This window comes from Phyllostomus hastatus, unplaced genomic scaffold (assembly GCF_019186645.2).
Source record: "Phyllostomus hastatus isolate PE091 unplaced genomic scaffold, TTU_PhHast_1.1 phas_contig_1, whole genome shotgun sequence".
NCBI lineage: Eukaryota > Metazoa > Chordata > Mammalia > Chiroptera > Phyllostomidae > Phyllostomus > Phyllostomus hastatus.
In genome coordinates, this window is record NW_025333498.1 from 23909187 (window position 1) to 24025507 (window position 116321).

General features: G+C 37.3%; 1 protein-coding gene and 1 long non-coding RNA gene across 3 annotated transcripts; one reads left to right on the forward strand and one right to left on the reverse strand.

Moving 5' to 3' along the window:
* Positions 1–26413: 26413 nt before the first annotated feature.
* LOC123812060 lies at positions 26414–81348 on the reverse strand. Its single transcript, XR_006784481.1, has 4 exons — positions 81252–81348; positions 81023–81121; positions 27595–27652; positions 26414–26870 (listed from the first exon to the last, which is right to left on the reverse strand). It is a non-coding gene; the product is annotated as an uncharacterized LOC123812060 (long non-coding RNA).
* Positions 38653–106046, forward strand: GALNT3 (polypeptide N-acetylgalactosaminyltransferase 3). 2 transcript variants are annotated; one of them, XM_045828624.1, is made up of 12 exons: positions 38653–39525; positions 61916–62076; positions 70725–71345; positions 76028–76200; positions 80674–80823; positions 82483–82717; positions 83198–83315; positions 84817–85017; positions 98413–98544; positions 98742–98843; positions 103854–104006; positions 104945–106046. In XM_045828624.1, exons 3-12 carry the CDS (start codon positions 70831–70833, stop codon positions 105065–105067), a joined length of 1902 nt encoding a protein of 633 aa, XP_045684580.1. In that variant the 5' UTR covers positions 38653–39525; positions 61916–62076; positions 70725–70830; the 3' UTR covers positions 105068–106046. The 2 variants fall into 2 exon arrangements, with proteins under 2 accessions (XP_045684580.1, XP_045684497.1); XM_045828541.1 differs by lacking the exon at positions 61916–62076.
* The last annotated feature ends 10275 nt before the right edge of the window (positions 106047–116321 follow it).

A 116321-nucleotide genomic window follows, 5' to 3' on the forward strand; every position in this document is an offset into this window, starting at 1 on the left:
GATAGTGAGGTAAAAGAGTCTGTCATAGTATGTTATCATTGTCATTCTACAAGTGAGGAAACTGAGGTACAGAGAAGTTAACAAAGATGTCCAATGTTATACAGCTAGTAAGCAATAGTCAAATTGGATTCTGATGCCCCTGCTTTTTCCAGCATGGTGCACTGTCTCTTATACTCAGTTAATCTATTTTTCAAGATGGAATGCAACTAATCAGATAAAAACACATTTTTCCCATGTATTTTATTGTATACTTTCCATTACCATTGATCCCCCTTATGTCTTCTTCACCTCCACCCACTACCCAACCCCACTCCCCAATCACCACACTGTTGTCCATGTCCATGAGTCTTTTTTCTTTTAAAAGACCAACTAGCACCCTGGCCACCATGGCTCAGTGGATTGAGTGCTGGCCTGCAAACCAAAGGGTCACTAGTTCAATTCCCAGTCCCTGGGTTTCCGGTCAGGCCTCCAGTAGGGGGCATATGAGAGGCAACCATGTGTTGATGTTTCTCTCCCTCTCTTTCTCCCTTCCCCTCTCTCTCAAAATAAATAAACAAATAAATAAAATCATTAAAAAAAGACCAACTAGCAAAGTTTTGCTTTTCCCTGAGTATCTGTTTGCTTCATTAGTTAGTCAGTTTACAAGGATCAAATAAATACTTCACAAATGTTTACTTTTGGTAAATACATAGTTTCAAAGTAAGAGTTCCTAGGATGGATTACAACATTCCCCTCTAATAGCTGTAAAAGTGGCATTCAGTAAATAAGGAAATCCTTGGATAAAGAGAAATGGCCTCCCTATACCGATCAAGAAGATGGGCTTGCACCTCCATATTATACACAGGGCATCTAAAAGATCACATTATGTCAGTCAAAGGGATGGAGTGACAGGAGTTTAGTGAATGTAACAACAAGGTAATGCAGTCACCTAATCAAATGTCGTGTGTCTACATGGGGGTGGGCAAAATAGGTTTACAGTTGTGAATACTCAAAACACAGTTAATAAAACTATTGCAATTGCTAACCTGCACGTCTTTTTCTGTATGAGCAACTGTAAACCCACTTTTTCCCAGGCCTGTATGCCCTAGGCTGTAACGGAAGTAAAGGAGATTTGTTTGCAGCTACAACTACAGTGTCTATTGGGCATTTGCAATGTGGCTAGTCCAAATTAAGAAGTGCTGGAAGTGTAAAATACACACAGAATTTTGAAGGCTTTGTACAAGTATAAGAATATAAAATAACTCATTAATAATTGTATGTGATATGTTAGGTATGTGGATTAAATAAAATACATTGTCAATTTAATTTTACTTGGTTTTGTTTTGTTTTGTTTTTTACTTTTAAAAACATGGGTACTATAAAATTTCACTGCTTTCATGTGAGACTTATGTTATAATTCTTTAAGGCCATGAGGGTTTCTACAAACAGAAACAATGAAACAGGGGCAGACGATCTCTTCCACTGTGCAAGAGGGACAAAAAATCTTTCTCCACAGTGTACTGGATTTCCTAGTGACAAGAGAGGAGTACTGTTTCTGGGTAGCAACAGTTCAACAGGATTTCTAAAGACAGTTAAAATCTTCCCAACAACTACCCCCTAACTATCAGATTCCCTTTTAAAGAACTCCACCCCTGGGGAGAAGAAAGAGAAAGAAACAGAGAGAAGGAGATTAGCATCTGTCACCTAATTTGGCTTTCTAGATCTTCTAACACAGGAAGGAGTGTCTGTGTAGTAGAAGATATATACACTTCTGGTTATTGGAAAAATACACTTCAGTGAAAGTAAATGCATTGATGTTGAATCAATATGATGCTTTTAACTGCAAATAATAGAAAAACTGGCTTGAGCAATAAGGAAATATTGTTTTAACACTAAGGCCAGAGATAAGGCAGGCTCTGGGTGATCAGCCTTCTGCTCCATTTCGCTGAAGTTTTCTGACTCCACCTTCCTAGATGTGTTGGCTTTATCTTCAAATAATTGAATAATATTAAATTAGTGGCTGTGTTTCTTTTCATTATTCTGTTTAATTCTTACATATTCTTCATTATTAAAAAATTTCCCAAATATAATCACATAACTCTTCACAGGTTTTTGCTGACATTCATTTATTTATTCATTTATTCTTACTCTCATGGAGCTTGCTGTCTCTCTACTGTTAGATTAAACAGACAAACGTACACAAATCATATCCTGAGTTTTGCCAAAATGATAGGTCTTTCCATTATACTTGAGCTAAACATTACCTAAAAACACCTCTAAAAGTTGACACCTTTGATGAACAAGTGGCCACTCTGGGTGGCAGCGCCAGCCTGGTCAGTCCAAGTCATCCTGATGAGAGACTTGTTTCAGCAGGTTTGCCTGTTCTTCAATGATTTAGGTTCCTCAGTGACTAATGCTTGTGAAACTATATAGTGATTCTTGCCAAATATCTTTTTCAAACAAGGAGAGTAAGACTTTAATTCTCCATGAACTTCTGTTTTTGATTTCTGCCCAGCAAACACACACAAAGGGTCTCTCCAGGTCACGACCCGAGGAAGAAGGCCCAGCTGGGCCCGAAGCCATCAGATTTTCCTTCCATGACACCGCTTCTCAAATCATGTCCCATAACTCCTGAGTTGTGGGAGACTCCAGGGAGAAACAAATCATCCCCTCCTTTGATCTGGTGAAGCATTTTTTTCTGACACTTTCATACGGCACTTTAGATCCCTTACATATTGAATTGGACAGTCCTTGGTTCAGGTTTCTGACGGTGATTTTGAAGGTGTAATCTCACATGTGATGATCAGGTTCTTCATGGAAGTTATCTCTAACTCTTTGTCAAGTAGGCTTTGTTTTGTTTTAACGCTCAACTGCAACCTGAGAAAAGCTCAGAGAGTGAATGTCTCCCTAACCTTTCAGTTCAAGCTCTTTACCACAAGGATTTGGCAACCAGCATGACCAGCATGACCCTTCTAAATGATGTCCCAGGACTCAGGAATTCGCTGGTCATTGTGCAATAAACTTTTTGTACCTTCATTAGGGACAGGGGCTTCTAAAAACATTAGGAGAAAACAAAACCAAGCTCCATCTTCTTTTCAACTTTCAAATTTCTCAGTGTCAGGTATTGGATCAGTAGAGTTAGGCTCCCGTTTTCTGCTTTAACATCCAACGGGAAGACATATGAAAGTTCTAGGTCAATCAGTAAATATTTGTTAAAGAATGAATGAATGAATGAATGAGCACAGAGTTACTCATCCTGGAAATTGCATTTAAGTTTTGTCTTCAAGAGCTTATTTAATTCCTGGTCAGTCTCAGAAAGAATGACCAGCTGGTGTGATACAGGGGTGCTCCAATGGCTTGACATGTGGGGTTTCACTCCAAAGCCCTTCCTAAAGTTCATTACCATTCCTCCAGAGCAGGTAATTTTATCCTGAGCCTAGGAGAAACAGTGTCTTCAGTGCTTCTGGATTTTCCCACTACTTTGGACCAGGAAATAAGAGAGAAAACAAAATGGAGTAAGGATGACTGGCTCACTGTTAGCTGACTCTTTTTCAGTTGGGAAACAAAGGTGTCTTTTGATTTAGAACAGCTGTTGGGCTTTGTGCAAGTGCAGGAACTATAGAAGCTTTCTTCTCGGCATTCTAAGTGGAACTGACCCTTAAAGCTGCTCAGTTTTGGATGGCATACTTGAAGGCTTTGACCTTTAAGTTGAGTGTGATTGTGTAGTGGGAAGTGACTCAGCTTAAGGTCCTTCGTCAATCATGAGAGTCCCCACATTCTGGTATGCCATGAAACCACCCCACTCCAGCCTAGTGCTCCAGCCCCTTCTCCTTGACAATCCATCTTCCCGAGTGATACAGGTGACTGCCTCCATCCATGCTTAATGTTTTAGTGATGAGTTTATCTATCACACACACAATGCTTCCAGTGGTGAACTTATGACACACACACATATATGTGGTAGGTGCATAAAGACTAAGGTTAATAACTTTATATTTCATCACTAACAAAAATCCATACTCATTAATAATTTTTTCACAATATTCTTGATCCAGAAGTAGAGTCATTACAAATAAAGTGAGAGGCTTATGGCAAGAGAGGATTTTCATTCCTCCACACTACTCTGTCCCACACATCTGCCATCCTATCCATAGTTCCTTTCTCTGCTACAAAAAAGGAGAGAAACACAAAAATTGTTGTAAAGATGCTTGTCAATAATCCAAATTCCACCATCAGAAGCATATATTCCTTTGATATGATGTATTATCTCTTAATGACAAATAGATTTCTCTGGAGAGAAGTTGAAGGTTTGAACTTATCTTCTTAGCCTTTATGTTGATAGAGAAGAATGCAAAGTTCATGAAGATGCTAAATAAATCTTTATGTGGTGTTGGCGGTAGTAAGGCTGTAACAGGCACCTTAGAGTATGAAAGAAAACCTTTGCCTACTAAACATTGTGAGAAGGATTGGCACTAAGACTTTATTTTTTGCCTTTTGCATATGACTGGTAAGGAATATAAGGTGTTATAGAATCATGAAAGTCACTTGGATAGCACCTGGTGCTATCATATTTTGCTGACTTTTTTGTTAATTTGAATTATGTGTATTAAAGTCTGTTTAAACATCCATTATCAGAAAGTATTTCACAGCAGGGTTTCAGAATCAGAAACATTAAGGTTCATATACCAACTCTGCCACATTTTTGTTAGCTGTATAAACCTCAACTCTCAGAACCTTATTTTCAGTTAAAATGGATTTAAGTGTACCTATTGTATAGCATTGCATATTAAGTATGATAATGTATGCTAATTACTTGGCACAATGCATATCATTTAAATAATATAGAGATGATAATGACTGTGATGACAATGATTATGATAATATTTTCTATTTGAGAAATACCAGTCAAGACTTTACCCTTTTCAGTCACTCTATTTGGTATTAAAAGAAAACCCTTTGATCCCTCAGTAAACATCTATGATATCCAAAATTTAATTTCTTTTGATTTGATTTGATAAGTCCAAATCTCTTCATATTTGTAAGGCCTAGCCTGGATGCAATATTACTGATTTACTGATGGCATACATACATGTTTTGAGCTCTTTTCAATACAAGCAAGTAGTAGAGTACATATCGTCTTATTTATTACCTTAGCAAGTTTGTGAGACCCTTGAGGTTCACCCTGGGAAGTGGTCAAGTTTGTGCTTTCTTCTTGATATTGACCATTTTCATAAGATCAACTAAGAGTGATTCCTTGTCCTGGGTCTATAAACCTACTGGCTATCTGAATGTCTCTCTCCACCTCCCCCTTACCTCCTCTGAACCTTTAGAATTCAGTTTAGGTATCACTCCTTCTAGAAACTCTCTCTTTAACATCTGGTTTAAGAGCTCCTCTTGTGAGTGCTTACATTATACTATACACTTTGTGTGACATGACTATTTGGTATCTCATATGACTCATGGAAATTTAGTTTATGATAAATAGTTAGGGTCACCTGGTTTTTCCATCCCTTTCTATCTATATCCATGCACATAGGAGGTCTGTCCAGAAAGTGCCCAGCCATGTACTATGGTAAATACAGACATTTATTGAAGAAGATACAAGATAGAAGAAACATCATACTTAGGACAAGGATGTCTCAGTTCCTTTCAACATAGCCACCTTGGGACTTCACACAGTTCTCCCATTTGCCATCAACTGCTCTGTTGTATTTTCCTGAATCTCATCGATGGTCTGAAATCTCTTCCATTTCAAAGGTACTTTTAGTTTTAGGAAAAGCCAGAACACACAGGGTGCCAAATCTGGGCTGTAGTGGGGCTAAGAAACTTGGGTGTTGATGTTTTGCCAAAAAACTCCAAATGAGACTTGATGCATGAATGGCCATGTTGTTGTGATGAAGCTGCCAATCACCAGTTGCCCATATCTGCAGCCTTCTGAATCACCCAAATAGTTTCCACAGAGGAATGTTCAAGTTTAATGTAAAATCTGATGCAGATTCATTACTCTACTTGCTCAGTCACTTTGAATGTGACAGCTACACAGTACACATATTCACTCTATGGCATCTACCATCCCCACTGATTCATACAGTGAAGTCAGCATTGTTCACGCATGCACATTCCAGTTCACTCTCCTTGGCTGCCAGGGTACATTGGTATCATGCAAACCATTCTCGTTATAATAACAATGGCTGGACTTTTTCTGGATAGACCTCATAGATGTTCTACTTATCTAAATTGAACATGTCTCACAGGTTACTATTTACTTAATCTATGCTTAATAAATCTTCTGAGTTTTACCTATCCCCTTGTGTTCTTGTCTCCTATAGCCTAATTAACTGTTATGAAACAAGATAGCAAACATACATTACAGACTATGTATGTTTTTCATTTAATACCATCAATAATAAATATTATTTCTTTCTTCTCTAAAGAGAACTGTGATCTTATATTCTTGACAGTTTACTCTTTGAACCTAGTTCTGTTATTAAGCATTTCTAGAAGATAAACAATCTATTCCTTTTCCTTTCAAGGTGATTTATAGAAGTCTAGTTAAATGGCACTTTGGTCAAGCACCCTTCCTGGCTTACCAGGGAGCCTCATGGCATTAGCTGTGAATGTCACACAAGCTGGGACATTCTGAGACAAACCAGGAGAGGTGGCCATCCTATTTCCTAATTAATCTCCTTAAGCATCAGTTTTCTTATATGTAAAAGAAGGGAGGCACACACATTCATTGTAATGCTATTATAAGGTCTAAAGCTGGGAATGTGAGTAGAATGCTTAACAAAAGTGACTTCACTATGAAGGTGATTATTATCAAGACCACCAATCTAGTTTTTGCATTATCTCTAGGTGAGCTTGAGCTTTTATTTTATTTTGTTTTTCACACGAACATGTAAACTACCAGGGAATATAAGTGGTTCCTCCTAAAACTGCTGGTTTTGCTGTGTATGTGGGTTTATATTTGTATGTGTGCTGTGTATGTGATAATACACATCATTTAGGGCTCCTCATCACAGCAAAACCAGTGATTCTGATCGTTCTATTTCAGTGGTTCTCCCACTGTGGTCCATGGATTAGCAGTATTGGCATCACCTGGGAACTTGTTTGAACTGTAAATTCTCAGGCTCTACTCCAGACTTACTAAATCAAAAGCTGTGGGAATGGGGCTTGGAAATCTGTGGCTCATCCAGCCCTGAAAGTGATTCTAATGCATGTTCAAGTTTGAAGCCACTGCTCTGTGCCATTGTTGACAACTGCCTAGACCACGTGGCCCACTTCACAAAGAGGTGCTCTACTAAAACAATGACTGAATTATTTCTGAGGCTGGTAAAATTTTGAAAGCTACCCATCTTTTCTTTTCTGAACATAAATCACTTATAGGATAGATTTTCACCCTCAGTATGTTCTTATACACACCACTTAACTGCTGAGGGTTAAGGTTCAATCCGTGACTGGCAATGACAGTAGTTTCAGTAAATATCCTCCTGGCAACTTACACTAGCTTGCCTTAGTTCACCGTAATTGAGTAAAATTAGAATAGGTAAAAATTTCCAGTGCTAACTTAATATTATATTCATCTTGAAGTTTCAAAATATTTCAAATAAACTCAGAGTAGACTTTTCAATAAGTGTGGCTGAGTCTGAGTTACATTTTAAATGGCTAATTTCATGGTTTACAGCTGTTTCAATTTAAGCATTTCAATTTGGATGCTTAGTTACCTTCTCCCCTGTGATATCTCCTTGACTACTTTCTGCTTTAAAGAAGCAATGACTTCTTGAGGGGAAGCCAAATCTCATTTTCAGTGGTGGAAATAAAATGAGCAGTGAAATGTAAGCAATGTCTATTGACATGAAATAGATGTTTTCAACCAAACGTCTCTGTCAAGATGTTCAAAGTCCAAAGTCCCTCTTCCCAGTGTAATAGCTGCTCCATGGTTTAAACAAATACACTCCTTGCAATTATGTTGCAAATCACTTAATACTGAATTATTTGCTTCAAGAGTCAAGTCTCAATGTTTGTGGGTACTTTTTTTTCAGATTGTTTCAACTTCTGAGAAGGTTCCTCTGGCACTCCCATTTGCCTTTCTTTTCCCTTAATTTGAAGAACTCTTCTGAGTTTGTAGAGGAATCTCTTTCTTGAAATTCTGTTTCTGACATAGGAATGAATTTAGATGAACTTAGATGAGTAAGAGAACTGATGAGAGTCGAAGAAAAACAGCGTTATTAGTCCAGGTAATAATGAATACTTAGAAAACAAGGGAATACCGTACCTTCGAGGGGCACCTCCTCTTTATACCCCCCAGCTGTGATTCTATGACATATTTTGAATCGAAAAGAAACATTTTTAATGTCCATAGAGAATCACACAGGGAGTTGTCTAGTAGACTCTAAAGAAGTAGTGATTGGGAGATTGTTTCTGGACAACTAATTGATGCTTACCAGTCACCAGACCTGATAGTAGGTGGGACCTTTGCTTATTTTGGAGCCTGTTCTCCTATGTGTTATTTATATATTGTTGCATAACTTAGTGGCATAACTCAATAGCAGTCATTTATTATTATCATGGCTTCGATGGTTTGGGAGGTTGACTGGAGGTAATTGGGAGGTGGTTGTTGGGGTGCCTCATGGGGTTGCAAGGGAAGCTAACAGCAGACGTTCCTCAAGCCCTGCTCTCTATCCTTGCATGGTCTCTCCAGCACAACTGCTCAGGGAGTTAGATTTCCAAACTGTCTAGCAGTTCAGGGGTCCAAAGGCACACCGAACACTTCCAATCAGCTATTCAGTTCCTCATTCTTAAATATGAGCATACAGCCAAGGATAGCCAGGCACTGGGAAATATCTAATGCAAAAGATTAAGGCTAAAGCAAAATGAAACAACAACAACAAAAAGGAATCCAGAGGACACTTACATTGTAAGTGCTTGGTACATAGTAATGTCACTTGTATCTCCCAACAACTGTATGCATGGATACTCTTACTATTTCTGTTTTACTGAGAAAACTGATAAACACAGGTCAGCTAATTTGCCTAAGGTTATTTGTCTTATTCAATGGCAGCACTGGCATTCAAACTGACGGCAGAGTCTGAACTATTATACCTTATATTAGGAACCATTCGTGAGCTAGGGGAATATTTTCAAAGATAAAAGTATATTCTGCGCCCATAAAATGAAAGAAGAATGCTATTTTAAAGGAATTCAAAGAATAGAGTTCTTCAAAATTAAAAAGAATACATAACAAGTAAAAAACAGAGACATTGAAACAAAATTTGTTTTAATTGTTCAGAAACCAAAGAACAGACAGAAAGAAAATAGGAGAGAAAAGACAAGAAAAGCAGAGGGTTCATATCCATTTAATAAGTTCCAGAAACAAGGAAGAGAAAAAAAGTAGAGGTGACAACATTATCAAAGAAATAACAGAATAAAAATATTTGGAGCTGAAGGACACATTTCCAGGTCAAAGCGACTCATCAAGGGTCCAGCACAATGAGGAGAGAAAGACCGACATCAAGGGTCATCGTCAGAAAGTAGGAATCGAGAAAAGACCTTCGAAGTTTTCCTGAGAGAAAAATCATTTCTTGCGACAAGGATTTAGAACCAAGTGCAGATTTCATTGAACTTCAAAAAGCCAAGATGGGCCTTGTTCCAGCTGGAGCACTGCCTTCACCATTCTGAGGGAAAATGATTTCCAACCTTGAATTCTGTGCGGTGCCAAACCACAGTCACACTCGAGGATGCAGTAAAGATACTTCTGACTCGTGGTACCTCGATACGTTTACCTATCAAGTCCCCATTTTATTTTTATGTTTTGTGGAAGATGCTTTATTATTTTTAAAAAATCTATTTTCCAGTTATTGTTGGCATGTAATATTATATTAATTTCAGCTGTTCAGCATAGTGACTAGACATTTATATGCCTCACAAAATGATCCTGCCAATAAATCTAGTACCCAGCTGACACCATACATAGTTACTACAATATTATTGATTATTTTCTTTATGCTATATGTTATAAACATTCCATGACTATTTTTATAACTGACAATTTGTACTTCTCATCTCTTTCACCTACCCATCCCTCCCAATTCCCCTCCGAAGTCCTCTTTCTTAATAGGCCATTGAATCATTTGCTTCTTCAAAATCAGACAGTAAATAAAAACAAAAAAGAAGAAAGCAGAAAATACTAACCACAATGGGGTAAATTTCAAATGGGAAAGAATGGGAATGTTCAGGATAAGGACAGAGGAAGTTTCCAGGACCACAGCAGTGCAGCAGGCCTGGAGTGCAGAAGGACAAAGAGCCTAAGGAGACTGCACTAAAAAAGTAGTACGGATAGCTCGCCTAATGCATCTTAGTTACTAGGAGTTTAACAGCCATGTCAGGAAATTTGAGGGTGTATGAATGATAGGTACATAGGAGACAAAAGAAGCAAAATAGCACGGGGCTATTTTAAAGTCCAGAAAACACAAAATTAATACAAGAGAAAATGTGGAAGCTATAAAACACAATATAGTTCAGTTACGAGTATAACTATTAAACACTGACAACCCCATAGTACACTGTACATACAGTGGGAATATAAGTAGAAAGGCTTATATTTTTGTGGTAGGAAGTAAGCATCAGACCTCATAATTTGTACTTTTCATACAGAGAAATCAATCAATAATGATATCTCATATCAAAAATTTAGTATCAGTGAGCAGGTACTTGAGAAATTTGGGGATACAAATTATAAATAATTCTAGAGTTGAAAGTCTTGCTTTTGAGGTAACAAGCTACTTTTATTAAAAGCTTTAAAGTGCTACTTTATTTCTTTATAGTATGCATAGATGTATTACTCTGATGAAATTAAAAATTAAACAAAAGTAAAGCTCCACTGAAATACTGTTTGTCAGTATCTCTTTACCGTATCTATAACTGACTGCAAACCGCGAGCTGTTGCCTTACTTGCTGTGATTGTGGGCTTACCTAAAACAACCTGTTATAAGAAGCCTAAGTTCCCTTTATATATTAAAAAACAAATTTCTTTCAACTGAGGCACTAAAAGCCACTTTTGAATGCTTTATTACCTGGAGTAGTAACACACTGAACTACCATTAGTCATTAATTTTTGAAGGAGTTCATCAGATAAGTAAGTGAGCACCATTTAGGAGTGCCCTGAGGAAATGAATGAAGCCAAAGGCTGAGTGTTCCTGAGTGTAGTGATGGGTAAGTGATGCTCCTTGGAGCCCTATCTGAATGTCCTGCTTGAAGGGACAGAGCTGGACTAGAGAAGGAAAGACTTGCAGGTGTGAAGTGGTGTCAGTTAGTGAGGCCGGGCACCTGAGAAAATGCAGCAAATTTAACAATAATATCCAGGAGGACACATTTTCCTATTTAAAAGGTTTGCCAAAGCTTGCTTTGCAATGCTAATAACTTCTGTAGTTTTACCCTTTTAAAAAACACAGGATATAGTAAATATTTGTAGAAGTGTAAGAAGTATCTTCATTCACTTGGGAACATTCCCAAAATAATAACTTCTATTTCTAAATGTATTTTGTCCTGGAGGATGTTTGCCAACTAGATCTAACCCAGTAGGTTCTGGTCCAAACTGAAGATGTATGAGGGAAAAGAAGACCATACATTTTTTTCAATAGTGGGAAAAGGAGGGCTTGTTTTTAACAGCCCATTGAAAATTAGGAATCTTATGTTTGAAACTAGATTTAGGAAAAGGCTCTCTCGCTGTGTTTGTCTCCTGAGCAAAAGAATAACATTCCAGCTCATTCAAGCTAAAACTTTTGGGTTACTCATTGGCTCATAAGAGTGTCTCTCAGCAACATTGTTGAATTGGTTCCTGACTTCATGTAACACATACCTTTTTCATTATTATTTTTTAAGTCTCTAAGCTGTACTCATTGCTCTACCTGCTCACAGATGATTTATCTTACTTTAAGAACTACCTCTAGTATCATCTTCATCTCTTAGTCCTTCATCCCTCCTCACCACTTCCTCTTACCCAAAGGCTCTTTCCAAATAACTTTCCTGTGATGTAGAAACTACCCTTTACAGATATTAAAACAATACTGTGGAGAGTATGTTAAGAATACCTTTCAAACATTATATATAAATATCTGTAGTTGGTACATTTTAGGAATAAAACCAGAAGAGATAATCAAAGAATCCCACATGGATATTTGCATTCTTTAAAATTGAATTGGAATTGCTTAAATGTTCACTAAGAGTAGACTGATGAAATGCATACAATAGACATCCCACAGCATTATAACCAGTGAGGTGGAGATTGGTCTATTTGTCTGCATACCTATCTAATTATCTATCTTTATATATTTTAAAGGGTTCAGGGGTATATTGTTAATTGAAAGAGTATGGTATAACCCCAGTTTTGTCCAAAAAATATGTGTGTACCTCATGTCTATCCATATAAGTGTTTGGAAGGATATACATGAAAATGTTAACATCATGGTTTTCGTTTTGGTGCTTAGGAATGTGGATGGATTTCCCTTTCCCTCCTCCCTTCCTCCCTCCCTCCCTCCCTCCCTCCTTCCCTCCCTCCCTCCCTTCCTTCCTTCCATCCTTCCTTTCTTCCTTTTAATGTTTGTCTGATTTTGCTTTTCCACAAATGGGAATTACTTTTAATCACAGGCAATAAGTGATTTTCATTTAAAACTACATACTATGAAAAAGTATTCTTTAAGGGCTTGTCAAATCTTTCCTCTTTTCAATAAAGAGTTTATTTCATTCTCAATAAATATCTAAATTAACTTTTGGAAAAATAGCTAAGTTACTTTTGAACCCTAAAACAATAGTCACTGAAGCAACTCCAAGACATTGTCCCTATCTTTGAACAAGATGATAATTAAGTTAAATGCTTTTATCTCTTTCCATGGGAATGTATTAAGAGTCAATGTTGGGTGTATAATTAAAAGGCTAACTGTGAATCTTAAATGGGGACTACAATACCCTTCGAACAGAGGCAGGGACTGCTTTCATAAACTGAGTGAAGATTACTGATAAAAACATCTATTACATGTGTATAATGAAAGTCAAAATTTCATTGGCTCATTAATGAATTGTGAAATAAAAAAATGCTAACTTGTCAGGAACTCTTGAAATACAATTGTGAGTTGTAAAAGTTTCCAAAGTAAAACAAATTTGTGCAAAAGTTTTGATGATACCACATAAATATTGAGTTCATAAGCATAAAGCAGAAAAACTGGATTAGGATAAATGACGAGAGAGAAACTGGAGCCTCTAAAACGTAGAGAAAGGTTCCATCGACCTACAAACCCCAGACCAACTGACATGGAAACGAAGCAGGTCTCAGAGCTTTAAGAGCCCTCCACATCAGTTCCTAGTTTTTTCCAGATTTCCTTTCCCAAAAGTAAATAAGTATTATTTTTGTAAAAAATTTTTACTTTTATACGTGAGTTCATTATTATTGCTCTTATTACTAACGAGGACAAGGAGCTTGGTGTAGGTCCAATTTAAGGTCTGTGAAAGTTAGTTTGGTTTCCTTCCAGACCAAACCAATGAAAATAACTGGTTCCATTCATTTATTAGTGCAGATAAACAAAGCCAGTTTTATTCTGGGCATAATGCTTATCTGTGTGTCTGACCTTCAGTGATGCCCTGGGGAAGACAAAAACCATGAAAAGCAAAAACTGAAAAGCTGGACTTTTCCCCTAGGAGCTAACTCTGTTCCAGAGCAAAGAGAAACATTACTCAAATGAGCTAAAGTTAAGAGCAATCCGCTCTCTGGTGCTTTTGACCATCGAATACAGGAAAATTAAAGCAGTGTTTCTGTGTAGTCTATTAGAACAACTTTTCTTAGTTTGTACTCAGTTTAAATACACACAGGAATGCAATGGATTGTTCATCGGGGCACTGCTTCCTTTGTGAAAACAACTCCTCTCTCTTTCCTACAATGTATAAAATACATTTCTTTTTCAACTTAAAGTGAATTACCATTTTTTTTAGATCTTTAAAACAATCCTATACACACTTGAACTGTTTGAAAATACCCTTGTAATAAAATCAAGACTGGGAACTATTAGTTTATTAATATAAGGATTTATGTCCAGACTGTAAATTGCTTAGTCTGTAATAAGCCACTATAGAATTGACCAAAAATGGCTTGCTTCTCTCCATTAGGTTTCTTTCTTTAATTAAAAAATTTGTAGTGAAAATGCCTTAGCATAATAAAAACACAGATTACAAAAAATATGCAATGTAAAGTATGCCTAACCCATTCAAAAGTAATCACTATATACTTTGTTGCTTATCTTTTCAGAAGATTTTTTGTGTACAACAAAATGTAGGGAAGGAAAACTTTTACTTCTACCCCTGTAGGTTCTTTGGTTGGCGTAATAATCAACATAACAGAAGACAGATAAACAAGAGAAAACCACATTTAATTGCATACATAAGAGGCCCCACAGAGACAAGAAAACCCAAGGACAAGTTGGCAGTTGAGGCTCATAAGGCATCTTGAGCTAAGGCATGGGATGGGAGCCTGAGGCTTCAAAGAAGAGAAGGGTAATTTGCAGGACAATAAGAAGAGCAGATGTTTAGCAATTAGATGTTTGTCCTGCCATCAGTCAGGTCATTCAGATAAAAATTTATGTGGGTCAGGCCTGCTGACTAAATTCTTTTAGGTAATTAAGGGAGAGGTAAAGTTTTTCTTGAGTCCAAAGAGTCTTGGTTGCTTTCACCTCAAAATAATCCACATGCCAAAGCAGCACATTTTAGGGAGACCTATTCTGAACCCCTTCAACAGTATTCACATGTAATGAATAAATACATTAAATGCACACACAGGTAATCTCATCAATGGGAATTTCTTTCTTATACCTATTCTGTGATTTTCTTTTTTCTTTCCTTTCCTTTTCTTTTCTTTTCTTTTCTTTTCTTTCTTTTTAAAAGTATGTCTTGGAAATGATTTCAAGTAAACCCATATATATCTACATTATTGTTTTGAATGACTATATAATATTTAATTATATGTATATACCTTAATTTATTTAATCAATTCTCTATTGAAGGAGAACTGGGTTGTCACTTGCCTCTTTTTTTCTACAAACAATGTCATGTGTATATATGTATATATACATGTCTCTTTGGAGACGTGCAAGTATGTGTAAGTGGGATAAAGTTCTAGAAATGGAATTGCTAGGTCAAAGTTTCTACCTCATTTTAAAATATCCCTGTTTAATAGATTTGACAAAATTTCATCTTTTCACTTGAATAATTCCACAGTGAAAATATGAAAAACCAGGGGATTCACTTTACAAAACATAAACAGTAATGGACATTGATTTAAGGTAAAAAAAAAAAACCCCACACACTCGTTTTTGAATGTTCAGTGGCTAAAATAATTACCATGAAGATGCTGTTAAACCAGAGAAAAAAGATCTTCACAAGCTTATTTATGTACTCTTAAAAACAAAAACAAAAACACCCAACATTCAGTTCCTGAAACAATTTGCCACCCAATTGTGAAGAGAATCCCTTCTAGAGCATTTAAGGTCTCAAAGCAATTCAGTTCAATTCTGTAATTATTTATAGACTACCTGCTCTTCACCAAGCCCACACGGGCTCTAAAAAGAATTCCATCTTGTCCATGCCCTTCAGGGACATGGGAGTGAGAGAAGACAGCTGCACAAACAAGGTATTTAATGAAAGAGTCTTATTTGGGGCCTCATTGTAACTTGGAAAAATCTTTATATCAAGTTATGTCATGTGGGAAGTAACTTGATGGGAGGAAGGCGAGGGAATAAAAATGAACAAAAACAACCTCCAGCATCATCATCCAAAAAGAGTTTTTACATATCTTATTTATCTTTGTATCTCCATTGGTCATATGATAGCCCCAAGTTCACACTTTGTGACCCATGTACCTTGAATAATTTGCTTGCTTCTGCAACACATGTAGCCTTCTCAAGTTTCTATGCCTTTGAACACATCACATTGTTGGTTTTGCCAGGAATGTCTTATATTGGTCCACCCAGCAACAGCCTACTTGTCTTTGCATTGCTGACTCAAGGATCATTATTCTTCCTTCCACTCAGAAGGATACACCCACTCCTTCCCCTAGACTCCCATGCCTGAAAAGTATGCATTCATTACAGTTCTAACTTTTTCTTCCTGACCTCTTATTCTCCTGAACTATCAATAGGACATATGTGTTCTTTCTTGCTCTCTTTTTATGGTTACTTCTAAATATTACTTATGACTAGGCTATAATTTCTTTCATTTTTCTCCTTAAAAATACAGGTTTAGATTTCTCACTGTGTTTAGCACAGTGCACTGTATTTAATTTTAAAAAAACTTACTGGGCGTCTGCTATCCAGTCAGTACGCTAATTTGATGGCTTATATTGTTGCATCATGAGACACTTGGTAATAATAACAAATAATTATAGGGCTTACCAGGTGTAGGCACTCTTTTAACTACCTTTCGCAATTAACATTGCATTCTTACAACCATGTGAGGTAGATTTGCTCTTATTATCATTTCCATTTTCAGATGTAGAACCTGAGGCACCAATAAGTTCAGTAACTTGCCAGAGTTAAATAGCTAAATGTCGACATTGGACCCTGGTGAGACTCATTATGTCAGACTGACAAGAGGCGTAAGCAGATGTTTACATTACTATTAGATATAGGCACCACACTTTCTATTTATAGACAGGGCTCAGAGGGACAAAATAACTCATTCAAGGTCACACAGCTCATTGGTAAAGACAGGTTCAAAATTATGTTTAACCCAAAGCCCATATATTTTCCACTGCCTATGCTTCAGTGCAAATAAAAGTCCTACCTCTCCCTAGGGCATGACTCAAGTCTCTGTTTGTATTTTTCAGCAGTAATTTTTGTTCGCTCAGAATCCACTTCCCCTTTTACTAACAGTATGCTGTCATTTCACCAAGGATCTGCTCCCTCAGTCTCGCAGTCAATAGAGGCAACCTATGAATTTTATTGTCATTATGTTTACATGTCTTCTCCCCAAGAAAATTTAGAGTTCCTTGGGAGCAAGGATAATTTCTTCTTCTTCCCCCCTTCCTCCTCCTCTCCTTCTTTTTCTTGTAATGAATGTCTCATGCATGATGCACAGTAGAAGCTGAAAATATTGGTTCAGTGAATATCTCATACATGGTGCTTGCTCACTCAATATATGTGAGATCGAACTGTTGTTGCATAAGAGCAAATAAAATGGGCCTCACCAAAGTGTGAGAATCTCAGTTGGCAGAATAAGGTCAAGTATAGGACCCATGTATGTTCTACTTCCTTGTATTATTCAAAGACAGGGGATTTGAGCTACTGAAGTTTTCTGAGGCAGTTTTCATAGGAAGGCCTGTGTAGAAAACTTGGGCATAATCCACCTTGTTAGGTATGAGGGATCACTGATGTTAACAGATTCCACATCGTCAAGGAAGAAAAGCCAACCTTCTCCAGACAGATATGACACCTATCTCAGTGGCAAAAAGCAAGTAATCCCCAGGCAGTATTACTCTAAATTTGATTAAGACATTTAGAGTTTCTAAAAAAGAAAGTAAAAAGGTTATAATATCCACCCATCTTCTAGCTTCCCAAAACTATAATTAAAAAACCACAAATACCCCCCACAAACTAACCACAAAATAAAGACATAACAAAGTTGTAAAATCTCTCTTTTTTACACACTGATGATCACATTTAGACTTTTGAAAAGGATCAAATATAAAATTTTTTTAGAATATTTTGGAGGCACTTGCTGTACTATGCCCCAAGCAAGCCCTTGTTTTTTGTTGTTGTTGTTGTTTTGAAGGGCTGTGTGCTGCCTCCAAGGAGAAAGGCAAGACTTGTGCAAGTGCTGACCCAGTCGTGACAAGAGAGCTTCTCGGGAACTTCTCTGCTTACATCTTCTCCGGCACCATACAATGTCCCTAACTTGGTCTAGACAACTTTCCTTTTTCTTTTTCAATAGCTTAATATTCATTTTCCTTGTGAAAACTCCACTAGTCATTTCTCATTACCCACAGTATTGTTGCCCTGAGTATTTTCTGGAGAAAATAGACCTAGTAGAAGCAATGCAAACAAGTACTTGGAGGTCCCCCATGTATTCACTGGGGATATCAAGATATTACACTGCCTAGTATCACCTAAAGAGCCTAATGGGAAAAGGACATAAACATAGATAATATTGTGGCTCTAAACAGTTTTCTTTTGGATACCATAATTACTATGGAGTCTAATATAAAAGGGGAATTTAGAGAAAATTCAAAAAATTAAAATTAATCTTCTTGGTACTTCACTTTCTATTTTAGACTACAGACCCTATCAGGGGTGTCCAAATTTTGGCATCTCTGGGCCACACTGGAAGAAGACTTGTCTTGGGGCACACATTAAATACACAAACACACTAAATACATTTAAAAAACCTCATGATATTTTAAATAAATGTACAATTTTGTGTTCAGACATATTCATAGCCATCCTGGGCCGCATGTGGCCTGGGGGCCATGGGGTGGACACCCCTGCCTAGTATTTCAATCAGTTACTCTCCAGACTACTGAGTCCAGTTCAGAGGGCTAATGTTTTCACTGTGCACAGTTGTAAAATTGTGGGAACTCAGGAAGGGGGAAAGTGTGAAAGAGGAAGTGTATTGTAGATCATCATCACCTCCTTGCTCAGCCATCGGCACTTCTTGTTTTGCTAGTTTTGGATCTAAATTTCTCATTTTCTGTCTGTATTTACTGAAAGACAATACTGAGAAAGGCTGAGGCTGGAGAGGATATAGCCCAAAGGATAGTTTTAATAATGGCTAATATTTCCTAAATGCTTACAACGTATAGTCACTGTGCTTAAACTTGGGTCATCTTATTAATTCCAGTGCTTCAAAATGTAGGTACTACTGTTAACTTATGTTTACAAATGAGGAAATGAAGGCTTATAGAGGTTAAAAAACTACTTGCCCAAGGTCACACAATTGGGCTTTAACGACTACCCTAAAATGGCAACTGAACAATGTTTAAGTGTAATAACCTGAGATGAAGCAATAAATGAGTCAAAAGGGTCTTTGTCTAGGAATAAAACACTGCAGACCTGTGCCTCAGTTCCCTTAAATCTTCTGAGCCTCAGTACTTCTTCTGCCTAGGCAATAGGCTTATTGGGAAAATCAACTAAGTAAATGATTACTCTGACTCTGTAAATGTATACAAACCATGCATACACTATGTATTACCATATTACACATAAAAAAGAATAGGCCCTGACTGGTGTGGCCCAGTGGGATTCTGAAAACTGAAAGGTCGCAGGTTTGATTCTCGGTCAGGGCACGTGCCTGGATTGCAGGCCAGGTCCCTAGTTGGGAGTGTGTGATAGGCAACCCATCAATGCTTCTCTCACACATTAATGTTTTTCTGCCTCTCTTTCTTCCTCCCTTCCTCTTTCTCTGAAAATAAATAAATAAAATCTTTTAAAAGAGAGAGAGAAACTAGGTTATAAGTTAGTGAGTTTCCATCAAAAGACTGAAAATGAAGGAGACCAACCTGAATATCAGAAGAAAAATGGCTATGTGGTAAAGTATTCTGATACTTAGGAAGGTGGTCAGACAGAGGAAGATGCACCCAAGATGCCTGTGGGAGAGCAAAACAGATAGTGACAAATGGAACATGAGTGGATGATGGCCAGCAACATGAGGGTATTAGAGGAGAGAGAGGGAGAAGGAGAGAGTTGAGGGGGAGAGAGAGAATACTAAAGCCCAACTCCAAACTACATGCAGAATAGTATGAGAAATAGGATAGGATGTGCATTCCTTTCTGGCTGCTGGATTGTCTACTTTTGCTATTTAGCTGCTAACAAAAGCTCATTTATTCTGAAAAAGAGAAAATTGTACACTTGCTCATCTTCCATATTTGTTTTGGGGACTTGTTGGATACCTAGTTTATTTTTGTTGGCTTAGTTTTTTCCCCCTTTTTTTCCCTTTGGGAAAATGCACGATATTGAATTTGAATGTTTGCCATATCTCTTAAATCAGTGATCAAATTTATTAAGCATCAGAATCCTTGGAAAAGATGTACCAAATTTAGCTATTAAAAATACAGGACGTAGAGTTAGTTTTAAATTTCAGATAAATAATAATTTTAGTATAAGTATGCCTAAATATTGCATAGAACATACATATACTAAATTTTTTATTTGTTATTTACCTGAAATTCAAATTTATTTGGACATCCTGTATTTCATTTAGTATCCCTACCTGGAGCTCGTTAAAATGCAGATTCGCCAGCTCCATGTTCTAATTGCCAGTAAGTCTGACATAGTGCATCTTGTTTTTATACAAACTTTGAGAGATACTGGTTAATTGTGGATAATGCCAACCTGGGAATGAAGGATTTGGGGAGGCAAGGAGAACATCCAGGAGAGAGGAGAGTGTGCGTAGCTAGAGTAAGCCTTGAAGATGCTAAAAGCGCCCTGGTCCTTGAGTGAGAGCAGAAATTATTAGTCTGAGTGCTGGGAGCCCAAGATGGTAACCAAAGACATTCATGGAGCCTCATTATTGTGCCATTCAATCCTCTCAACAACCACAAGAAGGTAATTATTATTATCTCCATCTCATTAGATGAGGAAGCAAAAGCTCAGGGTTAAATAACTTGCCCAAGGTCACATAGTATTTAGTGGAGTCAGGTTTGATCCAAGACCAGTTTTTTCCAATGTCCACATTCTGAACCAGTCCTGTGCAACAATCCGAGGTTTGGGCAACATAACATTTTCCCCTATTCACAGCCTTCTTCAAATAGCTGAGTTAATTGAAGTACAGTCAGGGATGTGACATCTGTTGTCTGGAAATGCTCAAAGATCGTCCTGTTCTGAGGGAAAGTTTGGCTGAAGTTTTTACCAGTGAAAGTTTGTGTAAAGCTTAAGGGTCTGAGCTGATGAAAAATATGAAGAACTATTAGAGACAGTATTGCTTAAGAAGAGCTTGCTTCTTTTTATTTATTTATTTATTTATTTTTTTGTCTAGAATGCCAGCCAAAACCCATCATCCCAAAGGGGAGTGTGTCAGGGGATGCTGCCCTTTGGAGGATAAATAGACAATTCTCTTACCAGATGACCAAAGACAGCTGAATAGGCTCTGAAGAGCTGTTAGGTGAGAGCATTAAATAAATATCGAGAACAGGTGAATGAAGAAATTGGAGCCAATTGCACTAGAAAAGAGACAACTCAAAGAAATTGTGGCTGCAGTATTCTAACATTTGTGGAAGTGGTAGGCAATGAGTAAAGACCACAGGTTGGATGTTACTCAGAAAAGGATCTAAACTCAATAAATATGTGACAGATTGTGCTATTATTCAAGATATTTGCTGCCTACCTCTGGGATGTCTCTCTGCTTGCGAGAGGATTCCATGTGACTGGTGTTGCTAATGAAAAGTGGAAATTGTACGGGACAGCATGTCATCCACCACCCTCTCTTTTCCTCTTCCATGAGACCTGCTGTGACCCAGAGAGGGGCTTCTACGTCAGCCAGGGTCCCAGAGGGGAATCTGTGTGAGGCAGAGCCAAGATGACTTGTGATAGGCACATTATGCAGGGAAGAATTAAGGCTTTTTGTTACTGTGGAGTATACTGACTGGCAAAATCAGAAACCTCTCTTTAAAGGTGCAGAGGTATCCAAAGATGAAAAGGACCACCTGGAGAAGTGGTGAGTTTCCTGGTTTGGAAGTATTCGAATGTAGCTGAAACACCACTTTGGAGATGGTTAAAAAAATTGGGGGTGGTGGTGATGGGTAGGGAGAGTGGGCAGGGACTGAGGTATCAGCTGAGTGGTTAGGACCTTAAACTTCTTTCCATAGCTAAGATTCTGTGCCACATTACTAACGAAGTAGAAGTAGGTGTGAATGGGCAAGACCTTCTGTACATCCATGCTTTAAACTCAGTTGAAGAGAAGGAACATAGTGACATTAGGGTAGATTAATCTCAGTTTGTGGTTACTGAAATTGAGAGCATTAACTTATGCTTATTTGAGAACAGGCTTCTGGAATGTAACAAAAAGGAGAGTTAAATATTTGTGTGGTTTGAGATTAACCATAAAAGACCTTCAGGGGAGGATTAGAACACAAGAATAGCTAGAGAAAGAGTAATTCAGTCACTACTATGAGCCTCTCCCAGAGCCCTGCTAACTGTTAGATGTACCTTGCCAAACCACACGCTGGCCAGAGATGAGAGAAAGCAGGGCAAGTAGTGGGATGCTGCCATTCCTTCAGTCTGCAGCCCAGAGAAATACCCAGGCAGTGTTCACGCCTTTCTTCTCTCTCCCCTTTCCGGTCTGCTCCCTGCAGGTCCCAAAGTTTTCTCTTTGCTCTTTTTTCCGCTCTTTCATTTATGTGTTACTCTTATTACTGTCTCCTAGTACTCAGATCTCTCATCATGTTATCATCTCTTAAGTCTGGTCTTGTTTCCCTTTACCCATTTTTCTAAGTCACCAGAGGTAGGAACAGAGGTAGGTGAGAGAGGTAGGAGCAAGGAAGAGTAAAACAAGGCAACATTTTAAAATAAGGGAAGCTTTCATTCACAAAATGAAGTGAGCAACATATGGTGGTATGTGCACCATGTGGGAGCATGGCTTTGGGGAAAAATAAGAGACCTAAGTCCAACTTCAGCTCCATTGCTTATGATGTACATGACCTTGAACAAGTTTCTTAAATTCTCAGTGTTCTCTGTTTCCTCATCCTTAAAATGAGGTCAATAACTACCTACCTAGCAGGGTTGCTGGGAAGATTAAGTAAACTGCAATATGTAACATGGCTAATACATAATAGACATGAGGTAAAAGGTTGGTATTATATAGATTACATAACATTGTAGTTTAGTCTGGATCTGTATTATTGGGTTTTGTCCTCTCAGCTTAAATGCTTTAAAAGCTGGAATCATTGTCAGTATTTTTCGGTGTCTGTAATTTTATTGGTCACAGAAATGTGTAAGTACTCAAAGACTTGGATCAACCCCCAGAAAATTACACAAATATATAATACATGTTATGAATTGAATGTTTCCCCCCAAATTCATATGTTGAGTCCTATCCCCTTAATGTGATGGTATTAGGAAGTAGAATCTTTGGGAGGGAATTAGATTTAGGTGAGGTCATGAAATCAGTCCCTCATGTTGTCCTTATAAGAAAAAGAAAAGAAACCAGAGAACTCTCTCCATCACATGAGGACCTAGTAAGAAGGCAGCAGGCTGCCTGCAACCCAGGAAATGTGCTCTCAACAGGGACTACATCTGATGACACCTTGATCTTGGACTTCCCATCTCCAGAACTGTGAGAAATAAATGTCTGTTGCATAAGCCATTCAGTCTATAGTATTTTGTTATAGCAGCCTGAGCTGACTAAGACTATATGTATATATTACCCCCTAGTTTTGTATGGTACCTCTTATATTAGTATAACTGATTGCAATTTGAGGATATCATCTTAGTATATAAGATATAGTCTATTTAGAACTATATCTAATATAGGATTTGTCATGTCAAGCAAATTTTATGACCTAGGAATATACATAAGGAAGGGAATAGACACAGTTCCAGTCTTTAAGAATTTTACATTTCACGTGACCTAAAACATTTAGACAGAGTCTTTTTGCTCCCTACCAAATATCTATTTCCCCCATCTTCTTTGTTGACAGAATTTATGATTTTGTTTGAAATGTCAACATACTCACCCCTGGCTAATATTTCACAATGGTCTAAGTTAATCGTGAGAATCTTGTTTCCTGCTTTCAAAGCCTCCTTTGAAACTTCCTTGAAATGTAAGAAGTCACTAAGGGGGCTTCTAGGAAAGCTTTTGCCTTTCTGATAAAAGGAGAGAAGTAAAAGCAGTCTAACCTGGCCTGAACATATCTGTGAACAAAATGAAGTTCAGATTCTTTATGTATGCACGTTATTTTATTTTTATTTTTTATTTATTAAAAAGAGGGACGGGGAGGGAGAAAGTGAGGAAGAGAAACGTCAGTGTGAGAGAGAAATACTGACTGGTTGCCTCCCAAAACCAAACCCACAAACTAGGCACATGCCCTGACGAGGAATTGGACTGGTGATCTTTTGTTTTACAGGATGACACCCAACCAACTGAGAAACTATTCAGGGTGTGTGGACATTATTTTAAATAGAAAAAGATCACCATATAATACTATTTCTAAATAGACTGGAAAAGAATCTAAAATCGTTCTCAAACAAATGTTTATTTTAAAAAAGAAATAATAAAGAGAATTAAACCAAAGTATAGAAGTTCTTTTCTACTCTGACTCTTGGGCTCTATTTTGTACACAGTCGTCACTTTCCCAGTGATAGTGAAAATTAGCCTCTTTCTCCTCAACAGCCTGTAGTAGCTGTTAGGGCATGGACTAGTCTGGGCCATTGCAGCAACTAGCACAATACCTGGCACATACTGACACCCCAAAAGTATTTGTTGAATGAAAGATATCACTTCTTGCTTCAAAACTTTCAGTGGCTCCCTTTTGTCTAATAGTGTAGCACAAATTCTTCACCCCAGTATCTAAGTCTTCTTTACACAGAACCTGTCACAACCCAACCAGGTTGAAATAGAACAGGTTGTGCCTACAACATGCCTTATACTTTTGGCTGCATAACATGCTTAGTTCAAAATCCTTACTTTTCACTTCACCACTCCTCCAAAGATTCATATTACCTGCTTCTCAAAGACTCTTCTTGTCCCCTAGCCAACAGGATTGCTTTCCTCTGTGCATTGCCATACTGTATTTCACATATGGCACTTACCATATTTTGCTTTTGATTATATGAATTTGTGTTCATGTTTAAGCTCCCTTCCCCATCTACACTGTAAGCTCCATGGGAGAAGAGGAATAGCAAGACAATGAATAAGCTTTTGTATTACTCTCCACAGCATAGTGTACACAGTAGGCATTTCATTCAGACATAAGTGTGTACATACCTAGTGTTTGGACCATCAGTGTTCTTAGATGTGAGATGGGAAGTACTTATGGAAAATACATATTATTATGGGATTTAGTATTGCACAGTGTGATTAAGAACACAAGCCTCTGCATTGGCACGTGTGGACTGAGTCCTGACTTTGATGCTTAATAGCTTTGTAACCTTGGGTAACTTACATAATCTTCTAAACCTCAGTTTCCTCCTCTGTAACATGGTAATCCTATTATCTACCTCATAGGTCTTTGTGCAAAGTAAAGGAAATAAGGTATGTAAAATATTTAGTATGCAAATAAGCATTTATTAATATTCACTCAGTATCATTATTATTTCAGCTTAAGATGCATGATTTTTTAATGGCTGACATGCTTGCTTTGCAATATTGGATTGTAGGTTTGAAAGCCTCTCTGTATTGACTAGCCCTCCATCAACAAAGCAGTGACAATGACCAAGTAACTTAGAATTCATATATATTTTGTTTCAAAATCTCAGAAAATTTCTGAAATTCTCTATTTAATTTTTAATAGAGGCATATGATATGTTTTTTATCTTAGTATTTAGTGTTCAATAATTCCTTATTAGGTGAATGGTAAGGATTTCTTACAAATAATTCTGGTTACTCATTTAGTATTTATAAAGCACATCAGTGAATGCATTGCCCCTTTGAAATGAACACAGTGTGACATATCTAAGTCACAGCACCTTAAATGCAAGACAGGGTTTTGTAGCTTTCTGGTCCTAGTGAACCTAGGGGCACACACACTCATCAATGGACACAAGAGCTGAGAGGGTAGCACCCAAGGAGTTTTCAAGATATCATTTGCTTTATCCTAATTTAAATAATTGGCAGTTCCTATAACATGAGGAAGCTTTGAAAAGTAGGGTGTTTATACAAAGGGAATAAAAGAGAAACCTTTATTTTAGCATTTTATGAAATGTTCCTTCTAAAGAACAACATGTTTTTATAGGCTTGCACTGATTAGAGAAACCTTATTAGATATAAATGAGAAACATGTGCTTCTGGTGATATTGTACCCAGAGGACTTGAGTTAAGTAAAGCCTATTTGAAATATACCCAATTGGGCAGTTAATGAACCCTCTTCAACTTAAAGTGAGAATTGTTACAGGAGAAAAAATGTCCAAAATAGTTGCGGAGACAAAAAGATATTGAAATCTTTCCAGTATCCCCACTGTGTTGATATTTAGGAGTTATAGCTAAAGAAGTGCAGCTTTCCCTCCATGCCTGAAATTGATTTCTTGTATAATGCATCATTTTGAATGTCAGCAATCAACCTTGGACTTCTTTAGAAGACCAGAGACCGAGATCGAGAATGCAGTCAATGGCTATTTCAGTCCTAGAAATGAAGACATTGGTAGTGTAATAGAAGGCAAGTGAAAAATAAATACATTTATTTTTCCATCTGTTAAGACATAACTAAAACATTCTTCTCATTTTTTCCTTAATATTTTGTTTCCTGGCAACAAATAACAAAAATTCCCAATCAACCACATCTTTCACAATTCTTGGGTCTTTGAAAAAGCAGTACTAATACTGTTATTTAAATTTCTAGCATAAAAATATTTTCAGAAAAGCAATATATGTTAAAAAGAATAATATACAATTACAGACAGATAGACAGATACAACATATATTATAATTCAGTAAAAGAGTATGTCATCAAACCACAACAATATCTGGAAAATAATTGGTCATTATCTGGTAAATTTGCCATAACCCAGCAATTTCACTCTAGGTATCCAGAGAAGCTCTTTCACATGTACCAGAAGGCAAGTATAAGAATGTTCTTAACAGCACTGTTTGTAATCTCTTTCTTTCATACACGCACCTGGAGAATTTTCAAATATTCATCAAGTGTAGAATGGATAAATCCAATGCAGTGTGAGAATTATTTACAGCTTCATCAAAAAACTTGTATAAATCTGTGTACATAGAGAACAAAAAACTCAAGTAGCAGACTATCACACATACATTTCCATAATATACAATGTTCAAAAAGGTATAGAATTAACCAGTATTTTGTTTAGGCGTACCAACACATGTGGCAAAACTCTAAAGAAAAGCAAGGAAAATTCAAATACAAAATTCAAAGTTGGGAAGTGGTAGGATTTGAGAGAGTTCCATAGGGGATATCAGAGTAATATGTTTAACTTTTTAAGTAAATGGTAGGTACACAATTGTTATGATTACTTATAAACTGCATGCATGTATTAAATGTTCTTTTGAAACTGCTTTTTTAGTTTGTAAAAACAATAAAAAGCAAACACTGCTACACATTCATTGCCCTTATTGTATCTAAGTAGCATATTTAAAAGTAATATAATCACTTCGTCCTTTACAACTCATCTACTTGGGTCCAGTTTGTTATTGTCTGTGATGCTACAAATTTCATAAAGCAAACTGACAGGCCTGTCCCAGGTCTTTTATGCTTGACAACATTTAGAAATGAAAGTTATTTTGAAACCTCTCTCACTGATATTGTAAAATATATTCATACATGAGTATTCTTATTTTGGTCTACTTTTCAATGAATAGTTTTATATTATATACTTCTAGAATTAATTCCTTAATACAACCCAAACACTGCAATTCCATATACCTAGTATGTGTATATGTGCTCCGATACAATTAAATTACAAAACTCACAATTCCATTTTTGATGTTAATGAAATTTATTGTATCTTCTCAATTCACATTCTTCCATCTGTCAAGAGATTAATTGTTATAAATCATTGGTCCAAAAGTCTTTATAAGCATTTCATTTTCAACTAAAGTTATGTATTACTTCAAAATAAGAGATTTTTATTTTTATGTCAAAATATCCATTTGGAGGTATCTTATTTGTAGCTTTTTAGTTATAACTAAATGGACAAAATTATGCTATTAAATATTACAGAGCATTACTTTGGAAGATTTTGTTTTGTTTTTAAATATCACAAACGCAGTTACTATTTAATTATACCAAAATTTTAACAATCCATTGTATATCTCATTATACTTAAAGTTATACTTAAAATCCCCAAGTGAATGACTTATTGTCCTTGTTGTGAAATGGAGCTCTGTGTTGAAATGGTTTTGTGCCCTATTTTGTCTTCTTGGGTTATCTAGCAATTCCTGTGACCCTCAATGTTTTGATTGTACAAATCAGTGTGTTTACTTTTTGTGATGACATTGTTTTATAGCATCTTATATTTAAAGAAATCTTTATATAAAACAAATTAACAATTTTGGTTTTAATATATTTGAAGATATTATAAAATGTATATGTGAATAAAACCTTATGTTGCTTAACTTTTCCATGTGTTATCATTATATGAAAGGATTGAAACTGTGAAAGTAAAAATTGTCAATGAATGCCTAAAGACAAGTGAAACATGACAAATACCTTACCTTTGGATGCAAGGCAAATGATTTTATAATTTCTATGATACACTGTAGTTAGCAGAGCACAGGTGTTTGGGTTGGACAGACCTGCTTTCACATTCCAGCTCTATTAGCTGTGAATCTCTGAGCTCCTCCCTGAGGTCCTCACCCGAAGACTACACAGGGATCTTGTGGAGACTGAATGAGATATGTAGGAATAATTTCTGGTACAAAGTTAGTGCTTAGTAAATGTTCTCTCTGCCCTGCATTCCAGCTCAAAGTAGGAAGTAAAGATTTCTCAGTACAAGAACATTAGCCATTGCAATCGATTATAAGCAATCACCTTATTATCCAAAGCATTTACCAATGGTTTTGTGACATAATCCACAGACCTCAGGACCCGTGCCCTGCTGTCTCCTCTCACTCACTTCATAGATGTTTTCTGATCCACCATTCTCTTTTATTTTGGGCATTTGACTCAAAAGAGAGAAGCAGTTTACTCAGGGAATGGAAAAGCTTACAATGAAGGGAGGGGATGCACATAAAGAATGTGCATCATCACCATCATCATCAGAGAAAAATTATAAAGACCAAGTTGTGAATAACATAACTTTCTATATGAAATAACAATGCTTTTGTCAGGTAAGAGACCAAAGGAAAACCCACTGAGGCTGAACACTCAATGCAGATTTTGTTTGCATCAATTTTGTGCTTATCACTGTGGAAGGCCGTGTAGCATGCTAGTTTCTGAAGATAGAATCAGATATATAAGAAACTTAAAGTAAAATTATGTCTATAAGGTTAAATTCTCTGTCAAATTCTTTTACACCAGGTGGTAGTAACTAAATCTCAGTAAAGTCAAGGACATGCCCTGTTTTAGCAGGGACTCGGCCTTGTTTCCTTGGTGTTCCCCAGTGCAAGGTATGGGAGGGGAATGGGGATCAATCAGTGTTAGGTCATCACAGGTACCAGGCTGCCATGCTCTGATACTATATCCTGGCCCCAGTGTGTCCTTTGGTCATGGTCTACACAGTTTATTCTTGTGTTGTGTTATCATACAAGGTTTAGATTTTTTGCAATTCTCTGTGCTTCATCTAAGGATTAGCACACTTTTTCTATAAAGGGATAGAAAGTAAATATCTTAGGCTACAGACCAAGAAGTTTCTGTCACTACTCAAGTCTGCCCTTGGTAGTATGAATAAATAAAGGAATGGGCATGTCTATCTTTTGATAAAATTTAATTTACAAAAGCATGCAGATGTACATGATTGTCACCTACATTATTGGACAAAATTTTGGGGGTTCTCTAAATCTTCCTGGGGCACAAGAGGGCAGTGGGGCTGTCCAAGTCCTGACTGACTCAAGACCCCATTTGGAAGTGTTTCCCATTATCACCCAACATTGGGCAAAGAATAACCAGGGGGTTTCACTTCTGTCCAGGATAGGGCCTATGAGCCCAGCTCCTCCTTTTCATTCAGAGTTCCCTGACCAGTCTGGTTTCTAGGGCCCCTGTCGCATTACTGCACATCTAATTTGATGTGCCTGGTGTCCCCTGTAGTTGTGCAGTGTGGCACTCCTGCATGGTGAGGCCATTAGGCTTTGCTCAGCATGCTGCCAGGGCTCATACTCACACTCTGCCTCCCCTCTGATTCTCTTCTCTCTTTCTCCTCATTCTGCATGAATTCTATCAAGATTTTGGGTGGAAACAGAAAACCAACTCAGACTGAGCACATATTCTTTAACATATATGGTTTATGTCATATATTTTGTTTAGAGCCTTTCAAGGCTTAGACTTTAAAAACTCCAAAAGTTTTCTCTGTATTAATAGGGAGAGTACAAAGGGTGCCCAAATGTAAAAGATGCATATGTTCTTATTGAGAGACAACATTTAGATGAAATAGTTAAAAAAAAAACAACCTCGATACCTCTCAAGACTTCACATAGTTTTCTCTCTTGCATAAGCCACCAACATGCCACCCAGACTGAGGAAGACCCAGGCACTTCGGGGCCATGTGAGTCACGGCCACAGCCACAAGCACAGGAAGCACCCAGAAGGCCCAGGTGATGCTGGTGGCTTGTATCATCACAGGATCAACTTTGACAAATACCACCCAAGTTACTTTGGAAAGCTGGTGTGAGGCATGAGCACTTAAAGAGGAACCAGATCTTCTGCCTCACTGTCAACCTTGATAAACTAGGACAGTGAGCAGACACAGGTAAATGCTGCCAAAAACAAGACCGGAGCTGCTACCATCATTGATGTGGTGCAATCTGGCTACTGCCAAGTTCTGGGAAAGGGAAAGCTCCCAATGCAGCCTGTCATTGTGAAGTCCAAATTCTTCAGCAGAAGAGCTGAGGAGAAGATTAAGAGTGTTGGTGAGGCTTGTGTGCTGGTTGTTTGAAGCCACATGCAGGGGCTCACAAGTGCTTTTGTCTTCTGGTCTGAGTGCCGGTTCTTTGGTGCCTCTACCTGTGTCAGAAACCTGCAGGTTCTAGGAGTTAGGGGTGTGAGGACCTGGGCTCTTCTGCCAACTCCCCTGAGAAAGAAAGTGTGCAAGAGTTAGCACACTAAGTGTGTAAGAGGCCTTGGTCTGTTACCTGAGTTGAACTTCTCATTTATAAAGTGAAAATAATAGCTAAATTAATTAATTAATTAAAATTAAAAAATAAAAAAAAAACTCTACCCAAACTTAGTAGCTTAAAACAAGTCAATAATTTATCAAAATTTTGTGGGTTCACCAGTTGGTTCTTTGGCTGGTATCTGCCTGGGCTCCAACACAACGTTGCATTTAGCTAGTGGGTTGGCTAGAGTCTGAGCTCAGCTGGAACATTTGGGATAGCTCGGGCCCTCTCTCTCCATGGTCCTTCATTCCATTTTCCCTCATGGCATGGTAACATTCCAAGAGAGTAAAAGCAGAAGGTGGAAAATCCCTTAAGGCCTAGCCTTGGAAGTTGCATAATATCACTGCCACCATATTATATTGGTTGCATAGACACTCTAGATTCAAAGGGTAAGGAGTCAGATATCACCTGAAGTGACACCAGGCTGTGTTATGCTTTGCCCTAACTAAATTTATCCTGCCAAAGGGTAAGCAAGGCTGAACTGCAACCTGGTTGCATTCAGCCAGTTGGATGGACTAGAGTGGATTTGCATCTAGTATGAGGAAGGGGTCACATACATGCTACATCATGTGTTGTAGACTCACTCTGCCCAGTGGTGAAATTTTCGAGTTTGCAAAGCACTATTTAGGCTGGTTGAGGCCCTGCTGAATGCCAGCTTACTGTGAATCAAATACACAATGGACCTTGATGAAGGCTAAGATCTTTACCACAGAATATAGATCGTTATTCCAAAGTTGTACAGGGTTTGCAGTGAGGAAAAGGAGAGAGGGAAAGAAATTGGATCTTGTTCTTGGTTTACCTAAACTTCTTTGTATTCACTCCTAGGAGTGAAGCTGCATTATCAGGAGTTGGGGTGAGGGTATCTGTCTCCAAAGATTCTTCTTAAGCCTTCAGAGGATATTCCATATGAATGATTCTTTCATCTTTTATTCTTATCATTTATCATTTCCCAAGTCCTTTAAATCCCTTTCTACAATAGCTTCATTCTCACTCCCTCTTTTCTCTGTTTGTGTGTAGCCCCAAACATCAGCTACCTGTCCTGTCCCTGAAGCTTGGCAGAACAGAAGAGTGGGCTGTGGTCTTAGAGGCTGCTAGCTCCCTTGGAAGAGAAAACAAGTGCATTCTGATTTGATGATTAGATGTCAGGGAGGAGGTATGTGCTGAGATTCTATCCTGGGCAACAAATGATTATCCTGTTAATAAAATAAAAATCAAAGACACTGGACAAGTATAATTTCCTTCAAAATTCCCCTTCTAGTATGCATGAAGTAGAATCAATATTTCTCTCTTCAGCTTAACTACAATGATGCTATTCTTTTAGTCCAATACCTTAGACCTATTACGGTGGAAGAGCATCCCTATCTTCTATGACTTTATTTTAAAAATCATTGTAACTTATCTGGCAATAAATGATAACTGCATTCAGGTAGAGGTTCATCATGATTCTCTCTTTATGGTATTGGAATAAGGGGGTGAAGAGTGGGGAGTGAAGACAAGGGAGAGGGGAAGTTTCTGCCACTGAATGGAAATTCAGAAATATCAAGGTGATTTGTCTTGATGATATGATGCCTCTAATGATATTACCATTGTTCAGGATCTTGGGTGACTAATACAAATCAATTTATAAAAATATGAATAATATCATTATAACTGTTTCAACAGATGAAACAGTGATCAGTAGATGAAGAGTGTGGTCATGATAGCACCATTTTCAATAGCACAACTTGGCAACAACCTTCCTGTTCAATAATAAGTGATTTTTCATTCTGAATTTTGATACAAAAAGAAACCATGCATAATTAAAAATAATGCTGTTAAAATGAATTTATTGGCATGGAAAGATATGTTAAGTAGAAAATTCTGGCTATAAAACAAGACACAGGGACTTCTGGCCAAGATGGGGGCATAGGTAGACATGCTTCACCTCATCACACAACCACAAAAAGAATTATAACTGAATCTCAAAACAAGTAATATGCAGAACTATCAGAAAATCAAACTGTATGGAAGTACAACAACCAAGGATTTAAAGAAGCCACATTCATCAAGATGGGTAGGAGAGATGAAGATACAGAAACTGGGTAGGAGGTGAGGAGATGTGGTAGTGTAAAGGGCATAAGCAGTCACACATTCATGTGAGGAGGATAAAAATGGGGAGGGATACCCTGGGAACCAGTGATCCTAGCCCCAGGCCAGATTGCACAGTCCAAGATTCCAGCACTGGGAAGATAAATCCCCATAACTTTTAGCTGTAAAAACCAGTGGGGGTAGGGGCAGCAAAAGAAACTACTGGACTTCAAGAAAACTTTCCTTAAAGAACCCACACATTCTTAAAACATGTGCAAACCCATCCATTCTGGGATTCAACACCAGAACAACACCTGGAAGGGCACCAGTTGCATATCAGGAGTGGGTGAAGTGACTAGAAATGGGGAAAGTGCCAGAAAAACCCCAGAAGCCAGGCAGCAGCTTAGAACCCTCTCCTAGCCCCCAATACACACATAAAGCCACAAAGTGATGAAGTGGGTTGCCCCAACCTGGCAATTACCTAAGGCTCTGCCCCACACAATTTACAGATGCCTTTTACAGGGAGTCAAAGCAGCTCTACCTAATACACAGAAACAAACACAGGGAGGCGCCAAATTAAGGAGACAAAGAAATATGACCCAAGTGAAAGAACAAAACAAAACCCCAGGAAAAGAACTAAATGAAATGGAGATAACCAACCAATCAGATGCAGAGTTCAGAACACTGGTGATCAAGATGCTCAAAGAACTCACTGAGTATGGCAACAGCATAAAAAAGACCCAGGCGGAAATGAAAATTACACTAAGTGAAATTTTAAAAATCTACAGGAAACCAACAGTGGACATGATGAAGCCAAGGTTCAAATCAATGATTTGGAACATAAGGAAGAAAAAAGCATTCCACCAAAACAGCAAGAAGAAAAAAGAATTAAAACAAAACAAAACAAAACAAATGAGGATAGTCTAAGGAGCCTCTGAGACATTTTCAAATGTACCAACATTCAAATCATAGGGGTACTGAAGAGAAGAGGAAGAGCAAGAAATCAAAAACTTATTTGAAAAAATAATGAAAGAAAATGCCTCTAATCTGGTGAAGAAAATAGACATACAAGTCCAGGAAGCACAGTGAATCTTGGACCCAAAGAGGACCACACCAATACATATCCGAATTAAAGTGCTAATGGTTAAAGATAAAGTGAGAACCTTAAAAGCAACAAGAGAAAAGCAGAGAATTACCTACAAAGGAGTTCCCATAAGACTGTCAGCTGATTTCTCAAAAGAAATTTTGCAGGCAAGAAGGGACTGGTAAGAAGTATTCGAAGTGATAAAAAGCAAGGACCTGCAACCTAGGTTACTCTATCCAGCAAAGTTATCATTTAGAATAAAGGGCAGATAAAGAGCTTCCCAGACAAGGTAAAGTCAAAGGAGTTCATCATCACCAATCTCTTATTATATGAAATGTTACAGGGACTTATTTCAGAAAAAGAAGATCAAAACTATGAACATTAAAAAGGCAACAAACTCACAGCTATCAACAATCTAAAAAAAAAAAAAACCCCAAAACTAAGCAAACAACTGGAACTGGAACAGAATCATAGATATGGAGATCATTTGGAGGGTTATCAGCTGGGAAGGGGAAGGTGGAGAATAGGAAAAAGGTGCAGAGATTAAGAAACATAATTGGTAGGTACAAGATAGATGGGGAGGTTAAGAATAGTATAAAATGGGGAAGCTAAAGAATTTATATGCACAGCTCATGGATTAAGGGGGGTGGTGGAGGGAGGAGAGCACCAGGCGGAGAGGGCAAAGGGGGGAACTTTGGAACAACTGTAATAACATAATCAATAAAATATACTTAAAAAGACAAGACCCAAGTATGATCTGGTTTTTTATTTTAAAACATGTCTCTGTCTCCCCCATAACTGACCATTCTACCCCACTACTTCTTCAGTGTAAATGTATCTGAAAAGGTACACAATAGGAAAGGGTCTGGTAGTTAGCACTGATTCATTTTCATATAAGAAATTTTGAGTATTTCAGAAATGGTTTATTTTAGCCTATCTGTATTTCCTGATTTTCTTATAATGAACATGAATTGCTTTACAATTTAAAACATCATTTTACAGAAAGCTAGAGATCAATGCAGAAAAGAGTGAGTCAAGGAGACCTGGAGTACATCTCTGTGGTCAACATCATGCGGGACTGTCACCATTTCCCCACAAAATATCCTTTGGTGCCACTGTCAGAATTTCGAGCTAGCTAGATTGCATATTAGCCTGACTCAGCATGACATTTCTTTTTGCTCTCATACTAATGCTTAAAAGCTTGAAACTCTGCACTCTATTCAATCCATTTCATCAAATATTTATTAAGCACCTACTACAGGCCAAGCATGTAGGATGCAAGATTAACAAGACATGGTTCAGCTGTCTTGACATGATTTAAGTCACTAAGTGCACTCACAGAAGTTTGTACTTCTTTGAAAGTTCCAGATGGCTGTTCTGATATTTTTTAGAGAAAACAACAACAGAAACCTAAGCAGTCCTCATACAAAACAGTGGCCAAGACCGTTCATACTAAAAATAATCTATTCATGTTTTCACTTTTGCAGTATTTTAAAATAAATGTACAATTATGCTGAATCATAATAAAAAATACCCACATATTTGTGGCTCTTCACTATGATACCAACACTATTTTCCTTTTGAATCAATGGTCTTTCAACTTTTTTAGTAGAAATTATTTCAATCTGTTTAGTCTTTAAGCCAAATCTCTCAATTTGACTTTGAGATCCTGATTGGAGACTCCAGTTCCCACATGAAGTAAAATTGTTTTTAAAGGCTAAATAAGGCAATATGTTTCAAACTAAAGTTGCTAAGCCCTGGGTAACTAACAATTAAACAATTAAGTTAAAAAAACATTTAAAGTTGGACTTAGTGAATCTAAATAATTTTACTTGTTACATGTATATTAAGACTTTTTTACGAATTAAGTTTATATTTCAATTAGGATATATATATATATTTCTTCATCTTTATTTTCTATTAAATATTATTCCTATATCCAGAAGAGGTTTTTGGTTTTGCTTTGTTTTGCATGAACATTCTCTTATCATAGAGCATACATGAATCAGAGTGTAAAGGAACAGGAAGACAGATCACCTTGTACCACTATTTTGTTTTGTGGAAGAGAAAATGTAAGCCGAAGTAAAGTGACTTGTAGAAGTATAAGTTGCTTTGCATGGAGCCTTATGAAACACAGAACTGGTAACTTTGTTATGAGAAGCTTGTCCCACAGAAACCCAGTCTATTATCCTTACTTGCCCCAGATTATTTTTCCATTCTTTGGACTTGTACTCTGCTCAAGATATTATGCATGTTGACTTTTGCAGAGAATTTAATGGATCAATTTATTCAGTTAAATATTATTGAGCACCTACTAAGTGCCAGATACTGGTCTTGGCATTAATTTAAATGTCCACAGAAATTATTAAATAGTGAATATCATTTCAAATATATACAAATGAGCATTTTGTGGCTAGTCTTAAGGGGTGTGTGTATGCATGTGTGTTGGGGAGGGGGGAGAGGGGGGAGATGTTTGTCTCTCTTCTATCCTGTGTAAAATCTGCTCAATTTTCTATTTTAACTGTTGTTATAATGTCAAACATGTACTATTAAAATAAGCTTTTTTCTGAGAATCATGTCTACACTAAGGCTCCTGGGTTTTATTTTACGATGAAATGCTAATTCCCCTTTTATAAAACAAATTCTTTATTTCATAATTTCAAATGGGATGATACTTTCAAAAGTTCTTCCTCTGATTAGATTTAGGGCATTAAACATTTCAGCACAATAATATTTTTTTCCTGGGCCTCCAGCATTTTCATTTTATTGTTAAGTCAAAAACTTTCAGTTAATTTTAAGACTGCTTTTAGAATGAAATAAAGTAATATATGTAATGCTGGTAGATATGTCAGACTCAGAAATACTGCTTTTCTTATTTAAATGATCTGTCTCCACTGTAAAACTGACAGTCAATTTTTAGTAACTCCTGATTTTTACATATTATTTCTGTTCTTTTTCATTCTTTATACAGCATTTTGGTGTTTTTGCTTGGTCTTCTTTTTATAGCTCTGCCCTAGCTTCTTTTTTCCATTGCTATTTGACTTCATTATTGCTGTCAATGCATTCCTGTCCATGGTTCCCGGTTGCTCTTCCACATCCATTTGCTCTGACTATAAAAATAGGTATCTGTGCTTGGTGGGACATCATAGACTTTGGTTCCTGCTTCATTCGGGGATGGGTGGTCCAAAACAAGAAATACAGGATTTTGGGCCATACATTTAGGATTCTTCTCAAATTTCCCAAAGACCAACACTCTAAACTCCATTTTGAGGCAAACAGCAAAGAAAAAAAAGCGGGTGTGTATGTGTGTGTAGGAAAATTTGGATAGTGTATCCAGCTGTGGACCTAAGGACAAATATTATCCAATATTCTCAAGATAGCATGATCATATTCATAGGTAGTTCCTGAACTTTTATAGGGAGAGAAGGAGAGCTTAAAAATTGCTTGCAGTTACTGGTTATTGAAATGTCTCAACACAAGTTTCCTTGATGCTTACAAAATAACCACAATACACAAAATGAAAAACCAACTGAAGTTTCAAATCCAATTCAGAGTTGTGGTATAAAATAGCACTGTGGATGCTAAAATCAATGTCAGACCAGGCCAGTTCTAAAACTATACTTGTTGCTACTGTACTGACTAGTATTTCAAAACTTTATTAGGTCATGTGTAATGAGAACATACCAGGAAATAGGAACCATAAGAATATGTGATAAAATACAGGAGGAAGGCCACAGCTAAGGGCAACTGGTGATTGGCAGCCTCATTAGCACAACCTCTAGACTCATGCATTGTTATCTAGTGCAGAGTTTTTCAGTGAAACATCAAACTACTCAGGTGACTCAGTCTCCCTTCCGCGCAGATTTGGCACCTTGAGACTTCTGGCTTTTCCCAAAACTAAAATCACCTTTCAAAGGGTAGAGATTTCAGACTGTCAATGAGGTTCAGTAAAATACTACAGGACAGCTGATGGTGATTGGGAGAACTGTGTGAGGTCCCAAGATATGCCTACTTTAAAGGGGACTGGGGTGTCATTGTCCTATCTACAATGTTACTTGTATTTTGTATCTTCTTCAATAAATGTCTCTATTTCATATGACATGGCTGGATGGATACCTTCTGGACAAACCTGTATATTCCTGTGCATACTGAAGATTAGCCAAACAAATAAATGAGTTCATAGGAAGGTATAAAGGTCATTTTAAATCCTGGTTTCAGGTACATCAATTTGTCATAACAGCAGGAGGGCTGAAACAGAAATTTGTAACAATCATAAAAGGAAAAAAATACTGTTTACAATGTTTTTGTCCTAAAGTCAACAGCAGAACACAACCCATCATCTCCCTGAGCCTGCATTCTTACCTTCCCAATAAATGTCGAGTCTATAAGCGAACGAAACGGCCTCCTCCCTTAGAAGCAAGCCCTCTCCAGGAAACCACAGTGTCTTTCCAAACAAGGACGGCGGGTTTCTCTCTACTGTTGCTGCTTTCCCTCTCATCTGGGAATTGGTTTGCCTTTCAAATACCAACCCAGGGAGGGCTGGTGCGTCCCAAATTAGCGAGGTTCTGCCAAATACCAGAGGTTCTTCTTTGGAGGAGGAAGGCTCCTCCTTTGGACATAAGGCGCCCCTACCAGAGCGGGCGCTTGCTGAAACGGAAACCACCGGCTGCGCTGAAGTGAGTCAAGTGATGAAATCAAGACTACATGGGAAGGAAGCTCCTCCAACTGCTCACAAACCTCACTGGTGGCAGAAGCTGCTAAACCCTGCTCAAGGAAACCAAACCAGCCAACAGTGGCTGCCGTCGCGAGGTGGTCCTCAGAAGCACTGGGCCCCTCAGCCTCTGGGCAGCGAACCCTTTCAGTTTGGCGAACCAAAGAGGAAGGAAAGAATTGTGAAGGGGAAATCTAGACCTTCTGCTTTCCCAAGGACCCAAACTGTGCTCTGGTTACGAGGTGACCACTGCCACCAAGTCAGTGCAGGAATCCTCCCTTGTAGACCGGCTGAGGCACGCCTCGCGTGTTGAGTCAGCCTCGCCGACCAAGGGGGAAAAGAACCGCGCGGGGCCGCGCTCCGCCGGGACCGCGCCCCCGCCCCGCGAGGTCCAGGTCCTCACCTGGAGCGCTCAGGTAGGGCTGGGGCGGGGCGGGAGGCTTGCGCGCAGGCGCGGGACAGGGGCCTCGCCCCTGCCGACGTCGCAGACTGGAGCTCACCTGGGAGACTCTGAAGGAAGCCGAGCTTTGGTTCGGCCTCTCCTGGCAACACCGGAGGCCCAGCGGGAAGGCAGGAGGCGGCGGCGGAGGAGGAGCTGGACTGAGAGGCAACTGTAGCGACAGCAACCGGAGCCTCCGCAGCCACCGCCACCACCTGCACCTGGCGCCCGGCCACGTCCAGCGCGCGCCCGGCCACGGCTTCCCGCCGCCCTCCCCTACCCACCCGCCAGGTAAGCCGGGGAACGGGCGCTTGGGCCAGGAGGTCGGGAATCCCCAGGCAGAGCCGGAGTGGGGTGCTGGTAGACGGGTGCGGAGGTTCACGTGGTGGGGAGAGGGGTACGGTCCCGTTGGCCGGTTGGTGATGGTCTCGAGAGCAGCGTTTCAGTTGCCCTCTCGGGAGTGGCCGAAAGGGGCGCCCGAGGCCGGCGGGGGGAGGCGGTTCCCCGAGGGCAGCCCTGTCACCCGCGGTGCCCCCTGTGAGTCTCTGTTGGGAGGCTCCAGAAGAGCTGGACCTCGACCGAAGACCTGGTGGCCCCGAGCTTGTCCCTGTGAGGGTCGCAGTGTGGGGAGTCCGAGGGCTTGCGCCCGGCTCAAGGCGGGAGGGTTTCCACTAGGGCTAACAGGTTGCCAGCCTCCTCCCGGCCCTGTGCCCGAGGGGGCCAAGCCCGGGCGCGGAAGGGCGTGACTTTGCAGGCAACTTTCCCAGCCGGACCCCAGACAGCCCTGAGCTGGAAACCGCGGCCGCCCGAACCATTTAAATCGTTTCCGCGTGGTTTGGAAAGCGCTCTGTGGTCGGGACGCGGACATCCTTCTCTCTGTTTCGTCTCTGCACTTTTCCGGGTGCGCTCCCTAAGCCAGAGCTGCGCCGACTTTCCGGTTTGATTAAGAAAGAGTTATTTTCTTCGTGGCAGGAGGAAACCCAACTGCCGCTAACCAATCGCACACCATCTCGTTCAAGGACCTGTTGACATAAGGACCTGTAGGTCGCAGCTATGGTTTGCCTGTGGCATATGACTCAAAGGTTCAAAAAAACTGTTTCAGTATCCTGCCACGTCTGAACCTGGGTGTGCCAGGCCCAAATTCCGTTCCTTGCTTAATTAGGCTTTTCTCAAGCCTAAGAATTGAGGGCGAAACTGGTGCTTACATTAGACTTCTGTTTCCCTCTCTGTCAAACTCATCAAAGCACTTCCTTCTCTCAAAGCTCATCAAAACACTTCACTTCGAACTCATCAAATAACTATTTCTGTTTTTGGAACCCCCATCTAGTTACCAGTTTTTCTTATGTCTAGGCAATGGTAAGTTACCATAACTTGCTATAGAAGTTATACTACATAATGAAAACATTAAACTCAGATTCTGTTGTTTAAAAAGATCATAAAGTTGCTGTATTTTAATTTGAGAATTTCTAGTTGTGGGGAAATCTGTTGCTGCTTTTAAGGCAAATTTTTCTTTGAGTTTGTGACTAAAATACATGAGGTTTAAGTCATACTCTGCAATTAGATTTCTTTAAATTTAACTTTTAATATCTGAATATAGCACACATATGTATTATTTTAAAGATTCTGTATTGTTTAGTACCAAGCATGTTTCTTTTTATATTGCTTTAACCAGCATTTTTACATAGAAATTTCAAATAATAGATAGCAATTCTACCACCTAGATTTGTTTTAGTTCTATCTTTGCTAATTAAATATGTATATTTTAAATTGCACATTTAACATTAAATGCCTTAGATAGCACATAGCTTTAAAAAGAAAAAAAAACAGTGCAATTAAAAGCTGAAAAGTCACCCACAGCACGAGAGGACATAATTAGATATTTTCAACCAGTGCTTTCTACTTTTCTCAAAAGAGCCTTGCTTGCCTTCTTTCTCTTGTCTTCTGACAGAGAAATAAATATGCTAAATACTGTTTAAAAATTAAAGGTAGGTGTTGCTCCCTGAATTTAGAGTATCATTTTAACCCACATTGATTATTGTGCCAGATATTATTAGAGTATCTTTACTTTTAACTCCAGGGAGAAATGTAACATGTTTGCATTAGCTACAGTAACAGTGTACTTCAGTGAAGCTGTCTGTAAAATTGGAAAAATAGTACTGCTTGAGATTTAGGGAAATGAAGCTAAAACAAATCAGGAATATCCTCTAGACTTAGCATTCTCAGGATCCCCTCTCGTCTGGAAGCGGAGTCAACCTATCCAGTTTGTGAAAAACCAAAGCCAGAGAGGTAGTTTAGTTTCAGTCCCTCATCAAGTTAGTGGTAAGCAGGGCATTATTATTCCAGTGGCTTGACCCAAGGCTCCTGTGATTTTCACTTCTTATCACCCACATTGTCACTTAACACAAGATGTTTATCTTTTTGTGTCTCATATAATTTGTAAGGCCCTTGTAGTGACGGCATAGTCCGTTGTTCTTTGTCCAGCTCTGATTTACTCTAATTTCTACTTGTCCAGGTGATACCTGACTCCAGGGAGGCTGAGCCCATCATTCCTTTCCCTCTTGCTGTGAATCACATGTGTATTGAAGATGCCATGTGAATTAAGATTTTAAATCCTTTCTTAGTATTTCAGAGCCACGGTTAATTTTTTGGGTCAACATGGACAACAATTTAGTCATCTGATCTTTTATTGTATTGGCTTAAAATATATTTTATGAGGCAGCTACCCAGGGTCTTTCCTCCATTTGCAACAGCTAGATTTTTGGTTGGCAAGCCTATTTCATCAACACCAGGGGTTTTTTTTAAGCCTTTTTTGGACTGTGATTCTTAGTAAGAAATGCATTCTGTGCCTCAATCTAGTTTGTGTATATATAAATGAAACACAATTCACAAAATTATATTTAACCTTACAACATGAATGTTCACTTATTTCATTTAAAAAATATTGGTCTCAACATACTGGATTGATTTTATGGCCACACATGGGCTGGAACTGATGATGAAAATGATGATATCCTATTGAATTTACATTTTTTAAGGCTGGTTTTTCTACCACCTTACTGATTCTGTCTCTCTGACTTTTTCCTCTCTCCCCTTCCCCCACCACACACTTGCAAGAAAAAAACAAAATGAAACTGTACTTTTTAATATAGAAAATTGTATGGTAATCCTTATTAAACATTCATTGGAAGGTTTGAGACTAACACCTGGTGCTAGACTAAATCTCCCAAACGTAAGAACTACATAAAACCTCATTGTATGTTATTGTATTTTTAAATGGGTTACTCTGGTGGAATTTGATGGTCGATTATCAAGTGAAAATCTGAGAGAAAAAAAATAGCTGTGTCCAATTGGAGTGTAAATGTTATGGCTGAGTTATAGTACTATGCAGAGTTTGAAAAATAATTATTCGAGTAAACATAGGACAGTTGATTATTTGTTTGGTAGTCTGTTAATATTTTATATGTGTTTCTTTTACTATAAAACAGATATAAGAGACAAACTATAGGGACCATATTCCTTCTCCTCCCCAAACTCCCCTCCCCCAACAACCCCCCCCCCAAAACAAACAAAGAAAAAATGAGAGTGAGAGATTAAATTAGATCCCTCAAAGACCTATAGGGATACAGGCTTGGAAGCTCAGATTAGATGATCAAGCCTTTCATTGAAGCTTTTGATTTTAACCTGCCTTCAAGTTCCTGGTAGAAGGAATAGTTCTTCTAGAGAAATAATTAGTGTATTTAATTGTTTGGAAATGATCAGTGCCCAAATCATCTTCAAACATACTCAGTTGTCTGGTCCATAAAGTACAAATACGCTTTTGATATGACAGGTCTTTTATGGGTATAAACTGAGAAGGAAATATTTTCAACTATTTAATTATGCATCTAGTTCATGTCAGAATAATTACTTTTATATAATTTGGATAATTTTAACACAGTTAATGTACTGCCAATAGCAACATTGAGTTCAAATCAAGGCTGGCCAAGGCAAGAGACCAAAGTGCATTAACCTATGGGGAAATAAAGACAAGTAGGACTCTGAATTCTAGGTCGTTGGTGACTATTGACAATAGATGAAATCTCCTTGAGTCATTCTCTCAGTTGGGCTCCTTAAGTAGAGAGTATGTCCCTCAGTACATATATTATCCTATAATTACTTCAGTTTCAAACTGTTTGAGCTAGTTCACTCATTTATCCCACTGTCTGTAGGACATCTTTAAGATTTCATAATGACCCGAGATTATACATGTGTAAGCCAGAAACTTCATCCCATAAAACAAAAACAAATTTTAAAGCTCACACAAAGACAACCTATTTCACTTCATATGTCTCATTAACTCTTGACTGGGATACCACAACTACTTGCCACCTGGTAACTCAATAGAGGGTGTTGTCATACTCAGATCCATCCTCCACAGAACCTCTGTAAGGTGATGACCTGTTTAAAAATGGAAACTTAAACATCTCTCTCCTCTGCCTAAAATCCTCTAAAACCTTTTGGTAGCTTCCAGGATACAACTCACAGCCCTTAAAATGGTCCCAGGATCTGACCCTTGTTTATTCTGCAAACCAAATTTTATATTCCAGCAACAAATTTCCGTCTTTTTCTGTGTGCTTTTGTTTTGTTACTCCCCATTGCCTAGAGTACCTTCCCTGTTATCTTTACCTCTATAATTTACTGGTTCTTAAGGTTCAACTGAGGTCTTGCCTTATTTAGGAAACTGCACCCCCTACCACCTCCACACACACCTGAGCTGGGTGATATGTCCTGTGGGTACTTCTATAATGTGCTTTACATATGTGTTATCGTATAGTCTGCTTTTGTATGTGTCTGTATACACAGCCACCCACCCACACAGACCCCTCTTTTAGATTATTTGCAAAGTATGTAAAGTTTGTCTTTCCTCTAAGCCAAATTGTAGAGTAAAATGTTGGTGTAAAAGGGGCACAGGAAGAGAGAGGCATTGGGCAAGCAGTGTACTTGCTTTTCAATGACATTACCCACAGAAATTGGGGAGCAGGAACTTGTGCCATGGTACTTAATTAGCCTATTTAATTTAGATTGCTGTTATTTCCATCTCATTCCTTTGAATTTCATGTTATTTTCTTTTTTTGTGCTTTTTGGTTCTGTTCCAAGATCTAGGTTTTACTATTTAGAAACAGAAAGTTAACTTTGTGATTGAAATATTTTGTGGGTTTTGTTTATTAATGTTCTACAATTGAGTGCATTACTGATGGTGTTGGGGAGGAAGCTTTTACTTAAAGAATATAATGTAATTAGTTTTTTAAAAAGGCTAAAGATTCCTAGCAGTCTTCCATCTCTCCAAGTTTTGTCAGTTTTACCTATTAAATACATATTTCTCAAATAGATCTACTTTTCCTCCATTCCTATCACTACCATAATTTCTTGCCTGGAGGTTTGTGATATCTTTCCCACAGGGCTGTCTGAATTCCTTGTGGATATTTTTATGTTGGTTCCCACCCTAAACCCATTTTCAAAACATTTAGCTCCTATTGAGCTCTACCTAAAGCCCCCTCATTGCTTTAGGATGAGGCAAACTGCTTAGCTTGGGTTTGCTCTACCTAAAGGCCTGACAGGATCTAGCTCCTGCCCAGCACACACCTCTCATCATTCTTTGCTGCAACTCTGCTGAGTTTCTTTACTGCCATGGTCCTCCTGCCTCTAGGTCTTTGCAAGTGCCATTCACCCTGCCTTGAACTCTCATCCCTCCTCTTTTACCCTGCCTAGCTAAAACTCATCTTTCAGCACTCTCTATAATTGAAGCTTTTCACTGGTCTATATTTGCCCTCTCCAACTTTGGGTTAGAATAGCAATTTTTAACCAGTGTGCTACAAGAATTTTAAAAACATGCAATGCCTGATTATTTAGTAATGGGCACTGACCTCTTTTCCCTTAGATTAAAAAAAAATGACAACAAACAACACAACAGTAGCCATCTGGTGTGAAGGGATCAAAATTATACCTATTTTTGTCAGATTAGCAAAAAATATAATTCATTTTATTATATTATTTAGTAATTTTAGTAATTAGTTTATGTGTGCCATGAGATGAAAAAGGTTGAAAATCACTGAGTTAGAATGTAGGCAGTAACCTAAAAAAGTCATATTTAGTAGTTGGGAGTATTAAACTTAAAAAAATTAAAATTTCACAAAGCAAGCTATCTTTAATATGTGGTTCATATTTTAAAAATTAGATTTTAGTTACTAATACCTTTATTTTTATCAAGTAACAGTAGTTAATTTTTATCATTATAGTGTTGGTCCTTATTTACTGTTGAGTAGTTCTATGCCAAGTATATACATTTTAAGTATATTTTATTGGTTATGCTGTTATAGTTTTCCCAATTTTTTCCCCCTTTGGGCCTCTGCCCTGCACCACCCCCAACCCTCCAGCCTTCCCCCTGACTCTTAGTTCATGTCCATGGGTTGTACATATAAGTTATTTGACTTCCCTGTTTCCTGTACTATTCTTAACCTCTCCCTATTTTATGCCTACCAATTATGTTTCTTATTCCCTGTACCTTTCCCCCATTCTTCCCCTCCCCCTCCCCGCTGAAAACCCTCCATGTGATGTCCATTTCTCTGATTCTGTTCCTGTTCTATTTTGCTTAGTTTTTGTTTTCATCTTTTTTTTTTAGGTTCAGTTGTTCATAGTTGTGAGTTTGTTGTCATTTTACTGTTCATAGTTTTTGATCTTCTATTTCTTAGTTAACTCCCTTTAACATTTCATATAATAAGGGCATGGTAATGATGAACTCCTTGAACTTGACCTTATCTGGGAAGCACTTTATCTGCCCTTCCATTCTAAATGATAACTTTGCTGGATAGAGTAATCTTGGATGCAGATCCTTGCCTTTCATGACTTCAAATACTTTTTTCCAGCCCCTTCCTGCCTGCTAGGTTTCTTTTGAAAAATCAGCTTATAGTCTTATGGGAACTCCTTTGCAAGTGAAGTGTTTCCTTTCTTTTTGATGCTTTTAAAATTCTCTCTTTATCTTTAATCTTGGGTGACTTAATGATGATGTGCCTTGGTGTGTTCCTCTTTGGGTCCAATTTCTCTGGGACTCTCTGGGCTTCCTGGACTTCCTGGAAGTCTGTTTCCTTTGCTAGGTTGGGGAAGTTTTCCTGCATCATTTGTTCAAATGATTTTGTAGTTTCTTGCTCTTCCACTTCTCCTTCTGGAACTCCTATGATTCAGATCTTGGAGCTCTTCAAGTTGTCCCAGAGTTTCCTAAGCCTCTCCTCATTTTTTTGAATTCTTGTTTCTCCATTTTGTTCCACTTGGATGTTTATTTATTCCTTTTGTTTCAAATCATTGATTTGAGTCCCAGTTTTCTTCTCCTCACTGTTGGTTCCCTGTATATTTTGCTTTATTTCCCTTTGGGTAGCCTTCATTTCTTCCTTCGTTTTGCCACTGAGCTCCATCAGTTCTGTGAGCATCCTGATAACTAGTGTGTTGAACTCTACATCAGAAAGATTGGCTATCTCCCCATCGCTTAGCTCTTTTTCTGGAGTTTTGCTCTGTTCTTTCATTTGGGCCATATTTATTTGTCTAGGTGCACCTGTTATGTTGTAAGGGGGCGGGGCCTTAGGTATTTGCCAGGGTGGGGCCACCCTCTTTGTTGCATTTTGGTACCATCTGTGGGGGAGGGGTCAGAGAGGGAACAATGCCCTCGGCTTGCCGGGCTCTAGCCTCACTTTCCAACTAACTCTCGTGTGAGACCAGGCGTTTCTTCTGCTGTGGCAACCTGGGCAGTAGTTTATAGCTGGGTATGACCGCTGCCTTGCCCAGGGTCCTCTCTGCCTGCCAGGCTGCCAGTCTCCATCCTTCCTACCTGTCTGGGTGAATATTTCTTTAATTCCTTGGTTGTCAGAGTTTCATGCAGTTTGACTTTCTGGCACTTTTGGTTGTTTATAGTTTTTAGATTGGTTGTTACCCTCCTTTTGGTTGTGTGAGGAAGCAAAGGGTTTCTGTCTATCCTCCATCTTGGCTGGAACTCCCAAATATATTTTAAGCCAGCATTCCTCACCCTTTTTGGCACCATGGATGGTTTCCTGGAAGGTGGGGGTCAGGAGGCGGAGCTTCAGTGAACCTTGCTCTCCCCACTGTGAGCAGGGCAGGGAGGCTGAGGCAGTGCTGAGCTCACCCATGGATGGGTTAGGGGTCAGGCAAACAGGAGGTAGAGCTCAGGCAATTTTTGCCTGTTCCTAACAGTCCACAGCCTGAGAGTTGGGGGTTCCTGCTTTAAGCAACGTACATGAATTAATCATTTAGCCTTCAAAGCAACCCTGAAGGCATGTATCATTTATCTCCCTATTTTAGAGACAGGAAAACTGAGAGAGGAAGAAATTTGCCTCTACTATAAGGTTAGTGAAATGTCAGAGCCAATATTTAAATCTAAGCAACCTGATTTTGTACTTGTACCCTACTTATATGTAAATAAAGTTAAAAAGGATTATTAAAGGCTTAATAACAACCACAACAACAAAAATCCAGTCAATGTGCATCTCCCCTAGTCTCGCTGACTAAAGGCAACCGCATGTACCACTCTGAGATGTTTCTTCCAATATTTACCTTTTGAAATAATATGCTTATACTGCTATTTCTTAATGTGTCAAAATTTGACATTACATACTAACTTCCCATTTTATCATATAAATATTTAGCTTTCACACATATATCCCCTTACAATATAATTGTCACATTCTTTTGTTTGCATTTTAGTATTGATTGTGACTATGTAAATATTGTTCACTACTGAGCTAAGCAAGTGTATTGAGTGTGATTCCTTACTTGTAGATTTTTTAAACCCTGGAGTTAATAATTAACTAATTTAAGAAAAGAAATTTGCTTTTTGTTTTCATATGTCAATTTTTATTTCTATAGACTTCGACATCTCAGCATGACTTTTCCACATAATTGAACCTGTCATGTATATTGTTCTGTTCCTGGCTCCATCTGTCCTCTTGTTCCAGTTAGGACTCTTGCTTTCCAGGTTTATTGCATAGCTGTTGTTTGGGATTTTTCTTTGCTGATAATTCTGTTGGAGTCTCTATTTCTCAGAGACTATGGCTTTTGTTATTTATTTACTCACTCATTTGAATGAAACACATTGCCCAGTAGCTTCCTGAGAAATGCTGAGTGGAATCAAGAAATTTGAAATATTGACTGTCAGAAAGTCTTTATTCTACCTTCATGTATTCTCTTCTTTTTCCCCCAAAGTTAAATTTTTTCTTATATGTTTTTTCCATTTACCATCTAGTCCAATTATACCCCTTCACGCACTCCACGGTCAACACACTGTTGTCCGTGTCCTTGAGTCCTTTTTCCTTTTTGCTCAAACCCTCCACTCACGCCACCCACTAGCTGTCATCCTGCAACCTATGAGTCTCTCTCTATTTTGCTTTTTAGTTCAGTTTTTCATTAGATTCCACCTATGAGTGAAATCATATGGTATTTCTCTTTCTCTGACTGGCTTATTTCACTTAGCTTAATGTTCTCCAGGTCCATCCACACTGTTGCAAAAGTAGACTTTTCTACTTTTTTACAGCTGAGTAGTATCCCTTTGTGTAAATGCCCTGTAGTTGTATATTCACTCATCTACTGAGGGACACTTGGACTGCTTCCATAATTTGTAGATTGTAAATAATGCTGCAGTGAACATAGCGGTGCTTACCATATTATGCCATGTATAATGAGCACTTTTTTGCCAAAAATTTTGAGGGAAAAATAGGATGTGCTCTAGACATGAGTGATACTAATTATCTGTATAAATGTTTTTATTCTTTTATTTATGCTTATGCATTAAAAATGTAACTCTAGAAAGCACTAACAATATCTATATGCAAAACAATATCCTGGGATACAACAATCAATTTTGTTTCTAAATACAAATTATAAAAAAATGGAATTAAAAAATTTAAATGAAAGATTTCTTTCCTGAAAGTTTGGTCCAAAAACATGGGTGTGCATTATATTCAACAAAATATGGGTATGTTTTTTCAAATTAGTGTTTTGGGTTCCTTCAGATATATTCCCAGGAATGGGATCACTGGGTCAAAAGGCTGACCCATTTTTAATTTTTTAAGGTATCTCCATACTGCTTTCCACAGTGGCTGCACCAACCTTCATTCCCACCAACAGTGCAGAAGGGTTCCCCTTTCTCCACATCCTCACAGCACTTGTATGTTGACTTATAGATGATAGCCATTCTGACAGCTGTGAGGTGGTGATATCTTATTGTGGTTTTAATTTACATTTCTCTGATGGTTAGTGATGTTGAGTATCTTTTCATATATCTATTGGCCATTTGTATGTCCTCTTTGAGAAGTGTCTATTCAGGTTCTTTGTTCATTTTCTAATGGGGTTTTTGTTTTGTTTTGTTTTGCTTTTTGGTGTTGAGTTTGTAATGTTTATATAAATTCTGGATATTAACCCCTTATAAAGTATATCAGTGAATATGTTCTCCCATTCTGTGGGTTGTCTTTTTATTTTGTTGATGATTTCCTTTGCTGTGCAAAAACATTTCAGTTTGGTGTAGTCCCATTTGTTTATTTTTTCTTTTATTTCCCTTGCCTAGGGATATATATCCAATAAAATAGTGCTATGAGCTATGTTTGAGATTTTGTTGCCTATGTTTTCTTCTAGGATTTTTATGGTTTTGGGTCTAACATTTTAAGTCTTTAATATATTTTGTATTTATTTTTGTGTATAGTGTAAGAAGGTGGTATAGTTCCATTTTTCTGCAAATATCTGTCCAATTTTCCTAACACAATTTATTCAATACACTGTCTTTAGCCCATTGTATGTGTTTGGTTCCTCTGTCAAATATTAATTGACCATAAAGGTGTGGGTTTATTTCTGGGCTATTTTGTGCCATTGATCTATGTGTCTGTTTTTAACCAGTACCATGCTGTTTTGATTACTATGGTCTTATAATATAGTTTGATGTTAGGTAGCATGATTCCTCCAATTTTGTCCTTCTTTCTCAGGATTGCTGTTGCTATGCAGGACCTTTTGTGGACTCATATAAATTTTTGAAATATTCTAGTTTTTTTGAAATATGTCATTGGAATCTTAGTAGGAATTGCCTTGAAACTATAGATTGCACAGTATGTGTTTCCACTTGTATCTTCTTCAATTTCTTTTTTCAGTGTCTTATAATTTTCTGAGTACAGGCCTTTTACATCCTTGGTTAGGTTTATTCCTATGTATTTTATTCTTTTTGAACCAATTGTGAATGGGATTTTTTAAAATTTCCCCTTCCATTAGTTTGTTATTGGCATATAAAAATACAACTGATTTCTGGATATTAATTTTGTATCCTGCTACTTTGCTGAATTCATTTATCAGTTCTAATAGTTTCTTGGTGGAATTTTTGGGATCCTCTATATACAGTATCATGTCATCTGCAAATGAAAAGAGTTTTACTTCTTCCTTTCCAATTTGGATGTCTTTTATTTCTTCTATTTGTCTGATCGCTGTCGCTAGGTCTTCCAGTGCTATGTTGAATAAGAGAGGTGAAAGCAAACATCCCTGTCTTATTCCTGATCTTAAAAGGAATTCTCTAGTTTTTGCCCAATAAGGAAGATGCTGGCAGTGGGTTTGTCATATATGGCCTTTATGATGTATAGGTATGTTCCCTCTAATCCCACTTTGCTGAGAGTGGTTATCATACAGCAGTGCTGGATTTTATCAAATGCCTTTTCTGTATCTATTGATATGATAATGTGGTTTTTATCCTTCATTTTGTTTATGTAGTGAATCACATTTATTGATTTGCGAATGTTGTACCAACCTTGCATTCCTGGAATAAATCCCAGTTGATCATGGTATATGATCTTTTTGATGCATTGCTGTATTGTTTGCTAATATTTTGTTGAGGACTTTAGTGTCTATGTTCATCGGGGATATTGGCCTATAATTTTTTTCATTGTAGTGTTTTTATTGTTTTTGGAATTAAGATAATGCTGGCCTCTACAAATGAGTTTGAGAGCCTTCCCTCCTCTTGAATTTTATGAAATAGTTTGAGGAGTATAGGTATGAGTTCTTGGAATATTTGATAAAATTCACCTTTCAAGTCATCTAGATCAAGGCCCTTGTTTGTTGGGAATTTTTTGATGACTGCTTCCATTTCACTAGGTATAATCTGTCTATTCAGATTCTCTGACTCTTCCTGATTTTGTTTAGGAAGATTATATGATCCTGGGAATTTATCCATTTCATCCAGGTTGTCCAATTTGTTGGCATATAGTTGTTCACAATATTTTCTTACAATCTTTTTTTTCCTTTGGTGTCAGTTGTTATTTCTCCTCTCTCACTTCTGATTTTACTTATTTGGGTTCTCCCTCTTTTTGTCTTGATGAGTCTGGTTAAAGGTTTGTCCATATGGTTTATCTTTTCCAAGAACCAGCTCTCGTATTCATTGATATTTTATATCCTTTTTTTAGACTCTATTTTGCTTCTTTATGCTCTGATCTTTATTATTCCCTTCCTTCTACTCACCTTGGGCTTTGTTTGTTGTTCCTTTTCAAGTTCCTTTAAGTGTAAAGTTAGACTGTTTATTTGAGCTTTTTTTGTTTGTTTGTTTTAGAAATAGGCCTGTAATGCTATGAATTTTTCTCTTAGGATTGTTTTCTCTGTGTCCCACAGATTTTGGATTGTTGTGTTCTCCTTTTTATTTGTTTCAAGGTATCTTTTGATTTCTTCCTTGATATCATTGTTGACCCATTTATTGTTTAATAACATGTTATTTAGGTTCCATGTCTTTGTGTTTTTTCAGTGTTCTTGTGATCAATTTCAAGTTTCATAGTGTTATGGTCAGAGAAGATGCTTGATATGATTCCACTCTTCTTGAATTTATTAAGACTTGTTTGGTGTTCTAACATGTGGTCCATCCTAGAAAACATTCCATGTGCATTTGGAAAGTATGTATATTCTGCTGCTTTGGGGTGAAATGTAAATCCATTTGATGTAGTGTGTCATTTAAGGCCATTGTGCCCTTGCTGATTTTCTGTCTGGAAGATCTATCCATTGAAGTCAATGGGGTGCTAAAATCCCCATCTATGACTGTATTTCTGTCAGCCTCTCCCTTTGTGTCCATATACATTTGCCTCACATATTTAGGCACTCCTGTGTTGGGTGCATAAATGTTTACTAGGGTTATGTCCTTTTGTTGAATTGTTCCCTTTATCATTATATAATGCCCTTCTTTTTCTCTTACTATAGCCTTGGTTTTGAAGTCTATTTTGTTGGCTGTAAGTATTGTTACTTCAGTCTTTTTTTCTTTTCCATTTGCATTAAATATCTTTTTCCATCCCTTTACTTTTATTCTGTGTGTGTCTTTAGATCTGAGATGGATCTCTTGGAGATAGTATGTTTATGGGTCTGGTTTTTTTTATCCATTCAGCTACCCTATGTGTTTTGGTTGGAACATTTTAATCACTTACATTTAAAATGATTATTGATAGATACATATTTAGTAACATTTATTGTTACACTATTTTCCTCTGTTTTTTTTTCTTTCTCATCTTCTTTTCTGTCTCTTTCCCTTTCTCTTTCTCTTTCTCCTCCTTCTCGTCCTTGCATGCCCTTTCACATTTGCTTCAGTACTTGTTTCATGTTAACAAACTCCTTTAGCTTTTTCTTGTGTGGAAAGTTCTTTATTTCTCCTTCAATTTTAAATGATAGCCTTGCTGTGTAAAGTAGCTTTGGTTGTAAGTCCTTGCTTTTTGTCACCTGGAATATTTTATGCCATTCTCTCCTGGCCTGAAATGTTTTTGAGAAATCAGATGACAATCTAATAGGTGCTCCCTTTAGGTAATTATCTGCTTTTCTCTTTTGGCTTTTAAGATTGTCCCCTTGTCTTTAAGCCTTGTTGTTTTAATTATGATGTGTCTTGGTGTAGGCCTCTTTGGGTCTGACTTGCTTGGGACTTTCTGAATTTCCTGGACTCTTGTCTTTTTCCTTCACAAGATTGGGAAAGTTTTCAGTCATTATTTCTTTAAATAGCTTTCAGTCCCTCCTCACTCTCTTCTCCTTTTGGTGTTCCCCCATGATTCGAATGTTGTTACACTTCATGTTGTCCCAGAAGTTTCTTAAGCCCTCCTCATTTTTTAAAAACCTTTTTTCTTTTTGCTGCTTTGCCTGGGTGTTTTTTCTACCTTGTCTTCAAAATCACTGATTCTATTCTCTGTTTCATCTGACCTACCATTTTTTCTTTCCAGTGTATTATTTATTTCAAATACTGCATTTTTTTATTTCTGGCTAGTCCTTTTTTTATAGTTTCTATGTCTTTTTTCATTCTGTTGAATATCCTTATAATCATTACTCTAAACTCTATCTGATAAATTGCTGGCCTTCATTTCATTAGTTCTTCTGAAGAATTCTCTTGTTCCTTCATGTGGCCTGTTTCTTTGTTTTCCCATTTTGGCTGCTTCTTTGTGTTTGTTTCTATGTAATGGGTATGTCTGCAAGACTCTGGTGCAGACCTAAGTCACACCCTGCCTGTGACTGGCTTTGAGCCACGTGTTTGGAGCTATCAGCAATCCACAGCTTGTGGCACCCTCTACTGGGCCTGGGTTTGTGCAGAAAAAACTAGGCAGAGCAGCAAGGCCAGCTTATACAGGCACCAGGCCTGGGGGATCTGCCTCTGCCTGCAGGCTTTTTGTTGGGTTAATCAGTGAATGTCTTCCACCTGTACTCCTCAGCAATTGGACTTATGCACCACAGGGTGGGGCAGTTGCTGCCCCTCAGGCTGATGCCACTTGGAGAGGTGTGTTCTTCCTGAGAAAGACAGCTTCTGCAGTATGAGGAATGACTCAGCACAGGGATACTGGCAGCTGTTCCTTCAGTGCACTCCCCAGAGCCACCATCCCCAGACTGTCCTCAAGCATCTCTAGTCCACTCTGCCCTCCCTCTCCTGGAACCCAGGAAAGTGGGCCCTTTAAGAGGCTCTCTGTGTCTCCAGCCATCTCTCCCTGGTGGATAGGAAATCCTGCTGCTTTTTGTAGCCATAGGATATTTGTGTTCCATTTCTGGTTCTGGTGCTATACGCTGGGGAGCCCAGCTTGTGGCTTAGACCCACACTTCTCAGGGGGAACCGCCTAGCCACTTAAACATACTTGCAGCACTTTAGCTGCCACCAGTGGGAACCCAGTCATCTCTCTCATGCTTCTTCTGCACTCCTTACCAGTCTCGTTGTGGTGATGTGGCTACTTCTGTCTGTCTGTGGTTATAAGGCTTCTCTCCAGCTAGTGTTCAGTTGGTTATTCAGGATGATTTTTCTATAACTTAGTTGTAATTACATTTTTGATCCTGGGAGGAGGTTAGTGTAGTGTCCACTTACTTTTCTGCCACCTTGGGTCCTCATGTTTTCTTTTCTGATTAATTAACTTATTACTATCTTTTTTAGTAGTTACTCTGTTTACCTGGTTAAAGTGTTTTTAAAAAGTAAGGAGGGTTATATGATACTTCTTTCTTTCATGTTGCCCTCTGACACCTAGATTTCCTCTCTGGAGTCAACCAGTGCTATCTTGTTAAATATAAAAGCAATTTGTATATATTTTCCCTCTTTTTAAAAAGCAAATAAATATCACTTATTTTTCACTTAACCTATTGTGGAGATAACTTATCAGCATATAAAATAGTTTCTTTGTTTTTAGCTTAGCATACTATTCCACAATATCACTCTATCTTAAGGTTGTTTCAACCCTTTGATACTAAAACAATATTTTAATGTGCAAGCTTATAGGTTGTCATTTCACTTGTATACTAGCATATCTGTGGGATAAATCTCTTAAAGTTATTTTCACACCTGACACATTGGTGGGGAACTGAGACTTTTCACATTGATAATACCTAGTCAAATGGAATAAGGGTAAGAGGATAAAAGAACACCCAATAGTAAATGTCTCCTGGCAGAATGCACCCTTCTGGAGGACAATTAATAATGCAGAGAAGGTTTCTAATGAAAATTATTGTTTCATTTGAACTTTTTGACCATGGCCTTTGTTTTTTGTTTTTTTTTTTTTTTTTTTTTTTCAGATATGGCCCATATTTTTCAACTGGATAACACTTGTTTCTATTGTTACTTCAGTATCCTTCTTATATCCTTTGCCCTCTACCTCCTCACCTCATTACCTCCTTTAGTGTTCATGGCCTTTTGTCTGTTATTTTAGCTTTAGGTCTACCTCTGCAAATAATCCAGAAAAGAGAGCACTCCATTAGCTATTCTTTTTCAACAAGTCAAGAACCCATCCCTAACATGTTATGGGACAGGGTCCTGGCCCTGAGTGGGGCTTTCAGGGCCAGCTGTAGTGTGTGGGTTCTTGACTTCTTGTAGGAAAGATTTCCCAGCCTGGGTTCAGGTAACTGTGAGGATACATTTATTAAAGCTGGGAACGATGAAGCGAGGAAGGGCTTCGCATAGAAGAAGCAACAAGAGTCTAAGCAGGGCTGCTGTAAATTACTAGGAAGTCAGAGAAAAGCGGGCCTTGGAGACAGGTTCAGGGGATAAGCCTGGGACTGGCTGCCACTGCCCATTGCCTTAAAGCATAGGAGACATGTGCCTATGGGCAGGAAGTGGGGAGAGAAGAGCAGATGGAATGCCACAAGGGCTGCTCCCCAGAAGGAGGGCGCAAGCTATGGGTCCTTTGTGTTGAGGCTTTTCTCTGTTTCTTGCAGGGGGGAGCTCTCAGGGGAGGGTTTTAGTAGAATACTCATCAGTTCTCTAGGTGTGCCCTTCCAGGGTCATGGTCCCCACTGACTGGTCAGTGGTGGGGAAGGGGATCTGTAATCATTGCAGTTAGTCCTGGCATCACCCATCTGGTTTTGCTGCTTTTTGGGGTCTGGAACTGAAATACAACTGAGGCCCAGCTATGATCTCCAGGGAAGGAAGGCAAGGGGAGAAAAGGTTACCTTGGTCCTTGTTTTCCCAGTTTTGCCTCCTGCCAGGGCCTTCCACCCTGGTGACCGTTTGTGCTTGGCCGTAAATTACTTGGCCAAGTTTGTTCAGCTATCTGTCTCAGTTTTCCTATTCCACTTGCCAAGGAATTTTCCTAGCTTCTTATTATCCTGTCTCAAACACTTCACAGTTTAACAACCTTCCCAGCCTCCCATTGATTCACTTGCTGAGTTCAGCTAACTCTACCTCCTAAATTTCTTCCCAGCCCTCCACACCCCTTCCAGTCATCTCTTTGCTGGATTATTTTTAATAGTCTCATGACTGCCTCTAGCCACCTTCTCTCATTTTCCCACCCCCCCATTCATATTCAGCACAGCTTCAAGAATAATCTTTATAAATTTCAGTTCTTATTAGGTCATCACCCTGCTTAAACTCCATCAAGGCCTCTCCCCTTTGCCTAAAGGATTAAGGACAAATCCCACAAAATTAGGTACCCCTCCCTTTTTTTTATGTGGAGCTTGGCATTCAGTATATATCTTATGGACCTCACTGTGTGGTAATTGTCCACGTATGGTCCTGAGGAAAATTACCCTACTTAAGGTCAGCTTTTAAAAGAAAAATTAAAGTTTAGGCTGATATTGTTTTATTTCCAACTAAAATATATATTAAAAGGGTCTTTTTATACTTTAGCCATGAGGAATGGATAATGCAGGAATTTTAGATAGTAACTGGATAAGTGGAGCAATAATGTGTGCTTCAAATTAGGCATCTATATAGCCTAGTCTTAAAGACAGGCATTGCTTTTATGCACAGTTTTCATGGAGAATTAATTTTGTTCTTTTACATCTGGGGATGCTGCAACTAATGGTGAAGGGGTAAGTATAGGGAACTACATAAATGTTGAGGTTGAAGTCTTTTTGAATTTCTGGACTGGGGGTTGGCAAGCTACAGCCTTTGGGCCACCTGGTTTTGTTAACACAATTTTATTGGAACCAGCCCCACCCATTCATTTAAGTATTGTCTATAGCTACTTTTGAACAATGAAAATAGACTGGAGTAGTAGCAACAGAGACTATATTGCCCAAAAGGAAAAATATTTACCATTTAGTTTTTTTACAGAAAGTTTACTGATACCTTTTCTAGAGGGGAATGGAAGTTGGGAGGTAGAGGATGAATGAGTTGTGGATACACCTGCAGGTAGATGAAAGCAAAGTGATAGCTGTCGATCAAGCAACCTTACTCCCTTGCTTCCCCACTAACCTACCCCTGATATTCTGGAACCTCAAAGGGAGAATGAAAGGACAGAAATCATCTTACTAATTGTGAGTGTTTGGGCTCCTTTATAAACATTTGACTGAATTTATTGTGTGCAACTCACACGTCCCACTTCCAACTGTATTCCATGGCAAGGCCTAGTAGACACTCCCAAGATATCTCTCACTAAGATATTGAGAAAAACAGTGAGGAGAACCCTTGCATTGGCACACACAAAAAAATCTGTGATTACTCTCCATTGCAGGCCATGCAGATTGGCTCCCTGACTTGAGTGGAGACGATGGGATCCCATAGCAGCTCTAGAAGCCAAGTGATAGCACTCAAACACCAGGGACAAAATAGATATGTATACAATAATGGAAAGCAGGGACATAGATGTAACCTGAAGACATTGGCTCACAAATACTTTTGGTAGCTAAGGTAATGTCTTTGGCAGGTTTTCCAGTGGTAACTAATGAACGAAGTAGATGAGCAGTAATATAACATCACTTTGCGTATATAACAGGAAAACACTAGTTTTGGTAACAGAAATGTTGACTTTAGTTGATGCATTTGCAGGTCACAACCTCTCACCCAGTTGCCAAACCTAAGTCAATTCACAGGCCCAGGACTCTTGATTGAAAGTGGAGTCCTCTTTTCCTTGAGGAAGAATGCTGTACTATTGCCTCAGTCATACATCACAAATCTTCCTCCAAGTCTTCCCCCAAGAAACCTGTAGCCATTTATTAGATTGTGCTTTGGGGAAAAGGAAATACTCATATCTTTTATACTAATTCTGGGAACCCAAAATACCATTGTGGCCAGTTAGTCAACATGGGAAGTTATAGTGGTCAGGCTGGAGTCTTAGCTCATGTCTGACTCACTGCCCAGTTGAATCCTGTATTGTCTCTCTAAATCTTGGATTGACGACCATTGTGATAGGAGAGCTAAGTGGAAGACCTTAGTACTTCTCTCTTCTGAAATAGTAAATCCGAATACCATATCCCTGCAGGAATTGTTGAGATTAATACCACCATCAAAGATTTGAGAAAAGACTTGTTATAATTACCACATCTCCATTTAACTCACTTATTTGACCTGTGCAGAAGTCAGATCTTAGAGAATGATTGGACTGTTATAAACTTAACCATTGGCTGATTCTGAATGTAGCTGATTCAGGTATATAGTACCTTTACTTGATCAAATCCACAGACCCTGGCATATGCTCTGTGGCTATTGACTTGGTTAGTTGCTTTTTCTCTATACCAAGTTACAAGGACCACCAAAAGCAATTTGCTTTTACCTAGCAGAGCCAAAATATACCGTCACAGTCTGACCTCAGGGTCAGGGCAGTTCTCCTGTTTTAGAAATCTTAATCTTTGCAACATTCCACAAAACATCGCACTGGTCCACTACACTGATAATGTAATTATGCTGATTGTTATCTGAGGAGCAGAAAGTAACAAATACTTCAGATGTCTTAGTCAAGCACATGAGAACCACAAAAATTCAGGGGCACATCAGTAACGTTTCTAGATATTCATTGATAATTGTGCTCAGTAAGCCCTTTTGGATTTTAGAGGCAATGTATATACATTTTAACATGCTGCCTTATCTACAGAGTAACCCATAAGACTGCACATCCAGGACAGTGCATACTGTGCTACCACTTAACTTTATGATTGAGCAGATCCATTGATTCTCTAAGTGTCTGTAGCATATAGGGATAATTTATCAAACCTCTAGCAAGAACCAATAACAGAATCACAATGCAGCTGTCTGGGATTTTGAAATGAATATATGACTTCTTCAGATAACTAGTTACCCTTTGGTAAACAGCTTTTGTCTTGCTACTAGGTAGATACTAAATGCATGACTGTGGGGTGTCAGGTTACCATGTAAACTGGACTGCTCATTCTTTAAGAGGGTGTTGTCTGACTTACTTAGCCATAAGGCTGGCCATGTACAGCAGCAGTCTGTCACCGAGCAGAAATGGTATGTAAGGAACAAAGCTTGGGCAGATTGGTACAGTATAAGTTGAATGAGCAAGTGTCTCAGACTCCTTTAAAAACAGGTCCTGTTGTATGGCCCCCACTCCTTCAACCCTTGCCTTTGGCCTCTTGGATATGTCCTTAATTTAGTTGATGGAAGAAGAAAAACCTCAAGTCTAGTTTATAGAGATATGCTCATACTACCCAAGCTATAGCACTTACAGCCCCACCATGAGTAATTTTGAAAGGCAATGGAGAAGGAAAATGCTCCCAGTAGGCAAACTTTTGAACAGTAGATATGAGAGCACAACATGTCTGGAAAGAGAGATGGCCAGAATGACAGCTCTGTAATGGTGCATAGGAAGAGGCTAATGGTTTGACTACATCATCAGGGACTGGGAAGGAACAGGAGTAGAAGATTGGTAACAAGGAAGTTTGAGGAAGAGGTATGAAGATAGACCTTTCAAAAAGGGGAGAGCCTGAAGAAATTTGTCCCATCTGAATGCCCACCATAAGACATATATTGCTGTCACTCATCAACTGGAAAAAATGACACACACTATGGATGTCAGTCAGCCTCTCTCCCCAGCCACTCCAATTCTTATTCAGTGAGCCCATAAGCAGTGGCCATGGTGGCAGAAATGGAGGCTATGTACGCATAGGCTGCATAGGCTAAGCAACATAGACTTCCTCTTTCTAAAGTTGACCTGGCTAGCCCTACTGCTGAGTTCCAAATCTGCAGAAACCAACACTGAGTGATTAGGGGTAACCTGTGGGACAGGCTGATTGCAGGATGTTTGACTTCTTACATCACTGAGCAGGCAGAGATTTGTCCTCATTAGAATTGATAAGTATTCTGGATATAGAGTTGCTCTTGCTGCCAGCACCAACGTCTCTGGACTCACAGAATGCCTGAAGCCAGGGTAGATCCAGAATGGGTAGTGGAAAAAGTCACAGATACCAATTACGACCTCGTGGCCAAATGGGTAAATGAGGATTGTAGTAGCTTTGAACATTTTCCCTTTGCTTTTCTTATACATACATATATGTGTATATGTTTATAAACTAACAATTTTCTTATCTCATTCCCCTTTTCTTTTTAAAAATATATTACAAAGAAAGTGTTAGAGATTAAATTTACAAGTTAGTCTTTGTATTAAGTGGGACTATGACAGAATTTGAGAAGTAATTCAGTCACAGTAATGGATACAGTGGCTGGTGGCACTCTGCATCTCCTCATTTTGAGATCTCCACTGTAAGAAGGATGCTTACACCTTGTTAGGTGGGATATAAAACTGTTTTGTTTTTGTTTAGGAGTTCAAATATGTGGGGGAGTGTGCATATGGAGGCTGAGTAGCCACAAGGGTGAACTATGCTGCTCATCAATTTATAGTTTCTCAACTCCAAATGCATTTTATTCACTTACTTTGTAATAATGGAGCTGGGCCCTGTAAATATTTCTGCTTTGCTAGCTGGTGCAATGTTAATAAGCCTTGTTAGTCGAGAGCACTGAGGTGAGGAGCTTGCTGGCCAGGCTCTTGCTGGTATACTCTTTCTCTACTGCTCAGCCCTGCAGTATGAGAGCACAGCATGTCTGGAATGAGAGATGTTTTCTCCAGTGCTAGGTAATTGCATCCTTAAGAGTCGGCACCTGCCTGCTTCTGCTTTCTCTCCAGGGTTTGATTGGAGCAGCAGTGGTATACCCTGGAGCCACAGGCATCACAGACCTATTCCCTAGCCCCGGTCGCTGCTCCCCATACTTTCTTTTTAGACTCATGTATGTATGCACTAGGGACCCTACAAGACCAGGTATCTAGGGAGCTGACTGCCCACTTTTTATCCTGGCACCAGCCTGGAGCTATACTGGCCCAAGATGCACATGCAAGTACTCTAGGCTCCTGTAGAAGACAGCTTCTCAGCTCCAGTTCTGAGGGTAGCCAACAATATTCTTGAGTACCCAATAGCAAATTCTAGGATTTGATATCTCTTTATGAATGGCTCCCTCTGAGACTCCAGAAGGCAGGTTTCTGACAAGTCTCACAGAGTGAGGCACCTCAGTGACTTTTCCACTGTCAGGGAACCAGTGCCATGCCCTCATGGTAGAGCTCTCTGGATCTCAGCCTGGTAAGGGGAAAGCTCTCCCTTGGCCGTCTCACCTTAGCGGGGTAGCAGTTGCACCTTATATTTGGTCATCCTGTATTTAGAATTCTCTTTAACTCTCACTAGCCAATTCCATTATTCTAATCCTTTAGTAAAAACAGATGAAAATTTTCTTGTTCAGATAACTATGTAATTTCTGCCTCTTTACTAATCCAGAAGCCATCAACCATGCTTGCAATGAAACTAATTAGATGGACAAATCTTTTAAAGCGCAGTGCTTTTGCCTGGGGGAAATATCAGTTCAGTATAATCTGTGGAACCACTCCAGTCACTCCTCAAAATCACTCTACTGTCTAGTATGTTGTAAATAATCAATATGTTATTTCATATGTTATATGAAATTCATCCACAGGTGCAGATGTGGCAGGAGAGAGTATGTGAGCCTCACCTCTCCCCCTCCATGGGTAGTGTTGCTCCATAATTGCTTTCTTGCTCCAAACCGTAGAGTTGGCTGGTCCACAAATCAAGATCCTGTCCACAACCTTTCACCTTCAAAGATGTTTATCTGATCAGGTATAACTGAGAAGTTGAATGTCTGGCCATGCCCTTCTGTTTATTAAAATTTGTGCTTCACATCAAAGTCTGTCACTAGGCTTTTTGTCTTGTAACCTGCAGAAACGTATATTCAGAAAGTCATTCATTTTATGACAGTCACATGCAATTGGTTGTACACTGGTGGCACTTTCCAGGCACCTGGAGCAACTCTAATTGGTTTTTAGCTGGAATCTTTGAGGTATGTCTGCTGCTGCTGCCTGTGAGATACCATGTGGCTGTCTGTCTCAATGCAGTTTGCTTTGCATCATTGTTTGTCCCTTGTCATACATCCACGAGTCATTCCCTGCTTGGAAGTATTGCTGGCAAGGATGTGAATGAGCATGGACTTAAACATAACCAAAACTAACCACAGTAGCAAATCACCATGGAATTTGATTCTACCAATAAATACAAGCAGAAATCACTTCCTGCCACTTCTCCATTCCCTAACATTTTCAGCAGCAGATGGACACTTAATAGAAATTCTGCCCAAGAATTTAAGGGTTTATAATCAGAGCCAGTTTGTTGTTATTGTCTTGTGTTTTTTTTTTATTCAGTTAGTGAACCCAGATGAGAATGTGTGGCAAAGACCCAATGAGTATTAATGCACAACAGTGTACTTTTTAAAATCTACAATCTATGCTAGGTTTTAGGGATGTAATTTTGTGATTTCTTGCTTTGCATGGTTACCATTAACTCTTTACAACATACTTTAACTCAGTAATCAGCAAGTTTCATATACCAATTTGGCTTTTTGCCAGTTAAAGTAACTGGAACCAGACCTTAAATCCCTGGGGTTGCAAAGTTTTATTGTCATAAGTACCGAAACAAGAACTGGAAAGAACTGCTGTCCTCTTGTTTTATTAAATGCTACTTTCACATGCAGTTATGAAGTATTCTGCTTTTCACTGCTTCAGAAGATTGCTTCAGTTGGAATTTTTATATTAAACTCATTTTCTTGCAGTGTGTGCTTTTCCATCTGGAGGGATAACCATGACTATAAAGATAGATCTTATCTTGATATTTTCCCCATCTGCCTGCATTTAAACAACATCCCCAGGTGATTCATTGTCACATTCAAGTTGGAGAAGCTATAGTCTAGATAACTGGAAGCCACAGCTTTGTAGTTAAATTATTTTAATTTTTGAGATTTCAGTTTTTTTTTCTGTTGAGATGAAAACATATTTTACCCCTAAGAATAGTCCATTGTTTTTAACCCAGGCCTTATAGACTTAGAATAGTTCATACTGTTTTAGCCTTTCAAAGTATCATTTTGTGGATATTTTTATTTATTATTAATGCCTTTTTGAAAGGTCTACATAATATAGTAGGATATACACAGCAATATTTTTTAAGACCAGAAAGTTTTTGAATTTTAATCTTTTCTAATTTTAGAGATTTATAAGTATCTCTAATTTAGAAAATTTAATTAATTTTAATTATTTTTTTCTAGTTTTAAAAAGCTATTTTATGGTATTCCTTTCTCTTTTTCTGTGAATCTGATCTTTTATAATTATCAAATGACCATTTTGGATTGGGATGTTTAAAGGTTTTAAAATATGAGAACAAACTCTTTATATGCTAATTACTTCTAATGTGCAAATATAACTTACTATATTTGAGTTTGCTGTTTTGTTGATTTTTTGGTCAGGACTCAAACTTCTAAGGCAAATTGGAAGTTGATTCTAGGAGAGATTTGTTTTATTGGCTGTTTTCACATAGGTCTTCAAATTTGTCAAGAAGCATGATCTAGGAGCATGACATTATTTCTAGAATAGGAATTAAGAATCATGGTTTTATTTTGCTTATGAACTTATTGTGTGTCTTTTGGGTTGTTTTATTGTTCAGAGTCTCAGGTTTTCTATCTTTGTGTTGGGAACAAATATTTAAAAAATGGTTTTACAGAATCATAATTTGCAGTAAAACTTCCCTGTCTCATTTATACCAGCATTAATTCCTGAGCCTCATCCAGAAAATTTGGGTCATTCCTGCTTTAGATTTTATCTTCTCTCTCCATGTCAAAATAACTTTTTTCAATTTACAGCAAGAATATATTTGAAAAATCTGTTCTTGGAGTATTAGGAATTAATAATATGGTTGCCTTTGGTTGGATAAATTCCTCTCTCTATCATGTGCTAGTTTTGATTTGTTTGAAGTCTGTGACCTAAATCAGTGATTCTCTTTTTTAAATATATTGTATTGATTATGCTAATACAGTTGTCACATTTTTTTCTCCCCTTTATTCCCCTCTACCCTGTACCCTCCCTCTCACCATCCATTCCCCCACTGTAGTTCATGTCCATGGGTCATACATTTAAGTTCTTTGGTTTCTCCATTTCCCATACTATTCTTAACATCCCCTGTCTATTTTTAACCTACCATTTATGCTTCTTATTCTTTGTACCTTTTCCCCCATTCTCTCCCCACCCCCTCTGCACTGATAACCCTCCAAGTGATCTCTATTTCTGTGAATCTGTTTCTGATCTAGTTGTTTGCTTAGTTCGTTTTTGTTTCTGTTTTTTGTTTTTGTTTTTGTTTTTTTTAGCTTTGGTTGTTGATAGTTGTGAGTTGTCATTTTATTGTTTGTATTTTTGATCTTCTCTTTCTTAGATAAGTCCCGTTAACATTTCATATATTAAGGGCTTGGTGATGATGAACTCCTTTAACTTTACCTTATCTGGGAAACACTTTATCTACCCTTCCATTCTAAATGATAGCTTTGCTGGATAGAGTAATCTTGGATGCAGGACCTTGCCTTTCATGACTTTGAATACTTCTTTCCAGCCCCTTCTTAAATCAACTGATAGTCTTATGGGAACTCCTTTGTAGGTAACTGTCTCCTTTTCTTTTGCTGCTTTTAAGATTCTCTCCTTATCGTTAATCTCAGGTAATGTAATTATGATGTGCCTTGGTGTGTGCTTCCTTGGGTCCATTTTTGGGGGGATTCTCTGTGCTTCCTGGAAGTCTATTTCCTTTACCAGATTTGGGAAGTCCACCTTCATTATGTTTATAAATAAGTTTTCAACTTCTTGCTCTTTCTCTTCTGCTTCTAACACCCCTACGATTTGGATATTAGAACATTTAAATTTGTCCCAGAGGTTCCTAAACCTCTCCTCATTTTTTTGAATTCTTGTTTGTTTATTCTGTTCTGGTTGAATGTTTATTTCTTCCTTTTGTTCCAACTCATTGATTTGAGTCCCAGTTTCCTTCCATTCATTATTGGTTCCCTGTTCATTTTCCTTATTTCACTTTTCTTAGCCTTCACTTTTTCCTCTATTTTGTAACCACACTCAACCATTTCTGTGAGCATCCTGATTACCAATGTTTTGAAATCTGCATCTGATAGGTTGGCTATCTCTTCATTGCTTAGTTATGTTTTTTCTAGAGCTTTGATGTGTTCTTTCACTCAGGCCATATTTCTTTGCCCCAGTGTGCCTGTTACGTAGTAAGGGGCAGAGCCTTAGGTATTCACCAGGGAGGGGCAACCTATGTAGCAGTGTTGTGGCACTGTATGTGGGGAAGGGGTCTGAGAGGGGACAGTGCCACTTGCTCTGCTATTGGCCTGACTTCAGTTGCTTCCTGTGCTACACACAAGCAAGTTGGGCCTTTCTGGTGCTGATTCCTGGGTTGGGGTGGTTTTGCATACTTTCTAGGGTCTCTCCAACAATCTCTCCTGTGAGGCTGGGCATTTCTCCTGCTGTGTCAACCCCCACAGTTTTTTACAGTCAGAAGTTTTGAGGCTTGCAACCAAGATGAAGGTGTAGGTAGATATACTTTGGCTCCTTGCACAACCAAAAGAAGGACAACAACAAATTTAAAAACAAAAAAAATAACCAGAACTACCAGATAATCGAACTGTATGGAAGTTTGATAACTAAGGATTGAAGAAACATTTATCCATACTGGTAGGAGGGGTGGAAACAGGCAGCCGTAGTGGAGAGGATGAATGGCAGGGTGGTGGCTGAAGGACTAGGGGTGAGCGAGGCAGCAGCTGGCAGAGTGGGCAATCCCACATTTGTGTGCAGATGAACTGGGAGGAACAATGGGAGTGAGACAGACCACACAACCCAGGGTTCCAGCACAGGGAAATAAAACCTAAATCAATGATTCTTAAACCTGGCTGCACTTTAGAATTATCTGGAGGCCCTACTATAACAAAAGCAGGGTCCAGGCCCTGCCATTAGAACAATTAAATCAAACTCTCTAGACTCTAGAGTCTAGAGGTAGAGCCTAAGGTACTGCATTTTTAAAGATTTTTCCACTAATGTATATCTAGAGTTCAGGACCATTGATGGAAATGCTTAATGTTGAATGTAGCTCTCATTAATGGAAGGCTGATATTGCACATTAGCAGCAGAGGACAAAAAAAGGCATGTAAAATCCCTGGAGAATTAAGGTTGGACTTTTCAAGTGATCAGCAATTGCTAAAAGGAGACTATACTTTTCAGAAATAATCTGAAAAGAGCAAAGCCTCATGTTCCTACTTTTGTAGACTTTGCAACTAAAATATCTCAGTCTTTTAATAACCCCATTGTCAAGATCCACAGCCTCATCCTCAATCCTTATTTCCAAAAACATGCTCTGAAAACACATGGGGTTTTTGTTGTTGTTGTTGTTGTTGTTGTTGTTGTTTTGTTTTAACTTATTTGCCCTGAAAATCTTATACGAGGTGATGTGAGGGAATTTTTATTTTTTTCCTAGATAATCCTCTTGTCTCCTGACATTTAAGGTATCAATTCTCAAGTCTTAAAGACCTTATTTCAGATAACTTTATTTAGAACATCAGGATTTTTAAAAAATATTTTATTCATTTATTTCAGAGAATAAGGACAGGAGGAAGAAAGAGGAGAGTAACATCAATGTGTGGTTGCCTCTTGCATGTCTCCCAATGGGGACCTGGCCTGCAACCCAGGCATATGCCCTGACTGGGAATTGAACCCATGACCCCATGGCTCAAAGGCAAGTGCGCAGTCCATTGAGCCACACAAGCCAGGGCAAAACTTCAGGATTTTACATGAGATCTGAGTTTGAATGTGTTGAGGAAATGTTGCTATTCCACTTAAACCAAATGACCTTGACTAAGCTGCTTAATCTATTTAACTCTCTTTGTCAGTAATATGGGAATGACATAAACTTTACAGGACTATTGGAAGACTAAATGAGAATGTATGTAGTAAGTGTTAAAGTATCAAGGACTTAACATTTAACAAAAATTAACTATTGTTTTTATTATTTCTAATACTAAATTAAATCTTGGTTCTCTTTTACTTTTCCAGTCAACAAACATTTATTGTGTGCCCACTATGTCACCAATATTGTAGTAAGTGCCAGAAAACAATCATGACTAAGGGAGGCACATTCCGTGTCCTTCATGAGCTTTCCCTGACTCCCGCACTCGAGACATCCTAAACTAAGACCTACTAATCGAAGGCTTCCCTTAAATAGATGAGCACATGCAATGATCGAATTATTGCCCTATTGATGAAGGACTCCTCTAGTTTATAATTTATTCCTAAAAAGATCTCTTCCAATTACCTTATTAATTCTATCCTTCTTTCTAATTCCCCATCCTAGCCACAAATGATTTCTGGCATAAAATGTTTTGGGAAAAGCATCACTGCCATAGAAGGATCCAGTTCTGTCATCTCCCTCTACTACATGGTTACCCTGGACAGTGTTTTGTTCTCTATTGTATTAAGACATCCTAAGGAGCCTATCTTATTCCTCTGAAATTTTTAATCTAGCCTACTTTTGGCTACTGAAGAAACCTAGTATCACTAAGTAGCACTTGAGAAGGGGATTTTTAGTGGTTCTTCCAGGGACAGAAAGGAGGGTGAACAGAGGTTGATTTATATCTGTCTATTATCAAGCCATGGTTAGAGAAAAGTGATCAAGCTGTATTTCATAGGTTGGGGACCATGAATAATATTTTATTTATCACAATATTTTGCTCATTTTCATCTTCCTGGATTCTCTTACTTAGATCAGATTACTGCCCTGTTAATCTGAAAGCACCTGGATCCTAAGCCTTAGAACCTTGGGGGCATGACTACATCTAGTCTGTTGGAATCTCTGCCAGGGTTCATTTCTGGTTTTGCACTGAAGCTTGTTGGACCAGGTCTAATGAAGTTTATTTTTAAAGACCATCCAGCTGTCAGACAATTATCATCTCTCAAGGATAAGATGCAGATTGTAAAATCTGTCTACTTGACATGGATACTTTATCTGCCCATCTGTTTTCACTTGACTCTTCTTTTTCTTATTTCCCCTGGTCTTTCCAGTTTATTCTTTCTCCTCTCATGCCTTAAACGTAGCTATTTCTCTGCTTTCATTATATAATGTAGGTGAACTCTAATGTACCCTGACACTGGCTCTCCAATTTTCATCTCTAGTGTAGCATTTCTCTCTGATTTTCTCTTCCATGTATCTTCCTTGCTTATGGGAACTTATCTTGGAAATCCTGCTAGCATCTCAAATTTGTCATCTCCAAAATTTAAAAAAAATTATGTCTCCAATTTCCACCCCAAATCCGTTCTTCCTGTATTCCCTGCCTTTAATGTCATCACTTGACCCATCTGCCTCCCATTCTCCCCTTTCTCTCACCAAGACCTACTTGATACCACTTCTGGGGCTCTTTTGAATCAGTCTTTTCCATCCTTAGTGCTTTCTTCATTTTTTGGTATCCATCAATTTTATTGGCACTGAGGAAACTGATTTTTGTAAAGCATAAATATGGTTATGATCCTTCTTTAAAATCACCCAGTTCTTTCCATTTAATCTATTCAGGACATAGTTGGTAGATTCCAAATTTACTTTGTTAACTTGTCTTTAACTGATCACCTAGCCTCACCTCCTACCATTCATACCTGTGCCCTCCTCTTCTGTGGTCCTCAGGATTGACCATGGCTTTTCTTGCTTTTATGCCTTTGCATCAGCCATTCCCTTTCTATCCTCTCTCTTGTCCACCTGCCTAAAATTTGCTTATCTTGCAAGACTCTGCTCAGTGATGCTGTCTCTGGGAAATTTTCCCTGACATTTCTCCTTACCCTCTATGTTGCTTTCTTAGTCTCCTGTCATAGCATATACCATGCTGCCTTTTGGTTGCCTAGAAATGTCATACTAGTTGTTGCTCCTTAAAAGTAAGAGGTATCTATAATTTTACAGTCTCATCTTAGCAAAACAATTGATACATAAGAAATTATATAGTAATTGTGTGGTTCTCAGACTCCTTGCATTATGTCTTCAAACAATGCATAAAGTTCAGAGGAGGGTATTTTAATCTTTACGTCAGGCTCTTAAAGCCACCAAAGTTCAGAAATATTGGCACCTCATTTTTATGAGCAAAATAACACATAATTGAGGTGTTCTCTGGAGCCAGTGTCCATTCCATACCAGAAAAAATATAGAGCAGTCCAATTAGAAATAGTATATAGAATTAAGTGTGCTTGTTCTGCCATTTTTGTTTATTCTGCTTAAAATTTCTTGCTAAATGCCAGAGATTCTATCTTAAAACTTGGTTTGCCTATTTTAAATTTAGTGATAACTTTGGAAGAGAAACTGAATAAAGTGTTAAAGTTAGTTTTCACTTCTATAAGTGACATTTTCCTTAAAATATGCTTGGGGAGGGCAGGCTTTTAGGGAAGACAGGTCTAACCCTTTACCCCTACAAATTATATGGTATGTAATTGTGTATTAAAACCCCTCACATTACATTTTTAAAGCATCATGAAGAAAATCAACCCTCATCGTGATTTAGCCTGTTATTGATGTCCTCCCCTCTCCCCCTTTCTTTTGCTCCTGGTGGCCTGTATTAGTGTTTAGTAAACATGTTGCTCTGTTGTTAAGGTCAACAGTAAGCAGTATTTTATCAGGCCAAATATTGCTTTTATAACTTGATCTCTCTTGCCTTTTTAGAGATACTACAAGCAAAGCTTAATACCATTTTCTTTTTGCTATTAGATTTCTTATTTGTATGATGTATTTTTGTATTTGAAAATGGCTATTTTATAACAACAGATGCTCTTAATTTTCTAGTCTTTACTGGTTCTGTCAGAATTCACAAGTACAGTACTATCAGTTCAGCAAATCTGGGAGAATTCCAGCTTGTTGGAGATGCTGCTTTTTAATATTAATTGGTTTAGTTGGAGTAAAGGTTCATAGGTTATAGACAAACTTCATAAAATAAAAGGCAATATTTTGAATGAATGATGGGTAGTACCTGTCAATATACTTTTGTTTTCTTATGAATTCCTGCTTTCTTTGTAATCAGTTTAGTGAAGTCCTTTGGCCCCTTGATGATCAAGTTAAGATACCTGCTTTTTAGACTCAAAATATACTTATAAAAATACTTTTATGCATAGTATATAATAGCTGTTTGCCAGAGTTAAGGGACATAGTTACTTACTGGAGATAAATCCCTAATACTTATAGTCCTAGTAGACTGTAATTAACTATAGCAATTGTGGTTTTCTAAAGTGTAATTTCCCTGAGGGCAAGATATCTTTGTATTTTTGTTAACAGTAAGAGTATGTTTGTAGCTCCTTTTCAGTTGTTGGTGGAATGAATGAATGGAACCATGCTGATAGGAATGAAAAACTACTAATGTCATCTATCATTTCTGTTTATAGGTATTACCATTTAATGAAATCTTGCCAGCAAATCTATGATAAAAAATATAAGTAGAAGAAGAAACTATAACTGTTATTTGTCAAGTGACAAGCTTTCAATGTCAGAATGGCTCACCTAAAGCGGCTAGTGAAATTACATCTTAAAAGACATTACCATAAAAAGTTCTGGAAGCTTGGTGCAGTAATTTTTTTCTTCATAATATTTTTGATTTTAATGCAAAGAGAAGTAAGTGTTCAATATTCCAAAGAGGAATCAAGGATGGAAAGAAACATGAAAAACAAAAACAAGATGCTTGATTTAATGTTAGAAGCTGTAAACAATATTAAAGATGCAATGCCAAAAATGCAAATAGGAGCACCTGTCAGGCAAAACATTGATGCTGGTGAGAGACCCTGTTTGCAAGGATATTATACAGCAGCAGAACTGAAACCCATTCTTGACCGCCCACCTCAGGATTCTAACGCACCTGGTGCTTTTGGTAAAGCATTCAAGACAGTAAGTCTAAGTATTGAAGAACAGAAAGAAAAAGAACGTGGAGAAGCAAAACACTGTTTTAATGCTTTTGCAAGTGACAGGATTTCTTTACACCGAGATCTTGGACCAGATACCCGACCTCCTGAGTATGTGGAAGAATATTCATTGTCTCCTTTTTATCATCAGGGTTTGCAGGGGAGGGCCTTTAGCTAAGGAAATTGCTTGTTCTTTAGGCACTCTAAGAAAAAAATCAATTACCATTTATTTAATCAGGGTTTTTTTGTTTATTATTATTGACATCAAATAATATATGTATTCTTGGTGAGGCATTGCAAATTTGAAAAGTTATTGTCTAAGAAATTAGAAAATTGAATTCTATATCTGACATCTATGGAATCACAAGTAACTTCTTTATTCTGAAATGCTGTAGTTTTCTCATTAATAAAGGAAGAAATATGAGAAAATTTTTATGGAAAATGTAGGAGATGGAGGAGTATATGACTATAGAACAGAAATGATAAAAAAATAAGTGCCAAGATTTTGGAGCTGTTAGATAACAATATGTTATGAATTAAGTCGCAGACTTTGTGGTTATTCTTTGTGCTATAATTATATTTCAGAATGACCCTGTGTCTTGTAACCTTTCTTTTAAGGGACAGTATTGTTATTATTACTAATTCAAATGTGATTCTCCAGAGTTTTGTTGAGTAAGTCCTGGTATTACAGAGTTGTCTCCTTTCAGCTCCTGAGAGGCCAGCCTTGCTTTTTATTGTCATTTGTCTACATGTTTATTTCAAGAATACAGTATTTTGATTAAGATTTCCCCCAGCTTCTACTATGCTGGCTGTCCTTTGTTAACCATTTTGTTATCGTTGAGTCAGTGTTCAGGTGCTCTATTTAAACTGAAACAGCTAAAATGAATTTCCAGCACTTTCAAACCATCTGTAGATCTGTTAAAAGTTTAAGACAGATAAACTGTAAGCAGACAATGCCTGCATACTTTGATTTCTGATTATAATAAAATTATATTTGGAAGTAAACCTGAAGAAAGGAACTTTGGCAGATTTAGGTCTATTGTTTCACTCTTATTTTTCTAGATTTATGATCTGATTATAAACCCTGCTCCAACTGTGAATCCCTCAATGTTGAAGTTATGTAGATTAGGTTTTTGCTGCTGTATTCTAATCTGTGTCATTCAAGGTTAAGTTGCTTATAATTCTTAAATGAATGTGTAAATCAACAAATGGATATCTATAAAGTATTCTAGCTGTTATAACAGGGCACAATTTTTTTTTACATTAGTAGGTTAAAACACACGTTACTGATTTTGGGAGAGGTCTTGGTTAAGAAGCAATTCACATCACAAATGAAGAAGCATGATACTTATTCTTTGACATGACAATCAGTGTCAGCTCAAGATAAGCTTTTGTTTCTCCCAATATAACATTATAAAACTATAGGAATATTCAATAATGTCAATCATTAAGTAAGTTGAGAAATAACTAAGTGCCTTTTTTTTTGGATATGCGTGGATATCCACAACTGTGAAGATTAATACTTTCTTTAAAATGTTTTTAAAGAAAATGTTTTTATTGTTGTTCAATTACAGTTATCTCCATTTTTATCCCATTGCTCTCCCCTGCCCTGCCCACCCCTTCCCTTCTACATTCATTCCTTCCCACCATACCCCCCATTGTTCTTGTCCACAGGTCCTTTATATACATGTTCTGAAACTTGACACTTCTCTTTTTTTCCCCATTACCTCCCTGTTCCCTCCCCTCTGGTCACTGTCTGTTCTTTATTTCCATGTCTCGGGTTATATTTTGCTCACTTGTTTGTTTTGTTGATTAAGTTTCACTTATAGGTGAGATCATATGGTATTTGTCTTTCACTGCCTGGCTTATTTCACTTAGCATATAATATACTCCAGTTCCATCCATGCTGTCCTAAGGGTAGGAATTCCTTCTTTCTTTCTGCTATGTAGTATTCCATTTTGTAAATATACCACAGGTTTTTGATCCACTCACTTACCGATGGGCATTTAAGCTGTTTCCCGCTATTTTAAATAATGCTGCTATGAAATACTGTCTTACTTTAAATTTAACCTCTTTCAGGAAAAAAACACATTTTCTGAAGAATTCCTAATCTTCTTGCTCACTAGAAATTTAGATCCAGTTTCTCCTCAAGCCAGATGGTCATGTGACTGATTAACTAATTTTCTATATGCTAAATTTTTTAAATGGTTTGGAAATATGCACTGACTTTGACAAGTTATTTAATTTCACTATTTTAAATGACTTGTGAAACAGGTTTTAAAGCATAAGTTTAACATCAAAATTGTTTCAGGATAAATGAAAGTAAGGTTTATGAAATTTTACTACCACTTGCATTAATGATATTACATAACACTTTTACTTGATATTAGTGTTTATCAGTTAAGCAAATAAATCCTAGCTTAAACTGAGGGAAAGTTTTATAAGATTAGAATGATAACATTTTATTAGTGTGAATTTCTGTGAAGTTTTAGACTCTAAATCTTCAAAACTTTTTTATAATTCTTGATTAATATTATATTAGTCACATGGCAAATAAATGTAGGGAAACATTTTTTTTTAAATTCTGAAAACCTCTCCAGCAAATGTTTATAAGACAAATCCTTAAGATTACCTTTTATCTTAAAAAAAGGAAATGCTATAATATGGAGTTGTTCATAATTTTTTTACTTATAATTTATGTTGGTTTATACTTAGATTCAAGTTTATACTTAGAGATTCAAGTTTTATACTTAGTCATTTGTCGCTGTGTAATTAATTAAGTGTACATATGAGTAGGTAGTTTCTGTTTGGACATTATTTTTAATTTATAGTTTTTCTGAAATTCAATTTAGAATAAATCATTTTCTTTTGTCTATCAATGAGCTTGAATGTGATTATTTGTTTCTGATTCTGTATATATATTATACTTTGAAATAACAAAGTGCTAGAGAGCAAAGTCACTTTCACCCAGTCACTTCCTCTTTTTTCTACTCACTTGTGTTGACACCCTTTCAATACTCCATTCCCAGTCTAATTCCTTTTTCAGCACTACAGATATTCCACTCTAAAGACCTCCTCTCAGAAGAGAATCTAAAATATATCCGCATTGAGGTCTGGATATAAAAGTAATTAATGAGAATTTATAGGATATCTCTTTATTAGGGCAGCAGTCCCGGGCTCCTGGTAATATACTGGAGGCTCTGGTTTCCGCATGGGCCCTGGTAGAGCAACTGAAGTGTTCTGGGCCCTTAGCTACATGAGTGAATGATTTACTTTCTTCTCTTTGGATTAGAACAGCACTATTTGATTGTTCACACACTTATTTATAAGTGCCTTTTGACTCTATGGGAGAATTTTGTAATCTGTTGTCTGAAATTATACAACCACTTATGGTTTTTAAGTGAACTTAAACTTTTTAAATTTATCTTTACCATAGACCACACATGCTTTATGTTCCAAGTTCACTCTGTTTGGTTTTACAACGTTTTGAAGCCCTGTCCTACACATTATTTCATTTGATTGTCACCTTAACTCAATAGGCCAGGGGGCTGGGGTCAGCTCTAGTCTCAAAGCCTGGAGGCTATACAGGTCCACCCATACCCCAGTGCTTCATATGAAGATTATTTTCACTAAGGAAGTGAACTAAGATGCCATTGATTATAATACTGTTATCAAAATGAATTAAAGATCAATTTATAACTAATGTTTATAGCTAATGAGTAGCACAGTGCCATTAATCAGTTATAAAAAACTAGAATCTCTGTCTTTGTGCCTATCAGTGTTTTATGTGGCAACAGAGGCACAAGACTTTTTTTTTTTAATTTTAATTTATCCATTTTTAGAGAGAGGAAGAGAGGGAGAAAGAGAAGGAAAGAAATGTTAATGTGTGGTTACCTCCCACATTCCTCCACCCCTGCCCCGGGGACCTGGCCCCGCAACCCAGGCATGTACCCCGACTGGGAATTGAACCAGTAACACCTGGCCCACAGGCTGGCACACAATCCACTGAGCCACACAGGCCAGGGCTAGAGGCACAGGACTTTTAACATGGATTTAGGACTTTTATTTTAGATTTCTAAATATTTTTTAAAGAAATATTTAAAATGCTAAATCTCATTTAATTAAACAATAGCCTGGATTATTGAAACAAAATCTTTAAAAGAATGGATATAGCATATTGTAGGAACTTAAGTTTCACTGAATGATGACAATAGTAAGAAAATAAGTTTATAGTAAGCTGTATTTTTCCTTTTGGTTCAACTATAGATTAAGTAAACTGATTAAATAAATTTGGAAAATATTACACAGGAAAGTATCAAATTTAAGATAATCAATACAAAGATGAATATTCATTTAATAAAATTGCACTTTTAAAAATTTTAAATGAGAAAGTATGATTTCTACAAGGAAGAAGAAACATTTGATTTTCATTTGACCAATTACAAGTATTTGCCATTTTTACAGTTGTCTCATTTGTACGTTATTTTCCTTATTTAAAATGTTATTTGTGTTTAAAATTATATTGTAGAAAATGTTTACTATAGTGTGTTCTAATCTTTGACATGTAATCCATATCAGTGGGCATGATCTCTGGGTGAGTGGTCTGCTTGTGAAATATTTTGTTTTGATCTACTTAAACTTTAAACTTATATAGCATTAAGATCATCTTATGCAGTTAAAAAAAACGCTATTCACCATCATTTCTACAGTGAATAAAGTTAAATAATAATTTTGGTAATGGTATAGCTGAAATAAAGTAGTAAAACTTATAATTATTCTTCGACTTTTTCTAGATGTATTGAACAAAAATTTAAGCGCTGTCCTCCCCTGCCTACCACCAGTGTCATAATAGTTTTTCATAATGAAGCGTGGTCCACGCTGCTTAGGACTGTCTACAGTGTGCTCTATTCTTCACCCGCCATACTGCTGAAGGAAATCATTTTGGTGGATGATGCTAGTGTAGATGGTAAGAAAGCACATGCAAGTTAGATTGTTTCCCAAATCCATATGGTGTTGTTTAAGGTCTATTTAGTTATATTGTACTCTCTGAATACCATTTCAGAGCTTGAATAAAATAGCTTGAATGGTATATATAGTAGATGAAAGCAAAATCCATGGGTGTTCATATTCATATATTTTACTCTTCAGTAATGTATGAAACATCACTATTCATAACTTTGTAGCCCTTTATGTAACACTTTTATTGTAAGGCACAGTAGTTAAGAGCATAGACATGAGCCTCAACCCAGGCTGCCTTGGTGTGAATCCCTGCTCTGGTCCTAAGCAGCTGTGTGACGTGGGTAAGTTATTTAACCCCACTATGCTTCAGTTTCACTATCTGTAAAATGGGAAAAATGCCACATTTCATCAAATTGGTTGTATGAAATGTCATTTGTTTATAAACCACTAGTATAAAAAGCTCTCACCACCAGTTAAACTAAGATGCCATTGATTATAAGAATTATTCAATTGTGCAGCTTAGAACTGAGGAAATCCATAAATAGTACGTAATTCCTAGGGTTGTTTTGAAGACTAGGTAAGTTAATATAAATAATATGTAATTAATATAAATGAGTAGTTAAAAACCACTAATTGGTCACCATATCCTGTTTTATTTTGGCTCTTAAATTTTCCAATATTGTTAACAAAGTTAGCCAAATTCTTTAATGCATTGCCACTTAAAATCACAAGTCAAGAAGCAGTTATTAAATTACACATTTTAAATTGGAATCAAGGCTGATCTGACAAGTACAGCAATTTTCTGTACACCAATTTTTCAAACATTACAAGCATTTTAAATACCAAACAGATATAGATTATTTCAATGATTACAAAATTATTCCCTAGTGAGCCCTGACTGGGAATTGAACCCATGACCTCTGGCCGGCAGGCCAGCCCACAATCCACTGAGCCACCCAGGCCAGGGCTAAAGGAACAGGACTGTAGAGTTTGGAGCCAGATTTCTTAAGGTCAAACTCCAGCTCCAACACTCATTAGCTGTTTACTCATCTTTAAAATTGGGTTGATAGTCTTTCATCAATTCCAAAGCAACATCTGTGGTCAGATAAACCATTACTTTATGTACTATGAGAAAAAAAAAAAAGACATTGTGTATTAAGTGATGTTATCAATTATATCTTGAGACTTCAGAAATGGGAATAAGAGAATAAAGCATGAAATTATTAACCTATTTCTAATATACAATTTATTTAAATATTTCTATATATCTAAACATTCCTATGGCTTGAAAATAAAAGCTGTTGAGGGAATTAAAATTATGTTCTCCAGTTAAATTAGCATCTAGGTAGAATAAGGTTGCCTATCACAGGGAGATTTTTGACCTGGATGTGAGACATACTCCCCAAAGGGGAAGTTTTATAATTCATGTCTCCAACACTTCATGCAGATCTCTGGTCTGAATCCTTAATCCCCTTACCCAGGCTGCATTACCACTCAGTTGTAATCAACTAATTTATTTACTGCTTGATCTGTTCTGAACTTACTCTTTCCATTTGGACTTCAGTCCATAGAGTGTGACATCTGATTAACTTCTGCACACCCTTATATGTTTTACCTTAAAAAAAAAGAGTTTTTCCTGGCTGGCATAGCTCAGTGGATTGAGCGCTGGCTGCGAACCAAAGTGTTGCAGGTTCGATTCCCAGTCAGGGCACATACCTCGGTTGCAGGCCAAGTCCCCCAGCAACTGCACATTGATATTTCTCTCTCTCTCTCTTTCTCCCTCCCTTCCCTCTCTAAAGAATAAATAAATAAAATCTTTAAAAAAAAGCTTTTGTCTTAGATATTTTTTCCCTCTTTGGTTTCTTAAACTTTATTTTCAGGGATGAATTTATTTTGCTTCATTTTTCAAGTAGTGAGAAAATAGGGGTACAGTAATGCAGTTACTTTTTGTAAGCCTTCAGTTGAAGGAAACTTTTTTATTTAATTGCACAAAGAAATTTAATAGAATTAAAGGAAATCAGAGTGGATATCAGAAAGTGATATCCATTCATATTCTTCCTGTTTCAATCATTTTAGTATTTTCCTTTTTTAATCACTATCAAAATAAATATAGAAGGTTTGTCTAGTTATACCCATGTCAGAAATACAGTTTTGAAATCTAATATTGTCACATAACATCATTATTAAGTCATTTCTTTTACTTTTAAAACTTTATTTTTAATGACAATTATGGGCTAGATGCATTTTACTTAACCACTTATTTTTATTCACCTCATATTACTGTACATTACAGTGCAATGGATATCATTGTACTTCTGTTATTTTTCTTCATTTGAATTATATCTTTGAGTAGGTTAGAAGTAGACCTACTTGATCAAAAGGGTCTGAATATTTTTATAATTTTTATAGCAGTTAACAATAGATTTGGAACAGTTCTCTTGGCGAGGGCTGTCTTTGCATACTGGCATAGTGTGTCTCAATGAATCAGACAAAGAGCTGTCTAATGAAAACCCACAGTGGAAAATGTGTCACTCACTACTTGTCTTAAGGCATTGTGCAGTAGAAACCACAGTCCCTGATTTCAGCTGGCTTAGGGAAAAGCAGCATAAAAATGGGGATAATCAAGTAACAGATATAGTTAAATACCAATGACAGCAAAACAGAAGATAATCAACATTTACGTGCATAGGCTCCATCTAAAAGGCTTTAGTTGTCTCTCATTTTATCCTTCCAACAACATCTTGTGAGAGTCAATCCTATTATCCCCATTTTATAAAGAACCTGAGTTACCAAAAGGTAAAATAACTTGCCCAAAGTCACACAGCTAAAAGTAATGGTGTTATAAATTGAACCCAGGAGGTCTGATTTCATAGCTTTGTGTTCTAAACCTAAAAAATATCAGGGTGTAGATGGGGACTAAATTTAGGGGGCAGGTAAGAATTCACAGGAAGTTTGAAAGATGTGGGTAAATAAAAATGTAAATTAAATTCCAACAATTTATTGGGCCATTTTTTGAAGGAATCTCTAGTGACTCCATTTTTTTAAGATTTTATTTATTTATTTTTAGAGAGGGAAGGGAGGGAGAGAGAGACAGAGAGAAACATCAATGTGCGGTTGCTGGTGGTCATGGCCTGCAACCCAGGCATGTGCCCTGACTGGGAATCGAACCTGCGACACTTTGGTTCACAGCCCACGCTCAATCCACTGAGCTACGCCAGCCAGGGCTGTGACTCCACTTTTTAAAAAAATCCACATTAATACCTTTGAAATGTTTTTATAAGTTTCTATTTCACAAGTCTATCATTAAAGCAGGGATGTCCATAATTATATTTTTAATACAAATTACAATTGTGCTTGTTGTCTGAGGCAAATATTACTCTGAGGCAACAATATTTAGATTTGTTTTTCCTCAAAAGTTGTTCCTAGACTCTCACTTCCTTTATGAACGTTTAAGTTTTGAATAAGCAACTCTCTTATCTGCACCACTGAAGAACTAAGAAAACATGTAATCACAAATGAAGCCATCTACATTTGCTTCTGAAATCTGGCAGAAAGAAGTGAACATCTACCATAGCACATTTATGTTCTCAATATTCCCTAATCTTTTTTAGGCTATTCTATGGGTCTGAGAAGCCCACTGGAAGAATTGCATTATATATTCAACAAGAAATCAAAATTTAATGATGAAAACCAGGCCTAAGAAATTGTTTAAAAATATGAACACTTGACTGACTTGATTAATATTTTCTTTTACCTACTGTCTTAACTCTTGCTTATAATGTATCTCATCCAAAATAGAATATTGAATACCTTAAAATTATATATCTATTATTAAAATTTTGTCTATTTTTAGCTTCATTCCCCATTTACATGTTCCATTATTCTTTCATATTTTTACTGGAAAAAATTCTGTGTCAGGAGACTAAAGCTCTCAAAAATTTTCTGCTGATTCTGTAGAAATATTCCCAAATTGCTGTAGAACTGGACTTTCTTATGTACTTTTTGCTCAATGTTTTGGTCTTAAGTTATTTTGATCACTAAGTATGAGAGAATCCTTTTGATACTTGGCATTTTTCTTAAAATTTCCAAAAATTGGTAACAATTTTAAAAAGCATCCAATATCTTTTTGGCCAGCTTTAGTTTCTTTACTCCCTTAGTTAATTTTCTCTAAATAAATCTTCTGAACTCCTGGCATTCGCTCCATTTGAAGTCTCTCAGTTTTCCCCAAATTATTGATACGGCATATACAGAATATGTGTTACAATGTTATATTTCACAGTAATTCAGAAGTTAAGATTTGTCATATATAGCTTTTTTTTCAATAAAGAGTTAAAGATAAAATTTTCATCTTAATGGAAGAATGCATGTAACTGTTAAGACTGTCAATGTAGAGATATTATTGCCCTGTGGTTTCTTTATTAGCTTTCATGTCACATGAAAATAAACTTAAGAGTTAATCTTGATTTGTTTTTTCTTACAGAGTACTTACATGATAAACTAGAGGAATATATAAAGCAATTTTCTATAGTAAAAATAGTCAGACAAAGAGAGAGAAAAGGTCTGATCACTGCACGGTTGCTAGGAGCAACGGTAGCAACAGCTGAAACGCTCACATTTTTAGATGCTCACTGTAAGTATAAATGTGCAGACACAGTTGTAACATTTTTCCTCCCCCAACCCCCTAATTTAAAAGGTAAGGAAGCTTTTTCTTTAGATGCCTAATTGCATTTTCTTTAACATCATTTTTAACTGGTGATTATAGGAATTGACAGCCCAAGCAGATTATAGCTCTGATTAGACCCTTCCTTTCACTTATGCAAATTTCTTACCTTCTTTGTGATCAAGGCTCCTCAGCTTTAATGTCTTCTAGTGACCAGCTTCCCAAGCGAGTTATCCTTCCCTGGGATTTTTTTTTTCATATGCTCATTCTATTAAAAAAAGAAAAAGAAAGTGTGGTAGTATTTTTTTTTCTTGTTCTTGACTCCCACACTTTAAAACAAGTGAAAGTTTTGTTTAAATGTAGTCAGCCTTATCCTTAAACTTTGTCCCTGTACTAACAGTTTTAAGTTGCATATTTCAGTTCTTCACCCTTCCCCAAAGATTCACACACTCCCCCTCCCAGCTTCTGCTGTTTCTCCCATGAAGATTGTCGGCTTTTGTTGCTGCCAGGATTTTTTTTTCCTCTCTATTTTAACGTGTTTTTTTTCAGTTTCAATTATTTTAAATAAAGTATTTGGAAGGTATTTTAGAGTTAATGTTTAATGTACACGTTAGGTATTACTAAAATGTCCCTTTGTCCCTTGAGCTGTAAATTTGGTGAGTGTTAACTTTTTCTATGAGTGTTTAGCTTTTAATTTGCCAGCCCTTGGTTGTGTTTAATCCAGCAAATGATATTGAGTTTACACTAATTCTCACAATAAGGTTTTGGATTTTCTGGAATCTCTTTAGAACTAACACATCCAATATTCTTTTACTACCAGCCACTTAAAAATGAAGAGAGATAGAAGATAATCCAAGAGAGGCGATTTTAAAAGGAAATGGTCCATTCTCCAGTGTTCTCTCTCTTGGTCCAAAGTTACAATAATGTCAGACTGGGCATTCTTCCCCTCCAGGAAAAAGTGTTTGATGTTTCTCCTGGACTGTGACTGCCGAACTCCCCTTGATGGGAACCCTGAGTAGGACTGCACATGTCGGCATCTCCTGAACTCTGTGTTTTGTGAGACAGCCTGGCCTGGGACCAGGGCCCAGATTTTCACAGCATTCCTTTGCTCTACTTTACATTAATGCTGGTACAGCTTTGCATGGTCCTTTTCCAACTGTTAAAATCAGAATATTCTGACTCCTTAACTTACTTTCTCCTAACATCCAGTCAGAGAAATGAAAATTTTGATTACTATTTTTTACTCAGGGAGACAAGTTTAAATAAGTCAGAACACATTTGGAGCTAGGTGGTATGGATCAGCAAAAAGTTATTATTGACTGATGGCCCATTAGAAAGAGAAACACCTCATCTGAAACTTAAATACACCAGTATCATTTTGCTGCCTTTTAAAAGTGAAAAATAGATCGTTGTCTGTAGGAAAGCTTTCCTAACGATGCAGAATTTTGCTTTACTGTTTAAAAATCTTACCCTGATCTCCTCACAAGAAACCTTTAAGAAATCTCCCCCTTTATAAATGTTCAGAACACAAATGACTTCATTCTCATTCCTCTGTAAACCTACTTCCCCAAAACAAAAGAGAAACCCTGAATGTCTTCAATAAATTAATTAGAATTGTGTTCCTTCTAGGTGAGTGTTTCTATGGCTGGTTAGAACCTTTGTTGGCCAGAATAGCTGAGAACTACACGGCCGTTGTGAGTCCGGATATTGCATCCATAGATATGAATACATTTGAATTCAACAAACCCTCTCCTTATGGAATTAACCATAACCGAGGAAATTTTGACTGGAGCCTTTCATTTGGCTGGGAAGCACTTCCTGATCATGAGAGGCAAAGAAGGAAGGATGAAACCTACCCAATTAAGTAAGATGATTGTTCACAAAGTCTTATATATATGGTTCAATTATTTGAATATGTATGTGTGCTTTGCATTTTACAGTAAATGCCTCCACGGTAATTCACCCTAACAAAATGCAGAACACACACATTCTATATGTAGAGAATAGAGAATTCATGTATATATGTACTTACACGTAATGTTACTGAGTAAGAAGTAGGATTAGGTGAGCTCTTATGCCTCCTTCCTAATTATTACTAAAGAATATTTAAGCTTGGTTAGAAGATACTTAATAATTTTACTCTATTGGGAAAGGATACTTAAAGTATCCACTCTCCAACTTGACTTTAAATCTAGAATTTTCAGTTTTTATTAATCTATGAAAGAACTTTGAAATTGGGATCGCTCTTTGATATGTTTGTGACTTTGATTCAATTTCTCTTTAAATATGTTATTTTTTCTTATTTGGTATCAATCATAAAGTTGGACAATGGATTGTTTTTCAGAACACCCACTTTTGCAGGAGGTCTTTTTTCCATATCAAAAGAATACTTTGAATATATTGGAACTTATGATGAAGAAATGGAAATCTGGGGAGGTGAAAATATAGAAATGTCTTTCAGAGTAAGTTTATAAACATTGCGTACATGTTAAACAATGAGATGTATTTTGTTCTAATTGGCTGATACAGATTACCATGGATATACGCTGTCTTTAGTTTTTGAGCTTTCTAAAATTAAGTTGCTAGGACTTTTAGCATAGGATGTTTCCTTTTAAAGTGTAATTTAATATATTTATTCATTGCTGCCAATGTAACAAGAAGAATCAGTTAAATGCCTATGTCCAAGCAAAAACACCAATTAATGCACTTGCAGCTACTGAATTCCAGCCAAGATAAATATAATTAAATCCAGTGCTTCAGGAAATAAGTTGATTATCAAGGGAGTTAGAATGAAAAAAAAACCCACATTTATATATAATTTTAAAGGACATTGAACTCAACTCTTTGGATTATATGAGGTTTTCTTTTTCCCCTTCCTATACATATGAAAAGTTAATATGAGAAACAAAACAAAGGTTTTGGATGGTCTCCACATGCACTTACTTGATTTTATGAATTCATTGGCTGTAATGACTTTGTCATTCATTTTTTATCCCCTAGGCAGGAATGTAGTGGAAAAATAACTGAACTAGGAGTTAGAAGATTTAAGTTTTGGCTCAGAATCCATCACATAATGGCAGTGACGATCTTAGCCAAGTTTGAACTGCTTAAAGCCAGGGATCTTGTTTTATTCATTTCAAGTATTCCCAACCCCTAACACATGTTAGATCTCAAGCACAGTTTGTTGACTTGAACATATCACTGAGTTTTCTCATTTGTTTAAAAGAGAGGGGAAAAAGGGGAGAATACGGTCACTTGCCCTAGTACTAGCACATACTATTAAACATGACTTTATTTTAGATGTTTTGCTTAGTGACCATTTGTGGCAGAGTTGATTGTCAAGATATTTAACTGAATAGGTATTGAGTTAATGATTTGCCATTTTATTTAGAGTTAATGCAGGGAAATTTTCTTGACTATCTCTAAATAGTTAGGGTTTTTTTGTTTGTTTGTTTTACAATGACCAATTACTTTATAAGTTTAATAGATTTTACTTTGGTAATAATGGCGATCTGGAATTGTGTTCTTACCTAAAATTTGAATAAACAAGGGATGAATAGAGTGTGGGTTCACTTACTCAACAACTGCTACTTCATCCCATAGAAGACTGTTGTTCAAGTGAAGTAACTATACAAGTTGCATAAGACAGAAGTCAAATGCAGAAGAGCCTTTGCTCTTCTGTGTATATTACAGAGTTTGCATAATTATTTGACAAAAATTTGGGATTCATTTTTATGAAAGATCTGAAATCTGTATTTTGTTAAATTTCTAAAAATATGCTTTTGTCAACTTTAGTATACCATTTAATAAAATTGTTCTTTATATTTAAGAACTTGAGCTGTGAAGTTGTGATAAACCTCTTTTCTATATTTTGCTTTTATTAATATCTTAAAGGTGAACTTAAAGCAACACTTTGATTTTCCTAAAATACTGTAAATTTAAACAAATATCATTAATTATCAGGTATGGCAATGTGGTGGGCAGTTGGAGATTATGCCTTGCTCTGTTGTTGGACATGTTTTTCGCAGCAAAAGCCCTCATACCTTTCCAAAAGGCACTCAGGTGATTGCTCGCAACCAAGTTCGCCTTGCAGAAGTCTGGATGGATGAATACAAGGAAATATTTTATAGGAGAAACACAGATGCAGCAAAAATTGTTAAACAAGTAGGTTAAAGATAAATAATTAAATTACAATACAAATTCACTTCCAAGTTCACATGTTCTTTCACTTATCTGAGTCAACTCAAATACAAAATTATTTTTAATATAACCTTTATCATATTTTTTCCATTACCATTTAATCTGCTTATACCCTCTCCTGCCAGTAATCACCACACTGTTGTCCATGTCCATGAGTCTTTTTTCCTTTTTGCTCAGTCTCTCCACTTCCTCAGGCACCACCTGTCATCCTGCTCTCAATCTATCAGTCTGTCCCCATTTTCCTTGTTCAGTTTGTTCATTAGATTCCACCTATGAGTGAAATCATATAGTATTTGTCTTTCCCTGACTGGCCTATTTCACTTAGCATAATGTTCTCCAGGTTCATCCATACTGTCACAAAGGATAAAACGTTCTTCTTTTTATGCCCAAGTAGTATTCCATTGTGTAAACATCCCATAGCTGTTTATCCACTCATCTACTGATGGCCATTTGGGCTGCTTCCATATCTTGGCAATTGTAAATAATACTGCAATGAACATAGGGGTGGTTATGTTCTTTTAAATTAGTGTTCTGGGTTTCTTTGTATATATTCCCAGAAGTGGGATCACTGGGTCAAAAGACAGATACATTTTTAATTTTTTGAGGTATCTCCATACTGCTTTCCACAGGGGCTGCACCAGTCTGCATTCCCACCAACAATGTAAAAGGGTTCCTTTTTCTCCACATCCTCACCAGCACTTGTTGTTTGCTAATTTATTGATGATAGCCATCCTGACAGGTGTGAGATGATATCTCATTATGGTTTTAACTTGCATTTCTCTGATGATTAGTGACATTGAGCATCTTTTTCATATCTGTGTTGACCATCTATATGTCCTCTTTGAGAAGTGTCTATTCAGGTTCTTTGCCCATTTTTTAATTGGGTTGTTTATTTTTTGGTGTTGAGTTTTGTAACTTCTTCATAAATTTTGGATAGTAAGTCCTTATTAGATATATCAGCTGATATGTTCTCTCATATTCGCTCTCATATTCTTGTCTTTCTAATTTGTTGATGATATCCTTTTCTGTGCAAAAACTTTTCAGTTTGATGTAGTCACATTTGTTTACTTTTTCTTTTGTTTCCCTTGCCTGCAGAGATATATCCGATAAAATATTGCTAAGAGCTATGTCTGAGACTTTTCTGTGTAAGTTTTCTTCTAGCATTTTTATGGTTTTGGGTCTAATGTTTAAGTCTTTCATCCATTTTGAATTTATTCTTGTGCATGGTGTAAGAGAGTGGTCTAGTTCCATTTTTCTGTAAGTATCTGTCCAGTTTTCCCAACACCATTTATTGAATAGACTATCTTTAGCCCATTGTGTGTGCTTGCTTCCTCTGTCGAATATTAATTGACTATAGAGGTGTGGGTTTCTTTCTGGGATCTCTGTTGTGTTTCATTTATCTATGTGTCTGTTTTTATGCCTGCACCATGCTTTTGAATTACTATGGCCTTCTATTCTAGTATACTATATTTTGCAATGTATAATACTCATATTTTTGGCCCTAGCTTTCAGGAGAAAAGTCTTTTGTTTTAATTTTTAAATTTATTTATTTATTTATTTATTTATTTATATTTAAATACTTGTTTTTTGTATTATAAAGGAATTTTAGCATTAATTTAACATATTATGGTACAAGAAATATTATGTAACAAATAATTATGAACACAAGAACAGACACAAGGTACAAGAAATTTTATGTATACTGCCCATGTGCAATGCGTATCCTTATATTTTCCTAAAAAAATTTGGGCAAAAAGTGCACATTATACGTGCCCAAACACTGTCATTTGATATTAGGTAGCATGATTCTTCCGATTTTGTTCTTCTTTCTCAGGATCATTGTTGCTATGCAGGGCTTTTTGTGGCTCCATATAAATTTTTGAGATATTTGTTCTAGCTCTGTGATATACATCATTGGAATCTTGATTGGAATTGCATTGAATCTATAGATTTCTTTGGGTAGTATAGACATTTAATGATGTTAATTCTTTCAATTCATGAACAGTGTATATGCTTTCACTTATTTGTTTCTTCTTCAATTTCTTTCTCCAGTGTCTTATAATTTTCCAAAAACAGGCCTCTCACATCCTTGGTTAGGTTTATTCCTAGGTATTTTATTCTTTTTGTAGCAATTGAGAATGGGATTATTTGCTTAATTTCCCTTTCTGTTTGTTTTTGGCATATAAAAATGAAACTGATTTCTGGATATTAATTTTGTATCCTGCTACTTTGGTGAATTCATTTATCAGTTCTGGTAGTTTCTTGGTGGAATCTTGGGGATTCTCTATGTACAGTATCCTGTCATCAGCCAAGAGTGACAGTTTTACTTCCTCCTTTCTAATTTGGATGTCTTTTATTTCTTCTTCTTGTCTGACTGCTGTGGCTAGGTCTTCCAGTACTATGCTGAATAAGAGAGGTGAAAGCAGACATCCCTATCTCATTTCTGATCTTAAGGGGATCACTGTAGGTTTTGCCCATTGAGTATGGTGCTGGCAGCCAGTTTGTAATATATGGCCTTTATTATGTTTAGGTATGTTCCCTCTATTCCCACATTGCTGAGACTTTTTATCATAAATGGGTACTGAATTTTATCAAGTGCTTTTTCTGATTTTATTGATATGATCATGTGGTTTTTGTCCTTCATTTTGGTTATGTGGCATATCACATTTATTGATTTGAGAACGTTGTGCCAATCTTGCATTCCCAGAATAAAATCCACTTGATTGTGGAGTATGAATTTTTTATGCATTTCTGTATTCACTTTGCTAATATTTTGTTGAGGATTTTAGCATCTATGTTCATCAGAGATATTGACCTATATTTTTCTTTCTTTGTAGTGTTTTAATCTGGTTTTGAAATTAGGATAATGCTCCCTCATGAAATAAGTTTGGGAGCCTTCCCTCCTCTTGAATTTTATGAAATAGTTTGAGAAGTAAAGGTATTAGTTTTTAGAAATTTTGGTACAATTCACCTGTGGAGCCATTGTCCCAGAGCTTTTGTTTGTTGGGAGTTTTTTGATCAGTCCTTCAATTTCACTAGGTGTAATTTGTCTATTCAGATTCTCTTGATTCTTCCTGATTTAGTTTAGGAAGATCATTTCTAGAAATTTATCCATTTCATCCAGGTTGTCCCATTTGTTGGCATATGATTGTTCATAATATTTTCTTATAATCCTTTGTATTTCTTTGGTGTCAGTTGTAATTTCTCCTCTTTCTTTTTATTTCTTTTTTTTTCTCTTTCATTTTAGATTTTACTTATTTGGGTCCTCTCTCTTTTTGTCTTGATAAGTCTGGGTAAGGGTTTGTCAGTCTTGTTTATCTTTTCCAAATACCAGTTCTTGGATTCATTGATCTTCTGTATCCTTTTTTGACTCTATTTCATTTATTCCTACTGTGTTCTTTATCATTTCCTACCTTGCACTCATTTGGGCTTTGTTTGTTGTTCTTTTTCAAATTCCTTTAAGTGTAAAGAGAGATTGTTTATTTGAGCTTTTTCTTATTTTTTGAGATAGTCCTGTAATGCTATGAATTCCTCTCTTACGATTGCTTTCCCATTGTCCCTCAGATTTCAGATTGTTGTGTTTTCATTTTCATTTGTTTCAATATATCTCTTGATTTCTTCTTTTATCTTGTTGTTGAGCCAATCATTGTTTAATATGTTATTTAGTTTCTATGTCTTGGCGTGTTTTTCAATGTTTTCTTGTGATTGATTTCTAATTTCATAGCATTGTGGTCAGAGAAAATGCTTGATATGATTTCAACCTTATTAAATTTATTGAGATTTGTATCCTAATATGCTATCTATCCTAGAAAATGTTCCATGTGCACTTGAAAAGTATATATATCCTGCTGTGTTGGAATGAAATGTTCTGAAGATATCAGTTAAATCCTTTTGATCTAGTGTGTCATTTAAGGCCTCTGTCTCCTTATTGATTTTCTTTCTGGAAGGTATTTCCACTGAAGTCAGTGGGGTGTTGAAATCCCTAACTAGGACTGTATTTCTGTCAGTCTCTCCCTTTATGTGCATCACTATTTGCTTCACATATTTAGGTGCTCCTATGTTGGTATGTAAGTGTTTACTAGGGTTATATCCTCTTGCTGGATTGTTCCTTTTATCATTATGTAGTGTTCTTCTTTGTACCTTACCATAGCCTTGATTTTAAAGTAATTTTATCACATATAAGTACTATTACCCCAGCTTTTTTGCCTTTGCATTGGGATGAAGTATCTTTTTTCCATCTTTTATTTTGGTCTGTGTTTTTTTTTCTTTTTTAAAAATTATATCTTATTGATTATGCTATTATATTTATCCTGATTTTTACCTCTTTGCCCCTCTCCACTCAGTACCCCCTATTCCCTTAGGCAATCCCCCCCCACCATTGTTCATGTCCATGGGTCATGAATGTAACTTCTTTTGTTGCTCCATTTCCTATACTGTACTTTACCTCCCCATGACTATTCTGTAACTACCTATTTGACCTCCTAATCCCCTCACCTCTTCACCCATTCTCTTCCTCCCCACTCCCATCTGGCAACTTTCTGGTAACTAACTTCTTTTCTCTTACTTTTAAGATTCTGTCTTTATCTTTAACCTTTCGCATTTTAATAATGATGTATCTTGGAGTGGGCCTCTTTGCATCCACCATAATTGGGAGTCTGTGCTTCCTGGACTTGCATGTCTATTTCCTTCATGAAATTAGGGAAGTTTTCTTTCTTTTTTTAATATATTTTATTGATCATGCTATTACAGTTGTCCCATTTTACCCCCTTCACTCCCCTCCACTCTGTACACCCTCTCCCACCCATATCCCCCCCTTTAGTCATGTCCATGTGTCATAAGTTCTTTAGCTTCTACATTTCCCATACTATTCTCACCCTCCCCCTATCTATTTTCAACCTACAATCTGTGCTACTTATTCTCTGTACCTTTTCCCCCTCTCTCCTCCTCCCACTCCCCTCTTGCTAACCCTCCATGTGATCTCTATTTCTGTGGTTCTGTTCCTGTTCTAGTTGTTTGCTTAGTTTCTTTTGGTTTTGCTTTAGGTGTGGTTGTTAATAATTGTGAGTTTGCTGTCCTTTTACTATACATGTCTTTTTCTTTATCTTCTTTTCTTAGATAAGTCCCTTTAACATTTCATAAAATAAGGGCTTGGTGATGATGAACTCCTTTAACTTGACCTTATCTGAGAAGCACTTTATCTGCCCTTCCATTCTAATGAAAGCTTTGCTGGATAGAGTAATTTGGGATATAGGTCCTTGTCTTTCATGACTTTGAATACTTCTTTCCAGCCCCTTCTTGCCTGTAAGGTCTCTTTTGAGAAAGCAACTGACAGTCTGATGGGAACTCCTTTGTAGGTTACTGTCCCCTTATCTCTTGCTGCTTCTAGGATTCTCTCCTTCATTTTTACCTTGGCTAATGTAATTATGATGTGCTTTGGTGTGTTTCTTCTTGGGTCCAACTTCTTTGGGGCTCTCTGAGCCTCCTGGATTTCCTGGAAGTCTATTTCCTTTGCCAGAATGGGGAAGTTCTCCTTTATTATTTGTTCAAATATGTGTTCAATCTGTTGCTTTTCCTCTTCCCCTTCTGGTACCCCCATAATTCGGATGTTGGAACGTTTAAAGATGTCCTGGAGGTTCCTAAGCTTCTCCTCATTTTTTTGAATTCTTATTTCTTCATTCTTTCCTGTTTGGTTGTTTTTTTCTTCCTTCTGCTCCACTCTATTGTTTTGAGTCCCAGTTTCCTTCCCATCACTATTGGTTCTCCATGCATCTTCCTTCATCTCCTTTATGATAACCTGCATTTTTTTTCATGTAATTTGCACCCAAAATCAACCAATTCTGTGAGCTTCCTGATCACCAGTGTTTTGAACTGTGCATCTGATAGATTGGCTATCTCTTGGTCACTCAAAAGGATGAGCCCTGGGGCATTGATCTGTTTCTCTGTTTGAGACAGGTCTCTCTCTCTCTCTCTCTTTTTTTTTTTTTGGTCTGGTCACTCTTGTTATGGTGAGGGGCAGAGCTTTAGGTGTTCACCAGGGCTGGGGACCCCAGTCACTAGATTGTGATGTTGTATGTGGGGGCCGGAGGGAACAATGGTGGTAGCTCCGTTCTCCTGGGATGAGGTCCCTTCCCTGGGATCCTGGGTTGTGTGCTCTGCCCTGGTCCACAATCGCCACCTCATTGGGTCCACCAGCTGCCCCCTGGCGTACTCAGGGTCCACCCTCTGTGATCTTGCGTGCCCCGGATGCCTTACGTGCTCCCGGTTGCCTTATGCACCCAGTTCTCCCTGTTCTCTGCATGCTGTGACCCACGCTCAGCTGCTCCTCTCCACCCCTCCTGCCGGTCTGGATGAACGGGTCTACTTCAACTTCTTGGCTGTCCACTTCCATTCAGATAAATTCTCAATCAGTTCTGGGTGTTATTCTGCCTCTAAATTGTTGTTGTTCTAATCTTGGTTGTGCGTGGAAGTACGGTGCATCCACCTATGCCTCCATCTTGCCGGAAGTCCCTTAAAGTTTCTCATTGAAAAAAAAATTAAATAAAATTTACCCAACAGGTAACAATCTGATGTCTGTTCAGACGGTCACATAGCTCTTGTGATAAACCCACTCGTCTTAGTTTCCTGCTGCTCATGACTCCAGATTGGAAAAAAAGAAGCACCGGGTCTGCAGCATCCAGTTTTCAAAGTTTTCCCAACCCATCACACAGTTCTGGGAAGTTTTCTTTCACTATTTTTTCAAATAGATTTCCTATTTCTTGCTCTTTCTCTTCTCTTGGCACCCCTCTGAGGTGAATGTTTTCTTAAAGTTGTCCCAGAGGCTGCTTATACTCTCTTTATTTTTTGGATTCTTTTCTATTCTTGTTATTCTGTATGGTTGTTTTTTGCTTCTTTATGTTCTAAATCATTGATTTAATTCTTGGCCTCATCTATTGCACTGTTGTTTTCCTGTAAATTGTTCTTTATTTCAATTAATGTACCCTTCATTTATGCCTGGCTCTTTTTTATACTGTTGAGGTCCTCACTAAGTTCCTTGAGCATCCTTATAAAGAGTGTTTTGAACTCTGCATTGATAGATTGCTTATCTCCATTTCCTTTAGGTTTTTTTCTGGAGTTTTGATCTGTTCTTTTTTCATTTGGGCCATATTTCTTTGTCTCCTCTCTTTGGCAGTCTCCCTGTGTTTGTTTTTATGTATTAGGTAGAGCTGCTTTGTCTCCGTGTCTTAGTAGTGTGGCCTAATATAGTAGGTGTCCTGTAGGGTCCAGTGGCACAGCCTTCCCTATCACCCAAGCTGGGTACACAAGGTGCACCCTTTGTGTGGGCTGAATACATCCTCCTCTCGTAGTTGAGCCTTGGCTGCTGTTGGCAGATCAATGGGAGGGATTTATTCAGGCCAGTCAGCTGCAAGGTCTGGCTATTACCACTGACCACCAACCTCCACCCTCTGTGGAGTATTATCTGTGAAGGGGCAAGGTGGTGGTGCTCCTATATGGTCTGTAGCTGTCCATTGGATGTGTTGGCCCTGGGGCTTCCTGGGTGGTGCAGGCCAAGGTCTGCCTTGATCTGCGTTTTGCCATGGGCACCCTGCCTGAGCTGTAAAGTAATCTGAGGTGGCTGCTACTTGTGCTGGGCTTGGAGATTCCCTGGTGAAGCCAGTTTTGACTATAATCTGACTGCCCCAATGCTCAATGAGCCATATGTTGCTTGTTTGATAGGATTTAGGAGCCAAGACCAGCCATTCTTATGGAAAAGCAGGTTGGGTAGGCCAGTAAATTGGGTGGGGTAGAACCTCTGTGGATCTCTAAGGTAACACAGTGTTAGCCAGATTGATGGAGTCTCAGATATGGCACCAGTTTACCAGTTCTGTGGGGGGAGGGCTCAGCAAAGGGGCAATGGCCTCTGCTTGCCCTGATTCCAGCCACTTCAGTCTCTCCCTGTATACTACTGGTTGCTTTTGCCCTTCAAGCTGCCACCCCAGTGCTGGAGCTCAAAGGGAGAGAGTTTGAGTAGGTGAGTCTATGTGTGGGTTCCCCAAGAGGAGCTTCTTAGGGCTCACGCAGCCTCCTCCACCAACTCAGTCCCCTCTGGTTTTCACAGCCAGAAGTTGTGGGGACTTACCATCCTGGCACTGGAATCCTGGCCTGGGGAGCTTGGTGTGGGTCTGGGACTCTTCCCTCCCAAGATCGCCCTCCTGAATTTTTATCATTATGGTGTGAGGCCAACCCATTCCATGTCCATGCCCCTCCTACTAGTCTGGATGGATATGGTTTCTTAAATTCTGTGGTTGTCAGACTTCCATTCCTCTCGATTTCATAGTTGTTAGATTTCAATTAAACTCAATTGTTGATGTTCCTGAGTGACGGTGGTTGTATATTTTAGTTATAATTTTGATATCATTGTGTGAAGAAGAGAGAGCAATGTCTGCCTACATCGCCATCTTGACCTGAAGCCTCTGTGTGTGTTTTTCAATCTGAGGTGGGTCTCTCGGAAGCAGAATATATATGGGTCTTGATGTGTTCTCATCCATTCAACAACCTTATGTGTTTTGATTGGAGCATTTAAGTCATTTATATTTAAGGTGATTATTGCTACATAATGTGTTCAGTGCCATTTTATTGTTAGACTATTTTCCTCTGTTTATTTCTTCTTTTTTTCTTCTTTCTTCTTAAAGCTAGCTCTTTAACATTTGTCACAGTACTGGTTTGGTGTTAACAAAGTCCTTTAGCTTTTTCTTGTCTGGGAAGCTCCTTATTTCTCCTTCAATTTGAAGTGATAGCCTTGCTGGGTAAAATAGCTTGATTGTAGTTCCTTGCTTTTCATCACCTTGAATATTTCATACCACACCCTTCTGGCCTGAAATGTTTCTGTTGAGAAGTCAGACACCAGTCTAATAGGTGCTCCCTTGTATGTAACTACCTGCTTTTCTTTTGCAGCTTTTAGGATCCTCTCATTGTCTTTAAGCCTTGTCGTTTTTATTATGATGTGTCTCGGTGTATGACTCTTTGGGTTCAACTTGTTTGGGATTCTCTGAGCTTCCTGAACTTGTGTATTTTGTTCCTTCACCAGATTAGGGAAGTTTTTGGTCATTATTTCTTTAAATAGGTTCTTAATCCCCTGCTCACTCTCCTCTCCTGATATTCCCATGATGCAGATGTTGTTATGCTTCTGTCCAAAATATTTAAGTTCTCCTCATTTTTTTAAGTTCTTTTTTGATTTTTGCTGTTCTGTCTTTGTGTATTTTTCTATCTTGTCTTCCAAATCACTGATTTGATCCTCTGCTTCATAAAACCTACCATTTATTTCTGCCAGTGTATTATTTATTTCCAAAATTATATTCTTTATTTTGACTGGTCCTTTTATGGTTTCTATGTCTTTTTTCATGCTGGTGAGTATCCTTATGATCATTATTCTAAACTCTATCTGATAAATTGCTTGTGTCCATTTCATCTAGTTCTTCTGGAGAATTCTCTTGTTCTTTCATTTGGGGTCTGTCTCTTTGTCTTCCCATTTTGGCTGCTTCTTTGCAATTTTTGCCTTAGTTGTTAAACTTATCAGTGATATAGTCTCAACCTGTAATCAGTAGACCACTTAAGTGTCACAGGGTAGGGCAGAGTAATTCTTGCCAGTGAGGCGATGCCACTTGGAGATGAGTGCTCTGCCTGACAAACATGGCTTCTGCAGTATGGGGAATGACTGAGGACAGGGATCCTGGTATCTGTCCCTTAAGTTCTCTCCCCAGAGCCACCAACCCCAGACTCTTCTCAAGCATCTCTAGTCCACTCTGCCTTCCTTTGGTCAGAGCCCAGGGTAAGTGGCTGTAAGCAAAATTTTGTGCGTTGGCCCTTTAAGAGGCTCTCTATGTGTCCAGTTGTCTCTCCCTGGTGGACAGAAACCCTGTTGCTTTTCACAGCTGAATGTTATCTGCGTTCCATCCCAGCTCTGGTGCTGTAAGCTGGGGAGGCTAGTTTGGGATTTAGACCCCACATTTCTCATAGGGAACCCTCCAACCATTAAAGTATCCCTCCAGAACTTCAGCTGCTGCATGTGGGAGGCCAGCCCCTGCTCTTGCACCTCCACCACACTCCCTTACACTCTTGTTTGGTGAAGTGGTTTCTTCTGTCTGTCCTTGGTTATAAGGCTTCTTTTCAGCTAGTGTTCAATTGATTATTCAGGACTATTTCTCCACAATTTAGTTGTGATTCCAGATTGGTCCTGGGAGGATAGTGTAGTTTCCACTTACTCTTCTGTCATCTTGGATCCTGTATGAAATATTTTAAAAAGCTTTTTTTGAAGCTGTGTTTTATTTTAATTCTTAAAATATATAACTATAATACCAGTTTAATATTTTTAAGGAAAACTGAGTAAACTTTTAAAAAAATTAGGCATTCTACTTGGTATCCTTTTTACTGTTGGAAGCCATTTAGTGTTGTAACTGCCTTGGTTCAACCAATTCTCTTCTCTGTCCTTCCCTGCCTCAAGAGAGGAAATACTTGCCTGCCTCCTAGAATAGCTGTGAAGTAAGGAAATAAGTGCCTACAAATATGGTACTGTTTATTTTTATTGTCCTGTTTTAGATTAAAGTTCTGCAAAAACATGGTGCCTAGTATATGAGAAATGAGATTTAATAGTTTTAATATTGGATGTGGTAAATTAACTAGACAATTTAAGAATATGCTTCAGTGAATGGTACCCAAGTCTCTTTATAAAAAAACAATGCTGATTTGTGGAAAAGGGTTGTATATTGGGCTATAAGGGCATCAACATATGGACTGTTATAAAGATATGGTTACCCCTTTTAAAATATATATATATTTTATTGATATGCTACAGTTGTCCCAGTTTTTCCCCCATTGTCTCCCTCCACATCATACCCCGCTTCCCTCCAGCAATCCATCCCTTAGTTCATGTCCATTGGGCATGCATGTAAGTTCTTCACCTTTTCTTTGGCCTCCAGTATCTCCAAGTAACATTCAATATGATGCAAAGTCAGAGAGCGCTGCCGGGTTATATTGCTATCTTTTTCCAAAGGCCACCAAGACAAATTGGGCAGGTTGTATACTGCTGAAGGGTACTTGGCTAAGCAGGCAAGTGAGCAATAAATACAGTTTATGTTCTCTTGTTACCCACAAAGAAGAGAGTCAACAAGCAAACTCCTGTTTTTACCAGAGGACAAATAGATTTATGTTGTAAAATGCATAAGCTAGGCAAAAGTCCTTATAGAGTTTTATACTTTTTGTTGAAACACCTGGGTTTAAGACTTTGAAGTTGTCAGGGAAAACATTTTCTGTAGTTGAGCTGAAAGGCTTGAGGATTTACCTTTTCATAGATCTATATAGCAGATGTATAGGGTGGGGCAAAAGTAGGTGATTCCTTTTGGGTATTTGTGAGTATGCAAAAGAGCTTATTCTTGTATTATTATTTATTAATTATTGTATTATTTTTCCATATGAGTAACAGTAAACCTACTTTTGCCTCACCTTGCTAAGGGAGCTCAGAACACTCTGTGGGGAGAGGATACTTTGGATAACCATGAGCTGAAGAATGAAATTGGAACCTTATCTGATACCACAAAAATGAACTCATAATGGATAAAAGAGTTAAACATAATGTCCCCAACTGTAAAACTTCTACAAGAAACCATAGAGAAAAAACTTTTTGACACAGATCTCAGAAGCAATTTCTGGATATGACACCACAAGCAGAAGCAACAAGAGCAAACATAAAGAAGTGAGGCCACATCAAACTGAAAGCCTTCTGCACAGCAAAAGAAACCCCCAGCAGAGTGAATGGGAGAAATATTTGCAAACTGTATATTTGATAAGGGGTTAAGACCAAATATATATATATATATATATATATATAAAGAACTCATAGGAATCAACAGCAATAACACCCAAACAGCCCAATTAAAAAATAAGTAGTCCCTCTAAATATTCAGGACAATTGAATAAACAGTTTTCCAAAAAGACAAGCAAATGGCCAACAGGTACATGAAAAAGTGCTCAAAATCACTAATTATCAGGAAAATGCAAATCAGACTATAATGAGCTGTCAGTTCACATCTGTCACAATGGCACCATCAAAAAGATGAGATACCAAGTTTGGCAAAGGTGTGGAGAAAAGGGAACCCTTGTGTACTGTTGGTGGGAATATAAATTGATATAGTCTCTATGAAACAGTATGAAGGCTTCTCAAAAAATTAAAAATATAAATACCATATGATACAGCAGTGCCACTCTGGGTACATAGCAAAAAGAAATAAAAACAGGCTACCAAACAGATACCTGCAATCCCTTGTTCATTGCAGCATTATTTTTAAATTGAATTTATTTGAGTAACATTGATTAATAACATAATTTTCAGGTGTAAAATTCTATAATACATCATTTGTATAGTACATCATGTACTCACCACCCAAGTACTAGTTTCCTTCCATCACTATATATATATCATCCCCTTTACCCTCTTCATCCTCCCCCCAGCCCCATTCCTTTTTGGTAACCACCATACTATCTTCTGTGTCTATGAGTTTGTTTTGTGTGTTGCTTTCAGTCTTATATCCCATGTGAATGAAATCATATGGTTTTTGTTCTTTTCTGTCCTATTTATTTCACTTAGTATGATACTCTCAAGATCCATCCATATTGTTGCAAATGACAATATTTCTTAATTTTTTTATGGTTAAGAAGTATTCCATTACATATAGTAATATAATTTTCTTTAATTATTTTCTACAGACTAAATTCCTTTCTAGCTTAATAATGATTTTTATTAAGTTGTTTAGTCCCTTAAAGGAAATAAAATGCAATTGATTAAAAACTTGCCTTTTTTCTACCAATATGGTGTTACTGTTAGGATATTATTAGAAAAGTAATGGAAGTAAGAAGTTAGAAGTAAGCTACACTCATAAAACTAGAAAAAATTATTCCCAACTGTTTTTTTATGGTCTTGACTAGAAAAAAAGATATTACATTATGTGTTGTCCTTTCTCTAACCCTGCTTTTTCACACCTCACTTTACAGATCATTTTTAGGATCAATTTAAATGCTCCCACTACCATTTCTTTGCTCATAGCATTTTGCCACTGATCTTTGTCCCATGGGGAAGGTTTGTGGTGCAAAGGAGTAGAACTACACATTGTCGGCACCACAGTGCTACCTGACTCTCTTTGAAACCAGAAATGAACAGGCAGGCATAATTGTTGCCTAAATGAACAGCGAGTGCTATTAAATTTTGCCTTCTATTTAGACCAGGAATATTTTTAATACCTAAAGATAAATACAAATAGTAGCATTTGGGGTGTTTTACCAACGCTGTTTTGAATAAGCCTTCTCTTCTCTTCACTTGTCATCTTTCTCTAGAAATCATTTGGTGATCTCTCAAAAAGATTTGAAATAAAGCACCGCCTTCAATGTAAAAATTTTACATGGTATCTGAACAATATTTACCCAGAAGCATATGTGCCAGACCTTAGTCCTGTTATATCTGGATATGTGAGTATTTTTCTCTTCTTTATTTGGTATACTCCTTGCCACCAACATGTGGTTCAGGGAAAATTGCTGAAATACTTTCTGGTTGTTTTCTTTTGAGATTTTGCAATGTTATTATTTACAGTACTTCTTGAAATCAATTGAAGAAATATATAAGCCACATAGACTTAAAAAAATATAACTTGAAAATTTTTCTTTAGATTAAAAGCTCTGGTCAGCCTTTATGTCTGGATGTTGGAGAAAATAATCAAGGAGGCAAGCCATTGATTCTGTATACATGTCATGGACTTGGGGGAAACCAGGTGAGCACCGCATTAAACATCTTCCCTTCTCAGTAGTACTTACAACACAAGTGACTTGTCACATATTTTTCAGAAGTCCTAAATGAGTTTTACATTCAGGTAAATGGGTGTGTGAAATGTTTTTAGATTAAGTTTGACAATTTATATTAAAGTTGTAGGGTGCCTTATTTTGTTTTCACTCTGGCTGTAAAAACAGTTTGAAGTTGCTTACCTACTCAGTAGAAAGGCAAATGAGAAAGTAATAGAATAATGCCTTTTGAAATAAAAAAAAAATGAGATCTTTTATGTGGAATTTTGATATTGTGTGACTATTGGCATGGTGATGTTGCAAAATTATATTACATAAAAGGCTGTATTTAACTGGATTCAATGGCAAATTACATCATGTTAATACCAAAAGAATAGCATTATAAGTTATTTCAGTGGTTCATAGTAAATGTTCTGAAAAACAGATATGTTCACAATTCTCTGTGATTGATGACATCTCTGCCTGTTACATCTCTGCCTGTTACCACTTTTTGACTATTTTTATTGATTTAGATTCAAATGTCACTATTTGGCCTACTATGGGTAGAGAGCATATTAAAATATTATTTTGAGTTTTTTACCTTTCTTTCCTGGCCTTTTACAAGTGAATTCCTGGAATGATTAGACTCTCTTTTATTTATTAATTCAGCAAATTCATGGAGGGACCCCTGCATGTCAGATACTCTACTGGGTTTAAGAAATTTCAATTCTGATTCCTTCAGGAAACCTGTATTTCAAAACCAGTGGTTACAGCCAGGATGATGAGGTCTGGGATAAAGTGTTCAGAGTGCTCTGCGGGTGTGAAGAAGGGCATCTGAATTAGACTAGGTGTCCATACATTTCTGGGGGGAAAGATGACATTAGAAACCATGTTTGGAAAGGTACACAGGAGTTAGTGAGGTGGCTAGTGGACATGAGAATGGAGCAAGAAGACTGTGAAGAAAGGTGTACGAAGGAGAAGAACTGGTATGTCCTCCTACCCAGGGGAATTGTAGGTATTTTGATATAGAGTCCAAGATGTATATGGAGGATTTTCACAATATTAAATACCATGTTGTATTTTAACAGGGTGGGGCTTTGATGATGTCAGTTTTAAGAAAAAAGGACTCCACTCTAAGGGTCCATGTATACCCTGGTCCATGTTCTTCCATGCTTTTTCCTATCCATTAGCCCCATCATAATCATTTCCAATCCGTATTCATCCAAACCAATCAATCAACTAAGGACAGATGATTCAGCCAGAGCTAGTGAACAAAATGTATTGCTGAAAGGTTAAGTGTAATTCTGAAATGGGATAGAGATACACACACTGTGTGTGTGTGTGTGTGTGTGTGTGTGTGTATACATATATATGTATGTATATATGTGTGTATGTATATATGCATACTTTAAAAATTTCCTTTCTGTCTATATATTAGAAGGAAAAATAATTTATAAATATTTGCATTCTTTCAGAAATAACACTGGACTATGCTAATAAAAGGTTTTGAGCAATGAGAAATATTTTCTCAGTAGTAAAAATCTTATCACTACATGTAAAGTCTTATTCATTTCTCTCAGGCTTTTTCTAGCATTACATTTATTTTTATCATAAAAGTTGAAGATATATTTATACATTGCTTTATCTTTACACATTGTTCTTATCATTGCCATAAAGATGTTTTCACAGTTTTGTCTCTGGAGAAATAATTCACCTATTCTCCCAGCAATATTTGTATAGAGTATAATGTAACTTGCACTGTTACAGCACTGAAAAAGACAAAGTCTCTGATGTGGTGGGCCTAGAAGGGAAGGAAAAAAGTAACTATGTAAGTTTGGGTATGAAGAAAAATGAAGCAGGTTAGGGGGAAAATGTGTCTGTGTGTTGGGGAGTAATTTTCAAGGTTCAGGAAGACCTGTTTGAGAACATAACCCTTAGAGTGGAGTCCTGAAGCAGTTGGGAGAGGAATCCAGGAGAGTGTCCTGGCAAAGGGAGTGCAAGGCCAGAGGCCCAGGGGCGGGGATGCAGAGCATGCAAAAGCCAGTGTGACTGGAGCCAGAGTGGCCCAGGAAGAGAAGAGTGGGAAGTGAGGTCAGCGACACCAGAAAGGGTCCTGCCCTATAGGCTTTGCAGGCCTCGTGAAAGAACCAGGATTTATTTCTGTGACAGAAGCCCTCTTAGGGCTTTAAGCAAGAGAATAATAATTTCTGGTTTATATTAAAAAAATGACTCTGGCTTCTGTCACCTTAATATAGCCATAGATTTTATTTTGATTTATTTCCTTTAAATTTATTTTCAATCAAGCCTTGCATTTAAACTACTTCATGAATTTTAGTTTTGAGTGCTAAACATTTTTGAGATATTATTTAACTTAACCAGTTCCTCATGTTCTTTTGTACTGTTTTGACCAGATAATGACATTTTTATAACATAAATCTTCATTGTAACCGTATTTGTATATGATGAATAAAAATAGTTTGATAATGTGACTAAATTGACAAAGAAACTGTGCACTGCAGTCTAAGTCATTATGGCTTTTTTTTTAAATATTCTTTTTTCTAATTTTTTTAAAAAGATTTTTAAAAATTTATTTTTAGAGAGGGAAGGGAGGGAGAGAGAGAGAGAGAGAGAGAAACATCAATGTGTGTTTGCTGGGGGCTGTGGCATGCAACCCAGGCATGTGCTCTGACTGGGAATCGAACCTGCAACATTTTGGTTCGCAGCCCACGCTCAATCCACTAAGCTACGCCAGCCAGGGCTAGTCATTATGGCTTTTTAACACAATGTATTGCTTTTTTCACTTCTAAGCTATGTTTACTCAGTGTTCTCAGCTAGCTAATAATGTACTCTTTATTTTACCTAAATATCTTCAACAATTTTATATTCCATATAACATCCTTTTTAATGATATTTTAAAAAATAATATGAGTAAAGTAAAATACAAGACAGCTTTTCTTATCATCTTTGAAATCATATTTTTCTTAAAAATGTGTAGCCAGAGTGCTGTTTTCATGACCTAAACCTGTTTTCTTTCAATATTTTCATCTGAAGAGCTATGAGTTATAAAAATGGCCGACATTGTATTTGTGGAAGCAGATAAATTAAGCATGAGACTGAGACCAAGGGAACCCAAGATTAATTCAGCTAGTGTTTGTAGGGTGTCTACTGTAATACACATAATGAGCTTCAAAAAGTCTCTGCCTAGGACATAGTAAGGGCTCAATAAATATTAGTGTTAAGACTAATTGTTTTATTACTGAAAATCAATTATATTCAGTTATTTAACTTTGATATGTCAACATCATGAAATCTTTGATTTGTGATGAATGTCAGTACTAGTTACATTGTCTGACTTTGGTGTGTGGTGAAGCCAGCTAGCTACACTCACAATTCCTCAACAACAGTAAAAGTTGTCCCTAGTGGACAAAAGTTGTCCCTGGGGGCCCTGGAAAGGGTGTAATGTGGAGCAGCAGAACAAATTCTGGGAAAACTAAAACAAGAAGGTAATATTTGAATTGGCCCCTTGAAGAATAAAATGTAGCCAGACCGAAGGATCCAGAAGGATATTCCAGGTAGAACACAATAAAGCAAAGTCTCAGGGTTATAGATACACATGTTCTGCATGGTGGAATTGTGTGAAAGGAGCATAGGATGTAATTGGGGCGATAGTTGATAAAAGATTGAAAATGGAAGTTTTGTGTACCAATTAAGGAGTGTAGACTTAATCTTAGTAACAGAGTGACTCACTTTATCAGGGGATGTCGGGGATCAAATAAATGTCATAAAAGACGAAGAGGGAATTCAAACAGAGTGAGTTTCCCTTTACTCAAGCAGCAGAGAGAACTGAAGTATAGGAGCAGAAGTTGGAAATAACTGGAGGTATTGCAGTAGAGACTCAGAGTACCTGAACAACAGAAGTGAGGATATGGAAGTAAAGATGGGTGGGATGGTTACATCTGAGAGGAAAATTCAGTAGGACCAAGGGACTAATTAATCAAACATACAGGGAGAAAGAAACATCAATAATAGTAGTAATAGCTTAAATATATTGAATGCCTACCACGAACCAGTTATTGTTGTGATTTGCATGTATTCACACAATTCTCTTTATAACCCTGGCAGGAGTGTTCAACCCATAGGCAGTGGGCCACATACAGCTCAGGATGGCTATGAATGTGACTACACAAAATCGTATATCTACTTAAAAACCTTTTTTTTTTTTGCTCATCAGTTTTCATTAGTGTTTCTGTATTTAATGTGTAGCCCAAGGCAATATGGCCCAGGGACGCTAAAAGGTTGGACACCCCTGCAAGGAGTATGAGCTATTAAATTAGCCATTTTACAGGCAAGGAAACTGAGGCATGGAGATTACCCCCCCTCTTTTTTTTCTAATCCTCACCTGAGGATATGTTTATTGATTTTAGAGAGAGAGGAGGGGAGAGAGAGAGAAACATTGATCGGTTGCCTCCCATACGCATCCCCACCGGGGACTGAACCCGCAACCTAGGTATGTTCCCTGACCAGGAATTGAACCCATGACCTATGGAATGACACTGCAACCACCTGAACCACCCAGCCAGGGCAAGATTAGTCCTTTTAAATGTTCCTATTTAAATATAAATGTCAGGAATTGAGATGAATAAGAGAGAAGGAACATTTGTGGAGAAGGAGACAGTTACTATGCTTGCTAGAGCTTTCTAAGCTCTTTTCTATGGAGTACCTGTCCCAGCCTCTATCCCACCTAACTTATAATTTCTGATATTGGAAGATAATAACTTTGTAATTAAGTATCTATCTTTTGGTAATAAGCTGGAAAAAGTTTATAGTATCTTCTATGATAAAAACTCAGCTTATGTTTCTGATACCAATTTTTATTATATTATTTTGTTGAAGTAGACATGACTGCATTATTCAGTAAGTTGCCGCTTTTTTTTATTGGACTGTTATTTTGCAACTGAACATATAGGGTGCTTTTGTCAGTAATAGCATTCTTTCTTTCACAGTACTTTGAGTATTCTGCTCAACATGAAATTCGACATAACATCCAGAAGGAATTATGTCTCCATGCTGCTCAAGGTCTTGTTCAACTGAATGCATGTACCTACAAAGGTCGCAAGACAGTTGCCACTGGAGAGCAGATATGGGAGATCCGAAAGGTACCTCAGTGCAATGAATTCACCCCTTTATGTAATTACTATTTTGAACAGAGCTAATTGCTTACCTGGGAAAAGGCATGAAACACTTTTTATTAATGTTAGCCATCAAAATTTCTCAGCTTCTGTTAACTTTGTTATTGTTTGTCTACGCATGTGATAAAAGAGCATATATCTATGAACTAAAACCTCTTAGAAACAAAGTAATTGGAAAGTTGCTTAGTTAAAGCATGGTTTATGCAGATCAACACTTCTGTGAATTAGTAATAACTGTTGCCCATATTTGTGTTTTTACGTTTCTTATAATGCTTCTTGTAGTAGACATTTCTTTTCTTGGCAGAGAGAAAAGAAAATCATTATTTTTTTCTTACCTGAAGTGCTTAACTTTTTCCTTCCCTGTTTTAGTGCTTTTGTGAACCTAGAACTGAGAAAATATATAAAAGTTCTTTTCTCTTTTTAAAAATATATTTTAAGGCTTAGCTGGAACCTAGTAATTCTTACCTGAAAATTGTTTTGTATAATGCAAGCACACTATAAAACTGACTTTTATGACTTACTCTTTTTAAAAGTTTGTTACTTTTGGATGCATGGATGTGTGTTTTATGTACACACATATACACACATGGATGTGTGTTTTATATATACACATATGTATATAAAAATGACATGTTGTTTAAAAATTGGATTGAGACCTTGCTCTGTACAGCTCTCTTTGTTTATATAATACCTTATGTAGTGGAATAAATGGTGTTGTTCACACCAGAAATGTACAAGATTTCATCAGACATAGTTGATCTTAGAATGATAACCTGTTAAGGATGGTATATATTTGGTGTACAGGTTCCCCTTTAGCTTCAATGAGACCATAAAGTAATTTTCATATTTATCAGTTAACTATAAGTTTTGAAACTTAATGTCTGTTGTCTTTCCTTTTATTCTAGGATCAACTTCTATATAACCCATTCTTAAAAATGTGCCTTTCAGCAAATGGAGAGCATCCAAGCTTGGTGTCATGCAATCCATCAGATCCTCTCCAAAAATGGATTTTTAGCCAAAATGATTAAGTGTTCCTTAAAATTAAGGAGTTGAAAAAGGAGATATTTTTTCTCATAAAACTGTGACTAGGCATACACTGTAGTTTTGAAAATTATGCAAAAGCAGCTAATTGTAACTTATTCCAAGTGCATTTTTCTTATTTATATCTTACAATGTCTCTGTAGCATCACTACAGAAATCCTTTGTCTCCATTTCAAAGCACAGTGATTAATAATACCAAAGACTAGTTTAAAATGTCCAGATGTAGAGAAAGAGATGTTTACAGTATGATGAAAATAATTTTCTAAGTAAAGTGCTGTTTATGTGTTTTGCACACTTGAGGATATGCATAGGTGCATCCACACACTCACAACTTAAAATATTACTTCTAGTTTTGGGGGGGGAAGGGAGAAAGATTTGATACTGTATTTTTTTAACTACATAGAAATGGATCAATGAAGGTCAAACATTGGCTTTTGTATACAAACCAGGAAATTTTTATAGATCTAAAATTTATTACGTGAAAATGCAGGTAAACTTTTTTTGCCTTTTCTTTACCTATTTGTCAACATGGAATTAAATGAATATAAAAAAGACTATTTTTAACACTATAATTTCTTGGAAAATTTTAAATTGTTTTTTAGTCTGAAGACCACTTGACTTGAAGCACTTAAGTCTTTCTTAAAAGGCTTTCCTTAAGTAACAATACTGTGTTTTCCCAAAGAAATTTAAAATATGTTATAACTTACTATCTGTTGAAAGATGTATTTTTCCTTTCTGCTAGTCTTTTTTCTTACCAAAATTTATTAATCTTGAATGTTTGTGAAATTGAATTTTAAATGCAGACCACTTGACTCATTTAAAACTAAATTTTATTTGTTACTGATTTAATTCAATGTGTTACTGTTCAGTTAACAGATTGTCTTTGTAATGACTTTTACTTTTACCAAAAAAACCTAATTTCTCTCTATGTGGAAAACACAATAAAACAAATCCTTATAATTGTAATCATTGGATTTAAGTGTTTTTCTCTTTTGGATAAAACATATCATTGATAATAGGTGGGGGATCCACGCATTTTGTATCCTGAATTTCTAAGCACTTACTGTAGAGCCATCGGATATTTCTTAGAAAAAATTCAAACATTTGAGACCATGGCATAAAAAATGGGGAATGGAGAGGATTCCATGTTAGATGTTTAGAAAATTTTCTACTAATTTCTGATAAATTTCCTTGAACGTCTGGTAGGGTCAATTTTTTTAAAAATTGTGATGCTTATTTAAGAGATTTAGCACTTTTTTCTTTTTGGCCATTTTATATATAGATCTCTTATATTCTTATTTCATAAGTAAAATATGTTTGGCTTCATGTTTTAAACCGAGCAGAACTCAGGTGTCCAAAGAAAATGTTTAAATTATTGGTCCCATCTTCTCATTATTTGTAACTTTGAAGTTATATCTTTAAAACCCTACATTCTTTCATTTATTACAATGCCAACTTTTATTTCAATTCAAGTACCATTTATTGTGTGTCTAACTTTGTGACAAGTTATGGTGGTCACAGTAAGACATTGCCTTTGAGCTTAGGACTTATGGAACAGAAAGAAAGACAAATAATTTTGAAATAGTATAATGAATGACATTATGATGTTATATTTCATGATGTAGATGACTGCTCATTATACATATTTGATATTTCTTTAATAAGTAAAGATTTTTCTTTAGTACTATAGCATACTAATATGTATTGTGAAATATATACTAGTACCCACTTCCATGTACAACTTCTGTATCTCAGTTTGTTACTCTAGAGCAGTGATTTGTAACCAGTGTGCCGCAAGAATTTTTAAAACATCCAGTACCTGACTATTTAATCAGGGCACTGACCTCTCTTCCCTGAGGTTGTCAAATAAAAAAAAATGACAACAGCCAACACAGTAGCCATCTGGTGTGAATGAATCAAAATTAAACCTATTTTTGTCAGATCAGCAGAAAAATATATTTTTTGATGTACTGCAGAATTTTTGTAATTCATTTATGTGTGCCATGAGATGAAAAAAGTTGAACATTGCTGGTCTATAGTGAACATCCATGAGGAAATATTGCTTTTAGAATTTATTATATCTCACAGTAAAAAACAAAATAAAATAAAACAAATCTCAGATATTTTACAAGTGAACATAAGTAAAACATATGAAAAAAAACCCTGAGTGCCCTCTGTGTATTAGTCACATGTTGTCACGTCGAAAGCCAAACAAAATCTGTTTAGATTAATTAGGTTGATTATACTATGACTGTGTTAAATGCATTCAAAAGGAGAGTTCTTCTTCCTGCATTTAGGAGGCTGAGACTGTTGCTCAAGTGTCTGAAGGGATTTGTCTTTCGGGTCAGGTAGTATCTTTTGAATGTCTGAGTTTTGAAACAGTGCTAAGAGGAAGTTATTTATGAAGCCTGGCTGACATCCACTTGAGATATTTGAATGTACTCAAGTGTGAAATTGTGGAACTCTTGCTCAGTTTGAAACTACCATGGCAAATGCTGCAGAAGACCTGACATGACTTTTTTCTAGAGGACCAAGTCCCAAGAACTCTAGATTGATAACCTATACTGCCAAGCCCACTGGGTCAACCCAGTGAGTATGCTCATTGAAAACTGGCATGTGACCACACGATTTAACTAGATACTTTGAAAGTCATAAAAATATCCACGCAAAAGGTAGGGGAACTGCTACTTCTGAGAAAACAAGGTTGAATACTTTGGGAAAACTAGAAGAATATTAAATTATTTTTTTAAATGAGGCTAAATTATATGGGGATGAAAATCATAAAAGAGAGGAAAAGCAAAACAGAAAAAAATCTAAGAAGATTCTGTGCTCAAATTGCTTCACAATAGGCTTTAAAGAGAGTAAAGCAAAGTACTTTTAGGTGGTGCATTTTTAGTGTGGTTTGTGCAGGAAAGATGTTGCACAATTCCCATAAGCCAATTCATACTCAAATAAAAGGCCTTAACCCTACAATGGAATAATTGTGAAAGGATTAATATACATACAAATGTAGGAGAGTGTGTGTATTTTTTAAACTGTTTTATCTATATCTTCATTTTTATGACGCTTTATTTTAAATACCCTTTTTAAATCATCATTGAACTATGAACCCAATTGTGTTAAAGAGGAGTGTTATACTCCACACATAAAATAAGTGTTGCTCTCTAATCTTCAACTCTAGTTTTCAACAATATTTAGGAGATACCCTTCTGTTTCTGTGATTGTAGTAGGCATCAGAAGCTAACGATAGACAAAATGGCTTCTGTCTTCAAGAATTTTACAGTCTAGGCTATGTGCTCATCAATGAAGTATCATAATGACACTATTTTGAAGAGAAACAGTCCATGGTGGAGTCGGCACCTTCAGCCTCTGGTGAGTCCATTGCCAGGAGATAGAGGAGAAAACAGAGGAGCCCCATGACTATAGCAGTGCTTCTCAGACTTTGTTGTGCATATCTGGGGAACCTTATTAAAATGCAGGTTCTGATTTATTAAGTCTGGGGTAGAATCTATGATTCTGTATTCCTAATAAGTTCTTACATGATGCCAAGATTGCTGGTCCTAGAACAATACTTTGAGTAGAAAGACTGCCCATTGAACCAATGGGCTCTTAGAGACTGTATGACAATTTCCATCATGCTTCACATCTCTGATTACTTCCAGAACCACAAGGCAGTATTTTCTATTATCTGTTATTGAATAATATTATGGTTCCCTGGTAACTCCTACATCCTTTGTATATCCCTAATTTGGTAAATTCCTCTACTGCACCCCTACTCACCTACTCTGCCAGCTTCTACTCCTGTTCTTTGATCAGAAAATTTCCTTATATCAGTAACCTGGTCTCTGAAGTCCTATTCATCATCTTGTTTTAACTGAAACTAGACATCTATGGATACCCCTTTTCATTCCACTGAGGATTATTGTTTTTTGTGTCCTAGCATTTCACTTGCACTGTAAAGTGAAGATTTGGAATATGTGTGTTCATCAAAAGTGCCCCATGAAGCCCATGCCATATAGATTCATTATCCATCCCTTCTTGCTGCTATCTGCTATAAAGCTATAGACAATTTCTTTCAATTAATTCCCTTCATTCATTGAATGTTTTCATTCTTATTTGGCTTTCTTTCTTTATATCCCTACCTCGGTCATCTTCATGTATGACTTCGACATCCACACAGATGACTCCAGCATCCTGGGATGTCATTACTTGACAACTACATTTTCTTCCCTCAGCCACATACTTGCTTGTCATCATAGTAACCACCTCTTGTCAGACAGCTAAGTCACTCATAAACTCTACCATCTCCTGTCCTTCTAGCTCATTTATACTGGTTATTCCTCTTAAGAAAATAAATAAATAAATAAATAAATAAATAAATAAATAAACTTTCCCCACCTCTTTGAGGCCTCTGAACAATTGATCTTGTTCCTTACTATCTCCTTTAATCCACACTTGTCTCCTGATCCAGAATGGTTTTAATATTCCACCATTATAAAATGTTTCTACCACTCTCAGTTTGCCTGTCTTTTTCTCTATCATGCTTACCTGAAAATCTTCAGACCCTGAATAAACCAAAATATTTGAAGAATGTTTGTATTCTCTACTCCTGCTCGTAAACAGTTGTCCTGGATGACATCTGCATCATGGTTCTGAAGACATCTATTTACCCACCCCCACCCCCCCACCACACCCATGCAGAGTCTCCAGTCCTGTGGATTCTAGGTCTTGCCTCTTCCTTGTTCACTTTCTATTTTTGGAGTATACCATGCAATAACTTTGGGGGAAAGGTTCAGGGTTTATACATTTTTTGAGATTTTTATATCTAAAAATACCTTTCTTCTATTCTCACAGCTAATAGGTTAGCCAAATATAGATTTCTTGGTTGGAAATCATTTTTAGTGTTTTGGAGAAGTCATTCTGTTTTCTTCTAAATTCCAGTGCCAAAGAGTTCAATGCAAAATTCTTGATCTTTTGTTAGTAGTTGTACTTTTTTCTTCTCTGGAAACAAATATCCTGTTTGTCCCAGTGTTCTGAAGCTTCACAGTATTATTACTGAATATTTTGCTGTGTTGTAAATACATGTCTTTCAATTCTGAGAAATTTTTCAAATATTTATTAATTTTATTTCATACTTTCAATTTCTTCCTAGAATTGATATTATGTCAGACCCCTTATATATTGCTATTCAAATATATTTGGAAGGGCACTTTTCTCACCTACATTCTGCCTCTTTGCCTATCCTATTTTCTAGGAGATATTCTTTTCTTTTAATATTTTATTTATTTATTTTTAGAGAGAGGGGAAGGGAAGGAGAAAGAGGGAGAGAAGCATCAGTGTGTGGGTTGCCTCTCGGGTGCCCCCCACTGGGGACCTGGCCTGCTACCCAGGCATGTGCCCTGACTGGGAACCGAACCTTGACCCTTTGGTTGGCAGGACCATGCTCAACCCACTGAGCCACACCAGCCAGTTCCTCTAGGAGATATTCTTCTAAGAGGCATTATAAGATGTATTTTTCTAAGACTTCTATTGAGTTTTTTTTAATTTCTGTCATTTATAATTTCCAAGAGCACATTCACTGAATGCTTCTTGTATAGCATTCTGTTAATTTATGAGTGCAATATTTCTTTTATCTTTTTAAGGATATTAATGGTAGTTTTAAATTAAGCTTTCATCTACTTGTATAGACTCCTATTTGTTTTACTCTGCATTTCATAATGGATACTTTCCTCTAATGTCTGGTGATTCTTAATTGTCTTCAATAGGAGCACTGAAAGCTTATTGGAGAGCTATAGTGTGGGAAGGGCTTGTTGACTGTGGTCTTTCCTGCAGGGTGACCTGACTGGGGCCCTGGTACTGGGACACAAAATGACTGCTTAGATCCCTGGTGAAGAATCTTCTAGTCACCTTCTTTGAGGGTGTAAACCTCTTTGCTATCAGGAAAGAAGGGCTGGGGATGTGTTTTCAGTATAAGACTCCTGCCTTCAACTGTTGTTGATGTTCCCTGGTCTAGAAACCCTCTCCGTTTTACCCTTCCTAGAGAGTGATTCTCTAGGTACCTTGCATGTGAGAGAGGACCCAGGGGTCTGTCGGGTAAACAGATTTTTAGCCAGTCCTCTTCTTCCAACTCCATTTTCTCTCGATCCAGAGGAACCTAGTCCACCAGTTCTTGATCCTTCCAGTGGCTGTGCAGTGCGCAATGGATTACTGCTCTGCTTCCTTCACTGTTAGATTTGGATTAAACTTCCTCCATTCTGCTGACACTCATTGCTAATAGATTTACTTTCCAAATTCTAAAATTTGGCCATCGAATTTCTCCTATTCTTTCTCCATATGGATGTATGAATTTTCCTCTATACTTTTACTGTCACATGGGATTTTGGAAGGGACAAAGAGAAAATGAGGGCACAATCTGGTATTCTTAATGGAAAAACTCCATTCATTTTTGAGTGACTTCCAGTTTATCTCTGTCACTAACAACTTCCAAGTTGCCAAACCCAGTATCCCTTTTTCTGTCCTTTGATATCTAAGCTCTTCAGCATTTGAAATAATTGACTGCAGCCGTATTTACACTTTTTGAAGCTTTCTCCTCTCTGGGCTTCTATGACATCACAAGCGTCTATCTCTAGTCCCACTGCTCCCTCCAAACTATCCTGTCTCACATGGACTGAAAGGATCTCTTAACTAATTTTCCTGACTTTTTTAGTCACTTCTCTAGATGATTTTTTATAGCAACTACAGTTAGATTTATAAATATAAAAAACCCACATCGCTCTTTTTCTTTTGTCATCTTCTATAGGCTTCTGGCTGTTTTTAAATAAAATCCATGCCCCTGGCTACAGCCCAGAAGACCCTCAGTGACCCAGTCTTTTCCCTCTGGCTCACTGCACTTGTTTCTGTTTGTCTCCTGTCCACATTGCTCTTGCTTCAGAGCCCATGTTCTCCTTGTCTGGATGCTCTTCATGACCTGACACGTGTTTCAGGTCTCAGCTCCAATAACTTTCCCAAAAGAGACCACCTTTTGCAAAGTAACTCAGCACTACATCACCCTCTTTATTTCCTGTATAACATTACCTGAAAGTATTATTTAAAGTGTGAAATTGTCTTTGTCTCCACTAAAATGTCAGCTTCAAAAGGGCAAGGTAAGAAACAGTGAAATCTGTCACATTAAAATTTAGGTAACTCAGTACATCTACATAAAACAACTCTATTGTTTCAAGAATACTTATATTAAACACAGAATGAGTACTAATTGGGAAGGATTATGAGCATAGGAATGGAGGATAAAATAGCAGGAAAAAAAAACAGAAAAGAGGGATTTTCCTTGGACTGAAGAAGATAGATCCAACAGATCAAAATTTTAAAAAATCTTAATAGGAAAAATTATCTGAGTCCATACATTATTTCTTCAAAAGATATTTTAGGGAGAGTATAGATTTATTTGAAAATACTTTAGTATAAAAATAATGGAAAAAAACTAATTCACATAGCAAAAACAAATCTATGAAACTTATTATCTAAAGGATTTTTTTAAGCCCTGGCTGGTCTGGATCAGTGGATTGAGTGCCGGCTTGAAAACTGAAAGGTTGCAGGTTATCAAACCAGTCAGGGTATATGCCTGGGTTGCAGGCCAGGTCCCCAGTTGGGGGTATGCAACAGGCAACCTATCACTGTATTTCTCATACATTGATGTTTCTCTCCCCCTCCACCCAGTACCCTTCTTACCTCCAGCAATACCCCCTTCCTAGTTCATATCCATGGATTGTGCATATAAGTTATTTATTTCCTATTTCCTATACTAATAGTATAGGCTTCTCAATTTCTATACTGTTCTTAACATTCCCCTATTTGTACCTACCAATTATGCTTCTTAATCCCTATACATTTACCTCATTCTCCCCATTCCCCTTCCCCACTGATAACCCTCCAAATGACCTCTAAATCTATGATTCTGTTCCTTTTCCAGTTGTTTGTTTAGTTTGTTTTTGTTTTTGTTTTTAAGATTAAGTTGTTGATAGTTGTGAGTTTGTTGGTATTTTAATGTTCATAGTTTTGATCTTCTTTTTCTTAAATAGCCCCTTTAACATTTCATATAATAAGGTCTTGATGATGATGAACTCCTTTTTCTTTACCTTGTCTGTGAAACAGTTTATCTTCCCTTCCATTCTAAATGATAGTTTTGCTGGATAAAGTAATCTAGGTTGTACATCCTTGCTTTTCATCACTTTGAATACTTCTTGCCTGCAAAGTTTCTTTTGAAAAATCAGCTGATAGTCTTATGGGAACTCTTTTGTAGGTAACTATCTCCTTTTCTCTTGCCGCTTTTAAGATTCTTTATCTTTAACCTTTGGTAATTTAATCACAGTGTGTCTTGGTGTGGTCCTCTTTGGGTCCAACTTGTTTGGGACTCTCTGTGCTTCCTAAACTTGTATGTCTATTTCTTTTGCCAAATTTGGGAAGTTTTCTTTCATTATTTTTTCAAATAAGTTTTCCATTTCTTGCTGTTTCTCTTCCCCTTTTGGCATCCCTATGATTTGGATGTTGGCACTTTTGGAGATGTCCCAGAGTCTTCATGTTCTCTCCTCATTTTTTTGAATTCTTGTTTCTTCATTCTGTTCTGGCTGACTGTTTATTTCTTCCTTATGTTCCAAATCATTGATTTGAACCCTAGCTTCCTTCCCTTCACTGTTGATTCCCTGTGGATTTTTCTTTATTTCACTTAGTTTAGCCTCTATTTCTTCCCTTATGCTTTTGCCATACTCAGTGAGTTCTCTGAGCATCCTTATCGCCAGGGTTTTGAACTCTGAATCTGATAGGTTGGCTCTCTGTTTCATTTAGTTCTGTTTCTGGGGTTTTGCTTTATTCTTTCATTTGAGCCATATTTCTTTGTCTCCTCAATTTGGCAGCTTCCCTGTCTTTCTTTCCTTGTATTAAGTAGAGGTACTCTGACTCCCTGTCTTGGCACAATTGTTAAGTGGTATGGGGCAGAACCTTAGGTATTCACCACAGTAGGGCAACCCACTTCACTGCTTTGTAACTTTGTATGTGGGGAAGGTTTGGAAAGAAGACAGTGCCACTGCCTGGTTGGTGGGGACTAGCTCCTCACTTGCCCTGTTTCCAGTCACTTCACCTACTTCCTGTATGTGACTGGTGTGTTTCTAGCTGTTGCATGGTGTTGGTTCTCGGAGTGGGTTGGTTTGTGTATGTTCTAGGACCATGAAGGCCCTTTAAACAGACTCTGCTGAGAGACTGACAGTTTCTTTCTCCACCCCAACCCCCACTGTCTTTTACAGCAAGAAGGTGTGGGACTTTATTTTCCTAGTGCTAAAACCCTGCACCATGCAGTCTGGCCTGGGGCTGGGATGGCTTGCTCCCCAGGTGTTCCTCCCAGTTATTATCCACTACATATGAATGTGGGTCTGCCCTTTCCTCCAGCTACCACCACCACCACTGCCGCCTCACCACTGCCACTTCGCAGGTGCGATACTGCATCCTCTCTGCCCCAGCTCCCTGTCTCCTCCCCTCCTAACTGTTTGGATGAATATGGCTTCTTTAAATCCTTGGTTGTCAGACTTCCACACCGTTTGATTTCCTGGTAGTTCTGGGTAGTTTTCTTTTTTGTGTGCTTTGAGGTTAGTTGTGATCCTTTTTATGGTTGTTCAAGGAGGTGAGCGTGTCCAACTACGCCTCCATTTTGACCATAAGTCTCATTACCTAAAGAATTTATGTAGGTGGAAATTTTGAGTGTATACAAAGCAGACTCAGGGAATTGGATGGCCAATTAATTCAGAATTGTTAAGGAAAGGGAGGACATTTAACATGTCCCCAAACTTTTTGAGTGACAGAAGATGGCAGCATGACCCCAAACATATCCCTTGAGTATGACATTGATCACAACAGAACACTTTCTTAAATGTTATGAGAGTGTTCATTTCCACAGTACATTTCATAGGAAGACACTCTCCCACATAATACCAATATAACCATCCAAAACCAGATAATTAATATTCATATGACACTACCATTCAATTCATACCAAAGACCTCATTCAAATATCCCTAGCTGTTCCAATATCTCTTTTTCTTTCCTGGCCCAGGCTAATCCAGGCTAATCCAGGATTGTGCGTCACATCTATTTCTCATATTCCTTTAGTTTCCTTTAATTTGGAGCAGCTTCAGAGTCCTTTCCTGACTTTCGAGTAGCTCACAGTTATAGAGTGTAAAGAATGTCAATCAACCTAGGGCCATGTGATAATTTCCTTATGTCCAGACTCATGCTGTTCATTCTTATCAGAAAAAAGCACAGAAATGATATTGTACTCATAGCATTCATCAGGAGTCCTTCCATGTTATTCCATCACCACTGCTGTTAGATAAATTAACCTTGATAATCTGTTCAAGTTGGTGCCTGGCAGATTCCTGAGGCACAAGGCCACTGGTTTCCCCTGTGTTAGAGGCATTTTGTGAAGAGGTACTCCAAGGCTATGCAAACATCATTCTTCATCAAACTGCTACCCACTAGCTTTAGCATCGACTGATGTCTCCTACCTGATTCAACTCCCATTCTGATACTTGCCATCATTCTTTCTATATTAATTTGTTGGTATTATACTGCAAGAAAATGCTTTTCCTTCTTGTTTATTTATTTATTCATCCATTTATTCAGATATTCATCTATTTATTTATTCAGGCCTGATGGATTTCTACTTCATCTTGTAGGTTATAATCTAGTTGTATTGTTGTTTATTTCTGATGCTTCAATCATTTTGGAATTTGACATTTAAGCCTCTTAAAGCTGATTCCTGTGAGTTTTTCTTAGCATTTTCCCATAATTCTTTGAGTGTTTTTGTACTCCATGACTCATTTTGTACTTTTCCTGTCCCAGCCTTGGAATTGAATATTTCTTCATGAAACCTGGCTTTTTTTTTTTTTAGAGGCATTTAGAAATCAAGATTTGGGTGCTCCACGTGCTTGTTGCTGCAAGGGTGTCATTGCTTCTATACCCTCTTGGCAGACATACATATGTTTATATATATCTATATCATATGCCATCTAATTATATATCTGCACACACACATTTTTATCTATTGCTGGATCTCCCCCTCTTTCCCCCTCTCCCCCTCAATTGCAATCTCATACCAAAACCTCCTCTATTTCCATCTTTGTAAATCCTTCTCTAGCAGTAAGAAACCTGGTTCCCATTATCTTCAATCCTCATTTACTCAGTCCTTCTATGTGAGCA

Excerpts from the sequence above, each read along its gene's own strand:
- GALNT3 (XM_045828624.1), top strand. The coding sequence starts at position 70,831 with ATGGCTCACCTAAAGCGGCTAGTGAAATTACATCTTAAAAGACATTAC. Across the intron at positions 80,824-82,482 it reads CACATTTTTAGATGCTCACT|GTGAGTGTTTCTATGGCTGG; the intron begins GTAAGTATAAAT and ends TGTTCCTTCTAG. Across the intron at positions 104,007-104,944 it reads AGATATGGGAGATCCGAAAG|GATCAACTTCTATATAACCC; the intron begins GTACCTCAGTGC and ends CTTTTATTCTAG.